At 42.4% G+C, this 134,701-nt stretch overlaps 2 protein-coding genes across 2 annotated transcripts; one reads left to right on the top strand and one right to left on the bottom strand.

The window, feature by feature from the left end:
- The first annotated feature begins 13,969 nt into the window (after positions 1-13,969).
- Positions 13,970-53,951, top strand: SPATA6 (spermatogenesis associated 6). The gene is made up of 13 exons (XM_074151893.1): positions 13,970-14,109; positions 19,068-19,205; positions 20,749-20,797; positions 21,689-21,730; positions 23,095-23,219; positions 27,712-27,792; positions 30,524-30,802; positions 32,446-32,533; positions 34,263-34,303; positions 36,058-36,218; positions 45,251-45,350; positions 49,111-49,199; positions 52,991-53,951. Exons 1-13 carry the CDS (start codon positions 14,062-14,064, stop codon positions 53,169-53,171), a joined length of 1,422 nt encoding a protein of 473 aa, XP_074007994.1. The 5' UTR covers positions 13,970-14,061; the 3' UTR covers positions 53,172-53,951.
- A 14,030-nt stretch (positions 53,952-67,981) lies between these two features.
- Positions 67,982-92,116, bottom strand: SLC5A9 (solute carrier family 5 member 9). Its single transcript, XM_074152703.1, has 14 exons — positions 91,988-92,116; positions 90,458-90,529; positions 87,852-87,956; positions 85,848-86,012; positions 83,198-83,303; positions 82,539-82,619; positions 81,550-81,755; positions 80,598-80,733; positions 79,597-79,704; positions 79,264-79,414; positions 77,915-78,083; positions 77,111-77,326; positions 70,120-70,267; positions 67,982-68,190 (listed from the first exon to the last, which is right to left on the bottom strand). The coding sequence occupies exons 1-14, from the start codon at positions 92,114-92,116 to the stop codon at positions 67,982-67,984; spliced, it is 2,001 nt and encodes a 666-aa protein (XP_074008804.1).
- Positions 92,117-134,701: the final 42,585 nt, after the last annotated feature.

Raw genomic sequence — 134,701 nt, 5'->3', positions numbered from 1 at the left:
TCTTTATTTCCTATTTATGGGTGATACAGTGGGCTGAATTTTAATCAGCTCTCACTATGGTGGGGTTTTGTGTTTCTGCTTTCAGCAGTTAACACTTTAGAGATATCAGAAAAGGAAATGAGTGGAATGGCTATGGACTGGGATCACACTGGTTTTAGCGATGACTTTGCTTACTGCCTTCAGAGAAGGAATCAAATATCTCGTGAGAGCGGGCTTCTGAGAAGGTAACTTGGAAAAGGGTGCAGTTAATGATAACAACACATCACAGTCAGTAGAACAGTAGAACCAGCACCATCTCTAGACAGCGTAACTTGCGCTGTCTCTACCTTATACAGTTATTAAAACTAATGCAAAACAGGGAACAAAATGCTACCACTGGCATGCAGGGAACATTTCTATTTGGAGGTGCTTTACAGCTGTTCAAGTGGGATAGTTGTAAGCAAGTGGAAAAGGGAGGCTCCAGTCTCCTGCCCCAGAGAGTCAGTGATTCCTCCAACAGCAGGAATGTCTACAAATGAACATGGGCGTTTAATGTTTTCTGAACTTGTTATCTGGTAGACAAAGCTGGCTTTTCTTAATGGTCAGAACTGGGAGCTAGCACTGCCTGTAGGGAGAACGCTGCCCTCCCTGGCCTCTGACTCCGGTAGTTGTAGCTCAAAAGATTGGCAGAGCAAGTGCTGTAAGATTTCAGGTAGAGCTCAGCAAGGCTCATTTAAGGATTATTGCAGGAAGGGCTCCTTCATTCTTCCTTGTTTTTTAACTTAAATATGCAGTACAGCAGAACACTTTTCAGCAGAGACACAATCTTCATTCCTTTGTTCAAGGAGTGGAGAGAAGAATAATTAACAGAGCCCTTACCTCTTCTCCTTGGATGATGCTCAGTTTGACCTTTACAGTACCAAAGTGGTATTAAGATAAGAGTCATGTACTGTATCCTGACCTCAGTTACACCATGGCACATCTGAATTTGGAGTCAGACCACTGAAGTAATTAGAATAGACTGGGACAAAGACTGGTGTACATAGTAGTTGATATTTCTGGCATTTATATTCAAGGTAGTCAGCGGGATCCATTCCATCACCCCACACCTGCCCTATGCATGCCGCACACAATGTGTTTATTACATGTGGTACTAATCACACAGCAGGCAATTAAAAGGGAGAGCATTTTAAAAGTCAAATTGGCCTTTTACATCACGTAATTTGGGATGGGGGCCGGATTGCTCTGGATGATTTAAATACCTAACTCAATCAATGAGTATGAGACATCGAAATGCCTTTGGAAAAAACCTTCAGTCCCTAATCTTTAAATTTCATCTTTAATTTTGGAGTGAAATTGGTGCTTAGAAAATATAGCTCAGGGAGGGCAGGGAAAGAAGAGTCCAGTGAGCAAAACTGAAATCTCGCTGAGCCAGGGACTGTCATCAGCCGAAGAGGACATGGAAAATTAGCAGGCAGCTCAGGCTGGCTCACTCGCAGGAATACATTGGCAAAATTGGTGCAGGGAGATGACGCCATTCAGCCCCTAAAAACCTACAGTCCTTTAAAATGAGGGCTCCTGGGTGACAGATACTTTTCCAGGCATTTATGACTCTGGCAGCCCAACCAAAGTACAAGATCAAGAAAGTAAATTTGAAGAAGTTACTTTATTACAGATAACGCTGCCTTTTCCAGATAGCCACGCTTCAGTTAAACCCACCGAACCAAATGCCACGTTGCAATTCAGTCGGGAAAAGCAGCTTGCCCTCAGATATGATACAGGACAAGCAAAATTAATAATTTTGAGATGTATCATCATAGGAAGAATGTCAGGATATTTTTTTCTTCTTTTTATTGGGACTCTTGAGATTCTCTTCCTGGGCTACTACTTAAAGCTCAACTTTGTTCGTGCTACTTGGATCCAGTTTTCATGCCCTAGTATAAATACAGACCTTGGAAAAGAAAGCAGCATTATATTCTGGCATATATTTGCCCATATGCAGTGGGCCAAGTGGAGAAGAGCCACTTCACCAAAGAGTGTTACTCAACAATGGGAAGAATTTAAGTGATTTTTGTAAAATGAGGATTTAGCCCACAAAGGGACTTGGGGACATGGAGACTTCAGAGATTTGTAGGCAAATTGATAGATCTTTGCTTTGAAGTCAGCCTGAGAATGCAGAAAGCCACTCTGATATTATCTGCTAGCTTCAGGTTATCCTTGGTATTGGGATGGGGATGCTTTGGCTTTTCTGGGGCTAGTGAAAGATCTGTCTCCAGAGTTGCCAATATTCTAGCACTGGAGGTGTGTACAAGTTGTGGCAAATAAGACAGGATTTGCAGAGGAAAAAGTGCTGTGTGAGTACAGTGATGGAGATAATAAAGAGTTTCCTCCTGGATGCACAAATGCTTTTGAGGTTTCTCAGGGTCCTACTTGTAAGGCCAGTTTGAGAAGAGAAGAACATTGCTTGTTTGGGCATGCATGCAAAAGCACACACACATGTGCATGTGCTGTCTGGTGTCAGATTTCTGTCGATCCCCAAGCATGGCCAGTTTGTCCTCTGCTACACCTAGAGGATGTGAACAGCATGGAAATGAAGTTCTGCTTCTCATGAGAAATAATAAAGCTCTTTTATGTAACATGCTGTAATGAAGATTATCAAAGCTGCCTTCACAATTTCCAAGTCCAATTCTTTTATATTTTATTAGGAATTAAACATTCAGATCCCACATCTGGCTTTGAAAATCTCAGGTTTTAGGTCAGAAACACCACAGAGATTTGTAACAACTTACTCCTTGCCATAGGCTTTGTCCACAAACAGACACAGATTGATGGAGTGGGACTCAAACGATGGATGCAGGCCAATGACCAATGCTTTGTACCTTCCAAGCCCTGGGACCACAACACAATGTATGTGGGAACCGCAGCAGAGGATCCAGCTGGCAGAAGACGCACAGTCCAGCCTTACTGCAAGAAAGCTTCATCCAGTTGCTCTTGTTACCTTGTGGCTTCCAGGGAATACCATAGTAGAGCAGTGGTTTGATCTTCAAGGGTTGGACCATGCAAGATGCAAAGCAAGCCAGCACAATTCCTCTCCAACTTTCAAGCAAATGAACATTAAGTTCAGGTGTGTATCTGATTGCCCAGAGTGGGGGGCAGAGGGCTCAACAATGGGGCATGTTGGAGACATTACATTACAGCATCAGCCTGGGTTGTGAGGGTCCTTATACTAATTTCCTTCTCTGACCTGTAAAGTAAATCCTTTTTTTTTTTTTTCCAGTTTCTATCTAATCTAGATCAGTGTTCAAATACACCAAAACCAGACTAAAATTTGTGCTAGAGTCCAAGCCAACAGGTCAATGAAGACATAGTTCAAGCTGGCAGCATGATTCAATCAACTGTGCCCACGTGTCAGCTGAAAAGGAGTCAGAGAAGGATTGTGCCTTCAGTCTGATGGTTTTTGTCCTCCATCAGGCCTTTCCAAGTCACGGCAGTAAGCGTGGTCCCCAAATCCCAACAGTTTAGAAGAGAAAGCTACTCCCAGGGCGTCTTTTTGGAAGCAGCGAAGTTGCAGCTTTAGATTGATGCTCATTTTTATTTTGTGATCATAGCTAATTAAAAGAAATTAATAGAAACATAGCCAGATCCAAAAGTTTATTAGAAAAGAAGCATTGTAGTTTAATTATGCCACTATGTTGTGTATGACACAAAGCCCACTGAAATCTGAATACTTGATGATCTCTGGAATTTGACTAAGAGCTCTTCGGCCTTAGGGAGAAACTTGACAATTACTAATCTACATATGCTGACAATCTCTACATATCAGGGGCCCCATGAGGGTCTTTAATTGCTCTGTAAACTTCAAACTGGAGTGTTCTTCAGCAGGAAAAAACAAGATGCTGCGTTCAAGCTAAAAAAGAGTGGTAGTTGACATGTTTATTAAATACCCCCAGGCCCCGAAGGATTGCAGGGTGGAAGGTTCTCTGGGTAGAAGTTATAAATGCAGCATCAGATTTATTCAAGACAGAACAATTATGTGTGAATGCCCAGGTGCAACTATGGCACGACGGATCCAGGAAAACTTTCTGCAATTCCAAACTGTGTTTCTATTCTCTCACTTGCGCAGCCCTTTTTGCCACGTTTGCTTGAGTTTTACGACTGCGCACACAAAATGTCTGCATGATTTGAATGGAAGTGGGCAGTGGGTTTTATAAGGTGCAGACCTGAGCTTTTTCAAAAGTAAAATCTGTGATGTTTTGTCCCTGTATCTGGCAGGGGAGGGACTTCTATCCCCCAAGATACCTTCAACACAGGACCTGAATTTATACCAGAAATGTTAGCAGGTCTGGCTCAAAATGTGGCTGCAGGAAAACTGATAATTTCATAGGAGAACTGATAGCTTCATAATCCTTCCCCTTGATTTACTGTTTGACACAAGCCTACACTTTGATGATTAAGGTTATTTGTGTGTTATGGACAGGAGAGAAGGTTATTCTGGCTCATTCTCCTGTTGCTGCATTAACTTGATGATGTCGGCTTTGATGTTTACCTTGTACGTTGCCAACATAATCGCCAAGCAAATTCTGATTGCTTCATTTCTCATTTTATTTCTTTGCATTTCAGGAACGTCTAGAGCTATCCCCCCAACTGCCGTGATTGTTCGCTACCCTGACTAAACTGACCACAGTGCACGGAGAAAGAACGCTAACCCCTCCAGAAGCCACCTGACACAGCAGCATCGGCGTCATCGAGGGGTTTTAGGAAGTGCTTTATCATTTCTGGGGAGAAGAAGGAACAGACCGAGCTTGGACTACACCCCGATGGGATGTGCAGCACTCGCCACGAGTGGAACACCTCGCCTTGCAAGGAAGTTGATCAGGAAATAATTGGAGGGAATAAATCTGGAAACTCCCAGTGCCAGCTTCATTCTGGGCTCTAACGACACAACCCAAACCTTTGAATTTGGGGAGGGAGAGCGTTATCGACGCAACACGTTAAACAACCTTAACTCCAGTGAGCAATGGCACCACTATAACACTTGTTTATTAGCAAAATGCATCTGATCTCAAAGGCCTGCATGACAAGTTCATTACATATCAATTTAATTAGCTGATTTACATTTAATTTACATTTCAATTAATGTCTTTAGCAACAAAACGTTGCCTTAATAGGGTAATTGCCTGTTAGGCAATATGTAAAAGAATAAATAGTCACATTCTGAGGAAGAATTCCTATTTTCAATTTTTTATTACCATAAATAACCTAAATAATTATTGCTCTTAAGGGGCCACGTCCCAGTTCCCTTCTGGGCCTAATTATAAAGACTTAGTACCTCATTAAGCAAAATGGTTTCAGAGTCACAGAAAAGCATTACTCTAATCGTGACTCATTAGTTTCAACAAAAGAGGGGAAAACTGCAAAAGTCGGCACATTTCGACATATTATTCTTGTGGTTCATAAGCAGCAGCGCATTTGAGAAGTGGCTGTTACAGCTGTGTAGGCGTTTCTGTCACGAAGCCCTATTTTCAGAGGGGTTTTTTTGTATGTAACTTCGGTCATTAAAAGAGAGTCACGTCCGACTGGAAAAGCTGGCACGTGTACCCCTGGCACGGAGCAAGAAGCTTGAGCAAACTTTGGTTTTCTGTTCCCTGAGAGCTCATCTTTTTCCCCATACAGCCACACGCATGGTGGCTGGGTTTGAGGCTGTGATGTAGGACCCATCTTCTTCTACCATGTCAGAAGGGTTGCTACCATCACCATAATATACCCCAGTGCATAGAAAATGGACGTCTTTTAGGATTTGCTTGAATTCAGTGATGCTTTACCACAGTGCTCCCTCCTTGTAACTAGCGAGCAAAAATTGACTGCAGGCTTGGGTGCGACCAGACTGCGACTCTAAGGCTCTTAGTGCTGGACCCAAACCACTGTGGCAACGTGATGTGAAATGCTGATCTCATATACACTCACTCTGCTGGTTTAAATTTGTTCAAAGAGCCGTGCAAGGTTTGGCATGGTGCTGGCGGGTTTTGTACTCCATTAGGCATGGACTCTCTGTGCTAGTCTAACATTACACGGGATCAAGTAGTCAAGGCAAAGCCAACGTTAAAGCATGAAGCTGGCACAAGCTCCATGTCAGGAGCTCTGGCTGATACAACATACCTGTCTACGCTTTGTTCAGATGAAGTTTCTTCTGCTGGAGATCCAGTGGTGCAGAGATCCAGAACCGATGGCTGAAACTAAGGCATTGGTTGTATTTCCTTAAAATGTTGTCATGTAAGGGAATAAAAGAGGGACCGAGTAAGATATTGTTTAGTAAAAAATAAATTCATAATGTTCTAGGAATATATAGAGCTTTTAAACAGAATGTGTTTAACTGATGAGAAAACAACCTTTTCATATAGTGTTAGTTTCCTCATTAACCTTTAATGATGATTCATATGTAAAAGAAACGTAAACTAAACACCATGCTATTCTTTCTAATGTTGTAGATAAATATAAAGCTAGAAATATGATTTCTTAATGCTAGTATTGTGCAGCTGGTAAGAATACATAATCAGTGGTGGGGTGGTGGTGGGTGTTGCTTTTTTTTCTTTTCCTTCTCTTTTTTTTGTGATTAAGTGTTGTCCTCTTTTTACAGGTAGTACAGAAATGTTAAATGGCATGTATCTCAGAGCTGTAAGCAGAACCCCTACCCTCACAGTCCGGCCATCCTGCTCTAATGTCTGCTGAGGTCAGGGGGGTTTTAGTGGATTCCAGAATTCATCTTCAACCCCAAGGTCTTCAGAGAATTCCAGACTGCTGTGCAAACACTGCACAATACTGTGCCAGATCACCTGGTGTAACTCGTCCAACTCCAGAGGCTATTTCTCTGGACTGTGTGCCTGGGCAAATTTAATGCCAGAGATCGGAGAAGTTCTAGTTCTTTAGTGCTTCATTTTCCTTTAACATGGTGCTGTATGTATATATCATTAGGACAGTGAAAAACAAATCAGGTGGGAGTCACTTTCTTCTAATACTAAATGCACCCTTTCGCTAGGATAAGGATATCTGCTGGCTTTGGGAGAGGAAAAGAGAGAAGCTTATGCTTCCAAAAAATGTCTTATTACCTTCAGAAGTTAATTGCTTAGGACTCAGACGTATCTCCTCATAGTCTGCATTTTATTTTTGCTCCTACACTTGATGGATCTGGAATTCTCTTCCAAGCTGCTAACTCAATTTTTGCTTTTTAAAGCTCATTTAAAACCTTTCCTACTTTCCTGAGTCTGTGATTAACGCTAATCCACTCTACCCTTTCTTTTCCTACAGCTTCTTATATTCGCCCCTTGCTGCAGCCTGCAAGAATTCTAATTGGCACCTGCTCTTCCTTTTGGGTTCCCATTTTTTTCTTTCTTCCTGCTCCATTTTCTCTCTGTTGCTATCTGGGCTGCTCTATGCCATCATGTTATACTTTCTAGCCCAGATCTACCTAGTGCTGTAAAGGATTTGATGATTTTCTGTAGGAAGGACTCTAATAATAGCCACAATCCTCCCCCTTTACAAATCTTCCTTATAATGAAAAAAGAAAAAAAAAAAAAAAAAAAGTGTTCTGCCTTCCAGAGTGAATTCCATTGAAAACCAAAAGTTCTTTTTTTAAAAAAATAAAATAATCCCTCTCTGTTTCTGATGGAATGGAGAAATTTTAAAGGAGCAATGTTATAATTCATTGGGAATTTGAGCATAGATCTCAGAGCTCCCTATTAGACAGGGCAACTTCAGCTATTATTATTTCAAGAAAGTGTTTCAGTTTTCTTTTCTAATACAAAAAAAAAGATAAAATTTTTTAAGAGGAAAACAAGCCAGCCAGAAAGTCCTTGAGGTTCTCTGGTGACTTCACTGTTGTCAATCAAATTAACATGGAAGAGTTTCAAACATGGCTACTTTAATGGGCAGAGGGACAAAACTCCTGACACACTGCAGAGAGGCTTTGGAAAAACAAGCGACTAGATGCCATCTGAGCTGGATGAGGCTAACAGATGCCAGAGCCTAGGACTATCATGGGATGTGATGGATTTTGAGCTTAAACTGCTATTTCAGGTGGCCAATGCCAAAACTGTGATTCCTTAGCCCCCTGTTCAGCTGCTGCCTCAGCCCGGCTGCCCAGAAGTGAAGCTCTTCTCCCTGAAGACCGGTGTCTGACGCTCCTGACACTCCTCAGAAGCAGCTCAGATAAGAAACTCTGACAAACCTGGAGCCACATTGTGCCTTTGCCCTCAGGACTTCAGAAGCCAATGCTCCTGGCTGCCCTCCCAGCATCTCCCTTGGCAATGCCAGGTGCTGCAATTCCCGAGCTCCAAAGCCACTTGTTCAGAGCCCTCTCTTCTGGTCTCTGCTCAGCAAGCACTGCTTTACCATTCGCTTTTTTTAACGTGCTTTAAAGAGTTGCAATGTTTACAGACACAACATACTGTTAGACCGTTAGGGCAGCCTCCTGTACATCATGGGCCATTAAATACTGCTGTCGTTCTTCTTTTTGTTTGACTAAAATCTGTTTTGTTTTGACAAAAGCATTTCTTCAGTCAGCTTGTCATTTTCCTTTGGTATTGTCAGAAAATGGAGAATTCACTTTCTCTTTGATAGCTTGTTCCAGTGGTTACTCACTTTCTCTGTTACGGTGTAATGCTCAATATCTAATTCAAATTTTTCTAGCTTCAGCTTCTAGGAACTGCCTCTTGCTATGCCTTTCCCAGTTATAGTAAAGATCCATATAGTATCTTGCATTTTTCAACGCAAAGGTACTATCCACTATAATTAAGCCACAGCTTTTGGCTTTCTGCTCAGGCCCCTGTGCTATCACTAGCCCAGCTAGAGCCACCAGAGCTAACTTACTTTCCATTAGCTGTGGGTCTTCAATGCAGAATCCAGGTGGCGTTTTGTACACTTCCAAGCCAGCTGCTCTGAATCACTACGGGACCGAAGTCCTTGTCTCTGGGACAGCAGAAGAATGGACAAGAATAGCTGGTAATTTCTGCTTCCTCCATGACCATCATCTTGAGTTGCTTTGCCAACCCGACAATGTTCTTTTCTTTGCTTTTTAAATACAGAGCTGTACATACATAAGGAATAAAGAGCTCTAATTTATTCTGCAAAAGTGTTCATCAAGTGAGAGACAGGACTCTGGGAAAAGATTAAGAGCTTACATTTTTCATTTGACTTATTTCACATAAAATTTCATAGAGGATAAAATGATGGGAGGCAAAGAAGCAATGATATTTCTGTTTTATCTCTGTCTAAGGACCATAAATCTTTCTGAAGTATCATTAATTATAGCAACGCCATTCACAACGCTATTGTTAAGGGTCTATCAGCACTCCCATTATAAACCCCCTTTTTCAGGGGTTTATAACTTGGTTAGGAGAATTTTGTTTCAGGCAAAAAACTTCGCTGTGGCAATGTCTCCATCTAAGACAACTTTTCAAAAATGTAAACACAGAGGAAAGTGTTACCTCTTTTGAACTGAGGAAGGGAGAGCCCAGGAACTTTCTAGGGGTACAAAGCTAGTGCAGCCTTGGCTGGTTGTATCTTTACCGTTTCTGAATTCCTAAGACTGTATTCACAGAAGTTATCTCAGAGGAATTTAGATCATTCCTTTAAAATGCAACTTTCCAATTACTACAGCTGAATTCAAGATCTGGAATACTCCTCTAGTGGCTGTAATCAAATCAGAATTGCTTTCTTCTTTAGCTGCAGCCAGCCAAGAAAGAATTTAGCAGGCCTGGAAAACAGCTTACACGTTAAGAAAACCTCAGTGTCTTTAGGTAGCTTGCCTTTTTTTTTTTTTTTTTTGTTGTTGTTGTTGTTGCAGGCATGACTTGCATCAAGAATCAGTGAAGTTAATGGTTACACCCACCAAAGGGAGTATTGGCTTAGCAGCGGTACAGAGGAATTTCTCTGTCATGGCTGAGCCATGGTGAAATGTTAGAGAGGCATTGAGTTTCTCCAGATGTGTAGTGTAAAATGCTCTTCAATAGGCGTCTCTTGCCTGGGAGAGCACAGGGAAGAAAGGTGGCTGTTTTGCCTACATAACACCACAACCAGGTGGCCTTTTGCCTGTAGCAACTTGTAGGTTCATCAAGGAAGCCTGAGAGCTCTGCTCAGTTGCGTCCTTGCATGTTAGGAAAGAGCAAGACGGTCAATAAGATGGGATCAACAAAATCATTGTGGCCTTTTTCTAAAGCAATGGATATTAATGAATACTAACTTCTGGACAACTTTTTTTCCTGCTTTAAAGTAGAAAGATTAGATGAAAATGTATTTTGCGAAGAGTGTGCTGACACCCTCAGGTAATCTCCATCCTCTGTCCTCATCAATAATCTAACACTCTACCTTCCCTGCTACATTACTGTCTGCAGTAATGCAATTCACTTTGGTCCCCTTAGATCCTATTAGAATCTCTCACGTTACAAAATTCTTCCAGCTCTGCTCTAGAGCGTACTGGGATTGTTTAGCCTTAACTTCTGCTGGCTGTTTTCCTCGACTACCATTCTTTGCACAGGAATTGACTTTTGTGAATTGCACATTTAACCTAGCAGTGAGTGAGAAGATCAAAATAAGTAATGCATGTGGGTATTGTCCTATGAGGTCCCTAAAGCGCTCTGATTCTGCTTTGAACGCTGCTGAATGTATCTTCTGATAATGAGTCCCACTATCTAAAGTACTTTCTTCTATCAGTTTTGATTGTGTTGTCTTTTAATTTCATTGCATGTGTCCTTTGAAAGGATAAATAGGCATGGGTAAACAGAAGAACCCATTTCTACATATTATTCAGTCCCTTATGTACCTCTTTTGTATTACATCTTATTTTTCTCCTCTCTAAAGTAAAACAGTCCTAATGTTTTGTTTGTTTGCCTTTTCTAATATGGAAATCTTTCCGTATCTCGTAATTTGTTGCTGTTATTTGAGCAGGTGTCTTCCTGGAATTCTCCACAGTTATTAATGACAAGACAGCCGTACTCGGGGATGATATCTAAATACAGGGCTTGAAGTGCAGTAAGACAGAGATCTCTTCTGGCTGCTCCGTCAACATCAGGGGCTTAAAGCAGGCAAAAACAGCTCTCTGACAACACTCATAAGAACTGCAGTAGAAGGTGGGAAAATGTGGAAATCTCCTTTATTTCCTTCATTCTTGTTGCCAGAATGACTGTGCTATGCCACTTTGCACCCAGTATAATGCTTCCTAAGTTTAAGGAGAAAACCATTCTTGGCTTGTAAGCCAAAAGTGTATCTCTGACAAACTCAGTCATCTTAGACCTGCTCTCTGATCTCCAGTCTTATCTGATCTAATTCTGTCTAATCCACAATAGTTTTTTTTAGATTCTGAACTTTAGAATATCCACTGTTTGCAAACCTGACTCTTCCCATTTTTCCCACTTTCCCTATTTTGTAGCATGTTTCAATACATTGAAACTCCTGAAGCCTGACCCTCATGAACACTGCAACAACGTGGTATAGGTCTTGGGATAATTATCTTAAACCAGTGCAACCTCACTCTTTTGAGTTACTCCTGGTTTGCAATGACAGAAATAAGAGCAGAATTGAATATTTTGATTATACCAGGGTTCTTCCATAGCAAGCATGTCAGAGGGGCTGGAGGAGAGAAAAAAGATGAAGCTTTTAAATAGAGGAGATTGCAAAACCCTTAACATAATGCACAGCTGTCATCCAGGCTCTTTATTGCATGGAACTAAGTATAAGTAGCGTTACAAGAAGATTTACTTTTGTCAAAGCAAAGGAATTCATGCGCTTTCACAGCAGGGAAACTTTATAGCAGTTAAAACCTCAGGTCTATTAAAATAGCATGCACTTTTTGTGGTTTTGCTTATCAGTTTTGCTTATTAGCAAATGGATTTGTGCTGAAAGTCAGGGTTTCCCCTCACTGTCCCCCAAATCCCTGCATCATTGCTCCTGCAGCGTGAATGTAAGACTAAATTATGCACTTCATCATAACAAGAAGGTCCAGATGGATCTCACACTGCTGCAGAAGGGGCTGAACTGGAAAAGCACTGCAGCAGCAGCCTTTCTTTCCAAGGCCCAGCAGGGCAAAGTGGCAGAAACTCTGCAGACCAGAGGGACAGAGAAGCATCTCTGTGCAGAGTGCATAACCCTCCAGTCTAACCCAGATTTTCCCTGGCTTACTAGGGAAAAGCACTGAAATTCATCGCTGCCTTATCACTTCAGAGAAGCTTTCTGTCCTGCCTTGTGCTCCTTTTTCAAGGGTTATAAAGTACTTCTGTTCCAGGGCACTGCACATGGATATTAAATTTTCACCACAAACATAATGCCATTTTTGATTTCAGCATTTATCTATCTTCTGTTCTTATATGGCCACACTTACCATAATATCTCATACTTCACAATCCTTAACACATTATTTATCCCTCCAAAAAGCATGTATGTGAAAGGTACCTGAAAATAAGCAATAAACCATTTTAATACTGTTACCATCTGAGGCTATGGATCTTTGAGAATTTTCTTCTCATTAACTCTGGAATGCTATTCATAACCTTGAGACTGATAATGCATAGAAAATTATTTTATCCAAGTGTAAACCCCTCCTTAATATATGTATCAGGGGTCTGCAATTCAAAAATGAGTCTTTTCCAGGCCCTAAATACAGAATCCTGTCCTTTGCTCAGACCATATGAAAAAAAAAGAGCTGTTACAGAAGTCACATTACTGAATATTAGGCCTGCATTTCCAGTCATTTATTGGTGTCAAGTATTAGTAGTGATATTTCATCCATTTATAGATTTTACTTTTGTCTGCACTGGCATATTATGTTGTTTGCACAGTTTTCTTTAAAAAAAAAAAAAAAAAACCACCACAAATTAAACTCCAAAGCATTTTGAGAATGCTGATTCTTTCCCGATCACTTAGTACTAGCTTTCTAGATCTCTCTGCACAATTTTTCTATGAAATTGTCAAAATAAAATAAAGCAAGCCATGGGATGCATGTGAGCCACTGCTCTCTTTTGGACGCAATTATAATTATCCACTGTGTTTTCTCCCACCTACAGCTGCACTTGTGAATTTGGAAAGAATATTTAAAGGCTTAAACTCCCTCACAGTCTGTGGTTGAAGTGAATTGCAGTTGCCAAAACAGAAAATCAGACTATTTTGATGTTAACCGCAACCGTAAATACACTGAGAACAACTTAGCAGCAAAGAAGTTGGACAGTACCATTTATATGGTCATAATGGTGATCAAGATCAGTGGCATATATTTTAATTTGTCCTGTAATGCAAGCAGAAAGGTAGGCCTGAAACGGCAGTTTCAGATGTGAGTGTGGAGACGAGTCTCTGGAAATGGGAGCTGTAAGAATGTACCACATCCGCTGTGTCTCACCCACCAACACAAGTTGGTTGGTATCCCCCTTTTTTCTGAAGGGAAGGCTCTCCTGGCACCTTTCCACAGGAGGCCCAAGAAGCTACAGGTATACTGCCATGTCCTGGGCTTCGTGCTCCTTTTGGATGCCCCAGAGCAGTTCTCTGCTCTTGTGCGGCCTGATTCCCTGCCCTATGCTGGGACACTTTGGCTTTTATGCCATCATCCATCTTTCAACACAGCACCCACCATTGTGACTGTCTGCCCTTCGGGAGGCTGAGGGGTTGAAAATTATTCCACCTTTAGCACACCCCAGCAGCACCACACGCCCGTGCTGCAAGCCGAGCCCGCCATTGCGGAAAGAAGTAACGGTCCTCGGCGCAGGGCATTGTGGGAAGGGGCCGGCGCGCCCCTTGGCGCAGGCCCTGTGGGAGTGATGGTGGCCGTGAGCCGGCCGGCCGGAGAGCGCAGAGCGTTGCGAGAAGGAGGGGAAGCCGCGCCGCAACGGGGACCCGGAGCCGCCCGGGCAGTGCGAGGCCGTAGCCACCGGGACGCCACCCCAGCCCCGCCGCTACCCGCCCTCCCGTGAGGAACGGCGCGCATGCGCACCGCGGCGGGGGCCGGAAGTGCTCCTCCGGTTGCCGTGACAACGGCGTCTGCCCCGCGGCGCGGCTGAGCCGGAGCGGGCCGGGAGCCGGCGGGCCCTCGCCCCGGCCCGCCCGTCCATGCCGCGGAAGGCCCTGCTCTGCGTCCTGCAGCTGGACATCCGCTCGGTGAGTGCCCGGGCCGCGCACCCCGCCGTCCTCAGCCGGGCCGCAGGCTTGGAAGAGAAGCCGCCGTTTCCCCTTCCGGCACCGCTTCCCGCCCCGCTTCCCCCTCTCGGCCGCCGGCCCGCTCTCCCTGCTCGGCCGTTCTTCTAGAAGGCGGGTTCGGGCCCTGTTGCCCAGCGGGCGCAGCCCTCCGTCAGGAACTCCAGCTCAGGCTGGCTCCTGGGCAACTTGTGCCCCTTCTGTGTGTGCATTCTCTGGCAGCTGGTCCCTGTGCCCCCCTGCTGGTGTTAGCAGCCGCCATGCTCCATCAGAGCTCTCGCTTGCCTGTGGAAAAGGCCTTTTTTAAGAGATGCTAAGTCTTGGGAAGCTGTATGGTGTAGAAAAAGCACCCTTGAAAAAACGGAGCAAAAGAAATCCCGGGAGACAGCAGCTTCTACCTGATCTGTGTACCCCTGTGAGTGATGAGGTCCCTGCAAGGGGACCTCCCTGCCCCTGCACTGGGCAGCTCTGAAGTACCTGAGTGTTATGTGGAGGGTGAGGTCAATAGATGAGAAAGTGGAAAGTTTTTACATTAATCATGTTAGGACCATTCCTTGTGCACTTTGCAAAGTTTTCTGCTTGTATACAAGGTGGGAGTAGAGTATGAGTCTGTATTGTTCTCCTGTTAACTTTTAAGAAGTATCTGCAGTAGATAGTACTGTTTACTCTGGAGTTGTTGGCTTCATAGGTCCTGGTTGCTGTAATCCAGAAATTTGGCCTCCTCACAGGGCAAGTGCTGCCAGAACACTTGCTACTGAAAGGAAAACCTGAGGTGCCATCCAAAAAAATTCAAGCACAGATCCAGAAAGTACATACTGGGAAACCACCTTTGTTCCCAAATTTGTGTGGCTGCTCTGAAATAGAGCTGTGAATTTCTACGCATAGATGTTGAGGATATCACCCTAATGGTATTGCTCCGCTGTCTCAAAAGCTAGTGTTTATCATAATATACATAATATAAGGCAAAGGCCTGCTTGGTTCCTGGAAAGGAGCAGATGTGCTTTCCTCTTGTGTTCCTGCTGCCATGAGCTATTCATGTGTCAGGAGGGAGTACAGGAAAGGTGTTGCCCCAGGGTCAGGCTTCTTCAGTTGTGGGATGTTTATTATTCATCCTGCTTCCAAAGCTACAAATAATAGTGGAAATGGAGAGAACAGGAAGTCTCCAACACAGATCTGGGTACCCCTTTCAGCACGTATGGGTGTTCAGTTACATCCTTGCCTAATTTCTGTCAGATAAGCCTTTTAAAAAGTGTATTTAGTCTGGTTTTGAACCACTTGTTTTGCCTTTTTTTGCCCCACTGGAGCCTACTTTGGCATTTCATTCCTGTGATGGTTTGAAAACTTTCCAGCCTAAATTTTCTTCTGTCTGGTTGATGCCCTGCTCTTATACAAATGTCAACATTGGCCTTTCACTCAAATAATTTTTTTTTCCTTCCTTGGTGTTTGCTCTCTTGATGTATTTTTTGGGCAGCAGTTCTGTCATTTCACAATTCATCTTTGTCAGCTAAAGCGACCTCGTTCTTTTGGTAGTATTTTGTGTGATAGGCTTACCAGTTTTCTGATCATCTCAGCGATGGATGCTACTCTTCCACTTTGAATTTGCATTGATCAGGACCAGAATTGAATTCAGCATTCCAGATGGGGTCTCACTGTTGCCTTTGGTGATGTCAGGGAAAAAAGGTCCAACATTCATCCTACGTGTCTTAATATTAGTCTCTTCACAGCTGCATTGCAGTTATGCTATCATTTATTAACAGACTCATCATCTTCCCCTCAGCCAGTTTTGAAGGTTACCTCCCCCGGTGAAAGCAGAAGCTGTTGTTAATACACAGTAGGTGCATCTCATTTCTGTTACTGCGGTCCCACAAAGAGGTTCTTCTATATCTTTTTGTTGACCTCTGATGATTTCTGAATTTTAATTGGAAAAATTTCATGAGAACACTCTGACTTCTTGTGTCAGGGTCATTAAAAATTTTAAAAGGCATGGATCCCAGGATATATAGAGGAACATTTTTAATAGTAACCCTCAGCTTGATGCCTCCCAGTTTTGCACATTATTGATGCTGTCCTTTGGCTGGTTCTGTACCACCTTAGGACTTTCTTCCTAACTCCTAACTTCTGCCTCATAAGTAATAATTTCTCATGTGGCACCATATGATGTTACTGATGTCCAGATAAATTAGATATCCTTTGTCCAGAAAATAGGCTTTCAAGAAGATGTCAGGTTTTGCTTGACTGATCTATTTTTATGAAACACATGCTGCTGGGCTTTTTTTCTAGTAATGTTTTGCTCAATATCCTTTATTTTTTACTTTTGCCTATTTAAATATTCTGATTAGTGGGGTTATATTTTTTCAGATCTCTTTTTCTGTCTCACATGAGCCTTGTGTTTGTTATTTTTTCAGCAGATGCTACTATCCTTGTTTTCGTAACATAGGTTTTAGTAATGTATAGATCCAGCAAGAAAAATGACATTCTTTCAGAACCTGGTCTCAAGATGATTCATCTTCCCTGTGACTCCTTGGTCCAGGCCTAGTGCACATTGAGTAACTTCAGTTTCCATCATTTCCTTCTTTAAGGTGGTTTTTTTTTTCTCATGTATTCAGTATAACAAAACCAAGACAAAATACTCAGTTTTGTTTGGGACGTAGATTTGTTAGTTTTTCACATCCTGGTTGATTTATACTACCTCCACTTGTTTTCTCCTTGTTTGCTTTATTTGTGACTGAAGTCTTGTCCAGATTTCTGATTGCTTTTCCTGTTCTTTTAATATGCTTTGCATATTTCTCAACTCTCTTTGAAACCTAACCACTTGTGTTAGAACTTCTGTCCTCTTTGTTTTTTCCCTTGCTTTAGGATACAGATGGGTTTTGCTCCTTTGGACTTAATGAAACTCCAAGGTCTTTTCCTTTCAGAGTCCATGAGCTCTTTGGTTTATTTCACAGCTAGTTGTCTTTATTTCTGAAAGGTTGCTCTTCTGAAATGGAAAGCCTTAGTTAAAGACCTTATTTGGTTTATCCTGCCGTTAATTTAAATTGAATAATTCATGATTGCTCAGACCGAGATTTCATTGTTATTTGTTTTTTGAGACTAATTTTGGTACTTACCTCTGCTGCTGGCATTTAGATTGCTCGTGTAGCAACAGAATGAAATGCACATTATTCTTCATGTCATTGCTACATGGAGAATTCACAAATGTAGCACTGACGGTAGGTAAAGCTTTAAGCACTAAGACGAATTAATAGCATTGTGGATTACTGCCAGGTAAGGAGACTAAAATGGCATCTCTTCACATTGAGAAGATTATTTTTGCAACTCTTAAGTCCAAAATGCTATTCTATCTAGAAGCTTGCACTCAGCAGAAGTTAATACTGTCTATTGCCCTTCATAGAGAACTCAATAAATAGGCAAATATTGATTGCCTTCTCTAAGGTGAAAGGCACGAAACCTCAGATAAAAATTATTGTAAATTCTACAAAAATGTCGAAAAGAAAAGCGAGAAGTAAGCTAATATGACTTGTATGTAGTTTGGTGGATCTTGCTTTGTATGAATGAAACCTGTCTCTTTCCCTCACTATTCACTGTTGCAACTGCAGGAGTGTCATATAAACTGTTTAATATTTGACAGTCTGTTTCAATTGGGATATCTATTATTCTAGCACTTTTCTTGCAGGTTTGAAGCCTTCATTTACATAGAAAGAAACTCTTTTTTTTTTCCCTCCTTGGATATTTATGAGTAGAAGCACTATTTTTTAGCTTCTACTGTATCTATAATAATCTATCACCCATTGGTTTCTGTTACTTCTTTCACCTGAGGCTGTTTTTCTGCTGTTCGTATACTTTTCTTTTAGATCCAGTGAGGATTTCTCAAGTAAAATGTTCATTTGGGAGTAGGAGACTGTAACCAAAGCACTTATTTTAATTCCTGTCACTCTCCTCCTTTGTCTTTCTACCTGGCAATTGAAAGTCTGAACACTTTCTCCAGGAAACCTTATGTTGGAAGAGACAACCTCGTATTTATTATACTGCGATAAAAAGTGAGCAGTAGAACTGAAGTGAAAGGTGACAATTCTCTGGCTGGGTAATAGAATAAAACTATGCGGCTTGGAGAAAATACCAAGTAGTTTTGCAAGGAGTTGTGTACATCCTTGCAGTGAAAACATAAGTAAGAACGTCTGATGTTCGTCAGAGCTTTAAAAACAAACCAACTTCTTAGTTAAAGAATAAAAATTGTCCAGAGAAAGTTGAGAGATTAGTGGCAGTATCTGACAGCCTAAGGAGGAGCCTTCTCTGCCTTGAATACCTTCCAAGGTGTGCAGACTTCTCAGGTAGAGCTGTGTGTGCTGTGTGTCTGATAGTAATGGAACAACAGTTGTTTTTATTTTCATTTACATATTAGAAGGCAAAATTAATATAATATTTGCAAATAAACTTGCCCTTTTTTGTGGCTGGACAGAGTATGGATATCTAAGTATGTACATTTACCAGCTTCATTCTCTTTGTGGGTAGGCTAAAATTTGGATGGGGTTTTGTGTCTGGGCATCATGTAGACTTCATTGTACGTGACTCTTCATATAGAACCTGATGTGACCCTTGATGATTACCTCTTTTAGAGTCAGTGCATGCCTTTAACTTTATTAACCTGGGATTGGGATACCAGGTTTCAGTTTTGGTTGAAGACAGTGCAGTATTTTTCCTTACAGGATTTGGTCCTGATTATTTTTAAATGGTGACTATTTTTCCTGGTCAGTCTGTACAAACAGAATTGCTTTAGAAAAGAAATTTTTTCACGCTAATCTGATATAATCTGACTCTCAGAAATCAACCACTTCAGCCTTGACCATTTCATTTTTTTCTTGAAAACAGACATTAACTTCTATAACTAAAGTTCAGTTTGTTTAATGAATGTGTTACTCTTACAGATAACTTGCCCCGGAGTGCTGTTGAAAGACAAAGAGGAGCTTTATCTCAGTGTCACTGTACTTGGACAATACAAAAAAACTCTATGCGTCCCTGCAGCATTTCCACTCTTCTTTCAAGAAAAACTAGTATTTGAAAAGGTAAGATAATGTCAAGAGCTAATACAAGCCAAATAAAACCCATTCCAAGCTTCACAAAAACTCACTGCAAAACCCCTGAGCACAAGTAATCACACTGAGGATGGCATAGCATTCGAACTCCTGCTTCTCTTCAGCTCAAAGTATGTGTGTACCTATATTATCCACACGGTGACTCAAGAATTACACATACTGAAGATTATAACGTATGATGAAGCTTTTTAGGTGTTTGTTTATTGTTTTGTGAACTGTCCTTTTTCAGTGTCTGTTTTCCTGGCTTGGAAGGAACTGAACGTTGTTCTAAAAATTATGGCAAGGTGAAGAACAAAGACTATAAGATATAGGAGAGTCAACTTAATTTAGTAGAAAGATAGAATAGCAGCTCAAGCCTTTTTGGTGACATCTTTCTCCCTTTGAGACACTTTTTTCATGGTTTGTCACCAGAATTCCCAGGCCAGTACTCTGGCTTTATAATTTATAGTTGTTTATCACATATTCTGAGTCCCTGCTAGCTTCATTATTAGTACCACAGGGATAATGAAACACAGTATCGTACAGATATGATCTGGCTTCTTGACTACCTATGAATAATAATAATTTGCCCTTTCTAGTTCTTTTCCTTTAAGCATCCCACAGCACTTTGTAAACCAGACTGAGTAAACATCAGTGATGCTCTAGTGGTGTGGGTAAGATACAAACAGTGATAATTTCACCAGCTACTGAACAGTAAAAAAAACATAGTTCTTTAAAGGCAAATGTACCACAAACTACTTAAGGGAAATGTACTGAATACTGTTTTCATTTAATTTAGGGGAACTCCAAGGCACCAAAATCTATCTGCTAACAAAAGAGGTGAACAAGAAAGCTGAGAATAATACCTGTCTTCTTACAAATAGCCATTGAATAGGTCTAGATACTTGTGGAGCACTGGTACTTTGGTATTTTTTAGTGTTTGGTACCTTGAACAGCGAAGTGATCTACACCGCTCTACTGAGACTTTTGTACTGAATAAGGGGGAAGTCTATTAGCTGCTGAATATCCAGCGCGATATCCTCCCCTATTCCTTGCCATCTATTCACCTGGGATTCAGGTTAAAAAAAAAACCCTGAAAAGTACTCTGCACATGAATAGTCACTTCCATGAAAATTAACCTTAAAGCATTACTAATATATTAAAGAACATATTCTTCGTCTATCAGAATTCTAGTACATTAAGCAATTTATCTTTCCCTTGAATTTTCTCAGACCATACTTATCTCTACGTGTTCAACACTTCACAATACCTCCTAATTTAAATATGGAGAGGTAACCCTGAATGACAAAAAAGCATATGACAAGAACTGCTAGTGCTCAATGAATTTGATCATGTGCCAAATGATAATTTCAGTTTCCTTTCTTTTTCCAGTGGGGATAGGATTCTTGGCAACCATCTGAAGGAAGGAAGAATATTGATTTTTTGGGGGTTTTTTTCCTCCCTCTCTTTCCCCAGAGGTCCATCTGACGACTTTGACCGTGCTATTATTATTATTTATTAATTTCTTTTCCAGGCATTTGCTGATATAGTTGATCCTGGAGACCTTGTGGAGTTACTGGAACGTAGGTTTTGCTTTTTATGTATACGATGTTGTATGTGTTAATGCCATGAATGTATGGGCTCTAAAGACTTTTGGAGGTTTAAAGTACGAGATAATTTTTCTACCAGAAGCCTGTCCTCTGAAAAGCGAGTGGGTAACCAATGTAGTATATCATGTACTAAATAAGCAGGACCCTAGCACTAGTGGGTTTTTAGAATAGAATATTCGTTGCCAGTGCAGGCAGATGTTTTTTGCTGTCTTTTGGTTACTAGTAATTTACCCAAAATACTGTTAACTAACAAAATGCCTCTAGAAACATATGCTAGAAGCTTTAGAACAGGAAAAGGGTGAAAAGTCATAATTAATGGAAAATCCAGCTGGTTATCCAGATAGGTAATGTATTCCTTTACCTTATCATTTATTTGATTAATTTTCAAATAATATAAGCGCAAACCTTTTGATTTTTGTAAAATTATTCTTTTCATTTTTTAAGACAATTATATGTCTTGCCACATGTAGAGCATAATCAATTGTAGTGAGACAACACTGACCCTGAACTCAAGCTCCAGCAATATACTGTCTCATACTGGGAGTTGTCTGAAAGTGGCAAAGCTTGCGGCATCTTCTTTAAAAGCTGTCTTCAAAGTACAGATGTGGCAGCAGATCAAACTTCTCAAGTTCTAAGTCAAACTTAGAGTTATCATTTGTACGCTGCTAGTGCTATTGTGTTCATCAGTGGTAGTTATGCAAGCTGTTCTTAATTTTCTCTTATTGTTGGTGTAGTGGAAATAGTGTAGCTATGTACAGTGCTCCGAAGCTTAAATCAGTGAGCCATTTTTCTTGGATTTTGACTATGAGAATTACTTTCCATTTTAGTTTTTTTTACTCATGAAAAAACTTTTTTCCTTTCTAGTTGACACAGCAGTACTTGAACTAATACAGCTCGTTCCTCCAGGTATTGTATCAGTCTCTTCATAAATTATGCAGTTTAATAGGTGAATTTCTATGAGGACATTGCCCATTACAGCACAATCACTTTTTTCAACACACAAACAACATAGAAAGCTCTTCAACAAATAGTCCTCTGAATATAAAATGTTAATAGATCAAGAGGATCTTATTATTGAAAGAGAATAATAACTGAATATTGAAATGTACCATACTCAGGCTTAGGAAAGTGATAATATTTTAAAAATGGAAAATAAACTGAAATCATCCAGTGAACACTTATTAACTGCATCAGGATTCACTTGCAAAGTGGCTGTCTGTGAAATTTCAGAGTGCATAATCTTGTTCTCAGAATGACACTTTTTTTCCTTCCATTTTAATGGTGACCATTGGGAAAACTGTTATCCTCACTGTAAGTATTACAGGCCTCTTGGGATATGTGGAGATAATAAATAGCGATTTGTCATATTTCTGTTATTGGCTTGTGTGATTATAAGAATCTATTTTAACGAAATTCAAGTATTCCCATGAATAATGTAAATCTGCATTTTATTGGAAATAAAGTCAAGTTTTAAAGAGGACTCGTTTGGAAACTGTGGTATTAAAAGCACTCTCTGTCACTTGTCCTTAGTACTTTCAAGGAAATGATTGCTCTCTCTCTGGTGACTCACCAGACTGTTTATTTAAAGAAATCTACTGAACGTGGATTTTGTTGTGGGAGGGTAAAAGATCTTCGATAAGGAATTAAATTTCAGGGGTCAGAGATAGGTGTGATACAGCCCAACATAAGCTGACAAGATGACTGCAATAGCACAATTTAAATTTTTTAATAATATATATTTAAGGTTTTCCCCCAAAGAAATATTTTTTTTTCAGGTACCAAACAGTAGGATAGTGAGAAAATCTTGAGATAATGATTTGGATGTTGCTGTGTGTCTTTCTTACTACTATGCCTACTGCTACTACCTCTATTACTATTCTGTAATATAGAATGATACAGTTTCTCATACGTGATTGGCTGCCATTAAAATATATAAAATACTGGTTTCTTCTGTAGCATGGAAGGAAAAGAAAGAAGAAAACTACTGAAGAATTACCTACAAAAAAATTCTCCTTTGTCTCTTAAAGATTGTGTTAACTCTTCTATAATTTTTTTACAGTAACAGTGAAATATACTTTCAGAGTAGATTCTGCACATTTCTGCTGCTGATTTAACTTGATGAGGTTATTTCCTAGTGTGATACGAGTTTTAGAGCCATGCTGTTAATTTTTAAAGAACAAAATTTATCTTAGTTTCAATAGGGTCTTTTGTGGTGCCTGTAGTATATGGCTTTGCCTATTTTCCAATTAAAGTATGTATTTTCTTTTTAGTAGGGAAAATTCTAGCTACATATGAAGAAAATACAAGAGATTTCCTGTTTCCTGACCCTAAGCTTACCTCTGGGCACCATGGTTTAGATCGTGAGATTTTAATGAAGAGGTCCTCTTCTTTTACAGTGAGTGAATATCTGTGAATTGTATTTATGATACAGTGTGTTTCACTGAAGAAACCTCTTGAACTTCTTCAAATGAAAAGCGATTACTTCTGACAGATTTTGCCATTTCAGGTGTTGAATGTACGAATCCACAGTTGAACTTTGGTGAAGGTATAATCTTTTTTCAAAATGCTTCAAGAAATTATTTAATGTGAAAAAGTTAGTTTCCACTTGGTTTGCAACGTGGCACCATGACATCTTCCGTTCAATTTAATCTGTGGTGCAGTTGGAAGTTAAAGGGATGCAAGAGAAGAAGATGTCATATCAACTTCACAGTTCTGAACAGATAAACCATGTAACACTCCCACCTCAGTCTCTCTTTGTAGCATTTTGTTTCAGACTGTTTTTTGGTACTATTTAGTACAATTACAGTCAGTACAAATTTATAGTGCTATGCCATCTGACCTGTGGGCCTCCCTGGGGTGCAAGATCACCACTAAAACTGAAATTTACCTTAGTACTGCATGATTGTTTTTCAGTTCCGAAGCCTGTTTCTGAAGGTCTGTTCAGGCCATTCACACTCATTTAGTAACTTGCCTTTTCTACAGTTTCAAAAAAGCTATGATAAATGATAACTAATTGGCAGAATGAGTGCAATGAATTAATGTTAATTTTCTGGAGATAAGGGCTCAAGTACATAGCAAATGAGAATGAATTTATCTCACACTTCCCTTTCATAGAGTTTGACTGTTGAGCCTTAGGTGTCAGTGGAATCATTCAGGAAGGCACTTCGAGGATGGTTGGGATGATGTGGGAGATGGGGTTTGTGGTTTTTTTTGTTTGTCTTATCTTGATTAAATTTTACTAGAGGAGTGGCAAGTCATTTGGATTGAAAAGACAGGAACTGAGTTGCCCTGTCCGTTGAGATTGGATTAAAAACACACGGCAGGAGGGAAATGTTGATTAAAGGTCATTGGTATCTTTTAGCTGGTATAATCTTTCCCCTGCAAGGGCAATCTGGAAATTGCCCAGTCACTTGCAATTAGAAGTGCTAATTTGGTGTCTAATGCTGTGTTACATTGGAATGAATTAAAGCTGTGATTTTGTGATACAAAATGTATGATTCTGCAGCAGCTTAAACTGCCCCTGCAAAAATAGCCATTATTTTTTGTTTGTAGCATCTCTGATAGGCTTTTCCTATGTGTGTTGATGGTGGCTCAAGAGAGGGGCTGAGACTGTATTGCTTTCATATTACTTATAGAATAGGCACTTTTCCGGTGTTGAGAAAGAATAGATAGGGAGGTAGTAATAAATAAGGCAGTATTAGCAAAATGGTTTCTGATTTTTTTGTAAATGCAATATAATGAGTCTTTGTAGAAGCAGAGCCACTAGAGAAGTTCGAGGGGTTTTGTTGGACTGAGTTCTTTAATACAAAAATTATGTATTATCTAATAAAAAGAAGGTGCCATAATTTGTGAGTTGTGAGAAGATGTGATCGGAGTCATTTGGATGTGTAGCTGAATGATGACACTGTAGTAGCTTTAAAAAGTTGACTGATGTAAGACAGAAATATATTTCCATGTCTTTGGGAACAGCGTAAATTAAATCCGTCTTTGCCCTGGAATGAGAGCTGCAGAGGCATCTCTTGCTCCGTTCCATCTCCATTGCAGAAAGAACAGTTTAGGAAGGGATTTTGGCATGCTGACCCCGTTTTCAGGAATAATAAAGAAGCTGTGTTTGATGGAATTGGAGGGAGGCTCCCAAAAAGAACTTGTGGTTCCTCTCCTTGCTTGCCAAATGACATAGCTGGGAGAATATTTTTACCTCCAGTAGAGGTGCAGTCTCAAATGCCTCCATCTTCCAGTGTTTCCTAAGCTTTACTGGAAAGTATCTGCTGCTTACTCTGTCAGCACAAGCAGCAAATGTGAATGCTAAGCCAAAGGGAAAGTGTTAAATAAGGTCGTGACAACCCTCACATTATTCCTATGCTAGTCAAGCTGTATTCTTCCCACTTGAAAAGTTATTTATAGCTAGCTGAGATGTTGAGTATTTTTGACTGACAGCTGTGCTTCAGTGGCACTTTGATTCCCAATAAATTTGTCTTTTATTATAAAAATAAAGGTAGCAACAGCAAGGTTACGGTTGTGGAGTTCAGATAGGCAGTGACAAGCAGTGTCTGATTAACACTGCTAATCTGCCAGTTGGAAGGAATCCCAAGTTGAGAGGATCAGAACTCCTCCAGAAATCTGGCACTTGGCTGATAATGTCTCTGGCTAAATGTCTTATGAGGCTTACAAACAGCATACGCACACAAGACGTGCCTTGAGTTATCTCTCCTGGTCCAGTGTTGCCCAGCTGAGGCTTTTGCTGGCTCTATTTCTCTGCAACCCTTGCCTTTCAGAATGTTTAAGCCTTGACTGGTGGTGACTTCTTACAGACGTTCTTATCTCTGTTCCCCAACCTCCTGCAGTATTTGCCATGTTACTTAAAACAGTTTCTTTTTAGTTATGCTATCTTTCATTAGCATACCAATACAAGACCTTCTGTTATATTCACACATACTTTTTTAAGCTACAGACTTGTACTCATGCTCCTTACAGTCAAGAGCACATATTAGACTTGTTTTCTATCTTGGATTCTACAAAATATGAATCACCTTTACAGTTTTTCTATGATCAATTAGTGTTCTGTCCAGATCACTCCTGTTTAATGACTGGTACAGAAGAACTTGCAAGGCTGCTCAGGGCTGCAGAGACCACTAAGCTGGAGGCAGAAGAATTCATCCCAAAAACTTTCTGGCTGGATTTTCACTTCCATATAGGTTCAGGGCTATACGATAGTCTTTACGTAATACTACACTGAATATCTGTCATCAATCCCTAGTTTGGGAACTGCAGAAAACAGATGAGCTCTAATTACTTTTAATATATCCATGCCTGTGTATGCGAGTGCCGACCCATGTTCCCTCTCCACGAACCATTTTTCTGAAGAAACCATGGGTTTGTGTGATTTATTTTTTTTTTAGCAATAAGCATTTAACAATTGTAAATGTTGTAATCATTCTGTCTCTGCAACAGCAGTAGGTGCTCTGTTGTTACTTGTTATAGAAGGCCTACAAATTTTGATGCGTCCTTTTAAATTGTTGATAGCACTTGACAATTCATTAGTAATAAAAATGAGTTGATTAAAGACGGTCAGCTTTAAAATCTCTCTTTATATGCCATAACTTGACTTGATTGAATCCTGGACTCTGTTAATTGCTATGACTGAGCTTTCTTGGCATTTTTGTCATTTCATTTCCATAATCTAACCTGGGGCCAGATCATATTCCCTAATGGGAAATCAGTTTGTGTTTAGGCAGGTGGTGGAGGATAGGTTGGTTCAGCAGTAGACTTCACTCATGAAGTTACTGCTAATTCTGAAGAATGTGGGGCAGAGTCACAAACAGACCAGCTCCTTTTCATTTCTCAGTGATTTTGTGTATTCCTGTGCCCAAATGCCCATGCACACAGATGCCTCGGAGCAGCAAACTCTGTCTGTTTTGAAAGAAGAGAGGGTAGAAAGCTCGAAGGGCACTTGATTCTCTCTTTGCTTTTACAGGGCTGTATAAGATGCACATAGATTATTCCCATTTTTTTATAGAATATGAGTCCTTTAGTTGGTTTATGGCTTTTGTGTGTCATAATCCCTGCCGTTTACACCCACTAGATTTTGTGTATGTTGGCCAATTCTAGCTAAATTTAACAGGAAGTAGATCTCAAAAGTTTTGTGTTTCTAGACAGGGCTGAAGTAAAAGAAGATGAGTTGAAAAGGAACTGTTAGCCACATAAAGATGGAAAGACGTGCTGGCCATTAGTACGTGTGCTGGTTGACCAGGAGGACTGGTTGGACCCCACTGACTCCAAACTGGTCAAACTAGGGCAGCCTCTTGCCAGCCACATGTGTAAGAGGGGATTGAGAGGAAGTGGAATGTTGTTATGGAACACGGGAGACAATCCACAGAAATCAGGTTTTGCCGTAATGGTTACAGAATAAAGGGGATTCTCAATTGTACTGTTACAAATGAATAGTTATTTGCAGTGTAATTGACTAATTTTCAAAATATTTTTACAAAAAATATTGCACAACTGAGACTATAAATAAGTTTCCAAAGTTAGCATTAATGAAACTTCTAGAGCGTGGCTGGATTTTTTTATCGATGCTATATAGCATGGCATGAAAAATCTTTAAAAGTGTTTTTGACAAAGAAATGTATTGAAATAAAAGTCAGACCTTAATTGTTGTACGAAAGCAATATAATCATCTGTAATTGAATTGTCAGAAATGCAAATGTTAGCATCTTGACATTTACCATTGCTGTTCTGTCTTTTCTAATTATCTTTATTAAAGGCTGAAATTAACAAAGGAAATGGCTGAAAATTAGGAATGGTTTGTTACATTAGGTGACATTTACTTCTTTGATACCCTTTATCTTGAGTTGGAGCTTGATGTTCAATTATTGTCTCTCTTCTAGGGAATTGCACCAAAATTGAGATTTTCTACAAGCTCCCTTATTACAGAAAGAGTGTTAAGCTCAGGAAGGAGTCACATACAGGTTAGCATAATTTAATTGTTTGCAATTTAATTTCTAGATTTAATATTGATAGCCTTGGTTCCAATTTTTGCATGTTCTGCTCACTTCAAACTTTTCTCATTCTTTTGTTGTGGTTAAAGCAGTTGTCATGGGTGCTTGACAACTTGATTAAATTTTTAATCAAGTATGAGTAAAGAGTGGGTTTGGTGCATGACAGTAAATGCTGAGAGTTCCTTGAATCTGAAACAATTATCAGCTGCTGTGTTCTATGATCAGCTGAAGTGTCAGTCCCTGGTGTATTTGTAGGTGGGAAGATGCCTTCTCACCATTTCTTAGTGACACCTAAAATTAAGGTGGGACAATGAAAGCTAGGTCAAATCAGAGAAGGTACTTTATCAAAAACAAACCAATTAATTTAATTGTTTTCCATAACAATATCAGTAGCAGTAATGGAAATGAAGATTTTTGTTGAAAAGGCTGTCACCAGTATTAATCTGGAAATGCTGTTTCTGCAACGAGCAAAGTTAAAGGTGAAGTAGCTGAAGAGACTGCATGAAGGAAAAAAAACCAACACCTCTCTGCTGTGTTTGTTCACTTGGTAGCGCTCTTCTCTGGTCTCATGGGTTGGAATTTTGGTTGTGTTTCCTGGCACAAGCTGTCACATGAAGTTACTTTTACGCTCTCCTTCTTTTGCTGCATTATTGAAAAACGGTGCAGCATCGTTAAAACGGAATGGTTCTCTGGAAGGCTGGCATGCAAAGAGGGCTAGGTGACTTTGACCTGTTTGTGGCATTGCTAATTAGTTCATGGAGAAGTTTCTTTCAAATTTAGCAAATGAAATGTGTTGAAACACTTAGATAAAGAGTAAAAAAAAAAAAAAAATCAGTGAAAATTGTCATTGTCAGAAAACTAACTTCACTGAAGGTGACTTCAATAGGGGCAGTTTGATTTAAAATGCTCTTAGAAGTATTTAATATGTTATGGATGGCATATCATAGGGATATATGTTGCAGGGAAGGTCTAATTTCACGATTGGTGTAAGCCTGAAGCAGCACAGCCTACTTCTGGTGAAACTGAAATTAACCTTAGAGATTTAGGTCTGGTTGTGTTTGGGCCAGTTCCGTACTCTGGCTCGCTTCTAGCTGCACAAGTGCCAGTACAGGCGTGAGAAAGACAGTGACACGGATTGTCTGTGTGATGCCAGATTCAAACTATGTTGATGCAGAACAAACACTCAACCTCAGCCTCGTTCGTTGTTGGGTGTAGAGGGAAAGGCTTGAAGGCAAGCTGGACATTTCATTTCTGGGTTCCTCTGAACTGAAGTAGTGCATGCAACATTCAGATTTAAGACAAATGCTTTTTCAAGCTTGAGGAAGTTGACATTACTAACAGGAAGAAAAGTCTTGATACACCATTATATTTTATAACCTGTGAATTTGGGCCAAATTTGACCAAACAGCCTAATTATCCATACTGTGGTGTTCAAAGTTAAAACATGCTGCTGATTAAGTAGCCTGATAAGAGTTGTATAATCTAGAGTGCCTTCACTGGTAAAGCTTGTAGAGTAATTTAATGTGCATTTAATGCCAGGAGTTACAAAGGATTGATAATCTATTTCAAACAAAACTTCCGTGTTGGAAAGAGTTTCCCAGAATTTGAAATCAGACACTGAAGAAGTTAATAGTTATTTGGAGGAGGTGTCAGTTCTGATTGCTAGGTAGGCTTTGCTGGTAACAACAAAATTACAGCACCACCCCCCCATCCTATGTGTGGAAGGGAGGTGGTGAGGTTGGTTGTTCCTTCACTTTCCTTTCAAAGAATCATAGAATCATTTAGGTTGGAAAAGACCTTTAAGATCATTCAGCCCAACCGTAATAGCCCTGGTTCCATACCTATGTACAGCAGAATTAATAGTCTTTATTCTGCTGTACGTAGATATTTTAAAAGCAATATCAACTCAGAGATAGACTTCTAAGGCAATATTTGATAATGGCCTGATTTTTACAAAATCCATATTTCAGATGTCAAATGCCAGTTTTACAAATAAATAGCTGCTTTGCCTCTTCTTTTGCAAAAGTAGTCACATGATTTCAGAGGATCTTTGGAAGGTGGTCTTTAAAGTTTTTTGTTGTTTTTGTTTTTGGTGGGGGAATGTTGGTGTTTTTAACTAAGCATAGCTTCTTGATTATAACTGTATAAAGAACTAATAAATTTAGCATGATCACAGAAAATACAAATATTAGAGAATGTAATTACACTTCTTGTGAGGCTTTAAGCAACTCTAAGTGAATGTAATTTAAACTACTAAACAGGCTTCTGGTTTATGTATTTTTTTTAAAGGATAAGAATTTTTAAACGTTAAAAAAAGTTTAAACAGATTAAAAAATGCTTCAAATCTGTGTATGTCCAATCCAGGTAAAGTTGGCCTTAAATGAACTTGTGACAAAATTCAATTTAATTTTTTACAGTCTCTGTACACTAACTGTGTGAGAAAGCTAATTGGGTAAGTATGAGACACTTAACCTTAAAATTTAACACGTAGTAATGTGTGTTTTGACCTCCTTCTGGTTTCAAGAAAATGGTAAATACGTTGTTGTTTTTTAAATTGCTGTTTGATTATAGTTTTGTGAGGGGAACTTCAGCTGACATGGCATCTATTTCTGTTAAAATTATTAGTTCCCCATTTGCTTTGTTTTCAGTGATCTTTGTTCTTCATGCTGCCAAACCAGATAATTTCTCTTTTTCACTTTAGGGCGATTTGAATCGGGTACATCACTCAACCCCAAATGGAAAATTGCAAACAAAGTTACCAAAGAAAATTACTCTTTCACCTGAGAAAAGCAGGCACAGCTTAGCAACAAAGAACTACGAGCAGCCTACAATAGCTTCTAAATCACGTTCTCCATCTCCATACACAAAAAGACGAATGTGTGAGCTATCAGAAGAAGCCAGGCAACGACTGGCCCATTTAAGCCTTGGTCCTTATGAATTCAGAAGAGAAACTGATAAACCTCCATTTGTAGTTAGACGGGTTTGTATTCTCTCCAAAGTGCTTCCAGCTTAAGCTCAGATCAAATATTGTTCTTTCACTAAATACTGCTCCAAAAATTCATTCAGCTCTTAGTTTAGATGAATAATTTTTCTCTCCTTAGCAGTCTGTCACATAGTGATTTAAATGTAAAATTAACTAAAATAAAATTTCTTTTATCCGTGTAACTAACAGACAAAGATCAAATTCTTTCATGAATATCTTGGTTAAATTCTCTGAGGCCCCATTTCTTTTCTTCCAGCGCACTAGACAGGATAATAGGTGTATAAATTCAGCTTGGAAGTAATTGATATTAGTATTAAAAATTCCTGAATAAGACTTTAAAGAGTGTCTAGTCACATTAGGAACACTTACACTTCCTCCCTTTCAACTTTTTTTATGTTGGCATCCTATGATCTTTGAAACACTTCCTTTGCTCAGAGCTACATCTCTAACACTTTGACTTAGAGTTCATAACAAACCTGACTTCAGCACCCGCATAAGGACTTTTTGCTAACTGTATATGAAAAATTGTTCTGAAATTAGGTACTTATTTAAAGAAACTGTGTTTAAGTGCTTTAATACAACGGGGGCAGATTTCCCAGCCTCTTGGAAGATCATATTTTCATTTTTTTTCTATTAATTTTTAATACGATTGCAACAATCTTATTTTCAGAATACCACTTTGAATGTGTAGGGGCAGAGATGGGATTATTCCGATTCTGTACTATGATGTTATGATTTGTGTACAATTTTGGATACTTGTCACAGCCATTGAGATAATTTAGTGTTTAATTGGTTTGCATCTCATTTTATTTAATTTTTTTCTAGTTTATGTACAAACGAATTAATAATATCCTGTCAAATTTTAGAATTCTTTTCCAAGTTTTATTCTACATATAGGTACCTTTTAGAAATCCAGAGTAGCCTTAATAATCCATTAATCATTCATCAATCTACTGTTTATCTTTTCTCTCACATATTTTTCTTTTAACTCCTTTTAATCAATTCTTCTGATTTTTGATCTATAGGTGAAGTTCACGGTTTAATTATAGCATCTTTCAACACTGATTATTGATTTTGATTGCTTGGTTATGTTTGTACAAAAAAGGAAAAAGCTTGTCTCTTAATGTACCTGTATCCTGCCTGTCATGGCCTTTCCAGATTGAGAAAGCTCTTTTTAGGGCATCTTTACTGCTGAGGACTCATTTAGCCTGGAGATTTTGTGTTACATGAAGACTAAGATTAGATTATGTTAAACGTAACTTTTTTTATGTTAAACGTAACCAAGAGAGATTCAAATCTCTCTTGGTGAGAGCTGAACTGTTTGGAATAAATATAAGATACCAAGAATTTTTAAAAAGACTGCAGGCATTATAGATGAAGGAGAAACTATCTGCATTTTTTTTTTCTTTGAACAGTATGATATTTGGAGATTCCTAGGCCTTTCTACCACTGGTTTTTTTATGTGCAGTAATGCTAATAATATACATAATATGAGCAAAGTGTTGTGAAAATAGTTTTAAATAGTATTTAAATAAGAAAATATTTCAGAAAGGACTAGATGTGATCTTATGAATAAAACCAGAAAAAAATCTGAATTGATACATTTGATACTGAGCATTTTAACAGTATTTTTGCTTCAGGTTGAACAATCAAGTCCTGGTATTAAACTTCATACCTGGTGTCCCACACAAAAAAGCACAGCTGAAGCCTGGACCAAGGTAGACTATGGTCAGTATTTTCTACTATATATCTCATTAATGCTTTTGTTTTCTGCAGTAGTGTAGTGAGGTTATTTTGTTTGGGGTTTTTTGTTTTTGTTTCTAATTTATTTTTAAAAAGTCAGTCTATAATGGAGAAATTCTTCTTTCTTCCTAGGAATAGGAAGAATACTGAGTAAGCTACTGCTGCAAAAGGTGGTTTTGGATAGTTATTTGCCTCATGAAACTTGGAACATAGTTCTACATGATAGGAAAATAGTCGTAGCAAATACCAAAGCCCAGGCGAGTGCTCTGTTTCACTGCACTTGGATAGTGGAGTTGGATAGTTGGAGTTGGATAGTGGAGCAGATCTGCACCACAGTCTGTGGGTGTGTTGATCAGGCTTGGAGTATTGATGATTTTGAAGTTCTTGGGCTCTGTTGCTTCAAAAATGAGTAACGTTTATTTCAACGGTACGTGTCAGTAGTGGATCAGTGACTTACCATTATTAATCAGAATCAAGGATGTGTTTGAATATCTGCTGTGGCACTCATTGGTATAAGTAAATGAGGGTTTTATAAAAGGTTTGGGACCAGAAATTTAAGGAAGTACCCTAAAACTCGATTTTATTGCATGTGTCTGGCAATTTGAGGATTTTAATGAGTCTCACCAGTACTTGTTTGTTATGTGTGCTCTGCCTCATTTTTATTGCGCCTCCTCACTAAGTATAAATTGTTATATAGCAAATCATTATGAAATTGTTATTTTATGTTTGTTCTTTGTAGCACTGGGTGCAGGATTTTAAAAGTTTCACATTCCTTTTGGGGTCATACTTGGCAATCTGTAGTAGCTGGATAATGTAACAGACCTATTATCGTCTGATACCATTACATACTTAGGAACTGACCAGTGGTTAGGAGACCAAAATCTACCCCACTACTAATATCCAGAGGATTCACTGGTCACGTGCCTGTGTCTTGAAGCCTAATTGTAACTTCTGAAAAAAACAGATCCCTAGAAATCTTAACACTGACAGTACAGTTGAGTTATTTGTGCAGGTCGCTGATAGAGGGGTGTCTTTTACATTGCTGTACAGCACAGAAGTACCTCTTTGGTCCTGGGTCACAGTGTGAGTGTTGTTCAGTACAGACTGATATAACAGATCAAGAAGCCAGACATAATTTAATGTCAGTCCCTCGGGGATGAGGTGCATATTGACATTGGTGGAACATCCTAACCTGGTATGGAGCTAGTATTTTCCCCCCATGTGTTTCCATGGGCTTCATGCTTATGATGATGGGTAGTGGTGAGGGAAGGAATGAAGAGGTGATAAAAACAGGGAGAGGTGATTCTAGAGAAACTTGTTCAATAGAGGTTAGTAAGGTATGTGTATTAATGTAATGTATATGAATATTTTTGTGAATGGTAGAGCTTGATTTTATCTTGATTTAGGCAATTAATAGCTTAACAAAATGTGCCACTTCCATCTATGCAGAAGACAGTGTGTACACTGATTCGTTATTCTAAACATTATATTCCATTAAATGTGAAGTCATTGTTTTCAGCTAAAGAAAGTGATTTCCTGAAATGTTCTGAGGAGACTGTTTAGAATTTCACAATGTATAATAATAATAACAATAAATTGCTTTAGTAGTGTTTGGGAGGAGTGGTAAGCTATTTTGTAAAAGATCTCATAAAATTTAGGACATTTGGATTTTCTTTTGAATTTCTTCTGGGATGCACCTTTTTTCTTTCTCCAGATCCTTCTCTTCTCGGCAGCTACAGACCCAAGAAAGCCAAAGTGAGTACTCTAAAGTGCTATTGTTTACAAATTGTTTTTTGGGAAGCTCTGAGTGAGAAGGATTGTCCTGCATAAGTACTTTTGAAACTTTATCTACTATAGTATCAAAAGCAAGAAAAGGGATATTTTAAATCTGATCTAACCTCGTTTAGGCCTGCCGACAAATTATTTATAAATAGAAACGTGAAACTTAACACTTCATAAGATATTCATGCCTGTAGGTACAGAAATTGGTTCTCCTTGGCATTAAGGCTTGTGACAGGGCTGTAAAAGAGCCTTTAAAGGCAGTTTTCTTTTGCCTTCCCACTCATTCTGAGAGCTCACTTTGTTCGGTGATGGTATGTAAAGGTAGCAGTGGTACAACTGGCAAGCTACTGTTCTGTTATTTCACATCCTTGCTTTTTCAGATTTTAGCTTCTTTGTGTGTTAAATGGATCTGAAGATTAATGTCAGGGTTCCCTCTCTTTTTTGGTGTTTTTTATTCTTTCCATCCTCATTTAATTGTTTTTGCCAGTGTTCCTGAGTACTGCAGAAATTGTGGGTTTAGGCATTTAATTATGTACGCCCTCTTAGATTTCCAAATGGCAGGGAAAACTGATGATAATAGGGAAGAGGACAGAAGGGGTATTAAAAGGATAAACCTTGATATATGTTAAGCACACTTTTGTCAGATTCTAAACTTTTATTACCAAGGATTGCAGTTTCGCATGCCATGTGAGTTTAATATATTGTGCCACTTCAGGATTGTTCCATGGCTGTGAATGAGAAACTGTAAAGAAAATACATAATTTCTACTAAATATGCTAAATATGTTCTTGGTTTTTGTTGGGGTGGTTTTTTTTTATGATGGCTATTTTAAGATTGTGTTGTCCCCCCCTTCTCTTTTCCCAATGGGAAAGTAGATTTTAGAAGCAGACATTGTTTGGAGAATGCAGATAGCTGAGCTACAGGTTAATTCATCATGTTCTTGATGCCTCTAATTACTTGTGATTCTCACCAAATCAGGGCTGAAGAGAATGTATCTTTTTCTTGTCAGAAATATAATATAGCTTTGTTTAAGAGGAGCTATTTCCCAAAGCTGAGGAAAAACACCCTGTAGCCTGGAAAGAGCTAAAGAATAACCTGATCATTGTTGGTCTGGTTTTGTTGTGATGTTGGGGGTTTTTTGACTCCGCTTTGCAAAACAGCTCCTGTAAAAGTCTCCTTTCCAGGTTAAATGGGGTAACCCGTACAGACATTTTAGTGGTATGTTTCAGGTTAAGAGGAACTATGAAAGGAGTAACTAGTATAGTGAAGAGTGAGTAGAAGATGAGTAGGTGGGCCTGAGTTTTCCTTTGAGGAACAGCAAATCATGAGGAAAAAAAAATAATCTTAAGAACACGGGGTCCCAGACTGAGGAGAGGTCTGAGGTTTGTGTTGTTTAGACTCTCAGGCATCGTTCTGAATCTGTGAGATTCCTGGGAGGGGTCAGTCTTTACATGGTGCAGTCATAAAAGATTATAAAAGAGCTGTTACACTAGGCTTTGCCATAAGATGGTGTGTTCCATACCAACAGAGTCCTCTGACACTTGTTGATTTAACTTAGACCAGGGCTCATCCTAAGAAATTAGGGTCCTTATTGTTTCCCAAGCAGGGAGTTATTCCTGCATGTGTGTGCAATATTTAACTTTTTTGTTTGAAAAATAAAAACATGAGAACTGTTCGTCTTGATATTCATAATTAATTTTAGCAAGGTTTGGTGGGTTTTTTTCCAGGCAAAATCTGCTCATGGGAAATACGTTTGCAATGAGGATGGGATCTCGGATTCACCCAACAAACAGTCTCGTTCTGCTGGTTTTTTGGAACATTCAGCACCTCCAACATCTCAGAAGCATTCTCCAAGTTCTGTTCTAAATCGATCTTCTCTAAGGGAAAGGTAATGAATGACTTGGCTTTGTTGGTGAAATTCTGGGACTATTAACGTGAGCAAATAACAGTACTTGCATGATTATAGTTTGCATGTTTGGAGGTGTGCAGGCTGAAGAGACTGAAAAATCTTTCCCCAACAACTGTATTGTCGTTTGGCTTTTCCTCTGGTGCTGTGTTTGCCATCACTGCTCTGCTTAATGAACACAATCCTAATGCCATATTACTATATGGCAATGAAAAGGATCTTTGACAACTCTGAAACACTCTGAAACTTGAAACAACGAAGCCCCAGATTTCAGGCTGCCAATGTCCGTCTAAAACAAAGAATACTTAGATAAATAAGTAATCACTGTTGCAGAGGCAATTAGAATCTCAGGAATGTAAATACAGATAAGTGTCAAGTAGGCTTTACGGGAGGTACTTGGAAACCTTCAGCCTAGTGTTTGTAAGCACACGCTTGTGGCTGCTCTGTAGTCATATGCCTGACTGGTGTGTGCGTAACATGCTTGGGCTGGCTTGCATCTAGTCGGTGTATTATTTTCTGGTCTTTCTGCTATGTTGACATCCTAAGATGTTTTGTTTAGGTTGAAGTGTGGGCCTCTGCAGCAATTGTGTGGATATTAATTGCTATATTTAAATGAGTTTTCTTAGTAGTCTCCACTGACCCCAGTGGGGTTGGGGTGGAGACAGTTCCTAAGAGCCCTTAGTTCAGTGGATTTCAATCCTGGGGTTAATATTTTGTGCTTGGTGCACAATGCTTCTACTGTACATTCAGTTTAACTAAGTTACTAGATGACTTTCTAGGAGCAGAAAAACTATATACAAAGCTGGGCCTGAATAAGCAAATGCATAAAATAATTGGGAGAAGCTGAGGATCAAACTTATGTCATGTCCTAAGTGCTGGAGTGTTTACTTAGGCCCTCCTTGGAGATGTACTTTGGTGGCTAGTTCTCACTCGTCCCGGGCTGTTCCATCCTTGTTACTGTTGGTACCTCACTTAGTTCATGTTCGCAGCGTGCATTTCGTAGCCTACACACAGCCTAATGCTTTTTTTTTTTAAATAGAAAAATTGTCTCAGTTTTTTTCTTTAAAAAGAAAAATGACAGATGGCAGGTGGGGATTGAATTTTTAATACTTATAAAGCTCAAGCTGATGCTTTAACATCTTCCTCTGCTTGAAAACTTGCTTGTTTGTTGTTCTGTGTAATAGCGTTTCTTAAGAACTGTTATACAGAGATTAGGTTGTATCTGGGGTTTGGAGGAGGTTTCTTTGTCATCTTGTCTACCTCCCCACCCTCTTCTGACATCGTTGTTCGTGCATTAGTTACCCCTGTCTGGGGAAGAGATACTCTAATGATGACTTTTTTATCCTTCTTTTTTCAGTTGGACTCCTTTGGGGGGAGTGTTAAATTTTAAAATGGATTATATTTAAAGCTGACAGGATCCCTTGTATTGATACCAGGAAAGTCTCGTATGTTGTGAGCTGCTGTTACATGCGTAGTAATTCAGTCATCTGCCAGTTAATCTTGAAATCATCTGAATATTCTTGCTTTTTCTTTTTATGAGTCCCTCTCCAGAAGAGATTTGTGATCTTGTGAAATTATGTTTTTTCTTCTTATTAGAACAAATTTTCCCAGCTCTTTAGAGATGTAACATCTCTTTATGTTAAAAGATGTAAGCATTTACTTTTGTCACCAGAAAAAAATCAAAATTATAAGGTAAAGGGCATAGTCTAAAAAATTTGATCTCTATTTCATGCTTCTGAGATAATGGCTTTAGCTGACTGTATACTGAGAGCTATAGTTGGAATGATGAACATGGATCAGAGGTCAATGTTTAGAAATGCATGCAAACACTGCTGCTCAGATCACAGAAATACAGAGAAAATCAGTACTACTGAAAATATACCAGGGTTAGTTTATTTGCAAGAATATAGTCATATCTCCCAGCATTTTTTTATTTCTTCTTTTTTTTTTTTTTTTTTTTTTTGAATTACAAAGACTAAGAGCTTAGCATAACCAGGCTATTTTTTTTTAATGCTAGTCAACCCACAGTCAATATGAAACTTGACTCCCCACCTCAAGCTCCCTTTTTTCCCTTTTATTAAAAAAAGTAGTGTAAAGTGAATGTCTGCCTTCTCGGGAGTACTTCCTAGAGCACTGCTGAATAGTTGTGTAAAGCCACTGCAATGCTTTTCAGTGATATAGAAATTGGGGTCTTGCATAAGGTCCTCTGAGCCCTTTTTCTAGCAGTTTCTAGTCCCTTTCTGTGAGCCTACTAGAAAGACCAGAAATGAATCCGCTCCCCTTTTCCAGTGGGTGTGAGCCAGAAGCAGAACTGTAAATAGATTTACTACTGAACAAGTCGGTAAAGTTTTGAATATTTATTTTTCATACTTTATTTTTACATTTTTCATTACTTAGGTCTCCCAAGGAAAGCATTTGCTAGTGTTGCAGACTGATGGGGCTCTACAACTCTACTTCTCGTTTCGATTCTAGCTCCTGCACAGAGTGTGTGGCCACCTTCAGTCAATGCAGTTGACTTGCATTGACTGGTTGCTTGTGTGTAGATAAGTGTCCTTTTGTGCATAGATAAGCATCCTGTATGCTTTCTGAAAGAGTGTTAGCACTATGTGCTCCCAGTGCTGCTGCAGGAAAGCAAGGCTCAGGTCCAGTCCTTGCTTTCATAGTGCATGTACAGCCTCATGCACACTTAGAAAACAGTGTTTTTCTTGGGGACTTGCAAGGTAAAGCAGCAAAGGTACTTGCAGCAAAGAACCTTTCGTAAAGAAAAGGAGAAATGGTGAGGTGAATTCTGTAAGGGAATGACAGAAGTCCTCTAAATCAAGCCATCTGCTGGCACAACAAAAATTCTTTTTGCAAGAGACCGCAGCAATCATAGGAGTATTTGACCATTTCTGTTATGTTGAGAGGCAAAGCTACTTCTCATGCATTTGGGGTCAAAGGATTCTTTTTTCCTACTTTGAACATGGCAGGCTTTTTCTTTTTTTTTTTTTTTTTTTATCATTGATCTGAAAAATAATCATTTCCAGAGTGAAGTCCAGCTCAATGTCTTTTTTTATGTTCTCCTGGTTATACTGCTGGTATGTGATCTTACCTGCTATAAAATTTAACAAAAATCTAAGTTCTGTTTGAAGTAAGACAGAGGTTAACTGTATGGATCAGATGCCCTTCTGTAATATTCCTCTATTGTTTTACTACCATCTTTTTATGTTCTCTTTTTCCAAGTACTAGGGAAATACCAACGTGAAGTTAGCTATTACTAATGATAGATATAATGATACATACTAAAAGTTAGATGCTAATGAAAGACTAGATCTTATGTGAAGTCCTTGAAAATTCCAGTTATCCGAAGTTTTGGCTTCAGTGATCTTGAAATGTCAGCCCAGGATCTTGGGTACTAATTTTGTTGCATGGCAAAATCCAGACCACAGGTAGTTCACCTAATATTTTAGAGAGTGACATGTATCTTAAGACAGGATTTACTTCTGTGAGAGTGTGTTCAAGTTCTGAGAACTTTTTGCTGCAAAGTGGAACATTGAAAAATTTAGCAGACTTTTTAGAAAAAAAGCTTGCTCTAGGGAGAGGCTGCAACTAGGCTTCCTGTCTATTTCTAGCTATTTAAAAGTCCTTATTTCTGATTTTTTTTTTTTTTTTAATTTAGTTTGGTAGTAAGGTTGTTCTTGAATCTTTTGGGTTTATCAATCTTGCCTCTTGGGGAAGTTTCCTTATTTTGTGTTCAAGTCAACCTCAGGAAGTTAGCACTTGAAGATCAATTATTTCTTATTATATTCTGCAAAACTGAGCAGTACCTCAGCTTTGTTTCATATTTTTGACCAACATCTGTACTATTTGTCATCTTCGTTGGTTGATTTTGCTGCAGCGGTAAGTAAATTTGAAATTGATTGCTGTCAAAGCTGTTTTGTATATAAATGGATTCAGAGAAGATAAAAAGGTAAAAATGGAAAAGCTTCCAAAGAGGATAAGGAGGTGCAGCCCATTCATGACATACTAATAGTTTAGTACCAGAGTGACTTCAACCTTTTTGGAGCGACTGCTCAGTCTAGAGTATCGGCCTGTTAAGCCATTTGTCACTTGGGATTCACTTTGTACATGAGGATGATGTATCTTGCCCCAGTTTTAAGGACTAGATATGAAGCTTAGGAGGGAAAAGAAAGCATTTACTAATTTAAAAACTCAGCACTGAATGTACCTCTAGCGCTTCAAGCCTTATGAACAGGACTTTTGAAAGTAAGAGAAACTATTTAGAAAGGATGAGAAATTTTTACCTTTTCAAAATTTCTTACTGAAGAGGGAGACCAAATGAGTACGCAGCTAAGCTGTCAGCTTCTGCTTCCAAATACATAGGTTGCTGTGCTTTGATTTAAGGCCTTGTCTGTGTGTAATTGTTTATGCTTCATAGTAGTATCCTGGCATTGTGAAAGCAGCGTACTTTCTCCACTTAAAAATCCTTATGTTCTTACTGTATTTGTAAGTTGATATGTTTTCATTACAATTCAGGAGGTATGTACCAATATAGTCTCTAAAACACTTTTGCACTGGAGTAGCTGTATCTACACTAAGGTTTCATAGCCATCAGTCATTTTAAGAAAAAGCAAAACAAAATTGCATCCTTTACTAAGTAGATCAGTAAATCTCTTAAGTGTAGCCCAGCCTTTCTATTGTGCCTCTGTATAGACCAGTATACACTGAGAACCAAGTTCGTTGTACTGAATTACCACTTCATGGCCTCTTAAATGAGAATAAAGCAACGTCTCCACTTACTGTGAATGCTGCATAAATGCCTACTTGGATGTAAAATCTGTTTTTTTCCAATTTCAGAATTAAATATATTTGATTTTGTGGAGAATCTCTCTTGTTCCATGTATAAGTTCTTGCAGATTATGGTTTTTCAGGTTATACTTAGCTTTAAGAGTTCCTTCTCCCTCTTCTCCCCAATTACAGTAGCGTTCTCTCCAATTGTGAAGCTGGTACTACAGTACTTCATTGATTTCTGTCCTCTGATAGTTTGTCCTTGTATGTGGTTTTGCTCAGCCTGAAGCCTGTGTCTTTGAAGCTGATGAATTCTTCATGGAGGCCACATGCACTGAGTTGTTCACAAGGCCAGGAGGTGCGATGGTGGGGGACTGGGTCACGATAGGCATTGCAAATATTCTGCAGTAGGCTTTTGCATTAATTTTACTGATATGAAATGTATTAGTATCTCCTGCTGAAATGTGATATTAACATTTTTGCTGTGTGCAAGTGCATGATTGGATTGTCTGACATTTGAAAATTCCTATTTATTACAACTCTCAAGTTTGCAAGCTGCTGTTTGACTAGGGTACATGGGTGGATGTATCCTGTTTGCATTTCTAATGGAGTGCTTCATCCTAATGGATAAAATTATACGTGAAAATAACTTTAAACTTTAGCACAATCTTTAGGCTTGTTTTTGTTTCAACAAAGTAGATGTTGTCTGTATGACCTTAAAAATATAATCCTTATCTCATAAAAGAAAATAAATGCCTTTAGTCACATTACAAGAGAAAATGGTTCTGTTTCCTTGATCGTACTCGACACAACATCTTTGAAATTAATCTTGAGAAGTTCTCTGATTGATCTGGCTTTTTCTAGGTCACTGAGCTATATTTCCAAAGTGTTTATACAATCTATTGGAATCAATAAACAATTTAAACTGATGTAACTGCAGAATGTTTGCAAGTCCCAGGGAAAATTGAAAGTATGACAAAGAATACAGCTGTAGAAGTTTATTTTGTTTAGCAGGACAAACAGTCATTGAAATGAAATTACTTTCCTTTCAACATTGCAATATGATAGTGACACCTTAATCACATAAATAAGTAGCTGGTCATTTTAAAAACTCATTGTTGGTGATTTTCAGCAAATGGAATCCCTTTATTTATACTTTAAGAAGCTGTGCTCTAAAGCCTGTTTTATAAAATATTCCCAATAGGAGAGTTAGAGTATCATAGAAAGGCTTCACTTCAGATTATGGTTGTTACGTTTCAGGCTTGATTTTATTATAGTTTGAATTTTGGCTGATGTAAGTATTAACATTATGACTTTAAATGTGGATTAGAATCTATAGTCATTACTAAAATTAGACCATAACAATACTAGAAAAACTAATTAAAAAGAAGCCAATACTGTTTTTAATCACACTTAAGGTTTTGAAAGTTTTTTTCCCTTTTTTTTTTTTTTTGTTGTAAATTGTTTGGGCTATGTGTGAATGGGTAACATTTCTTATACCACAGCGCACACTAGTGGATTGATCAATAAAATCACCTGAAGAAAGATATCTAATAGTTCTCAAATTAAGTACTTAAATCTTCTTCTTCTTCTTGCGGACATAGCCACGTATTTTCTAAATGAATACAATAGCAAGCTGGGTTTTCTTTTTTCCGAAAGTAAATACATTTATCTCCAAGGATATTTGTAAATTTAAGATTAATAACAATGATCTGAGGTCTTACATACGAATTTCATAAAATTTATTTCCCAAAGGCAATCTATTCCAACTTCTCTTCTCTGTGCAAGCAGCCTGGATGTTGGAAGAAGAGCAGCTGCTGTATAAATAAGAGAAAATGCCATGACTTCATGGGTCTATCTTTTATTTGTCAAATGGGAAATGACTCACTCTTACTGCAACTAGGATGCAGATTTTTAAACATGCATTTTGAAGGTTTTTTGATATTAGTAAATGTTTGTAAATGCTAATGGGAAGTCATAAGATCAGGCCATTTCCTTTACCTCTCTTCTTAAAAAAAAAAAGTTTACTTTCAAAACACCACTAGTGGTAGAGCACATGCATTGTAATGCATTACCTCAAACTGGGTTTGATTGTGTTAGGGAAATGAATGTTCCTGCCTGCTTAAGGGACTTAGACTTCTAGTTCTTTAAAGGCAATGCTTTCCTCTCCTAACAAAATTCACAAACCGTTTTGCTTTCTTTTAGGAAAAGTTATGTGAGATTTTTTTAGTGCAACAGATCACTGGATTCTAGTATGCAAAAGATTAACAGTATCGATTTGCCATACATGCTGCTGTGTTTGATATTAATTGTAAATGTTCAGGATGCTAATACGAATGTTATAGCCAGCTTCGTGAAAATTCTTGCCTGTAACGTTCCAAAGATAAACAATGTTAAATGTAGAAATATGAAAAACACATCCCCCCATAGATTATATGATTCATCCTTCCAATATCGTGTTATTTCTTGGCACTCTTTCTTGAAGAAAAATAGCATTCAGAAGTAGATGGTTTGATTTAAAGAAACTCATAAATAGGCTGAAAATATTGAGGGTCTTTATAACAGAGAGAGGTATTTCAGAAAGGTAAGCAATAAGGAGTAAGTCCAAATAAGTTGATTAGATACAAGAATATAGAAGGAAGTTACTCAAAAGCAGAGAACTGGTCACTTTCTACCTATATTTCTATCTCTCTCTAGTATTAGAAAGAATGATCCAAAAGATTGCAAAGTACTCCCAGCCGTGCCTATAATCTCCAAGGCAGCCTGGCATTTCCCATTTTCGGGATCCTGCTTCCATTCATTTTAACATTGCTAGGTTACTTGTTTTGGACTGAAGCTTTCTGCGTACTTGGTTTGTTCTTTTTGAAAGGAGCTGTACAGTTCTTTAGCTGTATTGAAATTTGTCTCAAAGTTTGATGAAGGAAAGCTAAGCCAGGCATGATCAGATTGGGGATTTCAGAGACTGGATAATGCCGGGAATATGATAAATTGGAGAGAAGAGGGCAGAAGGGCTTGCAGTCTCAGTCCCACAAACCTATCCAGAGCCCAGGGTAAAATCTCAGGGTTCAAAGTCATGATGATTCTCCACTGCATCAAACTTCTGAAGCCAAGTATCAAAGTATGTCGCTGTTTCTTGCACTCCTAATCCACCCAGAGTATGACAGCCCAGTACTGCTATGGGCTGTCGTTCCATTAACTCAAATTGCAGCAGTATGGCTTGCCGCTTGTCCGGTGACCCGTATTCATATTAGCATGATACCACATAATGAGTTTTTATTTTCTTGGTGCAAAGTCAGGTTCTCAGAGGTTAGGAAACATAGAAATGAATATGCACATTCTTGATGTGGTGCGCTGTTTCAATCCACTGTGATGAGATTGTGTAAGTCAACATTTCATAACTTTTCCCCAATAATTCTTTCTTTATATTGATTTGTTTTTTTTTAATAAATGATAAATTTTTGAGTGTACTATCATGGACATGTGGAGGTTGCTGTGTAAATGATCCTATTCTTAAAATCTTAGTTGGCTCCCTTAGCAGGTTAAGAATGGCTATTGATATGAAATTTCTGCCAGCTTCTGAATGTGCTGAGAAGGGTGAGGTTTGTTTTTTATTTTTTTTAGTAAAGTGGGAACAAATGTGCTGCAAAACATAAAGGGTAAAATCCAAAATTAGCTGTTGGTTGCAAGTCACTCATATCAAACAAGCTACCTGTTTTTAATGTAAAAAAGCAACTTAAAATGCAGTTCTGTCTTGTTAAATAGAGATGGTGAATTTGGAGGCTTTTAACTCCATGGGCTTTCCAAATTGCACGCATTGGGGTTATCTTCCTGTTGATTTATTCCAGTGAAAAGAATTTCACGTGTGTAGTACTTCCTTTAAAAAGAGGAAAATGAAACCTGATCACTGGGAATAGAATAACTGTGTAGCTTTTCTATTCTGTAGGGACAATACAAACATTATGGAAATATTACTCAAGTTGCAAAATCATCAACATTTTCTGCGTTTCACATCTTCTGTTGGTGTTGTGGATGCATACTGGTTATGCATTGCTTTGAAATGTTTCTTTACTTGTACCCAAGAGGAGAAAAAGAATCAAATCTAAACATTGTGTATATTTCAAATAGAAGGAAGTAATGCATGCTTCATAATTTAAAAAAAAAAAAAAAAAAAATCTGAGTCAAAAGCATGTTTTAGCTTTTCAACAAGAAAATATTTCTGCTGTTTGTTTTTCCTCTTCCTCCTGCAGATTTAGCTCTGGTTGGCCTTCACCAGCAAATGGAGATGAGATCCATGAAAGAGTGAAAAATATTTTAAGAACACACAGTGCTAGACAGCGCCTCGTATTTGTAAGTTTGACTGCAAACTAAACCCTTTCTTTTCTCCAAGATGGCTGAGGAAAAGAACTATGCCTACAGTCCTGGATTTATTATAATGTTGTCTGTTGAGGTGGCCTTGGTTGTAGAAATACGAATTCAGTATGTAAACTGAACTGTTTAATGCTGATTACAGTAGCCTCCGTATGTGTATCCTTTATGGACAGTTGGTATAGGTAATCCTCTCACGGGATATTGAGGACAGCTATGGGATTTTTTTATACCTGGTTCATTTCCAATTTAAGCAAAAAAAAAAGTTTCATATCTGTAGAACATCGAGGCTTAACATGTTGTGCACCTGCACATCAGCAGCTGCTTGTGTCCAGCTGTTTGTAGAGCTAATATTATTCTTCAGATGTGTGCTTTTTTCCCTTAATTACCTGGCTTTCAATGAACAGAGCTCTTTATCTAATGAGATTATGCTGGGATCAGAGTATTTTGTCCTTGAGTCTGATGGAATTTTGAAGTGTGGTTTTAGACAGATAAAACCCAGTCGTGGCACAGGATCTCCCTGGCCCACAGCATTTTACAACTGAATAACAAGGTTGTTCATTTATAGAGAACTTAGGGTCTTAAGTGTAAGGTGAGCTAAAAGAAAGGTAAGGTAAAAGGATGGAAGGATGAGAGGTAGGTAAGATTAAGATTGGGAGCTCTGATGGAATTATTTTTGTCTGACAATCTAACACACAAATGTTATTGATCGATTAGAAGAGACATGAGTCTCTCAAAGTGGAGAAAGATACCTTTTTTGCTTCAGTTTCTCCTCTTAGAAAAAGGAGTGTTGGCAGAAATTTGATTTTGAATGTTCCTGCAGTTTTAATTTCCTGCTGTCCCCAACTGTCCACTTTTCCCCTCTGTCATTGTTTGCTGTTATCAGTAGGAAGCACGATAAAGCGTGTGAGAGCCCTGGCCTCCTCACCTCACACCTCAGCACAGACACAGCAGGCATAACACCAGTACGCTGCCATGGGGTTTGTGCTGGCTGGGATGCGGTGACTCCACTGACTGCAGTTAAACCCATGGCAGAGGGCTGGGGCAGAAGTGAAGGTTGTTGTCTCAGTCCACTGCTACAAGATGTACTGAAGAACATCTGTCTTAGCTCTGAAGTCTCGATTTGTTGATTTATTTATTTATTTCCCCAAATTTAGCCATCCTGGGCAGCTCATTGTGTTGCCTACATGCTCTCTTAATAGGATTATTTTCTCATTTCTGTTCAATCTTCATTTTTAGCTTAGTTCTTGTGCTTTTTTTGTTTTAAACTCTGAAAAACATTTTCTCATGCATGCTAAGACTGTTTGATCTAGTTCATGCTGAGCTAGTCCCTGAGTTTTGTATATGAACGTTATGATCTTGGGAGCTGCTGCCTCTCAAATAGAAGATGCCCATCACATTTTTCTGTGTTTCAGCCCCTCCAAAATAGGTACAAATCATGTCAAATGCTTCTCTGATGTTTCAATGAACTTGAGATAACAAATTGAATTTCATGACGGTCCAGCACCTACATGTAATGAAAGTTTGCACAGGCTGAACTATCTCCAGTGGTCCTTGACTACTTTCCTGGAACAGCAGACCATGACTTTACGATAAAAGATTTGCTGGTTTGTTAGGAGAGCTGGATGGCTGGGTACATGGTCTCTCCAAACAGTCATAACGACTATTAAACATAGTAATGGCTAAAGGAGAATTCGATAATTTTCTTCCTATTTACTTATTTTATTTATATAATTTAAAACGTTCTATTCTAGAATGACTTACACATATGCTGGTATTCACTTGTTACTGCAATATTGCACAAATGTGCAAAAATTTGCAAGCATGGTGTTAGATTCTTGAAGCATTGTGCTTTCTTTTAGCACACCTAGTCACTTCCAGTATCAAACTCTTGCTGAATACTCACAGGGATTAATAATCAGAGATGATGCTTTTCTGTTTCCTCTCCTTCTGGAAAACCTCATGTTTCTGCCCCCAAAAAATTCAGGTATCAGGATATTGGGTAAGATTTTTGAGTCCTGAATTACCAACCTGGTCAGAACAATGCTGGAAAAGGACCATTTTTCTCACTTCGTTTTCTTCTGCCGAGCAAAAGGAATGGGAGGATGTTACAGAGAAGTCTCACGATGTTTGATAATTGTATACAGCTAACTTGTGAAAGCTGTGCTTTTTAAGCAGCTGACCTGCTTAAAAAATAAAATCAAATCAGGTCTACTTGCCGTGAGTACTGTAAAATCCACCAGGATTCATTGTGCTTCCCCAGATGGCCCAAAATCTAGGCTGCTTTGTTAGGCAGTGGGTGGAGGAGGTAAAGGAGTCTTCTTGAAAGTGAGAGAATAGTAAAGCAAGTGAACTGGTGAGTAGATTTTGGCTCCGGTCTGGATCCTCTTCCAAACTTTGAAAGGTTAAAAAAGTATCTCTTGTTCTGTTTCCTTCCAAAGAGCCTGATGCTAAATAACCATTCCCAGAAGCATCCAGCTGTGTTTTCCAAAATTTCGTTTCCATAGCGCTCTGTAAAAATAGTGTGACTGGAGCTCTGCTGCAGATTCCTTAGGGTGTCCACTGTAGCTCTCTGCTGTGACATTCTGACAGTATCGTAATGTTCCCATCTTTTTTTGCTTTCAAGAACATAATTTGCCTCTGGCAAATGCTGCAGAATTTTATTTACCACTGTACCCCATTTCCTTTTCAGTGTTTGTAGCCTGTGACTGCTGAAGGAAGAGAGTTTTCCTGTTTACAAACACACTTTTTACCTTGTATTTCACCACAATAAATTGTGTTACGTTTTTTCCTCATCCATATGCCTGCCGTTCAGCTTGCTCTGCATCTTATTGCCATCTACTGCTATATTTACTGCCTTTTCTTCCTGATTTGTGTTACCAGCAAGCATGATTATTTTTACTGCGCAGTCGTCTTTTCCCAGTTACTCCTTCTATAGCATGAAAGATGATTTTGTTTACTAATCCTTACAGCAACTGGCTTCTGCTAAAAGCATCGCTTAATACCACCTCTTAAGTGGTGTCTTTGCTCTTCAGAGTAGAGTGAACATGATTGTGTGTGGTGGAATTTCTACCATCCTGTCTCAGGTGAGCAACTGGCTCCCTTCACATGAGGTGTTTTGTTTCTTACTTACCTAAGAGGACAAATATGGGTAAATTAATGTCTAGATAGCATTTGGAAGGTAAGACCGCTTTCTAGCGACTCTTAATACCACCAAGGGGTCATTAAGTGTATCATAGATATTTTTTAAAGTTGGGTAAGCATGTTCTCAGCCCTGTGTATGGAATCGAAGTATTCAGATGTGTAGAATGCTTCAGTCTAGTAAAATACCTTAAACAGGTAACAATAGCTCATTATAAAAGCTAATAAATAATACGTTTTAGGTTCTTTTTCCCTTCTTCTGCAAGAAACAAAAGTAAGGCAGTGAGCAGTAGGTTTCATAGCATTTAACCAGCATGTTTGTTGGGGATTAGTGAAGCTTGTGCTGTCTGCATAGTTCTTTAGATCTACACTGTCTAGAAATTCTTCCAGTTTATTACCTGAAAATTATTAACCGAGTTGTACTGAATTTAATTAAAAGTGTTCATAAATGGCTTTTGGCTCATTACACTTTGTCCCTTTCTCCCCCAAGAAATGTAAGCACTTTAATAGTCTTCTACTAAATGGAAGGAAAGTATTTTTGAAATGAGATCATTGTAATCAGAAACCAAGGTAATGAGAATTTGATTTCTGTTTTTTTTAGGATGAGAGTAAGTCATCAAAAGGAGACTTGACTAAGACAAGAGAATCTTCACGTAAAGCGCCCTTATCCATGAATGAACTGCAGAGCAGGTATGGAGTTTTTCTCTGACCAAGACAGAACAGTCATACGCATGATAGTGCCCTTTAAATTTAGCTAAAAATTTCTCTTCCTATTTGAGCTTTGTAGTGTATTGTGCTGGGAAAAGGCTTCTGTAGGAGTTAGTCCTACCAAGCATTTTCACCTAAAAGCAAAATACAGTTCACTATCTTTATGCCTTTCATGCTGCTTGGCACTGTGTCAGTATAGTCTTCATAAAACACTGATTTTGGAACTGGACTTGATCATAAGAATGATCCTTGGGCAGTAATTTTTGGATTTTATCAATCAGAGAGCAAATGTCACTTTAAAAATAACCAATCAGTTATTTTTTTCTTAAAAGTATAGGAGTGGTAAAAGAAATTGAAGATTGTTTAGTAATATGGTTTTGGGCTGGTTTGGCTTTTTTTCCAAAACACATATTTGCAAAAGAGAAGCATCTTAAAAAAGACAGCAAATGTATATACTCTGGTTTAGTGACTCAGCATGCCATGTTTCAGAAGACATCTTTAAAACCTGGTTTGTGTAGGTTACTTATTCTGTGTACTCCTCACATATGACATGGGTTTCATTGGAATTTTTTTACTTAAAAGACAATTCAGTTGAATTTATTTTGACACCTTCTGTTGTGGAAGTTATCAATATTGATGTTCTGTATGTATGCATGCAGTATTTTGTAGAACATTTTGGATACTTGTTGGAGGAAAGATACTAAATAATGTAAAACATTTTTTGGGCTGTATGGCTTTTCCGTTTTCCTTTATATGAAGAGAGAATTCCTGTAACGCTGATGCTAAATTTGAGAGGTCCTGACACTAGGAAAAAAAGGTTTCATTTTGGTAATTAAATGCAATGCAATATTTTGTAACAAATGCTTTCCGAATCACCGCTGTATACCACTGAAAGGAGGGTAAGTCAATATAGGTATCATAGTGAGTCTGTACTTGCAATTAATAAGCTCTAAAAAGTTCATTTATGACTTGTTGGCTTTTTTTTTTAAACTCCTGTAATTGTAGTCACCCCTGCACAAGGGATCTAGTTAGTCTTAGATTTTCATGTGTGAGAACTTGCTGCTGAAGCTGTTAGTATTTCTATACCTGTGCTCACTCCAGTATTCTGCATGTACCCTTTTGCTCCCTTATCCTTTGTCCTGACAGCTGCTGCAATTAAATTGTGTAGGATGTGTTTGTGAGAGAGAAAGTGCAAGTTTTTGTTTTGAGGCAGCTTTGGGACTTTGAGATTGATGCTGAAACTGCAGACCATGAAAAAAGAAAAAACAAATCCTGCTACCACAGAATCAAGAAGTGATGGGATATGAAATGTGGCACTCCGGTTGGGAAAGGACTGCTCCTTGGGTTTAGAGGCCGGCAGCGCTGGTCCCATTCACTGAAGGGCAGGACATAAAAGGGCTCGAGGACAGTCTGATTGCTGAGTGTTTGCCACAGTGGTCATAAACAGGATACAGGGACAGAGACAGAGTTCATAGAAGGACGTGGTACTGTCGACCAAATGTTGGCAGTAAAGTAGATGATTGAAAACCACTGGGAGTAAGGAATAGGTCCGTGTTTTCTGAAATATTTAGTATATGATTCACTCAGAAAAGAACTTCTGGGACTCTTAAAGGAGATGTATGAGGGAACAAAAGCATATGACGGGTATTTCAGAGCAGGGAGTTGCGTGCAGAAATCCTGCTGTTAATATGATTTGTGAGTGTAATTCCCAGATTTCTTAGCTCAGGTTGTCAGCTGGTTTCCAGTTGAAACAGGAGAAGGTACTCTTCCCTACCTTGGCTGTGTCTTTGTCCACACCAGTGCTAAGTATTTCATGTGCAAGGACTGGCTAATGGAAATAAACACATCCCCACCAAAAAAAGAAGAGAAAATGAAGCTTATGTTGGTTTGCTTTTGTGTTTGGTTTTTTTTTTTTTAAGTCTTTGTCAGTACCAGAATAAGGAATTTGTGAAAGTTACTGTTGGTTTTTAAGTCTTTACGTCAGTTGAAGTGGTTGGATTTTTTAGTGTCTCTATGTAAATTAAGCTTTAGTAGAAGAAAAGGCAAGCACAAGGTTGACTGCACGAAGTGGATTCCAAGGAAAAGAGTGTCAGATCCGTTTGTTGTATAGTTACAAGCGCCACTCCTAGTGCTGTGCTGATTTGTTGGCCTGAGAAATCTCTATCAGAAGTGAGGTAACACAAACTTCAGTTGTTAATGGGTATTACCCAGGGTAATACCCCAGGGTATTAACTTGTCTACATTTAACACAGGCCTGTATAACTTTTCTATTGATTTTGCTGTTTGATAGGTTGGTTTCTTTGTGTCCAAACTGTGAAGCACAGTTCACCCTTTCCAGGATGATAAACAGGTTGAAATTTGCTTCATGCTGTTGACTGACTTCAAATGGTTGAGCTTTTTTGAAAAAGTGTGAAAGTAGCCTTCCTCCCTTTTTAGTATTAGAGCCACATAAAGACCATCTTGTTGTTGTTTTATGTGGTGTAGATTGGCATAACCATAATGTTTGAATGTAAGAAATCTAAAAGCAAAAGCTATTCCTTCTTTTTTTTTTTCCATGGGAGAGTGGAAGCTTAGAAATGTGAATTTAGAAAATGGACCCTACATCATCTTCTTCTTCCCTCACCATTTTCCTTTCTTAAAGTGAAAACCCTGTGTTTTGATGCAGCCAGCTAGAAGTGTATTTGTGAGTCCTCTGACATAAAGTTTCTTTCAATTTTGTCACAGGTGTTTACTGATATTGAGGACAAAGCTTTAAGTACTGGTTTGACCATAGTAGATTAATAAATTATATGTATATTAGAAAATGTAAAGTTTCCCTGTGAAATGTAGTCCATTTCCTAAGTGAAGATGGTCACTGTAACTTCACATTTCCAGTTTAATTTCCAAGACTGAGAACATTCACAAAATTTGAAGGTAACTCAGTCCTAATTTTTAAGTATCTTCAATGCCTGTCTCTAAGCAGATGTGAAAAATGTCACCCCAGTAGTCATTTTTTGCTTATTATTTTTGAGCTATTTGTTTCATGCTTTATTACAGGAAAAAGGCTCATTTCATTATTCGACACAAGCCTTTGTTTTGAAAGTTTCAAGAGAAGGCAAATAGTCATGAAGTTTGGATACGCATACTTCAGATTTGTCAGTGTTTCATAATGATTTTCAGAGAATAAATTTCACTTCATAGACCTAGAAAATAATTTTTCAAAGTAACTGAAATATGAGACTGTATTTGTGTTTAGTATTGAAACAGCGACACAGAAGATGGGGTGGGGAAGGAACACTTGATTGCCACTATATCATAATGTATTTGGTAGAATACTTAATCCAAGATGCTTCCGATAGAGCACTCTACAGCTGCAACCACAGTAATTTAATATACCTCTGATAGATTGTCTTCATATTGAAATAGCTGCTTGTGGTTACATTTTGACCTTCAAAGGACACAAAAATCCTACTGTGTTGCTCTTGCATAGGCTTAGTGCCTCGTCACACTGCCTATCAAAATGCAGCAAAATTACTGCACGCTCTTTGAAAATTAATTCTCTTTCTATTTGGGAGGTATTATCAAGTGCACTCAGATAAGTGGGGGAGATTTTGTGTGATTGAATAACGTGGGGCTCCTATTTCTTAGAAGTAGCTGCAGTGCAGTGTTTGTTTCAATTTGTGAAAAGTAATCTGTGTTTAGCAGCTCTATGCTTGGATTTCTGCTGGGTTTGTGCTTCCAATTCCTCTTCCGTATCTTGATTTCATCATTATTTGTCTTCTTTCTGTTGACAGTTCACCAGTGCAGCAGAACACTACTGTTCACTTGGATAATGGTGAATATTGGTCTAGACGTCCAGCTGTATACAAAGGGAAGCCTCACAGAGCAATCTTTGAAGAGAGTCTGGAGAAAATATACAGAAACATGTACCAAAAAGCTACTGGCAATGTTTCAGACCAAAAAACACACTCCTGATAGCAATTCACCTGGAAATACACAGTACACAGTGTTCATATTTGTGATGAAACCTATTTTTATGTAACAAATATTTGTACTCTATTTTAAGGTGTAATTATGGTTGGGCAGGATTTGGGAGAAATGGGGGTTTTGCCTGGGTTGCTAAAAGGAAACTATTAACATTCCTCTGTGCCTTGCCCTAGCCCCCCCCTCAAAAAAAACCCCAAAAACCTACCGCCAAAAAACCACCCCAAAACCCAGCAACTTAGCCCCTCCATAGTTAATCAAAATGGTGTTGCTCCTTTGAGACTATGAAGAGATAGTCATTTGGAGACTAATAGGTCTGCCGGACATTTCTGTCCAGCATCAACTCAGGTTTCAGCTGCAGCCAATTCTTATTAAACAATTAATGCTATTTAGTAACATTAACAGAATTGGTTGAAGAAACAATATGGCCTAGTGTTCAGAGAAGGGGTCTAAAGAGGAAGGTGGATATTAGTGTTGATTTAAAAGTGTCCCATCTGGGACAAAGGGAATTGTTTTCTAGAAAATTGCCTTTGGATTGTTTATTTTTGAGATGGGCAGAAACTCTAATACTGACCTATAGATCTGCTTTCAGAGTGGTTTCAAACACCTTTAGAGACAAATTTTCTAATAGTGTCAAATTTTAAAAGAAACCCACCCAGCCCAACAGCCTTTGGATCGGAAGAAAGGTCATCTTTACAAACCCTGTGCATTTGAAAGTTTCCAGGTTCTCTTGAATGCAGCCATGACATTTGCCAATATACTTGTAATTTTAAAAAAAAATATGAATAAGAAAGGAGTGCAGAGGGAGAAGGACTGAAGCCAGTCAGCAAGCTGCTCATATACCCCGTACAAGCCTTCTGAAGTTCCTGCATCACAATCCCACCTAATTTGGAGCCTGTCCTTCCCAGTCTGCTGGGATCCTGTTGGCAGAAACCGCATCGTTTTTGCTAAAGGCCACCAAATGTTCATCAGCAGTTCGATGCTTTCCCTGGGGATGGAACCTTTTCAGCCTTGCATTGAACAGATCCCACATTAGCAGACCGGGGCAAATTGCCCATCTATTGAAAAGTGGAATGTTTTAAAAGGGCAAGAGTGTCCATCTCCTGCTTCCTTTCAGAATGGGGGGTGGGGGGGGAAACAAATGCCTGTTCTGGCTCCTTCCCTGACTGAGGGAACAGATTCAGTTACACCAATGCCATTTTACCTGTTATGATTGGATGAAGGATAAAGCGAGCAGTACAGATGGCAGAACATACGACTGTAACCTGCCAGCATGCCTAGATAAACAAAAAGTTGGTCTACTCTGCTTTCCGTCCTTTAATGCTGAGACAACATAATTGATTTGAGAAAGCAGTTGGTGAGCAATTATGCTGGTGGGAAAGCACATTGAAAGGCTGTGTGCTTCTGTTTCAGGAGAGGGGACTCTCAGAGGAAGTGTCTCGCATATAGACATTTCTATTCCTTGCAACTGTTAAACCAGTTGAAGTGGATTAACACTGATAACTTCCTGTCCCTGATGCCATTTAGCACATTAGTGCTTTCAAAGGGCATTAGTTGCACAGTCCTGTGCTATGGGTAAGTGTTGAGTCACTCTGTGAAGTTGTAGCACACTTTTTTTTTGCAGAAGTGAGAAGTAAAACTTACCCAAACTGTGCCACTGAAGGCATGGTGGCATACTGTGCTACCAATGCCTGGTATTCATTCATTAGCTTATTCCTGTGACCCCATATTAGTCCAGAAAGGAATTGTTTCTTTTTCCTTGCTGCTCAGGAAAGTAGGTGTATTCAAATGCATCCTAAATGGGCAGGGCACGTTCTGAGACATACTTTCCAAGCTTTTAGTTTCAAAGGAACGTGCTGAAGTCTGAAGGTTGCTACTGTTTTCATTCAATATTCTCTGTTTTCTCTCCCCAGTGTCATAGTTTAGTAAAAGTTGGTCTTCTGAAGATTGGCTGCTCCCCTTTGGCTTAAGCTGTGACAGAGAAGAACTGTTCGATTTCTCCCTCCCCAGCAATCCAGCAAATTTTAGTCTCTGTTTGTTCAATGTGTAAGGAGGCCTGAATGCTGAGGCTTTGGTTCTTTGCATGGATGAGTAAGGACACAAGTTGCCATGAATTCAAGACATGGTGGGGGGAATGAGGAAGGTTGGAGGCCACTGTGAAAAATCAGGCTAATGTTTTTGAGTGGTCCAGAGGAATGGCTGGGGTAGAGCTGTGTCGTTCCCCTAGCTAAAGAAAGGAAGCATATAGCCATATGGCAACCTTCAGTTTTTCATCAAAATTTTTAAAAAAATCATCAAAGGTGAAAACTGAATGGAAGGGGGTAAAAAAGTATCATATATTGATTTTTTGACTGGTATGAGTATTACCACTGTGGCCTTCATATGCAACGTAAAAGAAATGAAGCACACAGACTCTGAGTGTCCTTGGCCCTTCCAGCTGCGAGGGGAGATGGTGTGTATAATGTCTTTCTGAATCAGCTGCTGCAGGAGATGTGCTTCTCTCTTGGGTTAGAGCCATTCCACAGCGTATATGCTGCGATACAGCAAAGAGTCTTCTCTTCCAAGCACCGTGCCGGAAATCTGGTTTGGTTAATGGAAAACTTTTTTCTCTGAAATGTGACTTAAGACCCAAATTACTCCGATCTGTCCATAAAATCTGCAAGCCACTTGGTTTTCAGAAGCGTGTGGCCCCTTCCCTGTTTGCTCAGCTAACTCTCCTATTAATATGCATACACTCAAGTGCACGGAGCGCTGCTGCTCCTTTGCTGCTGCAGTATGTGATAAGTATAGGTTCAGGCAGTGAACCAACATAGTAATAAACTGTAATTGTTTAGCGCACCTTGCCTTCTAATACAATTTAAATCCCTTCTATCAAATGCAAATTTCTAGGTTCCTGAGTGGAGCTTTAAATAGCATTTTCTATGCTCATTCCTTATCTTTTGCCATCCACAAAGTGGTCTGTTAGTGACAGTGGGATGGCATAATTCCACCCCTGTCATTTTACCTCCTGAAGGAAAGCTGCCTACTCAAACCTAGAAATAATGGGCTAGATTAAGAGCGAATTATTGTTTTTCTGTGGAGTCCGTCTCTTTCTCTTGCCCTCCCCAAGTTATTATAACCTATGAGTATTGTCACCAAATGCTATTCAGCATCCAGTGTTGCTTGCAGTATGCAATCAGTGCAATATTTTAATCACTTTCATTTTAATAAGCCAGAGTCTGCTTCCTATTTCCTCCCTTTCCTCTTTTCTACGAATAACTTACAGTTCAGGATCTTGGGGTGGCTTTAGACGAACTACCTGCCTGTGTTCAGTAGAAATGCAAATCCTTTGCTGAGTAATTCTTGCTTTGGAAATCGTTCGGTCATTGACCTGTTGTGGATTAAAGGCAAAAATGTCAGACTCTTTAATGATTTGCCTTATCTAAGTTTTCAACCAGAAGACAGGAAGCTTAAATTGGTCCACTGGGGACAAAAGGCGTCGGGATGGCTAGAGTAATGGGAACAGGTAGGAGCCGCTTTGTAAGATGGATGGGCAGCAGTGTTTATACTTTAAATCCGAGCAGCTTGGAAGGTGATGAGGGCTGTTCTTTAGACAGTGACTCACGTTTGAATTTTACTATTACTTCGGAGGCTGCCAAAACAGTGATCAGAGAAAGAAATCTACCTGTAGGTGTTGGGAATCTATTTTTTTGGGTAAAATAACAGAATGTTTACCTCTGCTCAGTATTAAATAGTCTTTTCCAAACTCCCTCTCATTGTTACCTCAGCTGTAAAATGGGGAGTTTGTGCTCTGTTGAAGCTTAATTAAATGACAGTGAAGTGCTTTGGGATCCTGAGGCGAATGTTACAGAAATTATTTTGTGGAAGCGTGGCTGAAAAGTCCCATCTCATCTCCAGGTTACTAAAAAGCCTTTATTTTAATTTTTCCAGGTTTATTATGTTTTAATCAGACAATTATTAAGCAAGTCTTAATCTTATCAAGAGAGAAATCGATTAAATCAAAGAGACAGCTGAAAAAGATAATGACCTGCTTTACTACATGTGCTTTTAGGAGCTGATCTTTACAGTTGGTATCTACTTGGCTTCTGTCTCCTGCATGATCCGGGTTCATCATACTTACACTGATTGCTCTCATGATATCTTTCTTGGGTTTTTTTTTAATACAAATTTTTTCGTTGTCATCTGGATGTCTCAGTGCTGTCTGCTGTGTGCACTAACCAGTGCTGTTAACATCCATCACATCGTTTGTTCTCATCCTCTCCCCAGGAGCAAGGGGTGCAATGGTGTGTGCAACTTGACAGTGGAGAGAAGCTTGTGTGGTGTGTCACCGGTTTGTCAGAGAAAGTAAGCTGGAAGGAATCTCTGCCTTTTCAGCCCGTGTCCAAGTAATAGCTTATTAGATACTTCTGCTCTTCCTAATTTTGAAGCTTGAAAGTGTTTTCTGCGACACTGAACTATGCAACCAAATTCTTAGAAGTGGTCATTTAACTGTATAAATCTTGTAGCGTGGAAACTCTGGGTCATAGAAGTTACGGAGTCATCATTATCAGAATGTTGAGAGTATCTCAAGAGATTTGTTTAGTAATGAAGGAATTTGGGGAAACTTTCAAATCAATGAAACTTAGCTTCGTGATTCCAGTGAAAACAACTGAAGCTAAGAAAGAGCAGCACTTCTGTGGATGATCTTAATGAGCTACCTCCCTGACAGAAACAATGTCTGGTTTAGGTGGTGGTCTCTGGTAGCAGCGGAGAACCAATCCTTGCCCAGTTCCTTTCAGTTTCAACGAATAAACCAGTGTTGTGGGAAGTGATCAAGAACACCTAATATTCCTGTTTCTGTTACCCAGTGAACTATTAAGCACAAGCCCCATTGATTGCATTGGTTTCTGCTGCTTTCTCCATGGAATTCAAAACATCATCAACCAAAGCCCTTAAAAGATGAGGCTGTGGCTCCTTTTGTTATCGGTGTTGGCTTCCCAAAGACATGCAGTTTGTTCCCTGTTTGTCTTCGGTGAGAAATTCTCTGAAGTGCAGTAATAATTTGTCTGGATGGCAACAAAAAGGAACTGTAATCCTTCTCTTTGCTTGATCAATGTGGAGATTGTGCTTTTTCTTCACGTGTATTTCTGTTCGGTTCTGGGTGATCGCTTCTGACCTGGCAGAGAACTCTCTGCAGCCTGAGCAGCGGCGATCTGAGCCGCCTTCTCACCTCTTCAGGGGAAGGAGTTTGCTGTTGCAAAACAGCATCCCTCTTAGTTCATAAGAAGTTACTGGTCCTGAGGGTACAAGCACAAAGATTTTGTTCTGTGGTCAAGGCGTTTGCGTAGCCCTGTAGAGTGGGTGCCATTGAGCTTCAAACAAAGTGGGGACAGGAGGCTGAAAGCAGGGGGGGACTTGGGGAGGGGTTTGGTGCGTGGCGTGCCATGAATTACGCATTTGTGTGCCATGAATTATCAGTGTGTAAAATAACCTGTGAAACTTTTAACAAGAGCACCATTTACGTCGCTGAACGGTGGTGAATTCTAATGCTTATATTTGTATTGTTACACTGACTTGAATTTTTGAATGTTTAGCTAATTGTGTTGTTCCTAAGACTATACTTGTATGAGCGGTTTCATTCAGTAGTAAACATTTGCTAAGAGGTTGCTTTCCCTGCCTGCCTTGTTTTCACCACAGTCATCTAGTGTTTACATACATTTTAGCCTCTGTGCCATTTTTGAAGGCTTTATTTGTCTCATTTACGTTTTTGGTTTGGATAATACTTAAATACGAAATCCATCTGGGAAACATATTGTATATTCACGTTGAGGGGTAAAACCAGTTTTTAATTAAAATTTTATACAGCGCTTGTATTTCACTTTGTCCTGTTTTATTATGAAACACTTCAATCTTCTTCCTAAAACACATATGTCTTGTGCGTTTCAAGATGTTCCTTGTTGCTCATGCAGAACCGGTTTCTGAGCGCTGTCAGCAGAGCGCCATATGTTCTGGGCTTCATTTAGCTTCTCTGGCGTTTGTGTAGGCAGCATATTGGATGTAACGCAGCTCAGCTCTGCGCCATTCTCTTCTTTGTAAACTTGTCAAGAGATGGAAAAAAAAGCAGGGAGAGGAAAACACTGAATAATACCCGAGTGATGTCAGTTATCAAGAAGTTATGGTAACTTGGCCAATCAAAATTGAGGTTTCTCGTGTACTTGAGGATTTTCCTTGATTGTGGCTTATGTGTAGCGTATAAAGTGATGCATCCCTCAGCGCTACCCGGTATTACGCCCAAAACGAGTGCTGAAGATTGAGATATAACTGAAGCCATTTGGAAATGACAAGCATTAAGTGCTCTTAATTTTGCATTGATCTGCTATTTTAAATAAAAAAAAAAAAAGTGAGTAGTGGAAGAGGGGCATGTGAAGGGATTGTACTCCTCTTTCTGTTGTCTTCTGGCCTTGTGGAAAATAACTCTCTGCTGTTCAAGTGCCTGGTACTGGAAGGGGAAGTCTCAAGACTGATGGTGCCCTCCTGTATGGAGAAAAAAAGAAAAGGGGAAAAAAAAAAAAAAAGGTCACTTTTCTTACCAATCCATTCCTCTTTCTTCCCTGGCCCCCATAATCTTGACCATGAACCAGCAGGTACCATCAGTCTTTAATGCACTGCGGGTAGGTAGGAACAGCCCTGACTGTTTATTGATGGTCGCCATATATTGTCAGATACTGATTTTAACTGCCAAAAGAACCGTCTCGGTGGCTGTGACAGAGGACCAAAGTATTTCTGTGATTCTATAACTAGAGCTTAACAACGAAAAAAAAAAAAAAGGGAAAGAAGGAGTAAGAAACTAGTGAAAAAGGAATGCGCATTAAACCTTTTCCCCTTTGCTGAGGTCTGAGGCCGGAGGGAAGGGGTTTGAGTGGCTGCTGGGTACCAGGAGCGGGCAGGAAACTTCTGCAGTTCTGACCTAAGGTCGGTCAGAAATAACCAGCTGGAGTGACACGAGTGTAAACCTGGTTGAAGTGACAGGCAGCTCAGCTCCTGGGACTCTATTTACATATGTTTAAAGCAAACGAAAAAAAAAAAAAAAGCTGCCTTTGTTCCCCAGGAAAATCTATTTACTTGGCAGTCAGCTCATGTGTAAGCTGGAACTTCTTTCATGGAAGATGTAGAAACAAAGCAACTGACATTTCTGCTTTGATGTGAGGCCGCAGCTAAGATTCGATTTTGAAATATGAAAGTAAACTGAAACTACCTCCAATTTAAAGGTGGGGTTTTTTAAATGACCTTAAAAGTTTTGAGAAGTTTGGTTTTTTTTCCCCCCTCCCCTTAGGGACCAGAAGAAATTATAACAGTAATCTTACTTATAGCTGTAAGTCCACAGAGACAGTGGCTGTAGGTTAATGAAAAATTGACACTGCTACTTGCCTGTGCTTCCAGCAGAATGTTTTTTTTCTCTAAACTGATGTGAACTATTGCACTGCGTGAGCTGGTTATGAGTCTCACATATTAAATTGAATGCTGCTTTTGTGGAAGCTACAGGAGCGAGTCACGGCTGAATGTTTTGAACAACGTTGCTGTTTTGAACAAATGCGGCAAAAATTACGGGTTTCTTAAAATGGGTACCCTGGTCCTTCACACGCACCCCAACACGCACACACGCCCAGAAATAAAGCTCGCTGTGTTAGTCTGAACCAGAAGGTGGGCAGAGGAGTTGTCCCCAAAGATCTTCATCCCAGTAGTGAGTCCAAAGTGATGTCCACCCGACCTGGTGGATGTCTGGTAGAGCGACCACACCACAGAGCAGTGACTGAGTGTGCCAAGTGCAGTTGCTCTGGTGTTTTCCATACACGCTTGTCCTCCGCACACTTCTTGTGTGGCACCAGGGTTCCTCGGGGGACACCCTGTGGCTCCCAGAGCATTGTCTGAGTGCCCTCTCCAGGAGCATTTCTGCAGCGTCTTTTGGGAAACAGCTTGGTTGTCGTTCCTGGGAATGATGCACAGGAACGGCATGAACTCGGCAGCTCAGGCTGACTTTGGTTTGTACTCTAACAACTCAGTATCTCTGTTTGTTGTCCTGGGCATGGTGGTGCCATCTGGTCTGGCTTGGACAGCTTATCCATAATACTGCACTGCGTGATATTTCAGGTTTTGCTTATGAAATCCTGGGCTGTGCTTGAATGGCACACGGGTACCTTGATGCCAGTCTCTGACCAGATGGCACATGCTTAAATAACATCCCCCATGTACTGTGCTGGAGACGGATACACAGAGGTGTTGGATATTGCATTTGAGACGAGGGGAGGGAAAGGCATGAAGACAACTTCAGGTATTATATGGGATCTCAGGCCAGGAGTTAAAGAGCCACTGCATGTCCACAGACTTTCCTGCTCCCTTTGAAGAACTTTAAACCTGTAACAGACTGTCAGGAGTGCCCAGTTCTTGGGTTGAGGGGCTGTTCTGGGGCAGAAGCATTCTCCATCTCTCCCATAGGAGTTTCAAGACTCGTTGTGTCACAGAAAGGTGGAGAAAATGCGTGTCTCTGAGGATCAGGGTACACTTGGGAAAAGGCTGTGTTGTACGCAGTGGAATGTGAGGCAATTATGGGCAATAAAGACTCCTCCTTGAGCGTTTCTCCAACAAGGACATCTGTATTTTGGTGTTCCCAGTGGATTTGCTATCTCCACTGGGGAGCAGGTTATGCTTGGGTGATGAGGAAGTCGTCGTCTTTCATCTCTGTGAAGAACAGGCAGTGATGTTTCTCTGCCATCTTTCGCAGCCTGGAAGGGCGCCTTCATCTCCATTGCTGCAGCACTCTGTTGGGGTGGGGGCTTGGCAATTGGCTTCTTCACTCACATTCACCTGCTTCAGAGGAGGTTGTACAAAAAAAATCTCAAATTGTTGTGACACCAACATTTCACCTATGCTAAAAAAAAAAAAAAAAAAAAAAAAATCACTTTCATCTATAGCTCCGTGTGTTGCCTTCACAATGCACTGGATATTGCTCTTACTGCTCAAGGTGAACAAACTGAAAACTGTTGATACCCAGCTCTTGGGAATCACCAAGGTTAGATGACACCTCCCACACTACGCTGGCATTAGTCTGAAATGGGGAAAATAAATGTACCCCATTAAATATATATACAGAACTGTGAGATGAGAGACTTGAATTTGGTTTTTGCGTCTACTACATTTTGTCCTTTGCCACTTCCTTTTGACTTTATCACCCTTTTTTTTTTGCCTTTCCGTGATTATAAAGCCATGTTTTTCTCCATGCACTACCTATGATTTTTATTTATGTAGTGTAAGTTCGTAACAGACAACTGCTTAATGTAACAGAAGAGGCTTGATGAAATCCAGCAGTTGAAAGCTGGAGCGTGATGCAGTCACACTGGAACTAAGGCACACGTCTGTTTCTTTGGTTTTTTGCTTTTGTTTTTTTTTTTTAAAATGCAATGAGTATTTAGCTTTTAGAGCACCTTAGCCAAAAACTGTTTTCTTCTTAGCTTGCAGTCTTTATGTGGGGATTGACAATTATCCTAAAAGAAAAAACGGCTAAGCTGTCAGGTTGATAACGAAACAGGCAGGGATGTTCTGACATACGCATTGTAGTTATTGCTCAGTCAAAGATCAAAAATTCTCCCAGTAAATGCTAGGTCGAAGTAAAAGATTAGACCCTGTAGAAGCTCGAGGTTTGGTCTGACTTCCGTATGCATGGCCTGGACATGTACAGCCTGAGCTCTTGCCACTTATCAAACTACAGAGCGTCCCCAAAGTAACTGGAGATACAGATCCAGCTTAAACAGAGGGGCAACTCGTTTCGCTTATTAACTCATTACCTTTTAATCTGCAGCCAAGCCAAACCCTGCTTTGGGGTACATTCAGGCTTCTCTTATTGGTTATAAATTTTTGAAGACCTTTGCTACATTGTTGACTTTTCTTTTTAATTAAAAAAGAAATCCAGAAGACCTGGTTATGTAGCAATAAAATGTTTGGTTAAACACCAGCCAATTTAGCAAGTCTGCTTTTGCTGCTCCATGGAGATACACAAATGCACTCGGAAATCCTCCTGCTGATATCTCAGCATTTTGAAACTGCTACAGCTTGAGGTCAGCAGGGTTATTTTCTTTCGTCTGGGGCTTAAAACGTCGCTCCCAACCTGGTATCTGGGTAAGATAAGACGAATCCACTGAAGGTAAGAAGTTGACTTTATTAGCTGTAGGAGAAATGCTTCTGGACTATGTAATTCAAAACTGTTTTAAGTAACCTTCTCCTCTTCCCCCTGGCAAGGAAGAGGAGTCATTTGCTGGTGTTGGAAGCACTGGGCACTGAGGAACAGAGAAGTGAGCTGCAGCGTTGGGGAGGGAGGAAGGGGAAACACCTTCCAGGCACAGGGCTGTAGCAGAGAGTGGTGGGATTCCCATTGCCGGAGATGTCACAGCCGGGAGCCAGGCATGTGAGGAAGCTCCTGCGGAGACACAGCAGCGGGTACCTGGGCAAGAACGGGGTTCAAAATATAAGTTCATGGGTATAAACAAGGTAATGCAAAAGCAAAGCTGGTATTAATTTTTTTGCATTCTATTTGCACTAAAAGTAGGAGATTCTGATATGTTCTTTGGTGTATATTTATTGTTTAGTAATATTTTACTCGAAGTGAAAGGAAAGAAAGAAGAGAGTGCAGAAGAAAGGAAACTAACCCGTGTAAATTTACTGAGTTTGTTTCTTTCGCTCATAGGGCCCAATAGTGCAGAAGGGTGCTGGGACTTTGTGCTGGGACGTGTAGCCTCCTCTCCCTCAGGTCTCCATGAGCTTTATCCTAGTGAAGGTTCCCCCTATAGAAATGCAGGGAGGGCAGTGCTCCCTGCAGGGACGAGAGCTTCTGATCTTGGGTAGAAACCGCTTTAACCCAGAAACAGTGACTTCCAGCTACAGTTCACCTGGGCAGGTGCCCCTCTGTGCACACCAAGAAGGCTATGGGTGCCGCTCCCTCCTTCTCCCAGAAAAACGAGCTCAAGGAACCAGAGAAAACACGCTTCCCTGTTTGCTAACTTACTCTCCACCCAGCTAAAATGCATGCGGTTTCATTTCTTTGTAATAAACTGTGCCCACCATAGCGTATATTCTTTTAAATAACATTTTAAAATATTTTCCGGTAAATTAAAGTGATGACATGTTTGTAGGGTTCATTGTTAATTTCATTTCCTTTGGCTCAGCCAGCCAGATAAAATGCAATGTTATTAATCTTTGTTTAAAAGAAGATCCTTTGCCGAACAGTAATAAATGATCTTGATAGATTTGTCAGGAAAATGAATGATAATCATTTGCAGATAGACACAAGCCTAGTATGGAAGATTAATAAGAAAATATGTATTGGCATCATTAATAACATCTGCTGCCAATGGACTTGTATATTGGTTACAGCTCTGAAGGCGATGCGTTCTTGTTAGGATATTGCAATTCATCAGGCGCCGTGAGGAGCGGGGCTGAGCAGCGCTCCCGGGGCGATGACAGGCTGCTCCCCGGGAAAGGCTGATGAGGAGCCCAGCGCCGCGGCTGCACCGCAGCCCCTTGCATCTGCCGGCGGCTGAGCCTGTCATCGCCGGAGCTCCACATCTGACGGGCTCCGGCTCCCCACGTGCATTTCCCCATGTCGCTGCTAAAAAAACTCTTCCGTACTCCATGGATTTGCTCATTCCTTGCTTTTCGGGCTAGGGCTGGCTAGATTGGCAGCTAATCCCTGTTCCCTCAGGAGCTCTGGGCTGAGCAACGCTGGTGGAGAAGCTGCTCCCGGCACAGAGCAGGTCGGGCTGCACCACCTGGGGTTTGACATACGCTTTCGCTCAGGGTCTGTGCTTGTCCCAGCTCATGTATCTCTAAAAAGGTTCCTCTAGAGCCTGCCACAGGCATTTAAGCACTTGTATGTCTTCAACTGACACAGCTTTAGAAAGCACCACCCGCTTCACTGGATGCACAACGTGTGAGGAGATAAAGCTCTTCATAGGTGTTGCATGAGACTGTCATGGGCCTTGGTCTTTCGGACTTGGTTATCCCCGTTAGGAAAAGAGCATTTCATTTTGGGTTTATACTCCTCCACCTGCAGAGCCTCTCTTGGGGTTTCCCTCTGAAAAACTGCAGAGGGCACCTGAGAGTGCAGAGGTGCTCTGTCACAGCATCTCACTCACAGCAGCAGGAAGCCAAGAACCATCCCATCCCATCCCATCCCATCCTTGTCTTGTCCCCACAGCTCTGTGGTGTGTGGGGCCCAGGCTGATAAGGAGCTGCCGGGGTGAGCAGGGTCCTGCTTGTTGCAGGGAGACAGGTGGGAGCAGGGACTGGAGGGACTCGGTGTGTTCAGGTGGGATCCATGGGGAGATGCAGTATAAACTGGGAATTATCAAGGCTGGGAAGGAAGGGCTGGGAGATGCCAAGGGCAAGAGCTGTGTGTGGGTGTAGGCAGAGGGAATGGGTGTGGGAGACGAGAAGGAAGGAGAAAAGGGGCTGAAATGAGGAATAACATGGAAAGGAAACTCCCCCCCATCCTCAATCTTCAACCAGGAGGAAAAATGCAATCCCTTTTTGGTTTGGTTTTAATTTTTTTTAGCTAAATATGGTATTTCCCTAGAAAATACAAGGAAAGGTCAAGATGTTTTGAGACAACTTTTGTTTATTTCAATAAAACGTTTCAGACTTCCCCTCCCCAATGATTCTTTTTTCTTTTATTTAGCTTTAGCGGTTCAAAATAGAGTAGTAAGTCAAATAAATTTACCACTGAAGTGTGTTTCTCCTGTGGGGCGCACATCTGGCAGTGTGGACGTCTCCGTTCCTTCTGTGGGCCGAGCTCAGAGATGCAGTCCCATCTCTCAAAGCGCATTACTTTGTTTAACTGGCATAGACATCACCGTTTTAAAGGAACCATCATCTTCCAGGGTCCATGGGGTGAGAAGGGAAGGGGAAGAGGTCAGCATCAAATATCCAAAGATCAAAACTTGTGTCATTAAAAAAAAAGGCTTAGTAAATTCCACTTGGATTCTCTGCAAATTTTCTTAGGGGAAGAGAATAATCTCAAATGTTTAAAAAACTGCCCAAGTATTTCTCATCCTGCTTCATGTTGTTTTCCCCATGGTTTTAGCGGATGCATGGTCCAAAAAAGCCAATAAAGTCATTGAGCTAAGTGCTGCTGAGGGGCTCTGTGGCTCCGGAGCACTCAACACCTCGCTGCTCTAGGCAGAGGCGAGACCCCTGGTATTTCTAAATGCATTAGAAATGTGTCCATTATTATTAGATATTTACCAGCTATTAATCACAGCTGGTAACTTGATTTCCACTAAATGTTTTTGAGGCACCCTCTGATCTGGGCATCACCTGCTCAAAATTGAATAGTGGAAAGGCAAGGCAAGCTCTGGTTTGTATGCTTCTTCCCACGGGGATGGATGGGCAACTGATGGGGCTGAGGTCTCCCTTATTCAAAGGAAATGTACTTTTTCCTCTTATAAAAAACAAATGCTGGTATTGATCTGCATAAACACAGCACAGGACACATCCTGCATGCCTGATTCAGTCTCCTCCATTCAAACTGAGGGTGAGCAGGGGAACCATGACTTGGGCTCCCTATGCTAGGTGGGCACAGAGACTTGTTTCTTCTCTCCTTGCTCATTTTCTTCATCTTTATGGCGTTGTGCTTCAGCACATGCCCTCAGCTCTTCGCACAGCCCATGCCTGGTGGCTTGGACATGCCCCTTGAATGCTGGAGTGGAGGGTCACATCTCTGTGGGCACTTTTAGCCTTCTCCAGGTGAGCATCCTAACCACCAGACAAAGATATTAACAGTGGGTATTGCCGTCTCTTCCTCTGGAGATGGTTTAAAAGGTTGTAGCTGTGCCACATTACATGATAGTACCAACATGAGTCAGAGAAGCCTGGAGTTCCTCAAGAAGGCAAGGTCCAGCCCTGGACCTGGCCCAAGGAGGGCTATTTCTTTTCCCTGCCACAGCCAGGTCACCATGGTCCCAGGGAGACCTTTGCGCGTCAGTGCAGGATATATAACCACAATAACCCAAAGTCAGAATTGGCTTTGTTACTAAGGCACCTTTATTGCTGGTAATGCTGCTAAGGGGCAGGATCAGCCTGATGAGCAAACAGGCTCAGGCTGTCATAAGTCCCACCATCACATGGCAGATTGGTCAGGGTGAGGGGCTCAGGGAGGGCCGGAAAGACCCTGTCCCCATTGCTGATGCCAACAGGGGGTGGGGGATGTCCAACGCAGGTCCTGGGGTGGCTGTGGGGTCCAAGGTTGTCACTGCTGAGCTAATCCAGTGGTCCCACACTAACCCCATCTGAAGTTTGGCCACATGGAAAAACTGCAGGTAGTGCTTAAGTCTCCTTCCTCGCACCAGCGTAAACCAGAAGTCCTTCAGAAGTCCTTTCCCTAAGAGCAGTGGTGCAAAGTCAGCCCCAAGCTGGTGCATGAGGGGAGCAAAGAGCTGGCCAAGCCACAGCTGGGCTTTCCAAAGTCTTTGCTCCTTGCTGGGCTCATCTCTGCACCTTTAAAATTGACCCCAGGTCTCCTGCCCCCAGTGCTGTCCCACAAGTCCCCTGCATTCTGGATGTGATCAGTTTTGAGTCTTGGCCACACCTTATCTTATGGTGAAACCAAGCCTCGCAGTCATTTCCAACAAGCAGTGCCTCCAGGGAAGGGATGTGCCAAGGCTTGGTGGTGCCTCTGGGGACCATCACTAGGGTCTCTGACACCCGACACCTCTTGCTTAGACATGAAGATGAGGACTCCTAAGAGAAGCCAAAGCCACATGCTCCCTGACCCCACCTCAGCCAAAATATCCCCACAGAAAGACATTAATTGTCAGCAGAAGAATAGCATTAACGTTGCAAACAGTCTTCCACAGGGGCTTTTCCTCGATGCTGGTGAGTCTCCGCTCCAGGGCAGCTCTCTCCTCCTGGGACAGGGTGGGCGTGGGGCCGGTGGACAGACCGCAGAACCACAAGTACAGCATCTTCCAGCAGGGAGGCTTGGCTGCTGTGAGAGATGGACCAAAACATGGGCGTTATCATCTAGCTGGGATTCTTCCCTCCCTCCTTCCACTAGTTTGGAGATGCATTGACCAACCTGGGGCTTGAGGTGCACCTCGGATGGGAGATGCAAGATGATGATAGATGGGAAGGGAAGTGACAAGAGAAAGCTCTGCCTCAACCATGTACAGCATAGCCTGATTACAGTTGGTTGATTGCAACACCAGTCATTCATTAGTTAATTAACAGACCTCTTCCCCCTCCTCCCCAACCCAGCTTCCATCCACTTTCACAAATTCCTGACAGCATGATGGTCCATTTAAAGAGATCCTGGCTTATTTATTGCACATGACATGCCAGGGGAAGTACGTGTTTTAATTGTCAGCCCTGTGCTGGCTGTATTTCACTGGCTGTTCTTCCCAAATATAACCTTTTTTTGATATGCAGAATGTCATAAGGCCTTGAAAAAGGTGTTACCAAAAAAAAAAAAAAAAACAAACCTCATTAAACTGTCAACTGCTGTGTTTCGCATTTCCTTTCCCATCATTACTAATTATCAAAATACCAAGACATTTGTTTATAAAAATCTGAGCTAGTTAAGTAGGAATTGATAAGAAATAATAAATAATGCTGAATGGCTGGATTCAACTAAAACCCAAATTTACTTTATCGGGAAAAAAATTTTAAAAGGTTTCTTTAGTTGTTCAGTTCTGTTTAGCTTGCCTGTAATTGGTACCAGCGTCCTTTGGACTGACCAGCAAAAGGAAAGAGTGAAGAAATCTTGTGTACATGCCTTTCTTCTGTGATTTCTGCTCTGTAACCTTGGGAGGTTAAGCTCAAAACCGGAAAGCTAAATTTTTTAATGGATTTGCAGAATAAAACTCTGTCCACTCGGAAAAGAACTTGCCTATGTAGCAACTCCTGATACTGTTCTGTCTCCTGACAGCTTTTTAAGTTCATCTGACTCTTTACCTTCCTTCTATTAAATACCCTTGGTAGGACACACAGCTATTTAAGCAATTTGAGTCTGAGTTTAAACCATGGCTTATATCCTAAGGGAAGATGAAAGGTACTAATGGCATAATGTAAATGAGAAAACTGAGCCTTGTAGATTTATCCTATGACATCCATAAAATGCACACATCTGCTCCCAGTGTCTCATGGTCCCTTCGGACCGTGATGCTATTTTGATACAGTACGTTACAGCATCACTGAGTGAGTTTGGCCAGCAGAGCCCACATAGGGGGAAAGAAGAGGCACCTCTAGCACATACACAAGGGTTTTATCTCCTAGCAATGGCGAGGGCAGGAAGGGATGCTACTTTTATGTGCTGAAAGTTGAAATTAGAGCCTGCTGTGACTTTCATAGCACTAACGGTAGCTGCCGCTTTGGTTATGCCTGCAGTAGTGCTGTGGAGCTCCTCGAGTGTCACAGCACAAAGCCCCAGTGTCAATGGGGAAAGGAGCAGTGTCCCAGCAGCACAGATCTCCACCTTCCCAAGGGCTGTTTGTAAGTGGCCGTTGACCCCCACCTAAGCAGTCCAGCAGACCATTAAGTGGCCCAACTTGAGGTGCTAAATTAACTGTGGCTTGGGCAGAGCCGGACCAAGGCAGTTTGCCTGGGTAAACAGCTTGTTCTAGGGAGGAGAAATAAAAACATTTTACTGAATGAAGGGTTCTCTTTGTTTTTCAGGATTGGCGGCTCATCTGAGCCATTCAGAGGACTGTGACATGAAAGTAAATGCTAGAAGATACATTGGGAGGACCAAGAACTGCAACACTTTCTTTTGTCACATCCGCATATATATGTAAATACGAGCCTCAACTCCTGTGAATGTAACAGGTGGTCTCTCATGAGCTTTAGAGGGACTTGCATGAGATCTTGGCCATGCACTCACATGCACATGAGTGTGCTTGTCCACAGGCCGCCACCCTACCTGCCTCCTCCTTATCGCCTAAATCTGCGCTTTCGACCAAGTCATTCTCTCCATTGGCTGGATTGATCTGTGCTTCTTCGCTCTTGTAATTTTTCAGGTCAATGGCAGATGTTTTTCTGTGTCTTGTCCACCATGTCAGGCAAGCGAGCTGCAAAGTGGGACAGAGAACAAATGGGTTATTGCCTGCGAGCCCCAAACTGGCACACCAGTCACCTTCCTCTTTGGGGGCCAGAGATCCAAGGTGGTGCAGAGACCTGTTCTTGGGCAAAGGCTGTTCCGCCACTTTCTCTCACCTCCCTTCTGCACACATGTCCACACCCTGGAAAAAAAGGCCAGTAGCATCCAGTTGGAGCTGAAAAAAAAGTGTGAATCAATCTAGTTTCTTTAATTCTATTTTTTTTAATTAACCTCTTCTATCCCTGTCTCTACCAGGACTAACCTTTTAGTAGACGCTGAAGAAGCCACTTCCTATTTACTAGGCTCATTTGATTGTCATGAAATAATGATCTGTATCCAGAATGGCAGCCCTCCAACAGGGAAGGGTACTAAAGTAAAGGAAAAAAAAAAGAAAAAAAAGCGCCAAAAAAAGCGCCATCCCTTTCTGGATGCAGTCAATCACAGACAGCAATTGTACCCTCAGCAGAGAAAGATCAGTCAGGTGTTGGCATGCAGCTATATGGTCGTAGAGGCACAATGCGGTTATATGGCCATAGGGTGACAACACATACATGGCCATGGGAACACTGATATTTGAGCAGTTCCTTCTCTGAGAGATGAGGAGGGACTGGAGGATCTTCTGTCTTATACCAGTTGTCATTTTATAAGAAAAGAAAACCCCATGTGAACATTAAACCCCACAGCTGGGACAATCTCACATCAAAGCGGCAACTTGCACTTCCAAATGAGCTTATCTCAGGGCTCTTCATGGGAAAAGTAGCAGTATCGTGTCTCTGCTCGGCAACTCCAAGTACGTGTTCAAGAAGTGCAACTATGTGGGCAGACAGAGCCATGACAGTGAATATCAAGTCACAATTTGCAAGGAGGATTACACCACACATTAGACCAACAAATATACTTAAAAGTAGAAAAAAATGAGCTTTGGGCACACACTGTAAGACTTTCCTGTCTGAACGTCTTTTCTCTTTTTTGTTTGTTGGTTTGGTTTCTTTTTTTTTCGTTGTTTTTCAACTCCAGTTTTCTCTATTGGGCCAATACAAGATGTTACCTCTCTCTGCAGCTTTTCAGTGAAAGAACCATCGAAAGCCATGGAAGACAATCAGTCTTGGGCGGGCTGCTGTGGCTGCGAACTGTTCTGCTTTACAAACGCAGAAACTCTTATCTCAGGGCAAGTGTCGTGGTTTAACCCTAGCCAGCAACTAGAACCACGCAGCCGCTCACTCACTCCCCCCAGCTGGGATGGGGGAAGAGAATCAAAAGAGGAAAAGTGAGAAAACTCGTGGCTTGAGATAAAGACAGCTTAATTGGTAGAGCAAAAGCCACACACGCAAGCAAAGCAAAACAAGGACTTCATTCACTGCTTCCCATGGGCAGGCAGGTGTTCAGCCATCTCCAGGAGAGCAGGGCTCCATCAGGCATAATGGTACTTGGGAAGACAAACGCCATAACTCCAGATGTCCTTCAGCTTTATATACTGAGCATGACATCACATGGTATGGAATATCCCTTTGGTCAGCCAGGGCCAGCTGTCCTGGCTGTGTCTCCTCCCAACTTCTTGCTCACTTCCAGCTTACTCACTGGTGGGGAGTTATGAGGAGCAGAAAAGGCCTTGACTGCTTAGCAACAACCAAAACCACCAGTGCACTGTCTAGACTGTTCTCATCCTGAATCCAAAACATAAACCCACACCAGCTGCTAGCGAGGAAGTTAACTCCATCCCAGCTGAAACCATGACAGACAAGTCTGAAAGTCTCCTTCCTGGGACACTGGGAGCACATGGGGGGCATTAATCCTGCAAACCTCACAGTGGTCCTTTTGCAGCTGTGAGGGGGAGGGTCAACCATCCCTGGAGCTCAGGTCTTTGAATTTAAGCCAGGCCTGCTCTTTCTTTGGCTGACCATGGCACACCAAGCAGGTTGGTGGCATCAGCATGTCCTAATCTCCGTCTGCTCTGGACAAGTCAGGCAGCAAGGACCACGCTCATCAATCCCACTCAAATGCAGCTGCTCAGGTCCATGGGCTGTCCTCTCGCTCCAGCCCATCGGCTGCCCTGCAGAGGAGCCGCAGGATGGGACCGGGGCAGAGCGGCTGCAGTGGTGACAACAGGTCAGGCAAAGTCACACATTTGCCTGATGAGTGGCTGCCTCCCTGCTCTGCCTGCATGGAAATGAACGCCTCGGGTCACTTACAAAGTAACGTGAGTTTAATTTTTGAATTTTACACACACAAATCTAGGCAGGAGTTTCCAGCTGACACAAAATGTTGCATAATTTCCAGAAGATTTATAGCTTTATTTAAATCATTTTCAACCAAGATGAGCACTGGGCAGGGCTAATCTTTCTTGTCACGATGTGCTAAATTGCTTTGATTTGATGATCCTCATCTTTCTCAAGGATTTTTTTTTTTTTTTTAATCACTTAGGAAATGTCACTGGAACATAGCAAAGTTTCAGGGTACTAAAGGATTTCCAAAACTTTTTCTCTTTTCCCTCATATTTCCTTTCATCACTGAATGACTGTCTTCACATTGCAGCAAAATCTGCAAGAGCTGGAGTTTACCTGGGGCTCAGATGCCACCAGATGGGAGCGATTCCTGGTTGAAAGCAGCACAGACACACAGGCAACCTCACTGCCTATCATCCTACTGACCCACCCAGGAGCTGATGCTTTGACCATGGCCAACCTGTTCAATAAAGCAAACCACCACCCTAGAGGGCTCCTCGGTGAAGTCTCACACCCATGTTCCAGCTTCAAGCTTCCCTGCAGCGGGTTTTGGCTGTCTGAATTCCTCAAGGTCCCCCTTCCTCCTCTTTGCCATTGGCAGAAAGACATGCTGGGGCAGACCAGTAGCATTGTGTGACCATGGAGGCCACCATGGGACTGGCTACACTTCCCTGGCAGAGACTTACAAAAGGGATGGGGATAGGGAAGGCAGATAATGGCACGTGTTTTGCATGCCCAGAGAAAGCAAGCAAATACATAAATATAGAGAACTGCTGACAGGGAAGCTGCATTATCATAAGTGGACCTTGGAAATGCTGCCTGAGGCCACCATGCCCAAGGGCAGGGACTGGAGGGGGGATGATACTAGCCTTGGTGGGTCCCAGGGAGCCCCGCAGCTCCACTACCCACTGCAGAGCCATGCGTGAGTGCTGCTCAGGGAGCCCTGTGCCCTCACCCCAGTTTGCTCCTCTACAAGCATCTGGTTCCCACAGGAGCTGAGCATGTTTTGCTCTTAGGTGGCAGTAGATGATGCTGTGGGAGCTTCAGTTGCAGCACCTCAGAGCGCACAGTGTTGGTTCAGGCCAGCCAAAGCGGGCTTGGTGCTCCTCATAAGCTAGGCACCGAAAAGAGCCGCTGAATCCAGATCTCAGGGCACAAGGAAAACAATCCCTGACCCCAGAGTACACCAGGTGGAATTGCCAATCCATCAGCCTGTCTAGGTGAGCTCTGACCCCTGGGGAGGTGACCTGCTCATGTAGCTTTGTGGGCTGTTCCTCTCCCTTTTCACCCTCACATTCTCCTTGGGCAAGGGAGTTTGCAAGAACTCAGCAAAGTTTTTCTTTTGTTGATTGTAAACTAGAATAAATCCTTCTGTTCCAAAATGCCATCTGGCACCTGACAGTTGTGTTTCAGCTTCACAGTCTCAAATTTAATTGTAAGCTCTTTTGCAGGGTTTTCAAGGACGGCGTGACACAATATGGACTACCTACAATGAAGACATATGAACTCTGGAGCATACCAAACAAATTCCTTGCATACTTGTTTTCCAGCACAGCATCAATCACCACAGGGATGGGAGAGTGTCCAAAACAGCAGGAGAAAATGCTACAGCTTGCAGTTCTTGGATTGTAATTCATTTAAAGGCAGGCACATTAGCTGTACCACTCTAACTTCAGATACAAATCTCTTTTCTCCTTTTGCACATTTACTATCTGAAAAGCATTGAGATTCAATATTTAAAGTTGTCCAGTGTAGATCCTCAGCTGGTGTAAAGCAGCGTAACTGTGCTCAACAGCTGTTGCTGATCTTTGAAGGCAATGGAGCTATGCTGATTTACATCTGCTGAAGTATGATGAATCGTTATAATTCTTTGGCTTTTTCTTTGGTGGCTTTTCTTTTTCTTTTCCTTGAAAAAATAAATGGCGTAATTCCTAGCTCTTATACAGTGTCTTTCATCATTACATCTCAAAGATAAGGGCTTGCAGAACTAGCTCCATGCGCTTTTTATGGGGGAAATATCTGAGGCTCATAAAGTGAATTGACCAACATATGGGACTGGGAAGCACCAGAGCTTCAGATACCCTCAGCCAGGACACCCACTACCAGCCTCTCCCTCCCAGCCACTATCATGGGCAACATACAGGCTCTTCACCACAGGTTTGCCCACTTGCATCCCAAAACCCAGCAACCCGAGAACACTAGTGGCCAAACACAAAGTTCAGGTGCTAGTTTCTACCCAGAGGGTTAGAGCCTGACATGTCCATCCTGATTTCTGCCTCCCGCCCTTCCTTCCCAAAACCCTTCTGTCCTTGAGCCATCGCAGCACAGCCACAGACTAATTTGAGTTGAGGAGACAAGCCCTGCTTGCAGGACACCGTAAGAAACCATGCCACCAGGAGTGATAGTCCAAACCTACACCTCCACTCTTGTCCAGGGCAAAAATTGGGGTGAGTCTGACTGAGGGAAAATGGAAAATGTGAGGTTTAATGCTGCCCACTCAGATTCATGCCAGATGGGCAGCAATCCAGCAATGTTGGCATCTACCACAGTTTAAAACACACGCCTTCACTTTGGCTATTCTCTGAGGAACCAGGTCAGAAACTGAATGGAAATTAGACTAAAACCAAAGAGGGGCAGACTCTCACATTCCTACCGAGCTATGGGAAGAGGGAATTAGCTACCACTTACTGGCATAAAATTGCCTGGCAGCCCATCTCATTTTCATTGTGGTGGGAAGAAACTGAGGGTGAGGGGATGCGTGGGACACGGATGGTCATCACCATCATCAGATGATTAATCTGGGTCTCTGTGTCCAGCCTCTCACTGCCACAGGCAATATCATTAATTATTATTAATTTTCTTCAACAGAATCTCTTATACAGATGTCAAATCCTGAGCTCAGCACTATGTGGGGTCCATAGCCTACCCAAAGGTTATCCTGAACATCCCTCTTTAGAAAACTTCCCAAAAAAAAGCCCAGCCTACATTTTTTCATGGCCAGCACTGCCCTCTCCTCCCTCCCTGGCTCTCCAGATGTACCTGGGGGGACCAGACACCACCCTTCCTCCTTTGCTCTTTTGGGATAACTGCACACAGCTGTTTCAGACAAAATTCTATCCTTCCTTACCATCCCATTGGCTTTCTTCCCTGGACTGCTTCCAGCCTGAATCCACCTTTTCTGAGCTTTGGCTCTTTGAAGAATATGTCAAATAAGGTCCCTTAAGTCATGCACCTATAAACTCACCTATATCTACCGAAAATCTCCTCTAAGGAATCTCTGGTCATTATAAGATCTCTTTCCCTGATGCTATTATAGCAGACCTTCATCCTGAACACCCCACCCCCCCCCCCCCGCCCCCTTAAAATCATGCTTTAAATGTTTTTTATACCTCTGAGGTCAGACTAAAAAGCCCGTAAGTGCGCTGTGGCCAGTTTCTTCCTTTCCTGAACTGTTGGTATGATGTTCACCATTTGCCAGTGCTACGTTAATGCATCTTGTCTTGCTATTGCTGTGGGCAGGGAGCACTGCACATGTTTAGTTATCACAGGTCAGATGATGAGTGGGAACTCATTAAACCACAGTAATTAATTGCTGGCAACCATCTGGCCACCCCTGAGCAGTAGTGAACAACGTAAGCAGCAGAACTAATGGTGCCTCCTTGCCAGTATTTCTTTCTCCCATGTGGATCCTCTGATAGCTAATAAAAGCTGAGACTTTATCTCAAAGCAGACACAAAGACAGACTTTCTCCCTCCCCCTTTCCTCTATCTGAGCACCTGCTTTCATTTAATCTTTAGGAGCTGGGTATCTTTGACACCACTAACATTCAATCAAACATTGATGGAACTGGTTAATGCTTTACAAGTTACGAGGAAGCAACAGATAGAAAATGCTATGATGGCATCACCCTCATTTCCTCATGCAGTTAGACAGGGAAAAAATAGGTCTTTTAAATCTATCCAGTAACCTTTGTTTGGAGGTAGATGGCAGTTTTTTTTCTATTGACAGCTGCTTTAAAACTTGGGACTGGGAAGAGTTGCTTTAAGGTTTTATTACAAAAAGCCTCCCAACTCTGCACCATTTTAATGTGTTAAGTAAAAGAAAGTTGTGCCTGAGTCAAAGTTATTAAATGTAATTGAGATCACATTGCGACAAAATGTTATTCTCCTAAATGCCCATGTTGCAAAAGATATTAATCTTGTTTGCCTGCAAGATTGATGCTGGCTCTGCTGAAAACAGGGTAGATGCCACAATTAGATATATTTAATTCCTCCTCAGCAGTGCTCTGTAATATGATTTCATCTCCTTCCCCTTCGTCTTTTCTTTCTGTTCCAGTTATGATGGGCTGTGGTGTCTGCCCAGCTCTAGGCACAGCATGGGAACTCACACTCAATTTGAAGCACTCGGTACCTCAGGAAGCATTAACACTGTACAACCTGGGGAATAGAAAGCTGAGGAGCAAGGGCTTCTTTGCAGCATATGCATTACACACCATTTCCTAACCATGGGAGGAAAAGAAAAGGACAGATTTCAGAGATTTTTGGAAACCAAACAAGGGCTCTGAGAAAAGGGTGCCGCTGCAAGTCACTTACCTTTTCTTCAGGGATCGGTGGGGTGCAGAGACTAATAAGGACAATGACAATCGCAGTGAGGACACAGAGGATGAGGGCAAAGTAGAGGTAGTGCAAGTCCTTTAGCACAGCTGGTCTTCTGTCCTCCTCACCACAAGACGGTGTGCTATAAATAAACTCGATGATCATCCGAACGAGACCAACAACCAGCCCAACCATGAGGCCCCAGAAAGCACCCTGAGAAAAGGCAAGCATAAAGAAAAGGTCACTGCATGTTACCTTTGGTTAAAGTTTTCTCCTTTCTTTTTTTGCTTTTTTCTTTTCTGCTTTTTTTCTGCTCATTTCTGCTCTTTCCTTTTCTGCTCTTTCTTAAAGCAGGGCCTTGTATGCCTGATGGAAACCCACACTGATATGAATCAAAGGAGGATGTTTTCAGTTTAAAATCCTTATTTTTCCTTTTTCTGCCCTTGAACATGGAACAGATAGAGCACAGACAGTGCAACAGTCTCTTCCTAGCAACATGCCTCCAACTAGACTTTGACACAGCATCCCTAAAGTGCAGAACAACTTTGCCTTTCGTGCTTTCAAATGAGACTGCCAAGAAGTACCACTTGTGGTGGCTTCTTGGAAGCAAACACACCTGCACTGGAGACTGGAGTAAGATCCACTAATGCATGCCAGGGAAAGGCTGTCTAATTGTCACACTTTGGCTGGACTAGTTTTGAGTTTAAAGTGTCTCAAAGGCTAGGTACTGAGGGGAGAGATATGCATTTATTTTATCAAATTAAATATGTATTATCAATTGGTTGTTGACACTCCACTTACAGGCTCATTAATCCTCTTGCAGAAGATTGCCAAGATGAAGAGAGCTGTGATGGGTGGAGCTAGATAGCTGGTTATGGACTGAATGTAGTCAAAGAGCTTGCCGCTGTTGGCTGATTGAATGATTGGGATCCAGAGAATACTGATGACTACGAGGATGAGGATAAAGACTCTGGAAGATGAGGGTAAAATTGTATTAGCTCTGCAGGTGGTAAAGTCCACATGAAAATGAAGTTTTGCAGCAAAACACACTTCCAATTGCTCTCAGAATCTCCTAAGAAAAAAAATCCACAGATCATTCTTAAGGAGAGAGTGTACACAGGAAAAGAGAAAATTGTTCTCTTCTAGAAAGTCAATTCAACCAGTTCCCAAAGCTGGCTTCACAGATTTCAGAGTGAGCTGAGCTGGAACTTGCCAGTCAACATCCATGAGAGAGCCACAAGGGCATGGTGGTTTGCACCATGAACTGGATCAGTGCAAGCCCTTCAACCTGGTGTGTCCGAGAGAGTGACATGTTCTTCGAAGGACTAGCTCTTGGATGCAACAGAGAGGGAGTTGGTAGTGTGTGGAAGCAATCTTTCTGCCACCTTTCCAAGCAGATAAAATGCTCATTCTAGTGCCTTTGCCAAATTCCAACTCATTTGCTGCTTACTAAAATTGCTTCTGGGGTCTCAGGTGCATACCATAACCTCCTTCTCTTTGCACTGTGTGTTACAGAGGTTTCTCCATATTGCTGAACAAGAGGTACTTCTCCTCTCACTACTCCACAGTGGTGGAGCATGAGATTTCCTGCAGCCTTCAACCATCCCACAGCAAAGTTTAGAACTTAATGCCCATGACTTGAGAGGAAAAGCCCCACAAACATGCAGAATGCAGATTAAACTCCAATACCAGGAGGAGAACTTTATATACCCCTGCTGTAATGCAGTACCAAAGCTTGCTCGCAAAAGGCACTATGACTTACCACAGAGAGCTGGGAAGCCCATGCACTTTTCCATGAAAAAAGGAGTAATTACAATGCATCACTCCTGTCTGAAGCAAAAATAACATTTTCTTAAAGACCTCCAGAGACAGTGACTCCAGAGCACCTTTGGCTTTTCTAAAAGTTACATTTAAGGCAGTACTTATGTTAAGTTTAGAGAAGAGAGAGGCAATGATCTACCAAGCTCAGTGGTATGGTTAGTGTTTCTCTTTGACCAGGTGAAGCTGGAAAATGTAATGCTCTTTCCCAGGCTGTGTTCCTGTTCTATATTTTAGGCACCAGATTTTTCTCAGTGAGTCCGGACTGAAGAATGTAAATGCTGCACTCAAAACAGATGATGAGAGCAACGGACATAAAGAAATGTAAGGACCTGCCCACAATCATCAGCTCCTGCTCTGAAGCCTTTCTGCGGATCCGCTGCCAGATGTCTATAACGAAGAGAGTGCTGCTGCTGTTGAAAATGGAGGTGAGGGAACTCATCAAGGCTGCCATCATCACGGCAATCATCAAACCCCGGAGCCCTGGGGGAGCAAAAAAGGGAAGGAAAATCAGGACTAGACCGTTGGCCTCTCAGCACCGTTTTTTCATTCCGATGTCTAGTAAGTGCAGTAAGATTTCCTCATCCTTAGGATGGATAAGAGCAGTATGATCCCCCTGTGCGGAACATGGCTCAAGCCCACCTCCAAGTGTAAAGGTTCCTCACCATCGGGCATGAGTTCTATCACGAGTTTGGGGTAGGCAATGTTGGAACAACCCACCGCAGCTCCACAGACCCTTTTGCAGATGTCTGGGTCCACGCAGCCCACTTCATCTGTAAGAGACAAGAAAATGACAAGAAGTCAGTGTAAACCCTGTTGGGCCATAAGTTGTTGATTCATGGGAACAAATCTTGATGCCTTGTGCAGGTTTGTATAAATTCAGAGGTGCAGCTGGAAAACATTTTACATTGTAAAATAAAGGTGAAACTTGGAGATGATGTTTTGCAATTCTGTTCAGGCTACAGATATAACTCTCCTGGATGTTGCATGATTGTAATCCTTGATGATTTGTTGTTTGTGGGAACTGAACCGTTTCCATGAACCTGTCGGCAGGGTTACCAAGGGTGTTGCAGGCTGAGTTACTCTTATTTGAGAAAATCTGGGAAAGAGGCACTTGAGACACGCTTTCTTCCAGGAGTGGTCCTCCTAACTGTGATATTCTTCCTGGGAAATTACATGCTCTGGAGAAACCAGTAATGAGAGTTCCTTGGGAGATAACAGGAAGGGAGCACTTGCTCTTTCACAAAGGAGGGCTGACTTGCACAATCCACCAGGAACTGCATGAATCTGTGTGGTAGATTGCCAAAACTCTCACCAAATACCTAATGAAAGTAATCCATAGGACCTGAAGGACAACCTCAGTGCTTCGTGTATTTCATCTCACTGATTTCCTCCAGATAGACAGATGCATGCAGTGCGCACAGCATGGAGCTGTATGACCCCAATGACAACATATGCTCCACATGGATACTCCCAGTGGCTTCTGCCACTGTGGAAGCACTGGGGGTGGAGGAAGGGCACGGGAACACCATTTTACAACAGGAATCTATATGAGTATGCCTGTAGTACAGCAGTTTCTGAAGTGTAACAGTGCTGGCAGACCTGTGTAGGGTTAGTGGTCATGGCAAGTATAAAACCCTGTGGCAAGGAACATGGAAAGTCCTACCTGGGTAAAGAGCTCTGCTGATCATTCCTGGCATGACAATGAAAAACATAGGGAAGATTTTCAGATATCCTCCCAGCACCGATCCACCTTTGGCATGGGAGAGGTTCTTAGCAGACAGAGACCTCTGGACTATCACCTGCAATCAGTGCAGAAAGGGAGCAGAGTGTAAAACAGAAGCCCTACAGAGAGAGCAGGATCCATCCTCTCTCTGTCTCTCGTTCTCATGGATGACTTTCATCCGGCAGAATCCCAGGGTGTTTTGCATGCCAATGGCAACTTTCCCATCTCGGTTGACTGCAGCCTGCTGCCACTGCTCAGAGCTCAGTGCACAGGCTATAGGAGAGGGCAGCGTGGAAATTTCCTTTACAGGAATCATTTCGCCCTTCGCTGAAATGAAGCCACCTTGAGGACTGGAGACAGCAGCTGTACAGCAGCAAGAGATGAAGAATGAAGCAGACTGTAGGTACTTTGGTAAAAGTTCAGCTGTGGGTTTTCATAATTACCCCATCTTAAAGCACAAAAGCAGCGTGTCTTGAGAAAACAATACATTTTTCCTTGTTTCTAGCTTGGAAAGGAATAAGAAAAGTGAGACCTCCAGGAATATGAATGGTTTGTCTGGAGGTCTACAAAAGGTCACTGCAGAGGCAGCTCCAGATCCACATTTTCATACCCTTGTCACGCTAACTGCATGAAGACACCCAGTACTCTCCAGCCCACAGTGGGATAAAGATGGAAGAAAATAACCTGCTCTCTCTGCACTAAGAAGTGCACAAAATTAACAGCTTGCTGAGAAGGTGGAAGGGGTGAAATACTCTGGTCTAGAACAGGAAAAAGGTAGTAACTCCCATACAGTGAGACACAGTCATGTTTCAGCTCACAGATCGATAAACTGAGGAGTGGACTAGAAATAACAGTGTGGTGGTTTGCCTGGAGAAGGAAAGACTGACTTTACCTGGTCAGTGCACCAGCACCAAAGAGCCAGCACGGAGAGGCCGAATATAAGGCCAGGCCAAGGAATGTCTCCTGTGACTGGATCCCTGAACAAATGAAAGGCATCTGCACGTGGGAGGTGACAGGTCGTATTTGGGACTATGATCTTCGGTATTGCTGTGCTGTATTTCTCCTGCAGTCCTTCATACCAGCCAACTTTTTCAAATCCTGAAAAGAAAATGACAGTGATTTAAGGTCTGGTGCTCTCTGCAAAGTTATTTCCTTATCTGAGTTTCATGATTACTGTTTTTTTCTCCTATCTTCCTCTCATCTCCTTTCTTTTCATTCCACCCTTGCTTTTGGTAGTCAAGGTTTCTACAGGAGTCAGGTGGATTTTACCCAGAGTCCTTCTGGTATTAATAGTGCATCCTGGAAGGGGATCAATACAGAAAAACCTCCATGATCCTAATCCCCACAACGTCCTCAGCATGTAGACTTTTTTCACACACCCTCCGAGAGCCAGAGCAGGAAGGTATGACATAAAACAAGATCTATGTCTATTTCTGTTTGCCAAGAAGGCTTAAAGCAAAGATTAATGATGGTCAGTTCCTTGTTGCTTTTTTTTTTTTTTTTATAATGCTCAGTTACGCCCAGATGAATCCACAGTAACTCCCAAAGTCAACAGGGAAAGTCAGCAGAACTACTCTGAATATACGTGAGCACAGTGAGAGCTGAATTTGGCTCTAGGGATGCAGCGTTGCAAGCTCTGTGGCAACTCCAGGTAAACCCAAACCGGCAAGGTAAGTTATCCAGAAGCTCACCTCCATACAGTTAGTGCAAAGGACAATGCAAGTATGACTTGTTGGTGAATGAGAGTTGTGCTGGTACCACTTCTGTGAGTGGTTAAAACTCATTTCTGCACCATACATGAAAGCGTGAGGTACCCTACTAAGGTCTGATGACCTCAGGATCATTAAATTAATGTATGACATCACTGCAGGTTCCTCTTACCTATAAACATGAGGACCAAAGCTCCCAGCACCATGATCAGGGTCTGCAGCGCATCTGTGTATATCACAGCCGTTAGACCGCCTGTCAGGAGAACCAGAGAAAACAGGCGGAGTGAATCACCATGTACAGTGAAACAGGTACCTCACCTGGAGAAAGGTTTTCCTTTGCCCCAGCCCTTTGATTTCAGGACAGACCCACTGGGAGAAGCTGGTGCTGATCTGGTTCCCAGGACCCTATAGCTGTCACAAGTCCTCCCATGAGGAATGTCCTGAAAGGTTTGTCCACGTTCATAAGAGGACTTTGAGGCAGCTCAACATCTTAATATCTAAAGATGTTAATGTTAAAAAAGAGAAAAAAACCAGAGCAAATATGGGCAGTGGTAGCTATCTGCACAGAGGGAGATGGAAGCCTTTTGCAATATCAGAGAATTCTCTAGAAAACAGTGATGTTCCCCCCATACTGGTTTCCCTTGGGCCAGGAGGGGAGAGGGGAACAGCCAGAGGTCTCCAACAGCTGGAAGTGACAGGGCAGGTACTACCAGCAACCGGGGCGATGTCTCCCTCAGACCAGGACCTGAATACTTTCTCTGATGTAGAAAAGGGGAAATTTCTATCCTGGGCTCCAGTTTATAATGTTTCTTTTAAAAATCAGCTATTTACCAGCTATGGTGTAGACAGCAGTCACTGCTAGCAAGACCACAGTGGACAAGTAGAGGTTCCAGCCCAAAGAGATTTGGATGAACAACGCTCCAGAAAAAATGTCTGTCTGGAATAAAAAACACCAAGGGCAGTCTGGCGTTAGTAGCGCTTCGTGCAAGTGAAACCTAATAAAGCAGCCTGCAGCCCTCTGCGGCTGAAAGCATTGATGAGGGAGGACACCACAAAGGTGAAGTGGAAGAGGAGGAGAGAGCATGGGGCTGTTGGCTGTGAACCTTCTTGTTCTTGGTATAAGGAAAACTTTTCCTCCAGGTCAGAGGTCTCAGCATCTGGGAGCTGGGGCAGCAGGAGGATGAAAATCAAGGTCCCTCACCAAGGGACTACAAAGCAACCATAAGACTATCTTACAGGCAGCTTTCGTGGCATGTAATCCTCACTGGCACAGACAGGTATTGGTGGAAACTGTCACTCCTTTTGCAGACTGTGAAGACACCCATGGTGCACAGGAGCCCAGGTACCCACAGGTAGACACAGGAGGGAAAGAGGGGAAAAATAGCAGAGACCAGGTTCCACCCAAGACTACATCCTGCTGGCCTCATGGCCACGAGGCAGTCCAGCTTGAAAGACCTCTAAAGAATCGCTGACTTCTTTTGTGATAATTTATTTATCTGGAAAGGTCAACATCGTGCTTTTCTGTCCAGAAAACTCCAGAAAAACAGGTTATACCTGCTGAGGACCTCACTAGAAATACAGAAACCCCCATCGGCTTTGTTTTGTTTGGACCTACTGGCAGAAAGAGTGAAACCAGAAACTAGCTGAAACCTGGAATTATACAGATAACATCATTCAGAGAGAGAAGGTGATATGGGAGATATGTATGTTGGGAAATCAATCCGAAGGACACCTGCAAATCTGGCAGTGCTTGAGATACAGGTAAAGAAATTTGCCAAGGGCAACAGAAGGGATGGGGCAAGATTTCTGTTTGCTGTGCCTGAAATAAGCACCTTAAAAGCAAGCACCCAGTGCGACTTCTGACTTCTGCAACCCTGAGACAGGACAACCACTGTCAGAACACCACAGGAGCCACTGTGTCTTCTGGTTTTTCACTTCTCAGCAGGAAATACACACACCTCTGTAGCCATGCAGGATCAGTCCTTTGACAACAGTCTTTACCAAGATCTCTGTTTTTCTTTGTGAGTAGGGAAGACTCTGCAATGCCCTAGTTGCTAACCTATGTTTGGGTGAAAAAAACACAGGGAGAAACATCCTTCTTGTAACCAACTGCCTGCTGTCCAGCCAGCCGCTAAATGAGCTCTCCACAAACAATAGCACTGCTTAATAGAAAGCACCTGTCATGCCCATAAACTCCACCAGCCACATCCGTCAGCCACGCGTGAATTAGCTGCACAGAGGAGAAACCACTGAGATGAAACAGCAATGACTGAGGCCAGGGTCCTGCGCTGAAAGGTATTGGCAAATACTGCTCTGCTGAAGGTCATTTTGAAAGACTGGTCTGTTTTCACCACATACATTGACTGTGCAGCTGTGCACGTTGTGGTGCTGTTGCAGGAGAGATCTTCCATTTACCCCTCATGTGCCCAGTTCTGCTCCAAATGCCTCTTTGCCAGACCTCACCCTGGGAAATGCTTCAATGCTGGAGACAGCGGTGGCAGCAATGGGTGACATGACCTGGCTATTAGAGGAGGAAATCTATCCCATGCTCCCATCTTGGAGCTCCTCTTAATGCACCTCCCAGGACCTGAGAGATAATAAGCCCAGGAGAAGTACCCTGAAGCCAGCTGCAAAAGGCACATGGGTGCCTCATCTCCAGTCAATGTCATCCAAGGCAATTTGACATCTAAATACTTCAACAGGCCCTAGTGAAAACTGACTTGTACTGGCCATGGGACAATCAGCTGGAGACAAAGGACTAACAATTTCAGTCCCTGTAACAGACTCTCAAATATAGTCTTCTCCCTCCAAAGGCACAGGTAGTTCTTAGCAAATCTCTTCCTGTAAGTTCTGTCTCTTTATGAATGGAATTTAAATGAAGTAAAATACACAATAACTTACATGGCTTTTTGGCTACCAGCAGGGTACAGTGCTACAAGCACTCCAGGAAGGATGCTAAGTTTTGTCTTAAGTCAGAACCTACCTCCCTCTCCCCATATAAGTGGCAGAAAGAGAGAGGAATAACCATAACATACCTACTGCTGAAAACTCAGCTACAAGAACAACAGCAGATTTATGATAATTTAAGAGAATTTCACATCTACAGGATGCAGCCAGCCAGATCCTCAGGTGGGGTAATGCTGCAGTTCCCCTGTCTAAGGTCTGATCTGATAGAAGAGGAAAAGCAGGCAGACAGCCTGTGGTACTTACACTGTTTAGTAATTAGCTGCCATATCCCTGTAAAGTTCTCACTGTGCACTGCTGTTTAATGAGGACTCTCTCTCTGAGGGGAGGTCTCCATGATCAATACAGAGGCAGGTATTTACTTGAGCAAAGCAGCACACTCGCACACTGCTACTGTTTCTGGTAGCTGAGCTGATCCTTTCAAGGACATCTGAGTTATCTCTGAGCAGCCCTGCATTGTACAAGGATGGCCTACCCCTGCCCTGGACACAAGGGTTGTGTTCAGTTGGATACGTACAGATATCTTGGTGAATATATAGAGAATGAGGGACAATACGGACATGTAGATTTGTATCCTCTGCCCTCCAAATCTCTTCTGCAGGTACTCGGGCATGGTGACCACTCCTGCTGCGATGTAAACAGGCACAAAGATCCAGCCGAGAGCCAGAAGTGCCCAGGTAGCCTGTGAAGGAGACAGAGAAAATAAAAGCACATGATTCAACACATGGGAATGTCCTTCTCCTCTGCTCTTTTCAGTGGATATCCTAAGAAAGCAGAAAGGTACAGTGCCATGCAATCTATTTGGGAAGCAGTCTGACTTTTTCTCCCTGCTCAGAAGATGAGATGACAAATGGAGGAATTATTACAATATAATTAGAAGCTTTTGCAGTTATCCTCCTAAGCCCTGTGTCTTTCTGTCATAGGTGGCACATCCTGCCCCATCTCCTGGTCTTTTGGGCAAGATGGTGTATTCTATTGCTCTGGATCTCTGAAAGATGGTGTTGCATTTGGTGGCCTTTGAAACCACTGATGCTGTGGCAGTGAAGAGTTAAATGATTCAGAGGAGGACGGGAGCATCTGTTTGTTGCTTGATTAGCAAGTGATGAGGCTGAGGCAGCAGACTGTCCCTGCGGAGCATAAAAATAAGCAACAGCAAGACTCTGCCGGGATGTTCTCCTTGCAGGCTGATGCAGATGCGCTTCTGTCACTGGTACATAAAGGGACAGTTCAGGTACTTTGCCACAGGTGAGGGGTCTTTTGTAAGGTGTAAAGGCATCTCCTGTCATGTATTTCTTCTCTGAAATCCAGCTAAAGCCCAAACAGGAGATCTTGAACACAAATAAAAGCCATCAAACCTCACCTCCTCTCTGTCTCAGGCCATTACCTTTCATCCCAGTACCTTACATTAGTCCAAATTTTACTTTGATCAGTTATTTAAGTTATCAGAAATGAAACTGAGCCCTGTGAGCAGAGATTGTGAGTGATTGAGGAGAACAGCCATGGCTCCTGCAGTGGCAGAGACTGGCTTAAGTAAAAAATGCTCATATGATCCCTGCAGCTGAGTGTTGTCCCATGACAAAGGGTGAGAATAATGGCAAATCTAAGGTCCCTTTCCAATCTGAAAGAAATGAGTCTAAACTCATGAAACTAGATTTTCCCTGGCATACAATCTTGTCTTCATGAGCTTCTAAAATGACTTGAATAGATTTACCTAAAGTACAGCAATATTGATTTGTCCTACATGGACCAGGCTGAACATAGGCTCTGGTTTCTTCACAAAGGATTTAGAGGTGATCTTAATGTTTTAGCAAAAAAACCACAGCACAGTGAATAGATATCCCAGGAAAGAGCTTTTGGTGGGCCCTGCCCGTGCTTGGCAAGTATCCGGCACTATTAGCAGTCTCTGCTGATATAGACAAGAGATTTAGAGTTAGGTGAGTGATGTTTATTGTGAAGCTGGCACTAATCTCACTCCTCATCACTGCAGCTGAGAAATTTCATTAGCATCACACACAAAGGGCCTGGTTTTCATGCTCCGTGTGGTGTCAGTGGCAATTTTCCAGGCCACTTCAATAGGGCAGAATGAGACCTGCATTCGCACCCAGATGTTCACCCCAGAGACGTCACATTTTGGCAGCTGACAGGTGAATGCAGTGTTGCCGACTCTCCATAGTTTTACACAGAATTTAGGAGCACATGTTGCCTTTTTTTTCAAACTCCCTGTACCCAGAATGCTGGTATTATCCAAGTACCTTTTCAACATTCATTATCTTTTATTTTAATCTTGATGAGTGCAGATTAAAGCTTAAAAATATGACCATGTGCTTCTGGGAAGGTCAAAGAACTAATATTTTTAGTGGACTCCACTTAAACTAAAATAAAGATCTCATGTTTTTAAGGCTGTCTCAATATCTAGAGGCTTGTTGGAAGTTGCCGATGCTGTTAGCATCTGATTTTTGACACACACCCCAGTCTCTTTGTAAACAGTGACATCTTAGTTGACAACAAAACTGACTCTTACGTTCCACTCAAAGCCCCCAACAGCAAGGCCCCCAGCTGCTCCAGTACCCGCCAGGCCGATGAATAAGCCACTGCCCACGTTGCTTGACATCAGGGATGCTCCAATCTGAAAGACATGGCACAGGCTCAATACCCAGAAAGTCACCTTGAAGAACTTCTGTATCAGCCCAAGCACTTCCCCCAAACACTCTTTCCCCTGGGCCTCATCTCCTTGTAGGTATGTAGCTGGGTGCTAATGGAGAGTTGGGTTTGCCTTTTAAAGAAAACTATGCTTTTATATCTTAAAGTGGGTGTCTCTGCTCCCTTCCACTTCTCCGCTCCAATGCAAAGCTTAATCTCAGAATCGGGGTTCACTTTGTCAGTGGTTCTCCTGAGATACATGCCTGTTATAGGGGACTACAGCAGGGTGAGGGAAGTCTGGTGGCAGCCACAGATACCTCAGTGTTCATGGAACAGCCTTCTCCAACATTTGCTCTACCTCTCCATGCCTTCCTGACAGACCAGCCTCTTTTAACTCTTGCACTGAACATGCATGTGGTTGTTGGTTTACACAGCCAGGGTGATGGGACTGGTCTCTTGGAGCTCCTCCTAAGGGAGGAGATTCCTGAACCACAGCAGAGGTGATGTTAGAAACACGCAGGTCTTTTGTGTTTAATCTCTAAACGCAGGTCCAAAGATATTGAGCTCTGCAGTAGGCTGGAAAATGCAAATGCCTCAGGTTAACTTTAACTGTAGGCATGGTAAGCTGTTCCTGCCATGGCTCATTGACACCCTAATTGGAAGAATGCAAGCTCCAAGGTGCTTTAAACAGGGCAAAGACTATCTGACTTAATTACTGCTTTTATTTGGCATAAAGCCTCACCTCCTTTCTGTATGCCAACACCAAATCTCTCTCAGGGTCAAATGAGAAGTTACCCAACGGACAAGTCTAGCCTTTTTGTCTCCAGAAAAAGTTTGCTTTCAGCCACATCATCTACAAGGAGCTTTTCTCTCCTTAGTACTGCTACATATGAAATGAGGAATGATGGAATTTGATCTGCTTCTCACCTTTGAGCAAGGTAAAACATTAATATGGCATCAACACCCACACTGATTCCTGCCAACAGCTCTGCCTTCTCGTCTGTCTAAGAAAACTCTTGATTAGAGAGCTGGCTGCTGCAACATGAATTTGCAACTGAGGTGCTCTCAAGAAATGTAAACAGTTTTCCTGATATCTATATCAGACACAGAAATAGAGGAGACACGTTGCACAGGAGCAGCAATCTAATATCAGGGTTTAGTTGAGGCTGTCTAACACAGCAGAAATCTGTCACCCCTGTAAAAAATAAACAAACATGTAAGCCAGTCATGTACTCAAGGTGAAGGCCAGGAGGAGCTGAGCCTGCAGGAGTGCTGCAGAGGTGGAATCGGCTCTCTGACAAACAAAATTGAAAAGTGAACAGCATTAGAGGTTGCTTTGAGCCTAGAATGGGAAGTCAAGAGAGCCAAGAGCCAACCTGTACACAACAGACTTTGTGGCCACCTGTGTTTGGAGCCAAAAGCAATGAGGACGTATTTGGGTTTGGTTTTGGTTTGGGTTTTTTTTTTGTTTGGTTTGTTTGTTTGTTTGTCTGTTTAAACAAAAAAAAAGAAAAAAGAAAAAAGAAAAAAAAGAATTACGTTGGGGGAAAAAGCTTCCATTTTAGTACCTTTTAATTTTTCATCTTCTAATTAGAGAAAACCATCAAGCTAAGCTTTTCCATTAAATGTCACTTGGCCGAGACAGAAGTATAAAGAACATTTAAGAAATAACAGATTTTAGAGAGGTGTATGTTTCTCTGATGGAAGAAGGTGAAAATCTAGCCTGGTGAATTTATGGGCAATGTACATCCAAAGGAAAAAAAGAAAAAAATACAGTGTTTTGGTTGAGAAGTGCATTCCGTTACCCACGACTCACTGGAGAGATATATGGTGCTAGAGTCTGGCATTGGCTGAGAAGGGTCTTTATTCCTGTGGCATTTTTATTCCTTTCAAACTTTAAATTATCTTTATATGTACCTTTCACTCCCAAGAAAAGGCGCCTTCAATAGATTTTTTTTTTTCTTCATAGTGAAGATTTATACTTCAGTGGTTTGAAGTTTATATCCTTTACATCGTTAGTCAATAATCTCAACTTTACTCTAAATAGCAAGCGCTCAGAAAGTCCTGGGCTTTGGGATTATTTTTTCTTCAGTCTCTAAATGCTTTTTTATGGGATAGCACATTCCTAGATTACCTAATGCTCTCTTGGCTTGGGGACAATGGTATCTTTGGTGAGCTGGGGCCAAGGAGTTTCAAACCCAGGTAGGCAGTCAGAGCTCCCTCGCTTCCATCAACGTCAACATTTTTATTGCTGACTTTAGAAACTGAGAGTTCAAAAAACCCGAAGATGCTGAACTATCCTTTTGGCCTGGCAGCTCCATGCTGTAGCCCATTAGCAAAGCTGCACAGGATGATTCCTGGTGAATCCTCTTCATTTCAAGACTACAGTCGAAACATGTATGGACTGGGTCCCTCTGCTAGACCTGCCCTCCTTACATCTGGAATTGCTTTGGAATCATGAGAAACAGAGGGATGCATTTCACTCACAGGCCACCAAGTCATGGATCGTCCAGCTAGGAAATAGCCTCCGATGGTCCCCCGGCTTGCTCGTATCGATGACTAAAAGCACAAGAAAAAGAAAAAAAAAAGTGTTTTTCTCCTTTTACCCACCCTCAAGTCAGACCCAATGCCCATCCCAGTAGCCTTGAAACATTCTGTCAGCACCCTCTTGCACCACCCTAGTCCTACTCCCTTGCAGCCAACTGTCTTGCCCTATTCAGAGCAGCACAGACAGGTAGTGCACAGCTCTGACACAGGCTGAAGCAAGGCCCCTGTGAAAAGCATCTAATTTTGAGAAATCTAGGGGTTTGCCTGCTCTCAGACATGTGAAGATACGTGTTTGCAGCTCCAAGAAAGGTCATCCACCTTCTGACGATGGTACGCACTAAGAGAAGGGATTTCCCTCCTCACTGTCCAGCACCCCTGGGAAAGGCCTTCAGAGTCCAATATGCGAGAACACGGCACAGAGATGAGAATTAGAGGACAACCTTGTATCCCAAGGGATGCCATCAAGGACTGCATTTGGGCATGACATGCAGGTGTGCTGCAGGATGGCTAGCAATGTCCTGCTGCAGCTCCTGCTGCCTTGCTTCTTCCCGCTCCTGGGGATTCAGGGTTTCCAGCAGCCCCACACTTGCATGGCCACATCACACAGCCCCATCACAGAACCATATGAGACCTGTGGGCGTTTGAAGAGCAATAGGCCATCCATAGCCCAGCAAGTCCCTCTGGTGTGGCTGAGGCCGACTGCGCTGGCTGTTTGCAGCAACCAGCAACTTGGGGTCAGACAAGTCTGTAAGTCGGGCAAACCATAATAAAATGGTTTGCTGCAAAATGCCTATGCACATGGCGGCACCCAGGCTGGTGAGCAGCACTGCCACCAGGCCAGGAGAAGCCTGAATGCCTGCTGAATGTCTCAGCATCAGCTCCAAAAATTGTTTTGTGCATCTGTTAGGTATGCCAGGCTTCACCCATTGCTTCTGCCTCTCTTTGTGCAGGTTTCTGGTAGTCCATCTTTGGAAAGAAGCTGCTTGTACCTATTAAATGGCTTCTCCTTGATTCTACCAATTGGGAAAGACAAAACACTTCAGCCAACCAGAACACCGTAGGTCTCTATGAAAGAGGCCTTCGCAAAGCAACATGAACAAATAATTAGCAATAATCTTTTCAAAGCTTTTTAAAGTCTTATTTCAGTCTTTACCACCCCAGCCCTGGCTTTTCTTTTGCTCCCTGTCTGCCCACAGCCCGGTGTGAGACTACTTTGCAGCACAGGAGGCAGACATTATCCCCAGAACAACCTCCAGGGAATGACTCCTGGGTTGTTCCCATGTGGGGGTGGGGGTGAGGGCTCACAGGAGGACCACCATCACCCTCAAACATGCTAAATAGACTCTGGGTTACAGGGTGCACAGAGGATGCCCTTTGCAGGGGAACACCTTTGTACCCTGGAGGGGTCTGGGGAGGATCAAAGGGTCTCCACCTCAGGCAGACCTAAACCCAGTCACCTCAGGGACTCACCCATATCCCGACGGCGAGGACAAAGGTGAAGTAAATAACCACGACGATGATGTCTGCCACCCCAAAGGCTGCTGTCGTGTCCCCTGGCAGTACGGGCAACTCCGTGGTGGCTGAGGTTGGCTGGCTCATGGCTGCGAGCAAACTGCTGATCTTCTCTCTCACACTGGACTTTGGTGCATGTTGGCCTTCATCGCTTCCCTTGTAATAATTAACAGGGTGGAGAAGGTGTGAGTGGGGAGCAGGAGCCAGGCAGGACTGTGGCTAACATTTTCCCAGCAGGCCCCAGCAGGAGCTTTGGCTCCTCATCAGTGAGGACCTCCCCATAGCTCTGTGGTGTGAGCATCCCTCCCAGATACTCCTGCAATTTTTTACAAGTGGTCCCCACTCCTGCCCATTTACCCATTGGTGACAGCCACTGGGATGGCAAATGGATAAGTGTCACATTGTCTTGTCCCCCACCCCTCTTTCACATCCCTTTCTCCATCCAGTAGGGGAAAGTTCCTCCTCAGAGAAGCTGCCATAGATGGGACTTGGTTTCTCTTCCTGGTGCAGGTGGTGAGAGTACTGATCCGGGCAGGACCAGGGAAAGGACCAGCCACAGGTGAGGGCACCGGTGCCCCTTTCCTCACTCGGTCCAGCCATGTTCTGCCTCCTTCCCCATGCTGTGGTGCAGCTGAGGGATACTCCATGCTGCAGAGAGACCCCCAGCAGATGGTTGGCAGACAGGGAACATGCGTTACACTGTACATTCACTTTGCAGACAGCAAGAGGGGAAAGCACAGGGAGGAGAGAGCTGAATTTTCTTGGCAGGCTCTGCAGTGTGTCATGTCACCTACATGAGTCAGGAAAGCTGCAGTGGCAGCAGGAGCAGCAGCTGCCTTGGGCCGTAGGCAGGTAGGAGGGGAATGTCCCCTACCACAACAGCAAACTGCAAATTGCAGGTCCTCTTCCCCATCCCGCCAAGCTACCTGGTGCAGCAGAATTGTTTCTCAGCTGCATGGGATGTCTCGCCTTTCTCCACCTCTTAACGCTGGGGCCAGGCAGGACTTTTGCCTCCACCTGCCTCTGAACCAGGGCCCTGCTCAGAGGTGCCAGGGAGAGTCCAGGCTGGTCCCTGTGGGTGCTTCAGTTGATGGTCACAACCCAAGAGCCTGAGACAGGCAGACAGGCACAGACCTGCCTTCTCAGTGTGGTTCCTACTGATGCTAGAAGACATTCGCTTCCCACAGATTTTGGGTCCTGTCACCACCCTCAACACCATGGGGGCTTGTGTTATCCATTTCTTCCTTAGTTTATCAATACAAACATCTCCAGACCATGGCTGGCCCAGATCACTCTTCTGGAGATATCTCCGCTCTCTCTCCACTGGCTGAGAAAGAGCTCTTTGCTCCTTTCTGCTGAGTGCCTGCAGTGCCGTGAATGCCCCTCCAAGACAGTGTCAGTTCCCTGCCTCACTTTCCCCACCCTCAGTAGCACCAGAGAAGTCACAGGTATGCTGGAGAAGTTTTCTGAGTACTCCTACAGAGGGGATGCTGCTGTAGGAGAAGACAGAGAGGTGGACTGGGCTAGCAGGCAAAGGCAGGGGCTATGACAGATGTCTTTGGGAGAGGTTTGGTTTAAGTTTGCAACCCTGGCAGGCTCAGCAGGGCTTACCATGGGGCCTGTCAGAAAATAAATCATGAAGGGCTCTCGCTGGACACGAAAAGAAAGAGAACACTTGGGACACACATAGGGTGGTCCTGTCTGTGGTACCAGCACCCAAGACTCAAGCTCCAACATAGCTGCAAATGTCCCTTCATTACCACTGTCTGCAGCTATCTCATACCTGCCAATGGGGGAGAGGACACCCCAGCTGAGGGCACCAGCCTGGTCTGGAGATGAGTTAGGGACCCTCCAGCACCATCCCAGCTCTCCTTGATACCACCAGCCCTCTGAATCAGGGCACAGGGTGTGGGTCCCACCACCCCTCTGCTCCTTTGCTGGGACAGCTTGGGTTGCTCAAGGCTTCTACCGGGTTTGCAGAGCCATTACAGAGCTGGCTGCAGAGTACAAGCCTTCTCCAGGTGGTCCCCTGGTCCTCAAAGCAGAACCATCTCCTACCTCCCCCACCTCTGCCATCCATAGTCCCCCAACCCCATGACATACAGACAGAACAGTTTAAACTTAGGCAAGCTTTGTTTGCTCTTGGTTTCAAGGAAGGCAAGAAAAACTCTCTCTCCTTTTGTTTTATCCTCCTCTCTCCCAGTGTTTTCTTGCAAATGCTGGTACCTACTTGCTCATTAATTGCACTGCTAAAGCAAGGCCCCCATCCGCCCCTGCTCCCCAGTCTGAGGCTCTCTGGGAGCGGCGCCTCCCTGTAGCCTCATTATCCACAAGAGGCTTTTAAAGACTGAAATGTTTCAACAAGCTGAAGTACAGTTACCAGAAATTAAATATCTGGAAGCCTAAAGCCCCTGGTGTAAACAGGCAGCTCTCCCTGAACAGAGCTGATCTACACTCACCCACACACTTTTCCCTCTTAACAACGCAGCACCCGAAAGCAAAAAGACAGTCGCCTAATCTTGAAATGCATCAAATTCCTGCACAAGAAGCAGACAGAGCCAGTATCTCCGGTCTTCCCAAACCAGGAATCCTGCTCTCCATGGGGAACCCAACCCAAAGTACCTGCTCAACCCAGCCCTTCATCCCACCTTCCCAAGGCGCTATACCAGCAGCAATTAACACTTGCAAACACTTGAAATCTGGCACCCCTGAAAAGCAAATACATCTAACAAGCCATTCCCAGCAGCTGTGAGCTATCATGACTCCCTTGGACCCACTAGAATGACACCAACTGACTGGATCATCCCAAGCCGTAGTGGCCAGCCCCACTGCTGGTGCAGTTGGGTAGGATTGCAGTGGCTGCACCTCGAACGCGGATGATACCTCGAGTGGGTCTGCGACGGTGTCCTTATTTGCTGTTCAAGGACCTCGTGGCCCTCCTGCCTTCAGTCCCACTCAGCCTGGAGCTGCTCTGCTCACCACTCCTCTGGGCTGGCTGGGAGGTGCAATCCTCCTGTGGTCCTCCTGGGAGGTGGCTGCCGTTCCCGCCGAGGGGATGACGCATGCCGGTGTTGCGTGACGCTGGCCCTGGATCCCAGGAGCCCCAGGCGAGAAGCCCGGCGCACGGTGCGAGGTGCAGGGCTCCGCCGAGCCCCAGCAGCAGGGCAGCGCTTATCTCCTGCTCCACGTCCTCTTCAGTCAACATTGGCAGCCGTCCACCCCCCCCGGAGATGTGGCACTCCTTGCCCTGGGAAGGGATGGGGAAAATTCACGTGCCCGGAAAACAATAAAAATTCAACACAGCTGTCAAACAAACAAGCAGCCATTGGAGTGAAAGTTATTACAGCAGCTTAAGCCCTGCAGGTGCAAGGGGGCAGATCTCTATTGATTCCGGGGAACATTCTTTGCTCCCGCTTATCCCCAGAGGACATGGCAAGGCACCTTAGGTGCTCTGGTTAACTGCTCTGGCAAACCCATCTTCCCCAGCATGCAGAGCACCTCGAAGCCTCTCTGTTACATAGGCAAAGCTGAATTTTGCTTCCTCAAAGCTAAGGGCTTATGTTATCTGTGTTGGTGGGAGCAGTGGTGGTGGCAGAGGAAGTGCTGGGCATGGTGGGGAGGGGGGAGCACAGGGGACAAAGCTGTTGTGGGGTGTCACCCATGGCATGAAAGGCACTAGTGGAGGTGTTGGCCATACTCATGGGGGCTGAGCTAAGAAATACAAATATCCATCCTCTCCCCATTCCCCTCCTGAGACATCGGTCCTCTACCTCCCTAAAAAACTTTCCTCCTCCCTCCAGGACTCGCTCCCCGGTGCATACCTGGCTTCATGCACGCCTTTTGCCTTGCGAGGGCTGAGAGCAGAGCTAGCAAGCAGGGGGCAGAAGAGAGCCTCTGGAGCTCAGATGGTGAGGCTGGGGCTATCTCATTTGCCCCATCTCCTTGTCCAGAGATGGGCCCATGGGCACTAAGCCCTGCAGCCACAGCCTCTTACAGCACCGTGGGGATGCCCAGCAGAGGCACAGAGCAGGCTGCAGAGGAGCCACAACCCCGTAAAACCGCACAGTTTCTGCCTGCCAGAGGGCTCCTGCAGCACCGTTAATATGCTCTCTTCTCCTCACAGCAAAAGTGACAGGACATTTAGTGTCCTCTTGTGGAGTGTGCACCCTCACTCATGTCACAGCAGACGAGAATAAGTCCTTCAGGGACTGGAAATTATAAGTGGCGTTTCAAAGTGTGCAGCTCAAAGAAAAAAAAAAAAAAAGTGCTGAAGAGCAAGTGTTTCTGGGGCAAAGGATGTTCGGTTAAGTGACAGGCAATTATTTTCGCAAATGTTAACGAATATATGGACTTCCTCTTCATTATGAAGCTACTTCACAGTCGTCAGCAAATTGCTCCAATGACAATTAGTGAATTTCTAAATGGATTGAGAAATTGGCTTATATACGGATAACAATGCAATGAGGCAAGGCGATAGCCAAGCCTCACTTCTCACCTTACCTCCTGGGGGGATATTTTTCTCCGTGCTGGATGGGTGAGGCATTGAGCTAACCATTATTTTCTTCTCAGCCCTTTCTCATTGGGAATGACTCTTGAGTAAAATCCAGCAGTTTAATTTTGGTTTGATATGAATGGGTTTTAAATGTATTTAATGTTTAAAGGCAGGCTATTCAGCTCCGAGCCTGCTCCGGAGGAACAGCGCGGTGGGGAGCAAGCACGGGCAGCGGGAAGAGGAGCAGACCCCCGGGAAGCCGCAGCGGTGCTACCACAGCTCTTTTCTTCCCTCTGCAGGCCACACTCTGATTTTCACTCCCGGACTGTCCCATAAACCTGGAGCAAGTCCATTGCTTCAAGTCTCCTTGCATTTTTTTGCACTTTTTTTTTTTTAACCCTAGGGTAGTCAGGGATACCTGTGCTGAAGGCAGTGGTATAAACACCATGTGGAGAAGCCAGGGAAGGGGCTGCTTTTGGTGGGAACCTCAGGACCTTGGCAGGCTCCTTTCTGCACCCACCACACCGGGGGAAGGCTCACAGCTCTGTGCCCTGGGGGCTATTCCTGTCCCCTCCCAGGACAGGGGAGAGCCCTGCAGAGGATGCATTTGCTCAGCTTCAGCCACGCAGTGCTGGTGCAGAGGCAGGTGGGCTCACATGGGATGTGCTTTGTTTGGGCTTTCCCCTTGGCAGGGAACTTGGCAGGAACAGGGAACTGCATGGATCTCTCCCAGCAAGTGGCACTGACCATCACTTACCCCCTCCTCACTCTATCCCAGAGATCACCTGTAGCTCCAGCCTAAATGCTGTGGACCCATGACTCTGTCATCTGCGTGTAGATTAAGGATAGCCTCGACATACAGGGCAGTTTCAAGCCAGTATATATATTTTTGCTGCACTTAATTGGGGCCGTTGCTGAGAGGCGACACCTTGGCTACGCGTGGTGTTACCAGCCAGTCAGTCCAGGCTGAAGTGAACATTACCAAGAGTGGAGTCTCATCCCGTCTGCTTTTATCCAGACGACTCATCTGCCACTCCGAACCAAAGGGTTTGCACCTCCCTGTTCAGTTCAGCTTCCATGACTCTGCTGATCGCCCCTTCCATCCTCACACTCCCCACTGGGAAACTTCAGTGCCTGCTGGGAAACTAATGTGAGAAACCATAGGAGGAGTTTCAAGTCACACTTCCAGCCGCGGCTGCCTAGAAAAATCATTCTAGGACCGAGTAGACTTAGGCTGGATAAAATATGTCACATTTACTGAGTGACTCTTCTGACTAACAGCTAGACTTTGAAAGATATTAGCAAGGGTAAAACATTAAGTGACAGAACAAGGACACTTTAGATGAAGGATGTTGTTCTCACTTTAATTTACTCCCCTGTACAGCCTTGCAAAGATCTCAGCAGAGCAAGTGTCCTTATTGATGGATACGCTATCCTTGTTAAGATGGGACAATATACTTATTTACAGCTTTCATCATTGTCATGAAGGCACAAAGCAAACAGATATAACTAATGAAGATTTAGCTATTACATAATGTCTTTGCCAACTCCATGCAGAATTCTGGGTAAAAGCCCTGAGAATAAATCTTTTTTATAAGAGCATTTTTAATGAATTTAAGACATGAAGAGACCTACTTGTAGTTTGTATTAGGACTCTGGGTATTGCTTTTTGGGAAAGATGGTTCAGGTTTGGAGTACAACGAAACGATGGTCTGACAAACACCAAGGAAGCAAAAGCCACATAAGCCCTATGATCTGAGATGTGAATTAGTGCATTCGTGGTGATGCTCGACAATGAGGTTGTCATGAGCGCTGACCATTAGCGACCACCAGCAAGATGAAGACTCAATAATAATGAATCAACAAGCAAAAGGGATGGAGGAATTGCAGTGAGAACATGCCCACCTTGTTTCATCCTCTCTGGCTCCTTCTGAAGATGACAGCCAGCCAAGGGGGAGGGCAGGAGGAGGTGAGTCACGCTGCCTGGGACAGTAATGCTTCACAGCAAGGCAGGAAAGGTAATGCTTCACAGCCCCTGCAAAGGGCATGTTTGGTAGGTACAGGAACAAGCAGTTTCCTTTGATGTTCTCCTGCAATCCATTGTTCAAGAATCACAAGGAACTTAGACCAAGACTGATAAAACTGGAGGTGGTGCAGGATCACCTGGAAAGCTCCTGTGGGACTTTCCACAGGATCACTATCTCTGTTTCCCAGCACAACCTTTTTATAGATGACACAGTGGGGAAGAAATCAGTCTTTGCTCATTGATTTTGACATGTGCTCTGGAGAAAAAAAAAGAAAAAAAAACAAACCGAAAAAGTACTCCCTATACACAACTAAAAAGTGACCCAATGCATTTAAATTTTCACTATGTGGTCCATTTCAAGAGAAAACACCCCATGACAAAACCACAGATGTCGACCGCCTGAATGTTTTGGAACTGTGGATTCAGACAGGTATCAGCAGCTTTGATCCATCTCCGCTTGGTGACTATTTAGAAAATTTTTCTTCTTCATGTCAGTGCAAAAATGGCAAGGAAGAATTAGATCCTTCATTTTAGAGTTAGGAGGCTGGATAAGGACATTTTCCCTTTTGACAGATTAGTCAATGTCTGGGGGTTTTGCAGTTGTTCTCACCAGGAGGTGAAGTCCGGTACAAACCTGCTTGTTTAGAAATATTGAAGTCCAACAGAAGAAATCAAGGAAAGGTTTCTTCCCAGCTGGCACTTTGTCCCAGAGCTCTGCAGGGCTTTAATTAAAGTTACAAGGCCTTCTCCATGATTGTCTGTGCCCTTTCTTTCCCTCTCTCCTATGCAGTTCCCTCACTCAGTGTCCCCCACATCTGCATCGGGGCCCCAGGGAAAACACCTCTGCCAGCACAATTTGGGTGCTGACCCTCCCTTGAAGGCAGTCTTGAGAGTCTGGGGCAGCAGCTCCTCTTGTTCCAATGAGAGGTTTATGAACACACCTAATTTCTTTTCACATCCAGGCTCAACGAAAGACAACTATATTTCAGTGTCACTTCCACACAGTCACTGTGTTATTCACACTCTCATGGAACTGGAAGTGAAATCCACGTCTTTTGCGTCAAACTCTACAGCTGCAAGATGCTCTTTTTAGCTTCATCAAGAAGCCTGTTGATCCATTTCTAGTTGGAACACTTTTCAAAACAAACTGGACAGATAAGATAAAACTTGGGTTTTTTTTATAGAAAGGAGAATTTTTGAAGGATGCTGCATTTCCTTTGACTAGTTGATAAAATAGGTGTTGAAAAGCTCTAAGGATGATGGGTATATATGAAGTCAGTACAGTCTTTGGAGTTATTATTCCTAAGGAAAAGAACCAGAAAGGAAGGCTGAGCCAAAATGTTTGCTGAAAGAACGAAGGGGGAGAAAAAAACGGGGAAAAAAATAAAATCAAACTTAATGGTTTGTTACAGTTTGTGGAGACTGAGGAAACAAAGTCTGGAACCGAAGGAGTTGTCAGGCAGTGAGATAGGGTTACACTTCCTCCACACAGAGCCTGCAGTGTTGGCTTGATTAGGCGAAAGAACTTGGGATTGCTACAGAGAAAGCCTCCTTGCTCCCTGTCAACTTGCAAAAGCTAATCAGCATCCCAAAATGACAGCTCCCTCCAGGGCTGAGATTTCTTAAAACAAAACTAAAATAAAAATAAAAAGTCTCCCCGGTCCAGCTTCAAACCTAGCTGCACTACGAAAAAAAAAATTAGAAGGAGACAGAAGGACTGTGACATTCTCCAGCAACACCCCCAATGCTAATCTTCCTCGTGACAATAATAATAATAACTTATATGACTCCTATAACTTAGTCAAGCAGCTTGTATCTTGAGGAATACATCAGACCTGATAAACTACTGACATCAACTTGCACAGTGTGATGAGACTTAGCGTGGGAGGAGGATGATGTTTCATGATGCCCTGGAGAAGCTGAGGACAAAAAGTGATAAAGAGCCCCACGCGGAGCTGGATTTTTAGGGGAGGGTTTTGAGTACATGGAAAGAGAATCATCCAGTTTGGGACACCGGCCAGGACACGAGAAATAATGCCCTTACTCTCGGCCAAAGCATCAGTGGAGTTTTGTTACTGCCAAATCCAAGCCTTAAAAATTCTTGAGTTGGGGGCCAAAATTGAATGATATTGGCTTGATATCATGAGGATTTTTTTTTTTCTTTTTTAGCAATGATGCTTTTATGTTCCTTCTGGTTTCTGTTCCTGGAGGGTGCATCTTTATACTTTTCTCCACCACAAGAGTGTCTCATATCTGCATGAAATTTGGGATGCTTACTGCAATCCCACGGCTCCAGAAACTGGGATGTTAGGGAAAACAATAAATCTCACCAGTTCCACAGAATTGCCAATGGTGGCTCAGCTGAGGCCCCGCTCTTACACTTTCCCTCTCTCAAAGCACAGTCTCTGCTCTTTGATGTGCAGCCTTCCAAGGTGCAGCTCCAAGGGCAGGTCTCCAAGAGAACCCCAAGAAACAAGCTCTTCTCTGAACAAATAAGCTGATGAAACCTGCTTTCCTTTGGATGTACATCCTAGGATAGGAGGCTCTGGTGTTGGAGGAAGATGTGAGGTCTCACACATCAATTCTGGTGGTCAGACTACACTGCTGCGGTGGAGTGTCTCCTGGCTAATGAGGGTTAAATCTCACACTTGAATTTTCCTTTTGCTGGCAGGACTGATAGGGTCTTTCTCCTCTGCTCCATCATTTCTTTCATGAAGCTTGAAAGGACCGCATGTATTCAAAACTATTAACTATCACATTTAGTTGGTGTTAACCAATGCATCCACTAGTGACTGAGGCCAGGGTTGCTACTCACAAGGACAAATGCACCCTTGCCACTTCCTCCCTGGAATCGCCCCAGGAAATCCCCCTTCCGAATCCAGGGAAATAATTCCTCAGATGACTTCTGGCAGTATCTGTGGCTTCTCGTCTCCCACCTAAAAGAGTCCTGCATGCAGGGAAGGCAGGAACGGCGTCAAAGGGCCTGGCGCTGTCTGGGACATTTTCACACTTATTAGCTTTATACCATAACCCAAAGCAGAAGGGGTGATGTGTTGGGCTGTCTGCAGAGGGAACAGATGCCTGCTGGCAGGTCACGCAACAGGCCATGCCTGGCCACCGTGTTACGTGACGCACCTGACAAGGTCCAAGATAAGAGGGGCAGCTGCAGCGCGGGGCTGCGGGCAGGGACAGTTAGTATTCATGTAACAGCCCCGAGATCCATCTCACTCATATCTTCTTTGGCAAACGTGCAGCAGAACAGCTCCAAAGTTGTAGAATTCAACTATTAAGGAAAGAAAAAAAAAAAAAAACACAAAAAAAACCAACCCACAAACAACAGCAACAACAAAAAAAAGCAACAAAAAAAGATTTCCAAACCAAACCCACACTATGCAAAGACCCAAGCTCTCAATAATCACTCCGCTCTTTTGCTAACTTGCTTTTCTGTGCCTAAGTGACCAGAAAACAACAGAAACATATTTTAACAGATCGTTTCCCACCTCTTCCCCGCCTCCCCAAGGCAGGTTTAATATCTCTCCAGAAAAGAGTTAGTCTCTAATAAATCATCAAGTTTACTGCAGCACTTAAATTCTGCTTGTCCTTCAGCGCTCCGCTATAACGGGATTGATTCACCCCCACACACCTTGAAACAAGGTCCCTTTGGTTCAGGTAGCTCTTCGCCATCTCTCCTGCACTGCTTTGCCCCGAGCAGTGTGGGAAGCTGGTGGCTCCTGCTGCAGGATGCCCAACCTTGGCACCAGCCAGGGAAGGGTCCAGAAGCCAAGCGTTGCCTGTCGGGCTCTGACACAGCACAGTTACCAGCAGATGGCAGCTGGAGATCGCTGAGGTGCCGCTCCACAGCGGCGCAGAGGGAAATTTGGAGTTTCTCTGGCCTTACAAGTGCAGCTTGCAAATACTGGGTGACCTTGGCATAGGCATGGCCTCACTGCCAAGCAGAGAGGTGACCTTCCGACTTTTCACCCCGAGTAGGAGGTGAATGCACTAGGAGTCCCAGCAAGGACAGAGAGAAGAGGCTGGGAAGGACATGGTGCTTATCATTCTGTACATAGGAAAAAGAAGGAAAAAAAAGAAAAAAAAAGAAAAAAAAAAAAAAAAGAAAAAAAAAGACATCAAGCAATTCACAGGCTACATGTCTCTTCCCTCCACCCCAAACTCAACCTCTCAAACCACAGAGTCATTTAGATCTCATTTTCTAACCTGATCCCACCCCAAGCTTGCACATGCATGTCCCAGCCAGTCCCCAAATGCATTTTGGGCAGACTAACTCAAAGTACAGGAGAAATCCCTGTTCCTTCTCCCCACTAAAGCCTCACCCACAGCACATCGCACTGCTGGGCTGCAGTGGTTCCCCACAGCACCAGGCACAGAACAGAACGTCAGCCTGCTATTATCACTTGCTCGTTTCATTTTCAGGCCCCACTGCTCAGAAAGGTCCGTCCCTCCCTCCATCCCAGTCAGGCCCACAACAGGAGCATCTCACTGCACTATGCCACAACTCCTGCTGCAGCTCCACATCCTCTTCTGAGATGTCCTTGTTATTGTCCTCCTTCTTCTCCTTTTGTTTTCTTCTTCTTCTTCTTCTCTTCTTCTTCTTCTTCCTCTTCTTCCTCCTCCTCCTCCTCCTCCTCCCAGCTGATGGCCTAGGTGGGCTGCCTCACAGAAGGGGGAGATGCAAATCCCAGCTCACGCAGGGCAGCTGTGGGAAGTCATCAGCCCCACCTGCTCACCCAGAGGACCTTTCTTTGAGGATCTGCAGAAGTGAGAGGATCCACCCGTTACCTGATGCATTGACTGAATAATTGACCCTCTGTCAAGGCCATGATGGGGTCTGCTAATGCTGCTGCTTGGGTTACCTTCTCAGGCCAGGTGATAGGAATGTTTTATATTAAAATATATGAAATTCCTAGAGATACCCCATCAGCCTAAAGAAGTCCCCTGTTGCCCAAGGGCCAGATCCACACCTGATCCCAGGGTGTAAGGAAGCACTGTGCATTAGCTGGGCCCCTGCACAAACATGTAAGACAAAGAGTAGGTGATGTGTCCCACCAGGGTGACTTCTGGGGAGCCTGCAATGCGGCTGATGTCTGGGTACACCGCCCCCTGAGCAGTGTTTTACTCCCAGGAGGATACTTTCTGTCCTGGCTCCTTGCAGCCTTCCACAGGCAGCACAGAGGTGACTCACACAGAGAAGATTTCCTTGGAAAGGACAAAAAATGGAAATACCGTTTCTTGTCCCCCCAACCCCCAAAGCTTCAGTTCTGCAGAAACCGATGGAGCCAAAAAAGGGAATAGACAACACATCAAGCACTACCAGTTTAATCCCACCCTAGTTCCTCATTTGCCAATGTCAGCCTCCTGTCCAAGCTTTCTTTGGCTTTCATCTCTTCTTTTATCTGTGTGTTGTGTCTGGTTTGCCCCTTCTGGTTGCTGCTGCTTTGATCTCTTGAACCTCTGTAATCCAGAGCTGAATCCATGATAGCTTATGCTGAAGAGTTTGCATGTTTTTCCTGTTGTTACAGTCTTTAAATTCTTTCTTTTCTTCTTCCCTGAAACTTCAGACAGAATCCTTCTGTGCAGCAAATAGGCATTTTAGATGTTCCAGCCTGGGCAAGTGACCTTTTATGGTTCCCCAGACCCTTGGACCTTTGCAGCCCTGTGCTGCTGGCTTTTGTTTTTTTGCATCACAACATAGTAGCTGTTCCCACTGTGCAGGATAAGGGCTGTACCAAATTGTGGTGGTCTGCAAGAGCCCCATGATGTTTGCCTATGACATGTTATCTGGTCTCCAAGTGGCACAGAGAGTGTCCACTGTTCCATTAATAGTTTCATTGAACAAATGTGGGAGACACAGTGGGAACTCAGTCTGTGAGCTAACTCATTTGATTTCAGCTATTTTCTTATCCAAAGGTACACGGTGATTCTTTATTTCACCATGAGTACAGTGAGAAGAGGGAAAAAGACAACAGCAGAAGGATGAACAGGGGCTTTTAAGAGCGTTTTGCTATTCCCAGGTAGGAATGTAGACATCGAGCAGTTACGGGAGCACTCATCTTTCCCATCCTGGAGAGTGCAGGAGCACTGCAGTAGAGCCAGAGCACTGCAGTAACGATGTGGATTCCATGTGAACAGCACTCTTAGCTTGCTTGGTTAAAAAGCAGCCCTCATGTTGTTCATCAGTAGTTTTAAAATAGCTGCGTGCAAAGAAAGTGCCCTCATTTTTAATTAAAAACGTGGGATAAGGAAAAGATGAGAAAACATAATTGTGCCTAGAACTTCCTCAGTCTTCACTGCAAGGGACAGTGTCAGGGCAGAGACTGTCCAAGCTCTCCCTTGTCCAAGCCTCTTCCCATCATTCCTGCAGGGTGGGGGCTCTTCTGCCCAGGCCCCTGCACTGTTGCAGGGATGCAAACTGCTCCCCAGGTTCGTCTCAGCATTGGGGGGCAGCAGCTGATGCACCAAGATCTGCCCCTCCCTTACAACCAGCTCTCCTGATCTAAGGGCCCTGCTGCCTCTCCTCAGGCTGATTCCTTTTGAAAGCAAAGCACATAGCATCAGGCCTGTGTTTATTTTCCCCTTAAATTAGGGTGGCTTGATTTTAATTGAGAGATCTGCCAGAATAAGGCACGTTTGTGCAGCTGTCACCAGAAATGCATATTTGCTTTTTTCCTTTTCTTTTTCTTTTTCTTTTATCTTTTTCTTTTTTCTTTTTCTTTTTCTATTCTTTTTCTTCTTTTTCTTTTATCTTTTTCTTTTTTCTTTTTCTATTCTTTTTCTTTTTCCTCTTTTTCTTTCTCTTTCTCTTTTTCTTTTTCTTTTTCTTTCTTTTTTTTGTTTTCTCTTCCAATTTCCTTTTCCTTTTCCTTTTCCTTTATTCTGTCTTTTTAAAAAAATATTGTTATTTTTCTTCTTCTTTTTCTTGCTTCTTTCTCCTTCCTTCCTCTTTCTTTCTTTCTTCCTTCATTCCTTCCTTCCTGTCTCCCATGCCTTCCTCCCTTCTTTCCTTCATCTATCAACGTGATTGATGCAACGCCTTCCAGGCTAAGCCACCCCAATTGCAGACAAGAAACAGAACAAAAGGGGAATAATTCCCAGGGGAGCCGTGGGGGACTCAGCTGAAGTGGAGGTATTGTCTTCCTCTGAGGACAACCCTGTCCTCCATGTCTGATGTGTGACAAAGGTGCTGTGCTTCATCTTCCCCTGTTCACGGTGAACTGGCTCATTTGTGCTCAATGTCAGTGTTGTACGCTGACGGGGCCGGGCAGCCTGTACATGGTCCCCTCCAGAGAGAGGGCTACAGCAGACAGTCTGACACAACCCATGTCTCTCAAGAAGTTTTCTACTGCTGTGGCCCAGACTTCCTTATAGTATGTGGAGTTTGGGAAGCCAGATGCTGAAGGAAGATCTGGATTGTTCCCAGACCCAGGGCTGAACAGCACAGCTCTGTTTCAGGGCTCTGAGGCACCATGGTCCTGAATATATGACACTGGGACTGGCTCTGAAAAGAGCAGTTGCCCAATAGGGAGAGGGGTCTTGCTGGTGTCCTGTATAGCAATGCCACCCCAGCATCCTCTCACCTCTCTAACCCTTTGCTTTATATCAAAGAAGTCTACCTTACACTGTGGAAAGTCACCAAGAAGATACAGCCCCGCCTGATCCTTTTTCCCATCTGGAACAGCTGGAAAAAGACAGTAGTCTGAGAAATTGGCTGACCTTCTTGACACATTCAGCTGTCTAGCCTTATATTTGTCCTTTAAATAACTTGCCAAAAAACAAAGAAGCCTAAAACAACCAATCAGCAGGAAAAAAAAAAGAGCCCAAACAAAACAAGAGAGACTTCCGTTTCCAGCCTTGCCCTTCTGCAGTGGCTGGTCTGAAGCAGTTTAATCTAAACCAGGCTTCAGCAATTGCTGGAGAAAGCAATGTCCGTGGTGGGTATTTAGAGACTGGGGCTTGCCTGCTGTACACTATCCAGGGGTTTATTACCTGCTGAAAAAGCTTAATGTGCTTCAGGTGCTACATGATGTCCAGATGTCGTGACAGAAGCAGCCTGGAGAGTGCTGGTGATAGAAATGCTGCTGGGTGAATGCAGAGACATTAGTGCCGAATGTGATATTCAGTCCCAGCTCATCTATTAATACAGAAACACAGGAATGGCCAAACTAGTTAGGACCAAAGGTCCATCCAGCCCAATACCCTGTCTATGGCAGCCAGCAGTTGTAGGTACTTAAGGAAGGATATCAGAACAGGGCACGCAGATCGTGGCTCAGGGCCAGTGATTTGTGGTGCTGGGATTTCCGGAGCCAGACATAGTGTCTTTGTATTTAATAGCCCCTGGTGAATTTTGCTTCCAGGAATTTATCCAGCTACTTCTAAATCTCTTTGTATCCACGGTTTCCTGTGGCAAGCAGTTTCACAGCTTAACAACACGTATTGTTTAGTGTTGCCCCTTTTTTCATACCCCCAGGCTGGATGAGTTTCCTGTGTTGGATGCCACTCAAGATTAGCTCTGGATCCAGCTCACACAGGAGAAATGGATGGATGGATGGGTGGATGGATTCTGAAATAATGTGGCTGTTATGATCAGATGTGAAATTATCAGTAGGCCACAAGCAAGGGTGTGTTTTAGGAGCCGAGACACAGCTCCTCAGCTGCCTGGTTGTGAAGAGGTCATATGTTGCTGTGTGTGTCATGGAAAAAGTGAGTTTTTGAGAGTGAACAGGAGGAGGAGAAAATGGGCACAGTCTGGGTAGTGAAGGAAGGACAGCATGGGAGAAAATGTGCCTGTCAGATCAGCAGAGAACAGTGTGACTGAAGGCAGCATCCCTCGTCAGAAAAGTGGAAATCATGTTTGAACAGCTTTATGACCAGTTCAGGTAAGTAAAAGAGAGTTGTAGGCAGTGGTTTGTGAGTGAAGACTTGAAAGGAAGACCTTAAAGTGGGAAATCCTACTGGGAGAAAGGATATGGAAGCCACTGTTGCAGCATATGACAGAGCCGATTTCTCTGTGGAGGTCAGTGAGACTGACTGGCAGGCACGGTTGTCCCTTTCATTTGAGAATGGACAGCTTTCTGGCTGCAGCCCACCAAGTGGCTGGGCATTTGCAAGGTAGAATAGCTGTGCTTAAATTAGGTCACCCAAGAAGTTCATCTTATCAAAGTCACCTGCATTATTTCCACCCTAATCAGGAACAGTAGTTGATGGGAATTGTTCAGCAACCTATGGCTCGGGCACGGGGGACTTAGAAATTATTCTGAAATCCACATATGGTAAAAGCGTCACAGTGCTTTATTTCCCCACCAACACAACCGGCAGAGCAGAAGTGGGAACGTTTTCTACTTAGAGTCCAATTTCCAGAATTGCTCAGCTCCCATTTAGGCAACAAAATTGTTGGCCAGATGTGGGAAAGAGCCAGTCGAAGGGTTGGTGCTGAGCAATTGTATGTCACCCCTTCCTTGAATGAGAAATTCAAAGCTTTCTCAGCTGCCTGGCAGCCTTGTCGAAGGGCTATTTATGGATCCAGAGCCAGTTTAAAAGCTGCATGGTTGACCTCAGGCACACGAAAGATGGTCAGCACATTTTTCTGGGAAAGTGGAGTGCAACTCAAGGTTTCTTGTAACTTTTTTTTGTTCACCTGACACACGCGCTCCAAAGACAGTGAAAGATGAGAAAATAATATGGGCTTGATAAATGACCAAAAGAAAGTTTCCGATTTGTAGCGGTTCCCATTATTCTTCTTATTCTTGGCACCAGCAGAGTTATGGCAATCTTCCCCCTGTTCCCCTCCCCAAGCTCTACTCCCCCTCAACATATTTTTTTTTTCCTGTCAAATTCACAAGAGTGGCACCTGGGAGCATTTTGACCAAAGGGAAATTGACTGAGCAAAGTTGCCTCTTTTCAAATACATTTTCTTAAGGGACTGGAATGAATGGGAATCATAGTCATAACATGGCCAAACAGTCTTTGTTTAACTTAATGCAATATAATAACCTAAGTGTTGCAACACAGCTCCTTGCTGTGACATCCTTTTTCCATTTGCTTAATTTTCACCCCAAACACACGCTGTTAATAAGCTGCTGAGAAAATACAGCTCTTGTGACAAAATCCAGAAACTGAGACCCTGTATGGTGTGTTAGATACACAACTCTTATTTGGACTGGCAAGTGGCACTGAAATTGGTATTGCAAAATAGATCCATTTTTCTTGCTGCCAAATGTGATGGACAGATGAAAAGGGAGGGCTGGAGAAGTGGATGGCAATAAGCAGAGGACAAATAAAATAAAATCTCTGACAGAAAGTAACATGCGAGTTAGAAGAGACATGTGATTGCCAGCAGGGAAATGCAGGATGCGGGGTGCTTTGTCAACAGCCAAAGTTAAAATAAATGTCACACTGGCACTGAAAACTGCAAGATTAAACTCCTCCTGGTGATTTATAATTTAAGAGAGAAAAAGGCAGACAGACACCCAGTGACTGGGCTCAAAAGAAAAACCCCTATTGACTTTAGTGGGGTTTGGAGCAGGTCCAGCGCAATAAAGGTTCAAATCAGATCTCTGGAGTCAGAAAGTGTTTGACCACTGATTTTAATCAGCAGAATCAGGCTCTTAATCAAAGTTTGTTTTACATTTCCTGCTTTTTAACTTGCTTTGTAGCAAATCTGGAAGTCATACTTGTTTTTGAGGGCTAGGTGAAAGTAAATAAAGACTGCCATAAAATTCGTGACATCTTTAAATTAAAACACAGTTTCATTAAGGAATATGACTAAACCTTTCCCTTTCACTTCCCAAACCAGCCCAATGCTTTAGAAAAGCCTGAAATAAACTCTCGGTTTGTACAAACAACAATATTTTGAAATTTTCACAAATTGTCCTGAAGATTGTGGAGGAAGGGGGTTTTCCCTAAAAAAAAATATATGCAAAAGACTGTTTTACTAAGTGAAATCTGCAAAATGCTATATTTTATGCAATTTATATAAAACAATTCACACAAAAATGACATGGGACCATGTGGAAAACAGGAAATAAGATGCAAAGATATTGGTTCCCAGGTCTTTATCCTTCCCACAACTATAGCTTTCCGTGACTTTTTCACCAGGGATTTCCAAACTACAGTTGAAGAGCATATTTGGTAGGCATTGAATACTGAGGTCCAACCTGCAAAAGCAAGGACAGAACAAAAACAATAAAAAAATTTCAACTTTGGCTACTCAAACCCTTTCCAAGAGTCTCAGGCATGTTTTAAACAACAAGATCAGTGTTTGTGGAAGAAGTGTTCAGCACCTTATTTCCTGTGTAGAAAAAGAAATGTCTTGCAGAGGTCTTCACCTCTGTAAGAGTGGATGGTTCATAAGCATACAGTAAAGAAAACAGACAAATACTGTTGAGGCTTTCCATATTCTGGAAGTGACTGTTCAGGGGCTCTGGTGCTCCCCAGGTTGCTCTACTAGCCCTGGACAATTTGGCAATGGCATTCAAGCCAAGGCAAAGATTGCTTCCTTCAACGTGCTTCCTTCACTAATATTTTGGTAGTGAGAGAATGGGAGGGAGTGAAAGATAAGACTTCATTCAGCCTTATCCAAGTGACCTACTAGGGCTGATGAATTCAAGCATATTTTATTTGGTTATTGATGATTTTACTCTTTTATTTGTTTATTGGATAAGTGAATTTTACTTTCAGGTAGACATTGTTAACAGCTGGAGCTTCAGCAGGTAACACCCAAGCCTTTTTTAAAAGCAAATACAGGAGATTTTGGTCACCAAGTCATGGCAATGCCACACAGTGGTGGGATCTTCCTTCCTCATCCCCACCCCTCTTCTAGCCAGCTTTTCACAAGCTATAGTTTTGTGACACCTGTGAAGGCTTTGGTACAAGTTTAGCAGAAGGGGGAGTCAAACTGCTTCCATACCCCAAATTTATTTTAAGTCCAATGAAAAAACCCACACCGCAGTGCTAAGGAGAAACTGCAATCCACAGAGTGAAATGGACTTTACTGTATTTCTTCCAAAAGTCTCTGAAAACAGGCAGATTTCAAATGTCAAAATCCTATGACTTACCAAAAGAGGAAATGTGCTAGTTTTCATTTTATACAATAACTAGCAAAATTCCTGTGTATCTCTTGGTTTGTGCTTAGTTTTCCATAGCCTCACTGTAGATTTCTACAGAATCTCTTATTTCTATCTGCTAAAAATAAATAAAATGGATGATTAAGTTTCCAGTGTTTCAGAAGTTATTATCAGGCTTTGTCAAAGAGCTCCTGGGCAGTTCAAAGGGCTGACTAAAGGGATTACAGCTCTTTCTTGTTAGTGGGATCCTCTGCATAGAAGACCTAGCTCAACAAAACTGAGTCAGAGTCATGGTTTTGTGAGCAGAGTCCTTTCTAACAGTCAGGAGAAAATCCTTCTTCGCGCTGTGCTCCTTCATGGGTCTGATTCCTGCATAGAGGTATAGACAAAAGTTTCTGGAGCAGAAATTTCTGGTGGACAAGAGCCAACATATGGAGGAGGTATTGTTCTGGCCCAGAGACCATAGCTGTAATCATCAAGGAGAGAAATAACTAACTCAGTGGGATAGCTACAAATCACATAGCTGAGATGGGAAGATGTCTTAACACCAACACTAGGAAAAGAAAGAAAAGCTAAAGACATAAAGGAAAGTAAAAGGTTTTCCCTGCAATTGACAAAAAAAAAAAAAAGTTCTTATAGGAGTTTCTCTAACACATAAACATTAGTAAAAACCTCTAGAAAAGATCTCTACTTTGAAGAAGGGAGACATCTTCATTGTTTGAAGGAGTTCCTTGCTGCTGGGAAGTCAGCAGAGCTGCAATGTCTTACAGGCCTTTTGATTTGAAGGACAAAATTACTCAGAAGAGTATGGGCAAGATTTCCCACAGAAGCTACAAGTGGAGACAAACAGGAATCACACAGACAAAGAACAACTCCAAGAAGTAATACCCTGAAACGTAGTGATGTCTGTCTCTGTGAGACAGGGATTAGATCACACATTAATTGTGATTTTTGTTTGACAGTAAAATTACCTTTGGAGCAGGCTTTGTGTAACAGCAATATTGCTGGAAAGAAAAGGTCCTGAAAAATGTCTTCATACTTTTCTATATATGTGTATAAATATTAAACTGCCTTCCTTTCAGACACGCCACTGAACTCTGTGCTTGTTTGGATGTTGAACCTGGAAACTTCTCAAAAGTTTTGCGTACGGATAATTCATGAGTTAAAGCCCAAATTGAAATGCCATGTTACAACTTGTAGAAATGTTAGACAAATATAATGACCATATTTTCCAGTTACCTAATACCCACTCAAAATATAAAACCCAAAAGAACGGAATTGTTTTCATTGCTGTTAACCAGACAATATCACTCCAACTAAATATAGTATGTGATGAAACCAATTTAAATATTGTCCAAGTATTTAACACTGTAAATATTAGACTTAACACTCCATAAAAACAGGCTTTGATGATGCAGGCTGACAAAAGGAGACTAGTTAATTGCAGATTACATCATGGCTAGGACAGCATCACTGCAAGGACAGCCACGATAAATGTGAGGTGCAAAGTAAATCTAATAAAATAAAAATAGGCTCTGTTCAGTGTTCAACTTTATCAGTTTTGTTAACCTTTCTTAGCAAAGATGGGGGGGAAATGCAGTCCCAGGTAAAGGAGGATCTGGAGTTCAATTCATTCATGAAGCTTGCAGTTAGGGCCTGATTCAGTAAAACTCCAAACCTGTGTTTGACTTCTAGGGTGTGTCTATGTCCGTTTCACTACAATGGGACTCATACTTCTGACATCTTCCTGTGATGGGAAGCTTTCCTGAGTTGGGGTCTAAAGTCTGTCAAATCTACTGTAGGTTTCATGAGTGGTAACCGCATGTTATTGTAAAGCGTGGTAGCTCCATCAGAGTTGAGGAAACAAAGGTCTAAAGCTATTTGTTATTGATAACAAGTGGGTTTCTTAAACTTCTGAGCTCAGACAACTATGGTGAAAATGGGAACAGTTTCTTGGCATTGCAGGCCTGATTTTCTTCTTGTAGCAACCCTGCATCATTGTGTGTCTACCGACTTGAGTTAATCTTCTTTGATATCTGCCCAGATACTAATGTCAAAATGGATTCTGCCATGTGTTTTAAGAAAGCAGGTCAGAGCTGTGGTACCAGGATGTCCCCAAAGCCTAGAGGTGGGATGTTTCTATGTGAAGATAGCTTCAGGTCCATATCAGTAGGAGATAAAGCTTCTAGGTGAAGCCTGGTTTCTCACTTGCACTCCTGAATGATATGGAGACATCCATTTGATCACCTTCTCTTCTTCACTAAGGGTTCCCAAACTTGCTATATGGAGGCCTGCATTCTCACTTGCCCAAGATAATAGAAGCGCAGTTTAATGGACTACAAAAACCGTATTGATTTCTACAAGAAGGTAGTGAATGACTCCATGTAAGGTCACAGTTGCCGTGGCAGTGAGCTAACAAAGTGTCTCAGGGGGGAGTCATTTATTGTTGAAATCACTGAATGTGCTTCTGGTGGCTGATGCTAATGACAAGTAGTTGCCACCATATTTTGGACATAAAGCTCATATACCTCCCAGAGTGTTGTTTCCTTTTCCTATTTCATGGATTTTTTTTCTCTCCTTCTGCTCTATATAAGCTGATTTCCTGCACTTTCTACAACATCCGTCGGTGCCTAGAAAAACAATTAGAAACGCTGATGCTGGAAACAGCCTCATGCTAACAAAAGGTCTGGTCCCAAAGTGGTTTGTGAGGCCTGTTAACATGTCAGAGTCATATCAAAATAATGATACTATGTAGAATAAGTGAGTCCAGCTGTCGTTGACACTCTTGAGCCATGAAAGGAGAAAAGTGATATAGCTTAGGATGAATGTGATTTGTCCAGGCCCAGCTACATTGTCTGACTTTGCATTACACACAGATACTTGCAGATATGCCTAGTTTGGGTAAGTTCATCCTGAGCTCGTGGCCAGTATTACTTTGGCAGCAAAACCAGTAACTGAAGTCTGCACCTGAGATAAAAACTGTCTTGTGTGTGTGTATGCACGTGTCTTTGCCTCTCCTCCATGTTGGGTGGTGACCTTCCTCTGTCTTGAGGGACTCAGGATCATCCACAGCCATGGTCCACTTCAGTAATTGTTGCTGAAGAAGGATATGTCTGTCACAGATTTCAACAACAGGGCGCATCTTCCACAGGCCAAGAGCACACTGGTCACAAGTGCAGGCAGGACTGGGATGCAGGCACCCCTCCAGCTTCCCTTGTTTCCACTGTATTTGTCTTTCTTAATTAACCCTGTACCATGTTACTGACCCAAAGACATGGCAACAGCACTGTTGAGAACTGCAGGGATTAAGACATTTGCGTTATAATGCCTCAGCCATGAGATCATAAATGTCCTTATGCTCTATTTTGTTATGCTGGGTTGATAATGGAGGCTGATAAAACTCCCACTTTCTCTCTGCATTCAAGTGAGCTAATGTGTCTGGGCTCGTGAGATCCTGGCAGGCGGAGAAAGCAACCGCACAAAGTCCCCAATCTCGGATGTAATCAAATAATGAGGCTGTTTGAGGACATTACTTGTTAACATATTAGCAGGTACCAGGGGTAAGTGAGTGTTTATTTAGTCCTGGTGTAAAAGCATGTCTAAAATGATTTATGCCGGAAGCTGTTTCACAGCAAACAGGCTGCTTTCATGAAAGCGGGTCAATCATCATCTCCCGTCTGCCCTCATAAATCATATTCAGGTGCTAATGTAACCAAAAGGTTTATATAATCTCCACAATCAGCGTGGAGGTCTGGGTGGATACAGTAATAGCCTGCCTGCATAAATGCCTTCTGAGTCTCAAGGCTGATATCTGGGGGGAGTCAAATGATTGATTTAAAAAAGAAAGAAAAGAAATAAGCTGCCGTGACAAGTAACAAAGTGTACATACAGTTTTCCAGCCACATTTTACATACACAGGAGTAACTTGCCACTGGCCAGATCAGCTGCTGGGACTGTTTTTGCATCAAGATAGCTTCCATACATATGCTTTAACAGAAAGTAGACCATGATTTTAATGTAACAGTGACAGATACCAGAAGCACAGCACGGTAAACAGAGATTGGCTTTCTATGTTCCCCAAATTTCTCTAGTTAAAGGTCAGTGTCCCATTATTGACCTCTTTTTCATGGTGGAGTACTCCTTTGAGAGATGACATAGGTCTGGAAGGACCTCCTGGTTCTACATCCAAAACACAACTTCATCAAATTCTGTCTCGAAACTTGCCACAGATCTTTTTTTTCTGATGTTTGTGTCTTCGTTCTGCCTCTTGCTGTACAGTGTTGCAAGACTGCATTTCCCTTCTTCCCAGTTTTCAGCCTGAACTTATTCATGGCCAGTTTCTATTTACAGCCAGATTTTATCCTATTCTTCATGCCCTCTTTCCTATGCCAACATTGTCCTTTGGTTTAAATAACTTTTTTCTTCCACATGTATTTACCACTGAATATGTTTCTAGCTTGGGTCTTCATGAGGTCTTAGACCGCAGAGAACATAACCCCCATAATATGGCATGATGCAGAACTTGTATGATTTGTGTGCCACTTCCTTCAGACAAAAATTTTGTCATTTTGGTTCACGTCAGTCAATAGTACTTTCTCTCAAACTTCAGTGGTTCATATCAAACAAGAGAAACCATTTGTCACACAAAACAATTTGGACCACTCTCACAACGGTACATGTCCTGTGGTAGCATCAGTAGCACACACCTTCTACTGTAAATAGCTGCATCTAACTCTTTTGCTAACACATTCATCAGCCAGCAACTTCACTAGCACTGTTAGTGCTGAAAAAAAGGTTCCAATTGTACCATAATATTTTGATTTTGGAACAGTATTTTGTGACTACAAGTGGGAAATGTATTTGTTCTGAGGAGTGGCATCATATTACTTATTTGCTGAAAGCGTCTGGAGACTTATTGATGAACTATGAAGCCCAGACTGTAGGTAATAAATGTGTTGCTAGGACTTCGATAGCTAATTGCTCTTCATTATTTGCTTCTTATGAGTCATATTATGCCATTATGAAGTCAGAAAGCATTAGGAATTTAATAAGAAGAAAGAAATACTGTGCAACAGAAAAAACAGTCATGTGCAAAGATCAGTGAATAGTTGGTATAAGCAGATTGAAGGTAACAAATACAGTTTAAAATTAATATCTGGTAACTATGTGTGAGTAAGAAGTGAATTTGTGGAAGTATTCAATAATAAAGAAGTATTTTTGTGAGTGGCAAAGCTAATTAAGGTGCACTCTATGGATTTGTGTCTTTTTAAAATTCTCTCATCACAATAACTCACTTTTTACTCTTGGTAATAAACTGCTACTAGCCTACGGATAGCCAAGCTTTTTGGATATGCTGAACTTCTTACAAAACCAAGCTAAAAAAGATCAAGACCAGACTGTAAAACAGTTCACTGGAACACAAGAGGTTGAGTTTGTTTGATGTGCATCATAGATAAACAAAGCTGCACCTGGAAGGCAGACAGTAGTTCCAGTTACAAACACTGCATGTTTGTAACAATCCCTGTATTATGTCCTTTTTGGTTAATGTATCCCTTACAGCAAGCGTAGGTGCAAGTCGATTGCTGAGAAAGCTGATTTGTGAAGAGCAAGTGAACATCGAGTCCAGGAAAACCCAGGCCAGAGGGCTAGATGCATAAATGAGATGTCTGTCTGTCTTTATCAGAAAAACTGATTTCAGGGTGTTCCCAGGAAAAGAAGCTCTCAAATGTTCCAGAACTTGACTAGATCTTTAGACAGTGACTCCTTACTTCTACAAGAAGATTGATTTTTCCTTTTTTTTTTTTTTCTTTTGTTTGTTGGTGCTCTAGAGAAAATGATGGGAATCATGGTCAGAACTTGTATCACCTTGTATTTTTCATGTGGTTTTTTTTCTTTCCTCTTAGTGTGTTGAATTACTTGAGCTAATCTAACAAGGCACATTGACAAATAGGGTTGTCTTAAATATTATTCTCAAGTCTCTTTGAGTTGCATGTTAATTAGGGTGTGAATTTTGTTGGGTGCTGGTTTGATTAGTTGGCCATCATCAGATGGGTACCTGCTGTCAACTGTTCTATTCTCTGCTCCTCCAGAGACTTGCTGCATGACATTGGACAAGTCTTCTTGTTCTTCCAGCTTGTTCTGTTTAGCTTGAAGTTCTTTGGCACTGAGATTTGTGTCTGGCTGTAGACATGGTTACATGTATACAGCACTCAGCATGGGGATGGGGGAGCCTCAAACTACACAATTCTAGTACAAAAAACAAATTTACAATAAGACTGTTTATTGCACATAATGGACCAGCTTAACTGTGTCAGTCTCAGTCCGAGAATCTCATTTAGGAATCAAAGCCATCACCACAGGATGTAAATAGTTTTTCAAAACTTAAGTAAAGATGACACGAGCCAATTTTTAATTCTTTTCATCCAAGTCATGTACATATTGAGGCATTTTTCTGTGTCAATTTATTTCAGTTTTCTTCCTTTCTCCAAGAACCATTTATTGACTTAAGTCATCTGTCATTTAGACAATCAATGTGATCTTGAATTCTGACTTAGAAATCAATATAATAGGAGACATAATTAATATACCTATTGCCAATGATTAGACAGGTCTAACCTGATTACCCAGCCAGCAACACACATACAAAGAAGTATACTAAAAAGTGCCTTCTGCTATTACCATTAAAATGTACAACTAATTATCAGCTCAACAGGAATCCTTTGTTATTTATCGGTCCTAGAATGGGAAATACATATTACAGAATGGCATAGAAGATCAACTCCCTTAGAAGTCTTTTAAATGCTGTTTTGCCTAAATAAAATACAAATTTATATACTTGCCATGCTATTCTCAAGATACTGTTGTTGTGAGGTACCATACTGTTTCATCTGTACAAAAGAGACTGAAAGTAGGTGTTAGCTTCCCAAGACTTGTTTAGGTCAATCAATAGTCAAACTGATTTGATTAGACATTATGTAACTCTTGATGCATAATCAAACTAGAAAAGCAAGCTTCTGTGTCTCCTGTGCCACGCTTGACTGCTTGTGGCTACATGAATGTGAACTGAGGAAGAGATGAACCTTATTACAGGAGAAACTCTCATTACAGGAGAAACTCCATTAAACTCCAAGTGACCCTGTGATCCAAGTAACCATACAAACCCCAAGCAGGAGGATCCTGGTGCCATGAAGAATCATAGAATTGTTTAGGTTGAAAAAGACCTTTAAGATCATCAAGTCCAACCATTAACCTAATACTGCGAAGTCCGCAACTAAATCATCTCCCTAAGCACCACATCTACACATCTTTTAAATTCCTCCAGGGATGGTGACTCAACCACTTCCCTGGGCAGTCCGTTCCAATGTTTGACAACCCTTTTGGTGAAGAATTTTTTCCTGATATCCAATCTAAACCTTCCCTAGCACAACTTGAGTCCATTTCCTCTTGTTCTACCACCTGTTACTTGGGAGAAGAGACCGACCCCCACCTCTCTACAACCTCCTTTCAGGTAGTTGTAGAGAGCGATAAGGTCTCCCCTCAGCCTCCTTTTCTCCAGACTAAACAACCCCAGCTCCCTCAGCTGCTCCTCATAAGACTTGTTCCAGACCCCTCACCAGCTTTGTTGCCCTTCTCTGGACACGGTCCAGCACCTCAATGTCTTTCTTGTAGTGAGGGGCCCAAAACTGAACACAGTATTCGAGGTGCGGCTTCACTAGCACTGTGTACAGGGGGATGACCACTTTCCTAGTCCTGCTGGCCACGCTATTTCTGATACAAGCCAGGGTGCTGTTGGCCGCCTTGGCCACCTGAGCACACTGCTGGCTCATATTCAACAGGCTCTTGACCAACACCCCCAGGTCCTTTTCTGCCAGGCAGCTTTCCAGCCACTCTTCCCCAAACTTGTAGCGTTGCAGTCCATAAATTCCAACCTGAATACATGCAAGAAGACAAATTCCAGGAATTTTCAAACCAAAGTGGAGAAGTAACCTAGAGTCATGTGCTAACCCTATGCTGTGGGTTGTTGCCTTTAGGACCACGACTGCTTCTCTCCATTTCCTGCATGAGGACCCTGGGTTGGGCTGTCTCCCACCTCAGTCAGCCTGCGCTGCCTGTCATTGAACTGTGTTTCACAGTTATGCTAGCCATGATGCCTAAGATGTGAACCTCTCTCTCATGGGACGGTTCATGGCAGTATTCCTCTAACCAAACTGTAGTCATTTTATAGTTTGATTTCTGGACTGTGCCATTCATGGAGAATCCCATTGCAGGAGCAGAGACAGATTGGCATCTTCAGTTGTGATTAATCTATCATGCCCAAGATATCTGAGATGAATGCAGAGATATTGTGCAATGACCTTAAATGAGATACCTGTTGTTTAAAAGACTGAAGTATCAGGAAACAAATTTCACCCTTTCACTGCAGAATTAAAAGCCTAATTACCCGACTCCCAAAACAGACCCACTGAATACCCTGTTGCCAAAACCCCTGTGTGACAGCCCTTCCTTAAGGTCATAAGATGAATGTAGGGTAATGTTTAACATAGATGTGAAGAGAAAACAGAAGGAAGCAGGATGTGGTGTTGGGAGAGACAGAAACAATATCCTTCTGGTACCACTAAATGGGATTGGAGGGACCATGGAGACACATCCTCTGTACCTTGGGAGAAGTCCTAGGTAAAGGTCAGGAACAATAGAAGCAAATGCTTGTTCATTCCCTTACTACAGTTTTTTTACTGCCCATGTGTGAAAAAAACATTGCTGAGTGGTTAGCCAGGCAGCAGTCAGGAGTTTTTTCAATCTATAATAGCACTCATCCATTAACCATAAATAATCTATATTTATTTGAGGGGTCCCTAACAAAGCCATATGTACATTGCACAGAGCATTAGACTATCAAGGTATAAACTATTTAAAGCAGCCAGTGTTTGAATTGTCATTTTTTAAGTTTAACATTATGTTGTTTCAATATCTAAAGCCTCCTTCCCAATGCAGCAAAAATGCAAAACACATTGAGAGAAAATGTAAAACATACTAACTTGATTATTATGAGTGCTCTGGATTCTGTCACAATTCACTATTAATTTAGACCACATTCCAGTGGCTTCTCCCTTCCCTCTGCATTCTGGACTAATCTGTCAGAGAAATACAACACCGATTAAATAAAAAATATATATGTGCATATATATATATTTTAAAGCCTGCCGCTTGGAGGAAATGTTTTGGATATGCAGTTTAGGGAGAGTTGTTTTCCATTAGCAGCTTGAAATGATGGGCTGATTTTGAGGTTCATTTGCATAATGAATTTCTTCTGGGCATCAGGGACATCCAAACGGTCAATTCTACAAATACCATCATGGGCTTAATGGTGAGGTTTGTCTCAGCTCCGCCCACCCATGACGGAGACCCAAATGATGGTTAAATCCCCTCACTGAGAAATTGTTGCAGCCAGAACCAATTTCTGCTTTTGGAGAGAAGGAATGGCCTTGTGGTTACAGCTCCAGAATATGGCTCAGAAAAACTAGGTCATGTTTCTGCTTCTTTTATAGACTTCCTGTGTGACCTTGGGCAAATCACTTTCTCTTTTCCACCTGTAAAGTGAAGAAAAATTAATTTTCCTATTTTCTCAGCTTAAAAACATAAATTCTTTATGTTCTTAAGGCAAGTGTAATCTTAGCTTGTGTTGTCTTGTGACAGTAGTAGGCACAATGGGATCCTTGTCTTAATAGAACTATTGTGAACGTATTTATTCAGGACATTTTGACATTACTTTGTCCAAAGCAGCTTTTGGATGGCAATTTTTTTTTTCTCATACATATAATCAGATTTTTCAGAGATTCTATGGGATGTTTTGCCACTTTTCTGGCCACATAGCATGCAGTCAGTATGGCAGGCGTGTATTAAATTGGCAACAACAATTCCTAGTTGCCTCTGTTCTTTTGCAAAGTCAGAAAGTCAAACTTCAGAGCATCTTTTGGAAACCCCACAGAAAAGTTTTATCTCCCAGTAGAAAACTGGTCAGAATTTACCCTACATAACAACAAAAGGGCCATGTCATGGTTTAGCTCCACCAGAACAGTGGACAGATCATTCTCGATCTGTGAGCTTTTGATGTACTTTTTGTGCTTGGTGGTGGGTAGTAAATTTTGGGCAAGTAATTTGGGATCCAAACTCTTTGTAGTTGGACAGCACAGCTGTCATATCTCTATCCAGTTTGTACCCAGAGGGAACCATAAATGCCCAGCTGAGCACTCCCACTTCTAGTTTCTTGCTTATGGGAGAAGAGCACGTCTCTCAGGGAGGACATTAGCTCTCCAAGTTGCTGTCAGTGTGCACAGGACAAAAGTTTGAGGGGTTAAGTTAGAGACAAAAAGAAAAGCTTTGTGATCTGTGCTAGGCAAATCCCATAGGTACATCTCCTGAGTAGCAGAACTTTTCAAAGGCTGCCCAGGGTGATCTAACTGCTGAGTCCTGACCCCAGTGGGAGCAAATTTCGGCAAACGCGGGGCAGGAGTTGGGGAAAATTTTGCTTCCCTTGCTGCTTTAAAAATGGCCTCTTCTTTCTCCAGAGACACAGGCCTTTTTTGTGCTGGTGCTCAGCTACTCCTCTGAGGGATAAAACCGAGACTGTGTGGTGTTTGTTCCAGAAAGACTGGATCAGAGTTCCAGTCTGATAACTCAAAGTTATTGGCTACATCTCCAGTGTATCCTTGTCATTTTCTGTCCTTTGTTGCGATGTCCAAGCTAGGAGACTCATCACCCTGTTGTAGCCTCTGGCAGAGCAGAGTACCTCCAGGAGGACTCTGTCAACCCCACTAATCTTTTCCGCTGACTGGAGAGGGAGCCTAATGCAGGTGTTTCAGTGAAACTTATACAATCCAGATGTAAATCCAGTGGCAAGTCCCTCAGGATTAGACATGTCTGGAAATGAACATTATTGGGCTGATAAGATTTCTGAGCATTTTTTCCACAGGAAACCTACTGATTTTCATCTCTGGGTTTGGCATCACAGCTCCCTAAGGCTCCTGGAGAGGCATACCTTGGATTGCCTGTGACAAGATACGAACAGGAGAGCTCAAGCGGACGTGAAAAGCCAGGCTGGGATGGTAGTTAAGAGGAAAAAACACTCTATTCTTTACTGTCAACTTTGAAAATGTGTTCAGGAAAGGATTACAATGTCAAGATTGTAATACTGGTTGCGTAAGAGTCACTGTTTGGAGGCAATCGTTATTTGGAGAAAAAGCTGAGAGAAGAGGCCATTCACTTCATTCCTGCCGATAGGCCAAATAAAAAGGGATCAGCTAAACCACAGACCAGTCCCTTCTTGCTTTTGTAGCTGTTCATTTTTTCCATCAGAGCTCAGACCACGGAGCTAAAATTCAGTAATGAAAACCTTCCTTGCAGCCCATGGCTTTGCAGTGCCCTAGAGCAGAATGAGATTGAGGCGAAATGCAGTCGATCCCCAATTCTCTGAACTGCAGCGGGACGTATGATGGTCTGAGCTTTAATCTTCACACAGATGAAACTGTTGCAGTGGGACTGGTTTCCGGGCCGATGTTTCTCATCGCTCACTTATTGAGAGCCTGACAGGAAGCAGAGAAATGTTATCAATTCCCACTGCTCCAGACCATCAGTCTTTTTCTGCTGGCATATCTGACAGCTTGAAAATGATCAGGTAGCAGCTGCTTTTTGATTTCTTCTATTATCACTAATCCACTGTCTCATGACATGGTTTGTTAATGCTTTAAAGACAACCTAGCGAGGGGAGTGTGGTTTCCCCTCTAGCCAGCAGGTAGAGCCAGCAAGCCTTGCATCATGTCACAGGTTAATAGCAATTTCACAGCAACCTGGATAAACAGATAGCTTCCTCTCTCCCTTCCTCCCCCAAAGAAAGCACTGAGTCTAACAGTAATCCTAAAAACCTGTGCAGGGAATGAAGCAGTTCACATTTGGAAAATGCTTGCACAGGTGACCTTCTGTAATGAAGATTTTGGTATTTGCTCAAGTGACTGCATAAGTAAGACCAGGGGACAGGAATCTCATTGGATATAAACCAGCATCCAAACTGTGCTAGCTCTAAATTTGGCATTTTTGTAGGAAAACAGGAAAGAAAGAAACCCAACACTGCTGCTTTCCACAGGCTTGTTCCTTACACTGCAAGGGGTGATGGCCCCAGGCAGGGCTGCTCTGGGCACATTTGAAGTCAAGATGCACTTTCTTCTTCTCTACTGCAATCACGACTTTGACCTTTCTTTAGAAGTGAAAACAAGGTGGTGTGCCCCAGAAGCTGGTCCACGCGTTCCACACCACAGGCATCAGAGCTTCATGTTGGCCACCACCAGTACTTCAATTCCTGTCAGAACTCATCTGTCTGTCCCATGGTTAGGGACATGGCCTCAAACAACATGTTTTATAAACAAGTACACATTAGCTAAGATTACACATTGTATTACATCTAAGACAAAACCTAAATAATTCTATAGACAGTAGTTATATCTAACTAACATATAATTTCTCATGATAGAATATTTACACAAACATCTTTGATAATTTTTGTGAATCCTTAGACTGTTCCATTTCAGCCTGTGATCACTTTGTAGAATTTCATTTTAGTATCATTAATGACCATAGGCCTAACTTCTTGTTTCAAAAATATAACTGACATTATAGTCTACCTACACGTTTTATAGAAAACACGTAGTTACTCTTTTTCCCCCAGTGCTTTTAAAAAAGCTTTTGAATTGCTCTCCAACCCAAATTCTAGGCTTTCCCAGCACAGTCATTTATCTCTGATAAGCACAGTTTTTCAGAAAGAGGTCAAGGATGGTGAAAGTTGCTATCACATCACAAGAGTTGATAGTGCTACTTTCCCCTCAATGCTTTCTTTTGCTTGCCTTGCAAGGCCTCTTTCAGTTCCCTTGACCCTACTGCCCTGCTCCTTTCTACTGATACAAGAGAATTAATAATAGAGCTCCAGTTTTCACTGGAGCTGCACAGCCGCTGGGATATGGCAGTAAAACACACAAGCATACGCTCACAACAGCTAACCCCTCCACCTCCTAAAATCCATTTTCCTCGAGGCTTTTGATCTAGGGCAGGTGGGAAAGAAAGCAAAAAGCCTCTGGGAGAATTACGACCGCAGTGCCTTCCTAGGTGGCATCGCTGCTTCCTTGAGACTCCCCGTGCCATTAATGGCTCCTTTGTGCCAGTGTGTATCAGACCACCAAAGCATTTACCCAAAGGCTGTGTGTAGAATAAAAAGCAACATTTTGCTTCTTTCTGAAGGTCAGATTCATTTCAGTCACACAGCAGCTCATGCACAGGCAGATGGGTAATGGGACAGCAGGTTGGGGGAAGAAGTGGTTTTCTCATCTCTCTCTCTGTTCTGTGGGAACAGCAACGGCTCCTCATACAAGTGTGTGCTCCCTCCCCCCCCAGTGTGAACTCCCAATCTCCTTAAATCACTTGATAAATCCCCTTTTTATTCACTTTTTATAAAATTCACTAGCAAAGAGAAGTACCTCATCTCTTTGCAGTGTCATTGTGGCCTCAAAGGCCAGGACTGAATAAACACCCAGCTCTGCTCCTGGTCATTTTCTGCTATTGCAGTTGTGTTTTGCCAGGACTGCTAAAGTGCTGCTAAACGTTTCCATAATTTGCAGAGATTACATGCTGGACAGTTGATAGGGCTGGTAATCAGCTAACTCAGACACCTGAAGGAGAACTCTACTGTACTTCTGCACCTAAGTTTCAAGGACTGGTGAACAACTCATACCTAGCCCTGTGTCAGTTGTGTACAGGAGCAGTCAAAGAACCATGGAAGTTCCTCCCCATTTTTGTGAAGAGCCTTAAAAAAAAAAAAAGCAGAAGTCTCCAAAACTGGTGTTTTGCATCTAATGGACATAAGGGAGAAATGAATAGGTTGTACAAACTCTTTGTGCATGCTCTGCCCCATCAATGGTACAGTATACAAGGAAACTCTAATTGCAGCTGAGCAGGGAATAACCAGATGCATCTACAGAAATGGCCTGCTGCCTAGAGTGGAGGTTCATGGAGAAGACAAGCATCTTGCTCATTCTTGTTTCCTCTTTCCATCCCCTCAATCCCCTTTCGGCAGCAGGGGCAGCAACCCACAGCCCCAGGGACCTCCCTCTGCTTCTGTGTCCTACTCACCCTCTCATCCTGCTCCTGCCACCTCCTCTCCTCGAGGCTGGTACTCATCCACACACCGCTGCAATGCAGCTGTGCCATGGCAGAGCCTGGGGCCAGTTGTGCAGGACACATTCAAGTCAAGGAGATTGCTTTTCTCCACCAGTGAATACTTTCAAACTGCATAAAACATATCCCAAGCAGAAAGTCTACTGGGTATGCCTCAAGCAGTGCAAGAGCTGTTTTAAACCAAAGGCACAAATGTGACTAATTAATTAATTGGACCCCTATCCAGCTGCCTTGCTTTCAAGAGAAACAGGTGCGTTATTTCACCATTTTTCCTGAGTCTCCCAGAAACCCTTTACAGTGAAGGCTGCAGACACAAGCACTGAAGTGCTGGGTGTCCAAGGCAGAGTCCGAGTGGAATTTCAATTTACAGCCACAGTGGCTTTGGAAAAGTCATCGTATTTTTGAAACAAAAGTAGGAAACTGAAAAGAAAAATAACAAGGGCTGATGATGTACCTCCATATAATCTCTAGTGATAAATTCTCGGTAAGGGTCAGAGAAGCCAGTTCAGACTGAATAGAAAAAAACATGCTTGAACCCACAATCGTTAGGCTGACTTGGAGGAAACATTCATTGACTTCTCAAATCTCACGCATCTGTGAGCGAAGCATTGAAATCGGAAATTGAGAGCGATTCCTTTCTCCAGCTACCATTCTTAGACAACACTGCTCAGTTGTGTAACCCCCTGAAGACATTAAAATGTCTTTTCCTTCCTGTAAGAAAAGATTTTCTTTTCCTTCCCTTAAGACATTAATTACAGGGTCACTGACTTTGGCAGATTACTTGCTAAATTGAGTTGCATCCTGATATCCTATATTTTATTGTGATGACCACCCATCTTGACAGCCAGTTGGGCTTGACCTGAGATTATCCAACACTGAAATCATGACTCTTAAAAGGGAGAGGATTAATGGCTGCTTTAAAGTGATCTAAGATCATTGAAGAAAGCCACAGTTGCACTTGCCTTTCTCCAGCTCCTGGCCATGCAGACCTGCTCCCCCTTTTATTTTGCCATCAGTGATCACATAGCTGCATGTGGAGTTGAATCTGTTTGGTGATCTGGCTAAAAAAAAATAATAATGGCAAATGTCTTCTTGTTAGGGTTGTTGTAAGCTGGGTCAAAGAAGAGGTCTGAGTCTTCCACAACCACAGATGTCACCCCAAGAAGGACACAGGAGAAAATGTCTGCTCTGACATTAGCGAGGTCTTGGTGAACTGTGGGAGAATCAGTGTCTCCTTATGGGCCCCAGGCATGGACCATTGGAAAGCACTGGAGAGCTGTGAGGTTCAAATCAGGTCAGTATCCACACTGTACAGAAACTACCAGACCAAGGAATGGTGCTCATACCTTACCTATCTGACCCTGGTAGGAGTTGAGAAGGAGCAGCAGAAGGAGCTCAGGTTTGTCTCCTCAGAAAAACAGTTGGTTCACGTGAAAGCAGACACAGAAGCTGGCCCCTGGGTTCTGAAGTCTCTTTCTCCTCACTTGCTTTCACCTCTTGGCCTCTGGTTGTATGCAACATGGATGCAGTTCCATGGATGCTGTTCACTGAATTTCCATAAACCCTCACTCTTCCACTGAATCTTTGAAGTGCAGCCCATTACCAAACAGAAACAAGCTCTCTGGCATTAGAGAACTGAGAAATATTTTCAAAAAAAATAAGTTCAGCTTGTGTTTTGTAGTTGATGATAGACAATCTCATAATTTAGTTGCTATCACAATAATGTGAGTTAATACAGAAATTCAGCCTCCCTGATAACCCAAGTGGAAGAAGAAGTGGCAGAGAGGTTTTTTATTGTCCCACCTGCAGGGAGGGGCTGAAACCCCTGTTGCACCCCAGGGCTGATGGAGACAACCCCTGGCTGCAATTTTGGATCAGCACGGTGTCCTTGCAGAGTCTTGGGTCTGGCTGAAGCATTCCTTCATCAATAGGCACCATTTATCACCGAGATGCGGCTGGGTTCCAACAGCGACAGAAGGAAAACACTGGCAATGTTTTCATTAAAAGGTACAAAAGATTTGCAGTGTAGCTGACAGAGGCCATATGTGACCTGCTTAGCGTTCAGCGGGGCTGATAAAGAGCCAAAGGAGTGTCCCGTGAAGGTAAAGCTATACCTCACCTTAATGAACAGCAACTCAGGGAAGGAGGTGGGAGAGGATGATCAGATTTCCTCTGACCTGGAGTTCAACTTCTTTGGATACAACCAAGAGTGGCTGAGATAGCAAGGTAGCTTAGCATAAAGGGGGTGAGAAAAAGGGGGACCCTTTTTTCTTCAAGCTTAATGGAAAAGCTTGGCCTGGGGCTGTTCACAAGCTGCCAGCAGCAGCAATGATCTGCACTCAAAATGGTGTGTTTTGCATGTCACAGCAAAATCCCACCAGGAGAAGCACTGGGACCAGTGCAAAAATGTCCCCTACTTCCACACATGTGGACATGCAGAGAGAGACACATGGGCACACACACAGCTCGCTCTGCTAGGGCTAATAAAACAAACTCTAGGACCTCACAGAGATGAAAACAGGGCCTGAAACACATTTTGTGTTCATGGAAACAGTGGCTAACACTGTGTTTTGCCCAGTAGACTTAATTTATTTTGAAATCAGCCCTCTTGGATGAGCTCTTTCTGCCCTTTGGTAAATCCAAGCTAGTGAACGAGGCCAGTACAGGTCAACCTGTGTAGGGCCATTTTGTAGGTGTGGAGGAGCAAGACCCACCCGCTCTCATCAGCCAGCCTTGCACATCCATTTTACACACGTGTGATCAGACACAGCAGTGGCGTTGAGTAGGATCACCAGGGTCTTGGCAGACAAAGCGAGTCCCCTATGTCAAGAGTCCAGGGAGCAGCATCTCATCTTCTAATTCTATATTCAGGACACGCAGGAGTGCTAAGGGACTGTGGGCAAAAATTGAGACTGTTTCTTACAGTCAGGAGTCTGTTTTTTTCTGACCTGAGTCAAGAGAAGTTGCCCATCAGTTCTGTTCATCTTCTCTCTAATCTTCCCATCTGCCTGCTGCACACACCTGCTGTTTGCCTGACTCTTCATGTTGCCTGACTTTTCTTAGTTATATATATATTTACACAGAGTTTCATATTTGTCACCTTCTTCATTCTAGTGTTTTTAACTGCTCCTGTGAAATCAAGAAAAAAATCTTACTGAAGCAGCGTAGGAGAGATGGTCTGTACAATCATACCAGGTGTAAGAGAAGAGGGAAACAGAACTTGATCTTGCTTCATGCTGCTGAAAACCCCTTGAATAAACCGAAACATTTCCTCAAAGTTAAACCGGAGGTCAGGGATAGATGAAGAGACTCGAAGTTACTTCATTCCCTGAGGACTTGAGATCAGAGTAAACCACAGCAAGTTTGTAACTTCAGCCACTGACACACGGCCAGCTCTGGGGTGGCACTTGGCAATGTTCAATCCAGCCAGACCAGAGGCTGTGATTCCTCTGGCTGGAGGCATCTGAGTTCTAGTTCACCTGCCGGCTGTGGGGGCTCTGACTACAGCAGTGCTGCATGGAAAACACTGCAACTGCTTTATTAATTAGGGAAATGAGCCACGGTGAAGAGCTGAATGTCCCCACAGATAGAAAGTTAATATTAATAATTATATTTAAAATGTTATTTATTATTTCTTCAAGTAGCAGCCCTTCAAAGCCTCACGGCTCTGTGGCGTGGTTTCACAGAATTTACGTGGGCACTTGTTTAGGTGTGTGGGGGAAAGATGTATGTTACAGCATCCCAACATGCTCTCGTATATCACATGTTACTTGCCTTGCTCCTGCCCTCTGCTCGCCTCCTTCACTGCCCCATCTGTGCAAAGGAGGCTTTGTAGAGCTGGCAGGGTCAGTGATTAATTACACAAAGATAAACAGAGTTAATATTCTTCCTGGATAGAACTAATTACCCAAGTGTTTGCTTTTATAAACCTCAGATTGATTGTCTCAGGGACAAATCAGTCTAATTGAAAAGACCATTTGTTTTCAAAAAAGGAAAAATAACACGTTTGTGCCTCATGGGTTTTGGGGGGCTTTTTTCCCCCTCTCCTTTTCAAGGAAATGGAGGCAGTGAAAGAGTTGGTGCACGTTGTCGCATCCCTCACTGGACACCACAGCAACCCCTGCAGCTGTGCCCCAGCCCTTCCCCACACCATTTTCCCTTTAACACAAGCTGTTATTTCTCTCACCAGAACTCTGTGGAGGATGCTGGTGTGTGAGGTGAAAGGTCTACACATACCGAAAAGTAGTCGCAGCCCAACAAGCTCAGGATTTAGCTGAACAAAGGCAGGAAGAGAGAAGGGGCACGACTTGGTCAAGAGCATGAGAGTACACTCACCTCTTTTGCTTGTGTATTCTCTGAGTTAATTCACGAAGCCTCTCACATCTGGGAAACTGAAAACAACCGGCACATAATTTCTGCTCCAATGCACTCAAAACACTTTACAGCCTTTCTGTTGCCTGAATCTGCTGTGTCACCTCCCACTCCCTCCTCTCCACGGCACCTCAGCATCTCAGAGTACTTTGAAATACTTTGTCTTTCCTTGCAGCCCACCCTCTCTGATGTCTTCTGTCACCGATGCCTCCTCGGCCCTTTTTCATTTGTCTTTTTTCCTCTCCAGTAAACTTAAGCACACAGGATTGGACTCGTGGAGCAGCCATGGGACAAGAAAGCTGCCTGGGTGTCATAACAGAAAATACTGACACATAAGACAAAGTACAACAGAGAGTTGACATAAAATGCATGACTGGACCCTTCACCTCTGAGAAACCTTGTCCAATGGACTGTAGCCAGGAACTGGAAAAGTGGTTGCATCTCAGGAGAGACCTTGATTATTGCTACACCAAGATGTCCGGGAGTGCACACTAAGCCTAGGCGGCTGATCTCCAGCTCCTGATCCCTGCTTACAGTACCAACCTGCTCAGCTAATACCTGCATCCCTGTCCACATGACTGCTTGTAAGTGGAAGGGAAGAAGTTCTTGCTGTGGAGTTGGGCTTGTGAGCGAGCAGGACGCTCACATGCCATTCAACTCAGGTTAGTATTAACCAGGGAACTACGCTGGCCATGATAATGCAGGAGGTGCGTGAAATTCTGTGTAGTTTGCCACATGGAGCAGCAGAACACTTCCCATTTTCGACTCCGAAAATCTCTCAACAGAGACGAACCCCATCAGTCTGCTTCCTGCTGCCTCTCGCTTGAGTGAGGCTGCAGGACACGAAAGCCACCTTCCATCCTGGCCAAAATAATCAATCTTAAATTATCAGTGCTTAGTGACAACAGAGACAAGCATGTAACTGTGTAGAGGCTGTGACACTGAGGGGCAGGAGACATTTCCAAGGAAGGTGATGGTTAGTACAAGGGCAGGAGGCTGATCTGAGGGAGAAGTGACAGAACAGCTCCAGGAGCTCCTACAGAAGACAGGAGAGAAGCACCAGAGACCACCAGGGGAGAGTAAGTAGCATCATTCTGGGGAAGAAAAAGCAGAGGCTTTGCAGGCAGAAAGAGACTCAGCACTATGTGCAAAGGAACCATCTCCTGCTGCTTGTTTTTATCTGCTTGTTTTCAGCTGTGCTTGGGAAAACATAGCTATACGGATATTCTTCACAAATGAACATACATAGCACCCACTTCTTTGCCAGTGAAAATAACCCTGCAGACATTTTGCTAACTAGTCAGGTCTGAAAGGAACAGAAATATCACTGCTGAATTAGGCTCAGAAAGAAGTGGAGGGAAACCCCAATGAGACAAGTCTGGCCCAACTCTGTCTAGCATTTTTTTTCTAAAGAAAAAAGGTTTAATGCAAGTTTCTCCATTCTCCACCACCAAGAAGGTCAGGTGAGCATTTTGCTGCTTTCAAGAATGCAAACCATAAAGCAGGCAAACACTTTTTCACAAATACCTGCATCAGGCAATTAGCCAGTCCTTTCATTAAGCCATGACAGGGATGAAGGTATGCTGTTGCCTCCCGCACTTTGACTTCGGATGAGAAAGCCCAGCAGCACCTTGTAAATCCCAACACTGCTGACAGCCAAAATCAGCAGCAGCTCATTCCCCTGGGAAAAAGATTTGTGAGAAAGGTGCTGAGCTCTCCTTACCCATATGCTTTCTGTTCTCACTACATCTATTCCTTCACCTGCTTTCTGTTCGTCTCTGTCACAAAATTCATGTGTGAGAGCCCAGAGCTGAGAAGGATTTTCCTTTTCCCTTCCCCACTTCCCCCTCCGCCAAGAGAAGACACTTTTAAGTTCCTGAGCATTTCCTTAAAAACGGCTTTTCTCCAACTCCTGGCCTTCCCTTGCTGTGTCTCCCTTTTTGTTCTGGGTGAATTATACGCTGTCAAGTGTCCTCAGCAGCCATCCCTGCTCCAGTCCAGCACTGCAATGTGCAGAGAGATGCACGGCAGAGAGAGAAAAGTGCAGAAAGACAGAGAAAAGGAATTACCGGATATTAAAAATTGCTGACCCTTTACAATTGCTCATGCTGAGAGAGGATTTTCTTTTTTTCATGTGGGAGGGCTGGGCAATTTTCACAAAATTGCTGGGCTGTTTGGTGATCAGGCAGAAATTCAACTGCAATAACATGTTATCCGGTTTCCTGCCCGATTACTGAGAGGTTTGGAGGTGAAGCCACAAAGTTTGACACCTTTGATCAAGCCTTTCCTGCTATTGGCAGGAGTTTTTACCCTGAGCATGATATGCCTCGTTGTGGAGGTAAAAACAATAACTTTCTTCCTCCAATTTCAGGGCTGATGCCACAGAAAGCACCTGCTTATGGGTACTGGTGTTATGGAGAAATGCTGCAGAGCAACAGCCTCTCCCCAAGCTGCAGGAGCAGTCGGCAGTGGAAATTATTTGGGACATTTGCCCTTTCTCTGCTTCACTTGCTGCTATCATTTCTTATTTCTAGTTGCTAATAACAACCATTGGACTGATAAGCAGTAATTCCTAACTGTACATTGCAAAGAAAATCAGGGTCTTTTTTTACGAGGCGGGACGGGGGGGGGGAATGACGGACAGGAAAATGCAGGGACTTGCCCAGCACCACCCAGTAAACCAGTGACATACAACCAGATCTCTTGGGACGTGATTCGGTGACAGCTCAGAGGAAATGCTGCCTGACAATAAATGTTCCATAAGTATGCATACATATATACCTGAATAACGAGGTAAAAATTGCACGTGATATTTCATAACAGTGCTGCAAACTGATTCATGTATTTGCCAAAATGTTTTCCAGAAGCAGCCCCAACTTTTGCTGTCCAACGGGCAGCTCATATCCTTGTAACCATCTCCCTCTTGCTTTCCTTCTTCCTGCCACCTCAGTGATCTTATCTCATCATTGAATGCTAAAGGTCAAACCCCAAATCTGAAGAGATTTCATCGTGTTTCATGACAAGAGGTTTGTGGAGATCAACATGCCTGAAACCAGCTTAACTCTACAAAAATCAAGCTGAAATGCTCTGGAATTTACTACACAAATACATCCTTTTTACAGGTACTTCTGTTTGTTTATTTTAATCAGTGTAGCCTGGCCAGAATTTCCTATTCTATCTAAAGGCCAGGCCAGGCCAGGCGGTTGAAGTGGAGAAATGCCCTGCTACTGTTTAATCCATTCAATGGCAGATGTCTTGCAGGACTCGTGTTTCAGTTTTTTAAGCAAAGTGTAGAGTTGCACCAACTCAAGCCCCCTCCAGAATATCTACAGAACTGCTATAATGAAGACCTCTTTACAATGCTTATCTCACCAGCAGAGTGGAAGAAGTTGGTAACAGGAAAAACATGCCATGAGTCTTTTTCTCTCTTTCTGTTGCATTTGTTTTCTGGCATCTTATAATACCATTCCATAACATTGTGTCGTGTGCTGAATGCTTTAGTGTGAAAATAGAAATATGGAAATGTGGGTTTTGCTTCAGGACTGCACAGCAGTTGATAGGAGCACTTTGTGGTCAGATATGGCTACTGTAAATTTTTTGAATTTGAAACAGACACTGAGAGGCAAATCACTTTGCCGATGTCAGGGCAATTCAATCTGCAGGGAACCTGATCCTAAAAGCATCTGCACTGCCCTGGCTTTCAAACACTAGGAAATTTTAAACATCTAAAACAACAGCTAGAAATTAAATGCTTTTGCTTAGTTGCAATCACAACCTTGTGGCTCACAGAAAGGATTTGAGGATTTGAGTCAAGGTATGGATGTCCGTCCTAAGGGTATGTGAATGCTATAGTGGGTAACACCAACAGTCTGCATAGCCTGAAAGTCATTCCCCGATAGACCTGACATTAGGTTTCTGAGAAAGGAAATAAAAGCAGGGCAAGGATTTGGTCATATTTTCCCAGAAGAATTTGGAGATGGATTGGTACAGTCTTAGGAGGAATAAGTTATCGGGGGATCTTATTCCTGTCTTCAGCTACATCCTGGTTGATCTATAGGGAAGAATGAGACAGGCTCTTTTTAGAGGTGCACAATGACAGGGCAAAAGGCAATTGGCACAAGCTGCAAGAAAGGAAGTTCTGGTATGTTAAGAATTAGGAAAAAGTAATGATGGGGGTAGTCAAAGAATGAAAAAGGGCCAAAGAGGCCTTGAAACCTCCATTCTTGGACTCTGAGCAACCTTTGAAAGGGGTTTTGGACCACAAGTTCCAGAGTTTCCTTCCAATCTAAATTGGAATTCACTATGGCAATCTAAGGAATACGTGGTTCTGATCTATCTTGTTCTCTGTTCTGGTTAAACCTGCAAAGATCAGTCACTCAGACTAGGTTTAGCTGAACTGTCCAATTTAAAAAGAGAAACAATGTTTAGATGAGAATATCACCAGTCAGGACAGAGAGATCCATAGTGCTCACTCTGGTCTCTGATTCCGCCCTCAATAGACTCTGTGACTGTGGGCACGTCTGGGAATGCCGCTACTGCAACAGATTTCACCCCAGCAATACATTTTTCAACCTCCCTGGCACGTTGAGAGGTTTAGCAATGATTTTTCTGAGGTCCTTCTGAGACAGCAGCCAAAAGAACATTATTATTTAGGGTGACCATATTTCCATAATAGAAGCTTGGGGCATTTTTAGTGTCATTATTTGTCATGATTGCAAAACAGTCTCAATGCCCTTTTTATGGTGTTCTGAAAATGTCAGCTTTATATATGCCTCACATGTATATATTTCTCAGAGCAAGGACATGGAGTTTTATTTTGCCAAGTAGCACCACATTCTGATGAGGTTCATTAATACAGCTGATTGGAAAAGGCCATCTCTGTCCCTGTTGTAAATGCCATTACTTTGACATTCGGATTTCAGCCTCCACTAGGGTCAAAGAGTGAAAAAAAAAACCACAACAAACCAAAGCAAACTAAACTCTTACAGGATGTAAATACTTTTAAAAAGGGGTGGGTTTTTTTGTTGGCAAATCAGAATAAATCCTATGGTGCACAGCTACAGAGCTGCACATTCAGGAAAAGGGGGACTGACTGGGACAAGGGCCTGAGGTTTAGATTTCCTGGAAAGTACCAAAGGAGCTCTTCAAATAGCAGCCGTTTATCTCAACCTGAAAAAAACCACAAATTTTAAGACAGCAAACTAAAGTTTCACTTTGACCCAGTGAATATCCTCAGAATCTCCTTCACACACAGAAGATACTGAACAAACCCAACTTCAGGCAGAAGATGGGATCAGACTGGAACGCTAGGGATCCAGCTGAGCAGATGGTGGGTTTGGGTGCACTTTCACACTAATTCACACAGGGTGCACCTTTCTTAAACATCTAATGTTCTGCTCAGTTCAGATTTGCATCTTGAACAAACATTGTGACATTACAAAAATTGAACACTGATTGTGTTGAAGCCAATTCATGGGAAAACACTGAAT

This window comes from Numenius arquata, chromosome 8, assembly GCF_964106895.1.
Source record: "Numenius arquata chromosome 8, bNumArq3.hap1.1, whole genome shotgun sequence".
NCBI classification, from domain to species: domain Eukaryota; kingdom Metazoa; phylum Chordata; class Aves; order Charadriiformes; family Scolopacidae; genus Numenius; species Numenius arquata.
The sequence above is the reverse complement of the archived record's forward strand: the minus strand, read 5'-3'. Positions and strand labels throughout refer to the sequence as shown.

Excerpts from the sequence above, each read along its gene's own strand:
- SPATA6 (XM_074151893.1), top strand. The coding sequence starts at position 14,062 with ATGCCGCGGAAGGCCCTGCTCTGCGTCCTGCAGCTGGACATCCGCTCG. Across the intron at positions 21,731-23,094 it reads AATACAGCTCGTTCCTCCAG|TAGGGAAAATTCTAGCTACA; the intron begins GTATTGTATCAG and ends TTTTCTTTTTAG. Across the intron at positions 23,220-27,711 it reads AGAGGTCCTCTTCTTTTACA|GGAATTGCACCAAAATTGAG; the intron begins GTGAGTGAATAT and ends TCTCTCTTCTAG.
- SLC5A9 (XM_074152703.1), bottom strand. The coding sequence starts at position 92,116 with ATGAGCCAGCCAACCTCAGCCACCACGGAGTTGCCCGTACTGCCAGGG. Across the intron at positions 90,530-91,987 it reads TCCTCGCCGTCGGGATATGG|TCATCGATACGAGCAAGCCG; the intron begins GTGAGTCCCTGA and ends TTGTGCTTTTAG. Across the intron at positions 70,268-77,110 it reads CACCGATCCCTGAAGAAAAG|CTCGCTTGCCTGACATGGTG; the intron begins GTAAGTGACTTG and ends CCCACTTTGCAG.